The following is a 144,179-nucleotide window of genomic DNA, read 5'->3' on the forward strand; positions in this document are numbered from 1 at the left end:
TGATCTGTTGGCTCTCTCCAAATCATTGGTACTACAAAAGGCATAGATTTCCTTTTCCTGTTCAACCACTGGCGAAGATTTGTTGCACAAGTGTTGCAGCATATGTGTGGGGCCCACCTCTTGTCCTAATCTCCAATTTTGCAGCCAAAATAAAGGTGATAGGCTTTCTTAACCATAGTGGTTATACTGCGCTTTTGTGATGCAAAAGTCACTTCACCACAAACATAGCAGAAGTTATCTGCACTGTTCACACAAGTACGAGGCATCTCTGCTCACTTTGGCTAAACAGAAATGTGTCCCTTTGCAAAATCAAACACTGACAAATAAGAGAGCACGACACTGTATGATTTCTAGAACTGATATAGGGCAATTTGTTCAGCAGAGTGATGTAAGCTTCATTATGATTGCCTCATCCGTGACTTCTAGGAATAACATGATGCAATTCATATCATGTATGACTCAATACCAGCTTCAGATTGCATCATTCGTTGTTTTGCCTAAAAAGCAAGTACTGTCCAAACCCAGTCATAGATTTATTCATAGATCCAGTCAAAGATGTATTTTAGTCATTTCTGGTTTAAATTGAGATCCCTTCCCTTTATAACTCACTTATCCTCCGCCATTCCCAAGTCAAGGGTCGTATATACTGACCCAATAGCATATCTTGAAAACTAGAGCTAATCAACAATTTTAAGCATCATTTTTGTTCTCAGTGACCCAGAATTAGTAAAGTTTGACTACATTTATTTCAGTAGCATTTTGGCTGTAGAGCAGTGTAATGGCTTATGCTGGTCGCAGACCCAATCCTGGGAGTTTTGCCATCACATTCCATGAAAGCAAACTTGGGCTTCATGTCAAGTGGCAGCTAGTATCCTTATTCATTCTTTTTCACTCTTCACTGATTTGATTATTCTGAGACTAAGTTATAACCTTCTCTCAAAAATGATTAGTTTTAGGCATGTCACTAATTTTACGGACCAGATCCTGCCCTGGTTTACATCTTGGGGAACCCGTCAGTTTCATTATGGTTGCACAGGATGTAAGTTAGGGCAGGATCAGGTCCTATATCAGCAACTTCAGTTGACTATGCAGATAAATTCCATTATTAACCTAATTTTACATGTGTATAATTCATGTTTGCTTGAAATGATTAATGGTCCTTTCATTTGAAGATTTCTTTGATAATGTCAACAGTTTCTTGTAATATAATTCACTTTTGTTTCTACATATCTTGAAAAGATTATTATACTTGGATAATAAAACATGTCTTTCTATATAAAATGCGGTTTATGTGTGTATGTGTCACGGATGGAGAATTCTAAACAGGATTATGATATGAATGTTAGAAAGTATTCATATGATTTTGGTGGGATGAAACTGTTGTCCTTCCACCAAGTATTTTCATCTGAATGTCTGATTTCTTTCTACCACCACCCCCATTTCCTATCATTAAAAAAAGTGTTACAACAGAATACCTACAATTTGGAATCTGTAGTGAAAACTGAAAATAACCCAACTGTTTCTATATTCCCTGCTGCACCCAACATAGCCTAAGTCGAATAGCAGGCAGAAGGAGGCTTAGAACTGGAATAGCAGAGGTGTTGTAGGTCAAGATTTAAGGACTTTGGTAGAACTATATTTGGAAACTTGCACACCATCTGCCTGCACTCAAGTCAGTACTATAAGTCCCTTGCTTTCACCTGCACTATATTCACTCATACTTTTGACAAGGAGACTTGTATTTCAACCATCATATTACAGCAAAGGCATCCAGAATACACAAACAAATTAAATCCTTGTTCCAATGTTTTTGCAGAAGGTTGTTTATATATAGGTCGTACCTTAAGCACTAATATAATTGTAGGGTTAATTCATTTACCTAAACAAATTTTACTTCACTAGAATTTGTAGTGTGCCTGTTTGTGCTAGTATGGAACTGAGGCCAGGCAGGGGACTTTGGAACAGAGTGTTCTGTGGGAGCACATGGAACATCATGGATGAGTCAGGGAGTAGTATGGGAATGGTCAGTCGGATGGCCAGCTGCATGGAGCCTCTGGCCACTAATCCTTCAGGGGGGAATGGGACTGCATATAGCTAATACTATAACCAGGGCTTTGGAGCTGTGCTCCGCTCCAGCTCCAGGCAAAAACCTGCAGCTCTACAGCTGCTCCATGCTCCACTCCAAAGCCCTGACTATAACCAGCTGCAGTAGCAGCCATTTACCAGACCGTCTGGTATTCTACTTCAAGCCTGTAGGCCAGGGGAAGAAGTCTATCTTCCAAACCTCTGTGTGGGTCCTTCACAGCAGGAATTTCCCCCTGCTATGTGTCTAGCACCTGGAAGGACTATACATTTAAGTGTTCTTATTTAACCCACATCACTGCTACCAACTGTAGGTAATATGCACCACTAAAGCCCAGATTTTCTCTCATTGTTACAAAACAATTTATTCCCTACTATGTTCAGGCACATCAATGATTAACTTGCACTTGAAAACATTACATGTACTAGAGTCATCTATTCTCTTCCTATCATTGTGAATGGAGCCTTTGATTCAGTATTAACCACACAGGAAATACAGTGTAGGTGGAACAGTTACATGCCTGACTCAGAAGGCAAAGATCTGAAAGGATTTATGTTTAAGATGTAACTCCATCAGGGACATGCAGTAATATGAATGGAAGCTCGTTATAAAACAACTCTGTTAGTTTTAAACACATTGGACTAAATTCATTGCTAGTGTCCCTTCACTGACTTCAGTGTAGTTACACTAAGAAAAATATTGACCAGTTGTACTTTTGTATTTGTATGACCCAACAGAGTTCACTGATTTATAAAAGGCTAAAATTAAGGCATTCTAAAACTTTATTTTTTAGCTTTCTAAACCCTGACCTTGTACCTAATATGTAATCACACTGTTTTAACCATAGTTTCCTCAATTCAGTGATTCTGCCCCAAATCTTGCCCACCTAGCTGCTCCATGCATGATCATGGCCCAAATGGCAGTGGAACTGGTATGATCCTGCCATGTGTAGGAGATGGCAGAATACAGAGATACCAAGCAGGAAGTTCACTCCCCTTTTGGTCCATAAACATTGCTCCAAAGGCACTCGGTCTTCTGTAGTATAAGGAGCGGAGTTTGGAAGATAGGTATAGACTGATCAGGAAAAGGTGCAGAAGTGTTGTCAATGGATCTGCAGTTATGCACCTCATAGCCAGCTCTCTTCCCTCCCTTCTCATTTGCAGGCAGGGAGAAAAGCTGTGGAGATCCCGGAGCAGCTTTGCTACCATGCTGAGGAGATTCTATCTATTCTATGTTTCAAAAAAGAACTAGATAAATTCATGGAGGATAGGTCCATCAATGGCTATTAGCCAGGATGGGTAGGGATGATGTCCCTAGCCTCTGTTTGCCGGAGGCTGGGAATGGGCAACAGGAGATGGATCATTTGATGATTACTTGTTCTGTTCATTCCCTGTGTGGCACCTGGCATTGGCCACTGTTGGCAGACAGGATCCTGGATTAGATGGACCTTTGGTCTGACCCAGTTCGGCCGTTCTTATGTTCTTCTACCTCCAATGTCTCCCCTGTGGAAAAGCCATTTACATAGGCTTTGCGCAGGGCCCAGGATTTGGGCAGTTCCTAATTATAAGTCAATATGAAATATTGATTCAGCTTCTAGTTGTAGGCAGTGATCAGCTACTTTTCTATAAATAGCCTCACCATCGCTCAGTGGTTTGAGCATTGGCCTGCTAAACCCAGGGTTGTGAGTTCAATCCTTGAGGGGGCCACTTAGGGATCTTGGGTAAAATCAGGTCCTGCTAGTGAAGGCAGGGGGCTGGACTTGATGACCTTTCAAGGTCCCTTCTAGGAGATAGGATATCTCCATTAATTTATTTTATTTATTATTTAACACCCCTAGGATTTTGTATTCTTTGAAACTTCTTTGATATTTTAAACACAAATACAAAGAGTGACAGGACAATCCAGTAGATGTTCCATTGTGCAACATTTTCTAAAAAGAGGTATCAAAATATTCACCTGCCAGAACCCAATCCACATAGCATGGGTAGGACTAACAGATGTATGCTTTCATGGCTATTAAATGGGTGAGCCCAAACTGGCAAAGGTGTAAAGAAGGCCACAATAGTCTCTTTTCTGGTACATAAAAATTATTTGATTTGCAACATGTTGGGGCAGATCCTCAGCAGGTATAAATGGTCAGAGCTCCTTTTACTGCAATGATGCTATTTATACCTGCTGAAGATCTGCCTGTTGATATGAAATGTCTTTAAGGCTCTAGCCCTAAAAGGGGGACAGAAATATGTCCCAATGGGACTTCATACAGCGGCAAGGCTCTGTGCTTATGGACACTTTTGCAGGATCAAAACCTGATACAATATTATAGTTTAGAATTTATATACACACAAGTCAGGAAATTCCCACAGCAACTGTGACTAAACCCCCTAATTGCTGTGATTATACGTGCTGTTAAATTTATGCCCTAATCATAAAATTGTAGAATATTAGGGTTGGAAGAGACCTCAGGAGGTCATCTAGTCCAACCCCCTGCACAAAGCAGGCCCAACACTAACTAAATCATCCCAGCCAGGGCTTTGTCAAGCCGGGCCTTTTCTGACTATAACCACATTTTTAAGAAGGAAAAAAAGAGTAAACAAATGCACTTTGAAATAAACCCATCTATTTCAATGTGAAAGACAAAAACAAAAGAAAAAAAGAAGGTAGCTGTTATACAAGTTATTATCCCTGATGCAGGGTGTTTTAATATATGACAAAATTGAATTAATCAGTGTAGCTGCTCATTGGAAATAAAGCAGGAAAATATTTTTTTTGTTTTGTTTTGACAAGTTCTAACTACAAAATCATTTTATAATCAAATGTATAATTTTGAAACAAAGTATCTATTTAAAATATACAGATGAAATCTTGGCTCCCTAGAAGTCAATAGCAACACTCCCATTGACTTCAATGGAGCCAGGATTTTCACCCTAAATGTTCACAATTGCACAATTTAGGCCCAATTCTGCAAACCATTGCTAACAGGAAAAGTAGTATTAGGAAACTATTTCATATATTTTTTGTCTTTTAATGCTATTTAGTATCTGTGCACAGAACTCTCATTGACCTTGATGCTGCAAACACTTATGCCTGTGAGTAACTACCGGTACTTTCACCTGCTGATAGTTACTCACAGGCCTAAGTGTTTTTGGGATCAGGCATACTGATGTTAGTTGGAGTCCCATGAGTGCAATCTGAGACCATTAATCAGATTAATGATCAAAGCAAACCTGTTTATTTTGTTCCTTTTCTTGACTTCATCATAAGTCAATTACAGTTTTTAGAAACACAGTGTAAGGAACATATTCTATTGGCAGCTGAGAAAGAAAAGGGTGAAGAATAGCTTTGTGGCTAAAGCACAGGACTGGGTGTCAGGAGACCTGTATACTTTCTCTAGCTCTGCTTCAGACTTCCTTTGTGACCTTGGTAAGCCAGACAGAGGCAAATCCCTCCTCCTTCTCAATGCAGAGGATCCTGCCTGCGACAAGAGAAAATTGGTTCCCCTATGTGTGTATCTGTATGTGGTGAAGCAACACATTAGGACAGCCTACACAAAGTATGTATAGCCCTGTGTGACACAGGTCCATGAGGACTTTCTGTGCAACTATGCAGATCCACTGGCCATTGCCCTACAGGGCAGGAGATATATGTTGTGGAAACTACTCGGATAACAGTGTGATACTCCTCTGCTTGGGCAGTGTTAGGACAAGATCTCTAAAAATAGGAACAATAATACCTACCCACATAGGGAGTAGTGATTAAGTTCCCCAGATGCTAACAGATATTAAGTTCCCCAGATGCATTTTGCCATAGAATGGCAAGGTATTATTCTTATGGGATCAAATCCTCAGCAGTGTTGAGAAAGAAAAATTGATGTCTTGTTTCTAAATCATTATGTCCTGAGCATGTGTAGTAGTGACGTTTCTTTATGTTCTTTAATTCAAAATTAATTCTACATCCAAGATAAGGAATATGAATATTCTTAAAACTGGTTATGCAAAATAAGTACTGATTATATGCAGTGTGTTTTTGTAACCCACACACCTTCTGGGTGTTCTGTCCCATCTAGTGGCACTGACACCACTAAGAGAGAGAGTTAAATGAGGTTGCTCTACAAGTCTACAGCCTTAGTTAACAGCCAGTTGGCTTTTAGCTCATGCGGTAGAGCAGGGGTGGCCAACCTGAGCCTGAGAAGGAGACAGAATTTACCAGTGTACATTGCCAAAGAGCCACAGTAATACGTCAGCAGCCCCCCATCATTATCCCCCGCCCCACTCCCAGCACCCCCCACCAACCAGCAGCCCCACCAATTAGCGCCTCCTCCTCCCTCCCCATCAGCTGTTTCGTGGGGTGCAGGAGGTGAGGGGGAGAAGTGAGGGCACAGTAGGCTCAGGGGAGGGGGCGGGAAGGGGTGGAGTGGGGGCAGGGCCTGTGGCAGAGCCAGGGGTTGAGCAGTGACCACCCCCCTGCACATTGGAAAGTTGGTACCTATACAAGAAGCCACATATTAACTTCTGAAGAACCACAGATTGGCCACCCCTACAGTAGAGGGCTTAAGCTCCAGAGGTCCCAGGTTCAATCCTGCCCTCTGACAACCAGGCTCTGTCAGCAACAAGTGAGGGCTTGTCTGGGATTTCAACTGGGAAGACTCTGAAGCTCAGGATGCACTTCCTCAGCTAGGGGAACTATATAATCCACACACCTTCTGGGTGTGGTGTTCTGTCCTATCTAGTGGCACTGAGACCACTAAGAGAGAGAGTTAAATAAGTCTGCTTAACAGCCAGTTGGCTTTTGGCTCGTGCACTAAGCTTCAGATGTCCCAGGTTCGATCCCATCTGTCAGCATTACATTTTGATAACACAAATTCTCACCCCTTCCTGCACACAGGAACCAGGCATAATGTTAACACTAAAGCTCACCCATAATATTGTATATTTCAATCTTGCAAAAGGTCCACAAGTGCGGGCCTTACTTCCATGTGAAGTCCCACTGGACCTGTCACAGAGTTCTCTACTCACCCCTGGGGTGCCTTCTTGTGGCTGCATCTAGGGAACAGCTCCATCGAGTCTGAAACCCCCTTCTGTCAGTCACTCACTTTGCAGCCCCTCTTATGCTCCAGGAATTGCAGTGCTCCCTCTTTGGGGCTTGGACCTCAGACCAAGTCACTAACATTTTCCCCTTCTGGGGATTCAAAGTCACTGAACTGGTTGACCAGGTATCATTCCTGCCAGTCCTCCAGTTCGAAGCTATGTCCAGTGACTAGTAGGGGAACCGAGGCCCACCCTGTACACTGGGTTCCATCTCAACAACCCTCAAATTAGTGTTCAAGGTCTGCACTGTTTGAAAACCTTACAGCTGTTTCCCTGATCCTTTTCCTACCACATCTCTATCAGGCTTTCACTCCACCACCCTTCTTCCTTTCCCCTGGGTTTCTTCCTTTCTCCCTCTAAGCCCAGAGAAAGACTACAGGCTTGCACAATGCCACCTTTTTCTTCTTCAGTTCTGTGATGTAGCAGACTCACTTTTTGAGTCCATGACACCATGAATTGTATTTCATATCTTGTTCATGACTTACAGTCTCACACCTTTTCCAGTATTCTTAAAGAATTGCAAAAGAGTAGGTTTTTTTTAGTTGGGCCTAGGGTTGCCAACACTCCAGGATTGTCCTGGAGTCTCCAGGAATTGAAGATTATTCTTTAATTAAAGATTGTTATGTGATGAAACCTCCAGGAACATTGCCAACCAAAACTGGCAGCCCTAATTGGGCCCCATTTTCCACCTCTTTCTGCTCTAAATGTATTGACTTTATACCAGCCCTGCTTATTCCTGTCCAGCCGGGCTCCATGTCAGTGCTTTCCTGTCAAAGATAAACTCTCCCTCAGGTGTGGCCAGGGCCGGCTCCAGGGTTTTTGCTGCCCTAAGCAGAAAAAAAAAAAAAAAAAAAAGCCGCGATTGTGATCTGCTCTACCGCCGCAGCTTCAGTCTTTGGCTGCAATTCGACGGCTGGTCCTTCGCTCCGAGAGGGAGTGAGGGACCTGCTCCTGATTTGCTGCCGAAGAGCTGGACGTGCCGCCCCTCTCCATTGGCTGCCCCAAGCACCTGCTTGCTGGGCTGGTGCCTGGAGCCGGCCCTGGGTGTGGCCTATCTGCTAATTTAGCCCCTCCTAAGCCACACTAACCCTTTTCAGGCTAGTGTGTGGTGAACACCCCATCACAGGGCCATACTTACACAGTCCCTTTTTAGGGCTGGAGCCTTAAATATACTGTTACCACAAGGGGAAATGAAAACTTCTGGATTTCAAGGGCCCTATCTTGCAGTTTCTTGTGATTTTGCTTTCAGCAAATACGCTTCAGGATTGAAAACCCAGGGGCGTAACCCCTAACTTTGTTAATGGACAGCTGAATCAGCTCCAAAGTTTTCATTTCTAGACCAGAGATTTCCCAACATTTCATATTGTGGACCACATTTTTATAAAGAAATTGTCTCTGGCCTTCGCCCCATCCATTCCCGATAGCATCATTCAGTTATTCCCATTCCCACCCATTCTTGCTAACGTAGACACCTCTCAATTGCAAGTGTATGAACCACCTCCTCGCTGCTTCACAATCACATGCACTACCTTCCCCCACATCCTTCACGGTGCACCATCTCCACTCCCATTCACAAGGTATGCAGGCCACCTTCCTTCCCATTCACTCTCGCATGGACTACTTCCCAGCATTTTCACGATCCTATAACATTCTAGTGCCAACTACAGCAATTGTTTACAAAAATTAAAATTAGGAAAGTATTTAATGTGTTTTTAGTTTCAAATGTTTCAGCAGCAGGAAACAGGAAGGTAGAGCCAGCACTATGAGATTGGCCAGCTCTCAAAGGCCACACTGAGAACCTCTGCAACACTCAATTGTTTTCAAAGGGAGTCAGGGTTAGACTGACTCTTTTAACATAATGGTATTGTATTTACAGTAACTTCCCCTACATGGCAGCATTGCTACTGGGTCACAAAGTGACTTGGGCCATTACCACAGAATATGCAATGCCAGCTGAAGTGGAGCAGGGCAATGGGGTTGGTGCTATTGCCATGCAAGGCCGACCAGGACAGTGCCATTTGTGTCAATGCTATGCAAGATGGAGCTGGGTAGTGCCACTTGAGCTGAAGCTGTGCATGTCAGAGTGTCACCACATGAGGTGGAGCAGGTTGGTGCCACTGGCGCCAACACCACATGAGCTGGAACAGGGCGGTGCCACCGGTACCAATGCCACACGAAGCAGAGCAGGGTGGTGCCACTGGTGCTAATGCTACGTGAGGTGACTAGGGTGCTGCCACTAGCGCCAATGCCATAGAGCACAGCAGTGCTGCCAATGCCATGGAGGTGGCGCAGGGCGGTGCTGTTGGTGCCAATGCCACACGAGATGGAGCAAGGTGGTGTGAATGCCACATGAGGTGAGGAGGGCGGTGCTGCTGGTGCACGCCAGGAGCCCGACACCTGTGGCTGAGGGGCTGGGTTTGGTGGGTGAGCTCAGCAGCCCCAAGCCTGGACTGACACACGGGGAAGCTGATTGGTGCCACCCTCCCCCCAGGGGCGCTCAGTCCCTGCGGAGGCCTCTCCCCTCATCCTCGCTAGGGCCAGGCCCCTTAGCAACAAGCAGCCGGCGCCGGCCGCCCAGCCCAGCATTAGGCCAGGGGGCGGGCTCTTCCGGTTCAAGTCGGAGCGGAGGAAGCCGGGCGGCCATCTTGGATCCTCCATCCCGGAGCGGGCGGCGCTGAGCGGCGGAGTGGGGGCGGGGGCTGCAGGCTGCCGGAGCCGGCCCGCGGGGCTCCTGACACCCGGCTCGGAAGGCGCAGGGGAGCCCGGGCCAGCCGGGTAGCAGCGGCGGGTGGGGGAGGCCCAGCATGCGAGCGGAGGCCCGGTGAAGCGGGGCTGGGGGGAGAGGCGAGGAGAAGGGAGAGGGAAGCGCTTCGGAGCGGGCCTGCCTGGCTGCCAGTGCTCGGAGCTGGCTGCGGAGAGGCGGCTTGTTTTCCTGGCCGGGCTCTGCGGCGCCCCGCTGCCTTCTCCGACCCGCTTCCTCGCCCCCCTCAGCCCGCTGCGCTCTGCGAGGATCCCCCCACCATCCACCTCCTCACCCCTCTGCGCGCTGGGCTCCTAAGCTGGCTGTAGGATGAGCCCTGAGGACTCCCAGGGGGAGACGCTGCTCCATCGCCAGGCTGGAATATAGCTCAGAAGTGGGGTGGCGGCGGTGGAAATAAGGAGCCCCCCACCCCCTCCCTTGATGGTGGCCCTTCGTAGCCACTGCCTCGCAGCAGAGTGACACGCATTCTTTGGGGGGGTGGTAGGTTTTTGTTGGGGAAGGGGTGTTTTGTTTTGCTGTCGCAAGCAGCCGGTGCTCCAGCACAAGCGAATTAAAATGTCCACTAGAACTCCATTGCCTACGGTGAATGAACGCGACACTGAGAATGTAAGTAACCTGGGAGCGCCGGCTGGGCTTTCTGGGGGGTGAGTGGGCGCTGGGGTGGCCGGATCTGCCTGTCACCTAAGGAACGTGTGTGCTGAAGTGCTTTGGGCGCTGTGTCGCTCGTGTGGCTGAATGTGACTGCTATACACAAAGGATGGCATGCGTAGAGAGGTGTGGGTGTATTGTGTCCAGACACAAAAATGTCTCAGAAGAAAAACTGCCAGAGAGAAATGTGCATTTGTTTTAGCAGATGTTGGCCCTCTCTATGCCAATATAAAACCCATAGGTGTAATTTGAATGCAAGACACTGTACTGAATCAAACTGTGTAATTTAAAATCCCCAAAGTGGAGCCTGGCATCATGGGTAAATATTATGTTCCTACTGTTGTGATACTGGTTCAAGGCACTGTCCTGGCAGCTGGATGCTGTTAAACAGATGTTTTACAGGTGTGTGAAGAGTATTGTTATTGTGAGTGCTGTCATTGAGGTCTTATGCCTACTTATTATTTTACTTAAATTACGGTTTAACTAAATGTTTCTCAAGAGCTTGGTTTGCTGATGGTAGTGTTAAAAAAATGACAAACCCTGTAATGTTTTAATGATATATCATATATAGTGCAAATACAGTACTGTCTCATATATTAGTGATGCAGAATTTGGGAAAAATAATCCATCTGCCCTGATGTTTGTAAGTTGAAGTGTAAAATAATCGCTAAAACAAGCCAATAAAACACTAGTAAACAGGGTGCAGAGAACAATCCTGTTTTGGCAGGGGAGGACTGGGTGACCTAGATAAGTCTTTCCATCTCTAATTTGTGTGATTATTAATGACTAGAATAATAGCTTTATTGTCACCTGTTCAGATGATATTGAAAGGTCCCCTTTTCTGAAATTAGCAGCAAAGACAGAAAGTCCTCCCTCTGTTAAAGGGTAGCATTTGACAGTGAATGCTAAACATGTTGTAAATAAAACTGCATGTTTTTATTAGGCAACAGTAATATTGTTAGCATTTTATCTGAAATATTTTTAATATGCAAATAAATTGTATGTAGAAACCTAATATCAAAAATCAAACTCAGTGAGACAAACCCTCTCTAAGTAGAAACCTTATTTGCTTAAAGTTGAGACAAAACTTATTTGACCTCAGAATAATCAATCTGAAAGGAAAAATTATTAGGAAAAAACGGGTTGTTTTATGTGAGACGGTATGCAGATGAGTTGTAGTTTATATTGCTCTGAAGCACAAATAAGCAAAATCAGTGAGCATTATTTATATTTCTTTCATTATGAATATAATTCCGTGTCCTTTAGAAACCATATGCTGGGTCTGAGTGAAAGTGATTAGGGAGAGATGTACCTGATTTTGGACTGAAATAAGGAAAAGGAAGATTTAGGCTGAATATTAAGAAAAACTGCTAGATTTGTTAGAGAGCAAGTAGTCTTCTAAGGGAATTGGTAGAAGCCCTATTGCTTGAGACATTTTAAAACAAGACCAGACAAAACATTAGAAAGAAAACATGCTGCATAAAACAGTCACTGCATTAGCAGGATTTGGATTTTATTGACATAATAGTCATTTCTCACTTCTATGATCTTTTTTATTGGTTTAGCCCTTGGTACAGCCTGCAGGCTAAGGGCTGTATTGAGCAAAAAGTCAGCTAAGCATATTTTGTTGCAGAATCTCAATGGGCTTCAGCCTAAGGGCCAAAGCTGCCCTGTGGAAGAAAAGCATAAAAAATTAAAATTGTAGTGGCCTTTTGTATTCAGCTGAACTTCCAAATGGCCTAAACAGATTCCCCTGTAATGTTTTGGCCAGTCATTGTGCTCCTAGCTGTGTTGGATCAAGGTTTTTAAACTCCAGTTTGGCCTTATCCTGATCAACCAGTCAAACCACTTTAGAAATTGTTTAAAACTGGTTCTATAATTTGGTTTAAATCCTAGTTTAATAGTTTGGAAACATGTTATTTGACAATTGGGGCTAGAGTTGAAGTTTTTTCCATGGAGGATATTCCATTCTGGCTTCAAAATATAGAACAAACTCCTTAGTAATTTTCTTAATTATTGTACAATGCTTGTCTTCATTGCTTGCAGACATGTCACTTTATACTCTGATCAAGGCAAATTTGCAAGATAAGCAAAACTGAGCTGGGTGACCACTCAGGAATTCCTGTCGTTAGTAGTATTGTGGTTCAGTAGGCTAATTCTTCCTTTTTAGTCACTCTGAACCAAAACCCACGTATATAGTACTGTACTGCTTGAGGTGCTGCCTTTCAGGTGTCGTGACCATTAGTGATAAAAACATTTGCTCTGGGATCTTTAATGTAAAGTGGTGTTCTGGCCAAATTTCAACTCTGGTATTTACATTCTTTCTGCCTAAATTACCTCTAAATTCAGTTGGATGCAAAATTAATTTTATTCCTATTTTAATTCTAAAATACCGTATCATTCACTCCTAGTCTAACTGTTCTTCCACCTCAAAGATGATTGTATTTTATTGGAAGGTAAAATGAAGCCTTAACTACCTAGATGAGGCTTAATTAGTTAATATTCCTAAAGCGCTTTGATCTTTAGATGAAAGGTGCTTAGAAATGCAAAGTATTCAGGGAGCCTTTGGGCCATGGTCATAGGACCCCTTAATGTCTTCTCTATACTAGGAAAATTACCTAGTATTGATAAAGGATACAGTTTAACCAGTGTTAAGCCTGGTTTAACCGCTTGTGTAGGCAAGGACAAACCACACTCTGAAACCTGTCACATTAAGTGATGTTTCTGAAACTCTGGTTAGTTTCTGAAATGATAGGGAACAAAGTTTGTCTTTGTCTATGTTCGCAGTTAACCATGTTCAGCAATGGGTAATTTCTGAAGTGTAGACAAGGCCTCATCATCAGTGCTTAATTTTTTTCTGTTCTCTTTTTTTAATTAATAAAAGACAATGTATAGCTCTCTTTGTTACCGAAAAATGCTTCAAAACGTAAACCATTAGAGTGGAAAGTTTGTCTCAGTGCTTTTCCCTTAAAGCCGATTGGTTATTCATGTTTCCCAGCCAAAAAGGGCAGGCCATTGAGGCTCAAATATCTGTGGCCAGGAGTCCCTTATTTTTGGTAGGAAAAGGATCAGGGGTGACTCATGTAGGGGAGCTATCTGACTTCCACTGATGGCACTAGGACTGCTGCAGGCTGGCTGGCTGCCTGAAAATCAGCTCTGAGCTACCATTGTAGCTTCTGGCCACAAGGGTGGAGCAGCTCATCTGAGGAACCTGCTATGCTGAAGGCTGCTGGCCATACCTACTAAGTCTCCTGGTATGTCAGGGAGACTCCTATTTACCACCAAAAATTCCCAACTCCTAATTTAGTAATGTTGTCACCCGCATAAAAAAAATCTGTGTCAAATTAAAAAATTCAGTTATATTACTCAGAATCTTATGCATCAGCTACATATGCGCATCAGCCTGCCCCCCCTTAGTCCCTTGAGTCAGTGAGAGACTGAGGCACGTGTATGGCTGACTCACAAGATTCTGGGTAATGTAGTTCAGGGTCGGTAAGTGCTATTTAAAGTAAGAGGGTGAAACTTCTTCTGCCCCTCCCCCTGCCTTGCTCCTCCCCCACCCCATGTCAGACCCCTGCCCAGGGATGGGTGCCAGTCTGTCACAGCTCTGATGCACCATCTCTTTCCTGGGTATAATGACAGCCTCTATGTGGCCAGGGCGCTGTGGCCTGGGTATATGTGTCCCCAGTCATTGGGAGAGCCCCAGGCCTGGATGGGCTTCATTGGTCAAGTGTCCAAGGGGCCGGGCTATGTCAGCATTCCCAGTGGTGGTGGGTCTTTTGGCTCAAGATGGAAATCCCTTAGAATGAATGAGATTTTAAAAAGCATGAAGAAATGGAAGGGGTGAGATAACTTTCAGGCTAATTCATTTTATTTAATTTATACTTCTGTTTTATTGTATTTCCATTACATAAACTGTATATCTATAAAGGGATGAGAAGACTATTTTGAGCAGTTATTAATTTTGCTAAAAGCAACAGAGGGTAATTGGGGAAAAATATTTACAATTTGCCCTTTAGTAATCTTCATGGCCATAGCTAATGTGGGGGATTACCCATTTAAAAAATGTTGAGATGTTGGTAACTATTACTCCTGAGGGCATTCTGTGCCAAAAAATTAAAAATTCTGCCCACAATATTTTAAAATTCTGCAGGTTTTATTTGTCAATAAATAAATGCAGAGGCTCCACATGGCAGTGCGGAGCATAGGCCACTGGCTGCACGAAAGTGGGAGATCACCTTGCAGTTCCCCCGCTCCCACCCCATGACTGTGACAATGAGGCTGCAGCCGACTCTGATACAGCACAAGGCCTGGGTCTGCCCCAGAAACATCGTAGGGCCCTGCCCCTCTGCGCCAGGTACACTAAGTGTGGGGCAGGCAAGCTCAACCAACAGGATGCAAGTGTGAAGGGCCTCAGTGTGGCGGGATCCGGGTGTGGGGTTAGAGGGTTCTCTGTGGGACAATCTGGGTGCTGGCAGCTTAGTGGGGGGTCTAGGTGTGGGGGGATCTGGATGCACAGAGGCTCGTGGAGGGGGAGGGGGTTTCCAGGTGCAGGGGCAATGGGACTCTGCAGGGACTTCCAGGTGAAGGTGATTGGGGCTCAGTGTAGGGGTCTTGGTGTGGGGGTCTCAGCAGGGGAGTCCGGGTGCTGGGGGAGTGGGGTTTGGTGGGGTGGGGGTCTGGATGCAGCTAGTTGGGGGTAAGTGATGTGGGGCTCAGGATGGTAAGGCTCATCAGAGTGGGGGTTTGGGTGCAGGGAGCTCAGTAGGGGGTGGTCTGGGGTTCAGGGGTGGGGGTCTGGAGGCAGGGGCGTTGGGTGAGGGGGGCTCCAGATGTAGGAGTTGAGGTTCGGTGGGGTGGGGTTTGGGTATAGAATGCTAGGGGGGTTCTGGGTGTATGGGGTGAGGCTTGGCAGGGGTGTCTGGGTATGGAAGGTCCGGATGCACGGAGGTTGGGAGGATGCTGGAGCAGCTCCCCATACAGTGACACCCCCCCTTTCCCCCCGCAGCTGAGGAGTGATGGGGGCAGGAAGCAGGGGAGGATGCTGAGCTTCCTGCAGCTGGGGGAGGTTTCTTGGGGTTGGCCTGACACAGCCCCAGACACTCCTTGAGATGGGTTCGGTTACAGAGACCCCCTTGGGACTGTCACCTGACGTGCTGAAATTACCTTTGAGCCCATTTTCCACTGCCAGCTTGGGACTTCAGAATCCTCCCTTGTTGAGCCAGACATGGTAGTCTGCTGCAACAGGTCCACGCCCCCGAAGCTGCAGACTTTAACCAAAACTGCTCGTCAAGTTACCTATTTCCAGCACCCAGTTCCCAATGGGATTCAGACCCCAAATAAATTTGTTTTACTCTGTATAAAGCTTATTCAGGGTAAACTCATAAATTGTCCGCTCTCTATAACACTGATAGAGAGAGATGCACAGCTGTTTGCTCCCCCAGGTATTAATCAATTACTCTTACTAATTAATAATCAAAAGTGATTTTATTAAGTATAAAAAGTAGGATTTAAATGGTTTCAAATAATAGACAAAAGTAAGTTACCAAGCAAAGCAAAATAAAACAAAACACGCAAGTCTAAGCCTAATACATTAAGAAACTGAATACAGGTAAATCTCACCTTCAGAGATGTTCCAGTAAGCTTTTTTCACAGACTAGACTCCTTCCTAGGATTGGGCCCAATCCTTTCCCCTGGTACAGTTCTTGTTGGTTCTAGCTAAGATAACTAGGGGTTTTCTCATGACTGCAGCCCCCTTTGTTCCGTTTCACCCCCTTTTATAGCTTTGGCACAAGGCAGGAATCTTTTGTCTCTGTGTTCCCACCCCTCCTTCTAAATGGAAAAGCACCAGGTTTAAGATGGAGTCCAGTACTAGGTGACATATTCACATGTCCTGTGAGACCCCAAGCCTCCATTCTTCCCGGCCCGATTCACAGGAACGCTTACAAGTAAACAGAGCCATTTACAACCAATTGTCCTGGTCAATGGAAGCCATCAAGATTCTAAACCACCAGTAATGGCCAACACTTTGCATAATTACAATAGGACTTCAGAGTAATACTTCATATTTCTAGCTTCAGATACAAGAATGATACATTCATACAAATAGGATGAACACAGTAGATTATAAGCTTTGTAATGATACCTTACAAGAGACCTTTTGCATAAAGCATATTCTAGTTACATTATATTCACACTCATTAGCCTATTTCTATAAAACATGTGGAGTGCAACCTCACACCTTCCTCTCCTGCCTCCAGCCCAGCCAGGACTAGCAGCTGATCCCGGCTCAGGGTAGGAGCCACTGGCTGGGGTGTTCCCAGCCCGTAGTGATTTACCTCTCTGCCGGCTGCTCTGGATGCCTGAAACAATGTACCTGCACTGCTAGGGAGTGGTGTATGACTGCTCTTGCAGCTTCCCTGTCAGAAAGTCATTTTTCTGCAGGGAAGCAAAGAAATCTGCGGAGGATATGAATTCTGCACACGCACAATGATACAGAATTTCCTCAGGAGTACACTATGCTTGCACAAACTCAACCACAAGTAGGTGGGTTCCACTTCTGCAAAAGGAAGTTCCTGGTAGCTCTGAAATCCCTCCCAAAATCCTAAGTCTGGCCCTGAAAATGTTATAATATTATTTAAAGTGCATTAATTTGTGCAAGTTAGGGTGTTTGCAGACGATCTGGAAGATTAGATTTGATTTATGCAATGCTTACCAGAAATGTCCTATTATAAATAGAAGTATGTAATCGGAAGGTTATTTCTGGCAACATGAAATTAGGGTCAGAAAAATCCCGTGTACCTATTACCAAAAGAGTTTTTTTTAGGCTTTACCCCCCCCCCCCCCCATCCGAGGGATAGCTCTCCTTGAATGTTTTCATAAGATATTTTAAACGTTGAGATAACTGACAAGAGAAGGTTCAGGGGTGACTTGATTACTGTCTGTAAGTACCTATATATGGAACAAATATTTCATAATGGGTTCTTCAGTCTAACAGAGAAAGGTATAACACCATGTGATGGCTGGAAGTTGAAGCCAGACAAATTCTGATTGGAAATAAAGCATACATTTTTAACAGTGAGGGTGTTTAATCGTTGGAACGATTTATTGAGGATCATGGTAGCTACTCCATCACTGGCAATTTTTAAATGACGATTGGATGTTTTTCTAAAAGATATGTTCTAGGAACCATTTTGCGGAAGTTCTATGACCTGTGTTGTATAGGAGGTCAGACTAAATGATCATAATGGTCTCTTTTGGTCTTGGAACCTGTGAATTGCTATAAATTAAATTGCCACCTCACTTAGAAGAAATTAAATGTACCCTAATAATATAGTTATGTGCTTATCACAAATTTAAATTGAGTGTGAAATATACTCCTTTGGATTTTTTTAGTAATTGGGATACCTTTAAATACTGCATTGTACTTCTGGACTACATGTAATATATGACCATTCTTGCAGTGTATTAAGAGTTAATAGTTTGACATGTTAAAGTTAGGCATGTCACATGCCAGTTTGAGCTACCCTGAATCATCTAATCCAATGGTTCTCTAACTTTTTTTCCTGTGGACCACTTGGAAATTGCTGAGGTTCTTGGTGGACCACTAAATGATCTTTCCAAATGTTGTTTGTACCGTTAGCTAATTATTGTAAAGCACTTTGGATAAAAGCGCTATATAAAAATAACCCTTAATTAACATTTTTTTATTCTACAAATAAAAGCACACAACTCATATTTTAATATCAGTAGTCTTACCTTTCTAATGTGGTGGGTGTGCCCTCTCTCTCGCACTGTGACAGCCCCAGAGCTGGGGCTGGTAAGGATGGGGGTCTCTCCCTGGCAGCCGCAGCCCTGGAGCTGGGGAAAGTCGCCTCTTTCTCTGGACGCCGCAGCTCTGCACATCCCAAATTCCCCCCACCCCCTCTTCTCAGCCCATTGCCCCCTCCCACCTACCCCCTATTCCCCCCAAGGCTACCACCTCACTTTACATGTGTGTCTTCTCCAGGGTCCAGACACCTAATTAGTGGAGCCATGCCTGCGCGTCTCCACTAATTAGGTGGGTGGCCCTTCATTCTCTCGTGTGCGGACACCCAGGCACACATCTTAGTGGAAACTATCCACAAACCACCCGAATAGAGCTCATGGGCCACAGTTTGAGAACCTCTGATGTAATCTGTATCTCCCAAGTTTAGATGTAATCTGTATCGCCCAAGTTAATTGGGTGTTGTGGCACAACCAAAATGCCTTTTTTGGCATGCTTTTCACAAAATACATTCCTGCATTTTGATGAAGCAGTTTTCATTCTTTCTGTGTTACACTACATGCATAAACAACTAAAAGAAAACTGTACCCCTCTAGCTTGACCCAGAAATCTTGCAAAGAAACCAAACAACTCCTCATTGACTAAAGGTCGAGGGTGGTGCAAGCATAGATAATTCTGGCTAAGATTGGAGGGTAACTGTCCCTCTAGATCCCCTGTTTCTCACAATAGCATATGTTTTTGCTACTTCCTCCCACGCTTGGTCAAATGCCACCTCATTCTGGGACTTTGCTGGCACAAAAATGGGAGAGACTAAGGGCTTGTCTACACTTAAAGCACTGCAGCAGCACAGCTGCATGAGTGTAGCTGCACTGCTGTAGCACTTAGGGCTTGGCTACCCTTGCGAGTTACAGCGTATTAATTAGTAACAATGGTCAATGATGGGATATTAAAAGTTACTATAGAGAACTTTTTCCAGAGGGTCTGGCTGGAGAATCTTGCCCACATGCTCGGGGTTCAGCTGATCGCCATATTTGGGGTCGGGAAGGAATTTTCCTCCAGGGTAGATTGGCAGAGGCCCTGGAGGTTTTTTGCCTTCCTCCGCAGCATGGGGCAGGGGTCACTTGGTTGGCAGGGGTCGCTTGCTGGAGGATTCTCTGCGACTTGAAGTCTTTAAATCACGATTTGGGGACTTCAGCAAATGAGTCAAGGGAGAGAATTATTCCAGGAGTGGGTGGGTCAGCTTTTGTGGCCTGCATCATGCGGGCGGTCAGACTAGTTGATCATAATGGTCCCTTCTGACCTTAAAGTCTGAGTCTATTAAAGGAGCCCCAGGCGCACTAGCTCACTACCTGTACACACTGGCAAGGCATGTAGAGTGCTCTGACTCCACGGCTAGAGTGCTGCTGGTACTCCACCTCGGGCGAGTAGAATAACATTTGATGCGCCCCTGCTGGAGCGCCCCAGCGTCAGTGTGAATGAAGTGTTGTATTACTGCGCTCTGCTCAGCCTCTGGAAATGTCCCATAATCCCCTTAAGTCAAGTGGCCATTCTTGTCATTGTTTTGGATATGCCCTTTGAAAGCTCCGTTTGACAGCCGGCATGCTTATCTGCTCCGAGACAAAGCAACCATTACTGTGGAATGCTCTGTGTGTGAGAGAGGGGGGGCGGGGGGTGAGGTGTCTGCTGCTGTCTGAACTTACAAGACAGCATGCTGACATGCTCTCAGCCCCCCAAAAACCCACTTTCTCCCCCCACATACACACAACTCACTCCCTGTCACACTGCCCCCCCCCCCCATTTGAAAAGCACGTTGCAGCCACTTGCATGCTGGGATAACTACCACAATGCACTGCTCTCTGTGGCCATTGCAAGAGCTGCTAATGTGGCCACAACAGTGTGCTGGCAGCTGGCAGTGTGGACAGACTACAGCGCTTTCCCTACTGCGCTCTACGAAGGCTGGTTTAACTCAAAGCGCTCTACATCTGCAAGTGTAGCCATGCCCTTAGTGAAGACTCCACCTACGCTGATGGGAGGGTTTCTCCTGTCTGTATAGGTATTCCATTCCTGAGAGTTGGTTGCTATGTTGACAGGAGAAGCCCTCCCGTCAACATAGCACGGTCTACACCAGGGGTTAGGTCAGTATAACTACATCACTCAGGGGTGTGGATTTTCCCTATCCCTGAGCGGCGTACATATACCGACATAAGTTGCTGGTGTAGACCAAGTCTAATCAAGCTTCTTTTGAGGATGGGAGAATGCTACCTCGTTATGTTTAGAGTGGTGAATGTCCTCCCCTTAAATTTGTAGAAGTTGAACTGCAGTGGAGATATGCCTAATAGACTATATATGCACTTAGGGGTTGATTTTGAGGGGTGCTGAGCACCCATTGATTTAAATGACTTTCTCTTGGGGTCCAATTTAATAAGTATATTTATGGGTCAAAGTATGTGTCTTCTAAAATGGCATCTTTTTGAGCCATTGTGTATCTAAGCTTTTATATCAGATTTATTCCTGCAAAAATCTAAACAAGGTTTTTCTAACAGCAAGCTTGACCTGGTGTCTGGGTCCTTTTTGATTCATTCATAATTACTAACGATGATTCTGGAACCAACTTAGTTGGCAATTTTATTGATGATGCAGAGTAGAATGTGGCTTGCTCCTCTTCAGCTACTACTCTCCAGTGCTTATGTCAGTAAATATTCATTTTGGTCAGTAAATAAAGCAAATATTACTTGGAAAATACAATAAATTTCAGATCCAGATATGTGAGTATCAAGTGCTTTTAAAAAAGTTTATTTTCTAAACACTGCCACACTTGGGTGTATTTTGTATTAAACAGGATTCCTACATTGGGTTTTGTAACCCATGATTAGCACTAGACAACAAAATACACTTCTGTTTTTATATATATGGAGTATAGCTCACCCTGATCATTTGCTGTGTCTGATGGAACTGAGAGAAATCAGGGGTGTGACTACACCGGAAGGGGTCTCCTAGGCAGAGTAGCAGCCCTCTTAGTAGCCTATTGCCCTACAAAAGCAATTTGTCTTTTGTCTATGGTTACTGAGCCTTAATTAGTAAATTATTTCCAATTTTGGGTCTTTGGTGTTATGATAACCAGCTTTTTTCACTGAGCTTCTGTCCACAGAACTCGTTCGTTGTCCTACACAGTTATTAGTATTTCTCACGCAGAGCTAACACAACATTTGAGGGATGGAAATCTCTTTGCCACATGTGGCAGGGCATCACACATCCTGTTGTTGGCCAGTCAATGTTATTAGCCCTCGCATGTCTACTGAGTGCAGTGTTTTGGGGCTCTGTCATGTTTGCTGAGACTAAGTGGGTGTGTCCCCAATTCAATTATTTACCACCACCACCTCCCCGGCAGTTGGGAGAATTAGGGGTATGTCATGATGTCTAGGCTACTTGTACTAAAGATTAATTTCTCTTTTTTTTTTTAAACTGATTGATGTTTGGCAAGTGTGACCTTGTTTAACTGGCCAGTCAATTTCATTGAGTGTCATACTAGTTGGACAAATGGCAGGAGATTATCTGTCTGAGGCAGTAACGTATTTGCACAATGAATTGTTTCCTTTTTGAGAGCAAGACTCCGACTTGGAACCATCCAAACCATCTTACTAAATGCTTGTGGTTTAGTGATAGAAGGTTCCTTTATCCACTTTTTTGGTCAAATTCTGCCCTAACGTTTATATGCTCTATTTGATTGCATTGACCATAATGGTGCGATTCCACATGTATAAACTATTACCCCCGGGGGAATTCTGCGCCACTGTGCATGTGGAGAATTTATGTCCCCCACAGATTTCTTTGCTTCCCTGCAGAAAAATGACTTTCTGATGAGGAAGCAAAAGGAACCACAAGAGTGGTCATGCAACCCTCCCCAGAAGTATGTTTCAGGTGCCCAGGGCAGCCACCAGAGAAGTAAATCACTGTAGGGCAGGAGGTGGGACTGGGGAAGACCCAGCTGGTGGCTCCTACTCTGCGCCGGGCTCAACTGCTGGGGTGGGGAGGACAGGACTTCCTCTTCCCCTGCATGGCTTCCAGGGCCAGGTCAGACCCCCCCGCAGATTTCTCCTCCAGCTGCAGGAAGCTCTGCAAACTCTCTTCCCCTCCCCCCCCCATTCCTGCACCCATCACTCCTCAGCTGCAGGGGGAGGGATCCCTGTACAGGGAGCTGCTCCCCCAACTGCCCAACCCCTGTGCATCCAGACCCCCTCATTTATCTAGACCCTCCCACTGAGCCTCACCCCCCTTGACTCAGAACCCCTCCCCCAATGGGCCCCACTCCCCTTGCACCTGGACCATCCCGACGAGCCATCTGCATTCCACCAAGCCCCAACCAGCTGCACCTGGATCCCAACTCCACTGAGCCCCATTCCCCCAGCATCTGGACCCCCCCACTGAGCTCCCCACACCCAGACCCCTCATGCTGAGCCCCAACCACCTTCACCTGGACCCCCCCTTCAGAGTCCCATTACTGTTGCACCCAAAAAACCCCCAACAAGACCCTATGCATCCAGATTCCCCCCACACCCAGATTGCCCCACACAGAACCCTCTCAACCCCCACCTGTATCCCCCCACATTAAGGCCCTCCACACTTGGATCCTGCCTTGCTGAGCCTGCCTGCCCACGTGGAGGGGTAGGGCCCTGGGGTGTTTCTGGGGCAGGCCCAGTCCTTGTGCTGTGTCAGGGTTGGGTGCAGCCTCCCACTGAGCCCATGTCTCAGGGCAGAGCTGCACAGTGATATGCCACCTCTGTGCAGTCAGTGGCCTGTTCTCCCCAATGCCATGCTGGAGCCTCCACATTTGACAAATAAAATTTGCAGAATTTTAAAATGGGTGCAGAATTTGTATTTTGGTGCAGAATGCCCTCAGGAGTTAAACTATGTACTTCTGCTAATGCCGTAGGGGCCAGATTCTGTCCCGAGTACTTATTCATGTTGAATAGTACTATGCATAGTCCCATAAATGTCAGTTGGATTATGTGTGAAGTAAGGTAAAGGTACTACTACTCAGTGTGAATGAGGGGAGTGAACCTGGGCTTAAATACTTTATGGTGCTCTAATATTTCCAGTAACTTCATAATGTGACTTATTAAATGGGAATGGTCTACTTTTTTCCCCCCACTTCACCTATATTATGAATAACACTAGGTTACTATGAAATTGAATTTCAAACATCCAATTTGTTATGTTTTCTTTCTGTATCTGGGCGTGGACAATGAAAAAACGAGTCAGTTCCTCAGTTTTACTTAATTTCTCAAATATTTGCATGATATTTGAATTATAAACACTGCAGGGAATGGGATTTTTAACGTTTTTCCATTGAAATTTAAAAAAGCACACGTGGTGCAGCTAGTTAAATTGACATGATTTTTATTGGCTCCATTACTTTCCAGAGGGTTCTATATAGCAGCCATAAAAATTGACAAGTCAGGTCACTTTACTTTGCTGTAGCACAAAGCTATGAGTCACAGCAGAGGCAATGGAGATGTCTACAGACTTTGGAAGACAGCACTATATATTAGCTTACGTTTGCTTGCTATGTGGAAGGCTGTTGTCATAACCACATGAGCTAGAGACTTCAGTTTTTTAAAAGACAGTTTTGGTTCTGTAGAAATTGATATCATTGGGCCGCCCTCTCAACAAAGCTTCATAGAAAGCCTGAGTGAGCACGTACATTTTTTTTTCCAAACCCTGTGTGTAGTCTAATACTTTATGCCCACTTGAAGAATTTAAAATAAAGTTCCATTTACCCCAGGTTTCCCAGCTCTGTTAGCAACTTCCTAGAGTACTATATTTAACTCTGGAATCTTACTAATTAGTGAATTTAATCATCCTCTGTCTTGAGTGTTTTGGATGCACCCATCGTGGTGTCTAAGCTCTGAATATTTAGCTATAATGTAGAGCTAACATTGTCCAAAGGAATGTCAACTGTCTGCTCCTCCATGCTTTATTTGCTTTTTCCTTTTTTCCTTTTCTTTTTTCTTTTTTTTCTCTTCATGCTTATCATTATCTGACCTTGAGAAAGGATGTCGTCTCTTCACTGGGGGAAGGCCTTTGCGAAAAGGTGGGTTTTGCATTGTGTTCTGAAAGCTTAGACTCAATCAGATCTCCTGCAGTAAGGTGTTTAACAACTGGGAGGTCCTGGGATCCTTCTTCTTAAATATCTTCCTGGAGTCAGAATCCACGTGGAGTAAAGCTGTCTCTTTGAGTTGGAAATGGAGAAGTGGTTTCTAAGATAGCCACCGCTGTGCAAGAGTTTAAGATTAAGTTTGAAGATTAAGACTTTGGATTAGGGCACTGCATGTATCAAGACATGGAAAATTGGATAGATTTGTGATTAGGGTGCTGAACTGGAATTCAGGAGACACATTTTAATACTGGCTGTGCTACAGACTTCCTGTGTGATCTCTGGTTAGACAGTCTCTCTGTGCCTCAGTTTGCCATCTGTAGGACAATGCAGTTGTTCCTTAACTGACCATGGTGCGAAGATAAAGTCATTTTGTGACACTCTGCTGTGGTGAGTGTTGTAGAAGAGCCTAACATTTTTTAAAATTGTTTCCACATGTTTAACACCCCAGTCATTTAATTTTTTTAAAAAAAGGTTAATTGCTAATATAACCCTAAATTAGGTTAAAATATTAATATTTTATTTGTGACTTTAAAAGTTATTAAATGTCCCCAGCCTGCCCTTCACTTCCTGGTTGAAGGCTGGGGCTGTTACAGAAGCCCTTACTAGATGAAAACCAGTGGGCAGAACTGCATGTGTTAGGTTGGGACTGTGCCTGTGAAAAAAACAAACTGCTTCTCTAAGGATAAGCCTGGGGGGAGGGGAGGGGCGGGGATGTGCTGGTGGGTTAACAATGCATTGAAGCAGTTGGTCAGGAAAGCAGCTTGTGAGCTATGCTGCTTGCCAGGGGAAGTGGTTAACTCCATTAGCAGGATAGGAGATACTGTTCTACTTCTCTTGCTTCTCAGCTTCTCCAGGCTTTCCTGAACAAGCAGTGACTTTTTGGATCAATTACCCTCTGCTCCTGTGTGAATGCTTTGGATAGGTGATAGAGGAGATTTCTTGTCCTTTATTCCGACATGTGGAGACCCAGTGTAGCAGAAGGAACTTTGCCTGTTGGTCACCTTGTGCTACCCTAATGACTTCTGCTACATGCATTGAAAGAAGAGTACATGCAAACGTCCTCTTCATCCATGGAGTGAAGGCTTGGGCTATTTAAAAAAAAATCATACTCTCAAATTTAATACAAAAAGTGTATTTTCATAGGAACTCGTATTGAGGATTTAGTAGCCATAAACGTTGACATTTTTTTAAAAGGTGATTCGATCGAAGTAGTAAGAATTATAACTTAACAGGTGGCTTTTGTCGCCATCACAATTAATGAGCCTTCATCTACTCTTAATATGCCGCTGCATCATCCCGCTTTTAACAAAAAATTGCATCTTAATTTAGCAAGTTCATCCAAGTTACTGTGTGGAAAATTGCCCTAGCTGAGAAAATGAAAGCTAGTGTAAATCAGATACTTCAGGAAGATGGAATAAAGGAATAATTACCCTTTCATATGAGAGGGGGACTTATTTAATTGTTTAGCATTTTACAGCTCTGAAAGGGTGCACAGGAACAGAATTCTTTGATAATTGATATCCCTGCCTTTTGCATTATACCTGTACAGTGTCAGGCCCTCTGCTCTACCATCAGTTTCACAAGCAGAAGTAGATCTCATGCTGGAATTTATAAAAAAAATTATAGATGTCATTTTCTACTTCTGGGGGAATTCTTCGCCATTATGTCTGCGCAGAATTCATGTCCCCTGCAGATTTCTTTTCTTCCCGGCAGAAAAATGACTTTCTCACAGGGAAGCCGCAAGAGTGATCACCTGCCCCTCCCCAGCAGCATGGGCACGTCATTTCAGGTGCCCAGAGCAGCTGGCAGAGAGGTCAATCACTGAGGGGTTAGGTGGGGGCGGGGACTCTCCAGCCAGTGGCTCCTACCCTGCACCGGGCTCAGCTGCTAGTTCTGACTGGGCTAGAGGCAGGAGAGGATGGGACTTGCTCTTCCCCTGCAAGGAGTGGCTGGGTCTGGGTCAGACCCACCTCCAGAAACCTCCTCCAGCTGCAGGAAGCACCGTACCCTCCCCACTTCCTGCCCCCATTGCTCTTCAGCCACGGTAGGGAGTGGTCACTGTATGGGGAGCTGCTTCCCCATCTGCCCAACCCCCGTGCATAGACTCCCTCCACCGAGCCTCACCCCCTGCACCCAGAATCCTTCCACCAAGTCCGCTGCATCTGAACCTTTGCCCCACTGATCCTCACCCCCTGCACTCGGAGGACCCCCAATACCACTTCCTCCCATTGAGCCTTACCCCCTCTGCATCTGGACCCCTGCACCCAGACCATCCCCCACTGAGCCCCCTGCACTCAAATCCCCACCCTGATGAGCTCCGCCCCCTCCCGCACCTGGACCACCCAGACCCCAACCCACTGAGTCCCAACCAGCTGCACCCAGACCCCCACTCGATCAAGCCCCACTCCCCTAACACCACTGAGCCCCCACATCCAGAGCCCCCTGCTGAGCCCCATCCCCCCCAGACCCTTCCTCTGAGCTATATCCACCTTAACCTGGACCGTCTGCAGAGTCCCATAGCCCCTTCACCTGGAACCCCCCAATGAGCCCTTGTGCATCCTGATCCCCCCTGCATCCGGACCCCCACTGAGCCACCTGCACTCGGATTGCCCCACACAGAACCCTCTCAACCCACCCTTGTTCCCCCGACACTAAGCCCCTCCACACTTAGATTTTGCTGGGCTGAGCCTGCCTGCCGCAGAGGGGCAGGGCCCTGGGGTGTTTATGGAGCAGGCCTGGCCCTTGCACTGTATCCAGATTGGGTGCAGCCTAACCGCTGAGTCAGTGCCCTGGGAGCAGGGAAGCTGCAGAGTGATCTCCCACTTCTGTGCAGCCAGTGGCCTGTGCTCCCTGCTGCTATGCTGGAGCCTCCATATTTATTTATTGACCACTAAAAATTGTAGAATTTTAAAATATTGTGTGCAGAATTTTTAATCTTTTTGGTGCAGAATTCCCTCAGGAGTAAGTTTCCTAACTCAGTGTTGCATCCAACCCAGGGGAATTCAATATTAGGCCTGATCTTGACCGCGAGAGAGACGAATTGATCACTTGCACTTAAGCAACCCCTAATTTTAGTTCTGTGATTGATTTGGTTGCATTTTTTATGTGCAAACAAAGTAATTCCAAACCAGTAATGTCGATATATTTGGTGCTGCAAATGGGTCAGTTTCACAAAGCTGAAAGCAGTTGAGCCAAATCAGTTGAGTGGAGAGAATGGTAATTGGGAACTGTATAAGAACATTTTACTGAATGTCCAAAAAGCACCATTGAGAGAGGATACACAGGTTAAAAAAACAGCTTGTATTAGAGGGGAAGTGAAAGCAGGTATAAAAAAGTGGAAATTGATACATCGATCGATAGATAGATAGATATAGCTAAATGGGGAGAGTGAAAGCAGTGAATATAAGCTAGGAATTGCAGAAAATTGTATTTCTGTTCTGTATTTGAGAAAAAGCCAGATGATGTATTCATGTCATATGATGTTAAAACACTTTTCTATGCCAACAATAACATCCTTCTTAAAATTAAAAAAAATTATTATTAAAATTTAATGGAGATATCCTATCTCCTAGAACTGGAAGGGACCTTGAAAGGTCATCGAGACCAGCCCCCTGCCTTCACTAGCAGGACCAAGTACTGATTTTGCCCCAGATCTCTAAATGGCCCCCTCAAGGATTGAACTCACAACCCTGGGTTTAGCAGGCCAATGCTCAAACCACTGAGCTATCCCTCCCCTGATTTTTCTTAATTATATAATTTTCTTAATTATATAGCAGCCACTAAAGTTAGACCTTTTAAAATCAGCAGCTGTAGGCAACTTGCATCCAAGAGTTTTGAAAATATTGGCTGCTGAGTTTACTGGACCATTACTGTTGGTTTTCAGTAAGTCTTGGAACACTGGCTTTCTTTCTGTCCTCTGGAACAACCCGGGTAATTATAGGCCTGAATTGGGCCCAAGCAAAACGATGGACTATCTCAGATAGGACTCAATTACTGAAGAATTGAAGGACAGTAACATGTAGTGCCTGTCAGCAGAGGGTTATGAAAAATAGAACTTAGAAGAGATTACAGGTTGGTTAATGTGATATAGTTAGATGTCTGTATAAGGCATTTGACTTGGAAATTCATGACAAGATTAAGAAACTGGAAGGATTCAAAATCAACATTGCATACATTAAATAGATTACATTTTGAGACCTGTCATTAAACAAGTTTTTAATTTTAAAGAGGGAATCATTATTGAGCACATGTATTTATAATGGCACCCCACAAGTATCAGTTCTTTGGCCCTACATTATTTAATGTTTTTATCAATGAGCTGAAAGAAGATGTAAAATCATTACCAATAAAGCTTGTAGATATTGTAAAGATTGGGAGAGTGATAAATAATGAAGAGGAAATCACTGATACAGATCAATCTAGATTGCTTGGTAAACTGGGCTCAGGCTAACAATATGCGTTTCAATACGGCCAAATGTAAGATCATTCACCTCGTCCTGCATTTTTTGTTCTTTATTTACAGGATGGGCAACACTATTCTCCAGAAACAGGGACTCTAAAAAAAGATGTGGGGCGTCTTTGTGGCTAATCAGCAGAACATAAGCTGCGCCCAGTGTGATGCAATGGCCAAAAGGGCTAATGCAATTCTTGCATGTAAAAAAAGGGTTATTGAGTAGTCGTATGGAAGTTCTATTACCTCTATATTTGGCACTGGTGGAATATTGTGTCCAGTTCTGGTGGTCACAATGAAGAAAGATGTTGATAAATTGGAGAGGGTATAAAAAGATCCAGTAGTTGGAAGTTGAGGCTAGACAAATTAAGATGAGAAATAAAGCACAGGTTTTTAACACTAGATGTAATTAACTATTGGAACAACTTACCATGGGTTGTAATGGATTGTCCATCACTGGAGATTTTTAAATCAAGATTGAATGTTTTTCTAAAAGATATACTCTAGTTCAACCACTGGTTTTGGACTTGAAGTATGAGTTAATTCAGAGTAGGGTTATGGCTTGTGTTATGTAGATCAGACTAAATGATCACAGTGATTCCTTCTGTCCTTAAAATCTATGAAAGGAGCTAAGCATTATGTGTTGCAACTGACACTTGTGCATTTGCAGCCCTGTCACTCCTGCAGTCCATTTGTGATCTCGTGCATGTAGCTGAGCTTGGAGCAAAATAGAATTCTGCTGGAGTGATTCTTCCAGTTCAGTGAGGATTGCTGGGGCACTGGGTTTTAGGCTGCCCCCAGCTAGAAGAGTAGTAGAAGCTGCAAGCAGAGTGAGGAATTGAAGGAAGAGGTGACTGGCTGGGAGCCACATTGGAGGTTGAGATGGGCAGCGCCAACAGGGAAATGACAGCAGAGGGACACAAGCTAGGCAGCAAGAACTTGTGGTTGGGGACAGTGTTTAGATACCAGAGTGTGAAAGGTGTGTATGGTTTACGTCCTGTGGGTTGGGATGGACAGTATAGAGGATACATAAAAATATTGGGTAAATGGAGAGTAGGAAAAACAGGGTGGATACAAATTGATTTTTTTAAAGGGTTTTTTAATTTAAATACATTTTTATTTAAAAATTACACTTAATATTAAATCTGAAATATGGCAACCTATGTTAAAGCCTAAATTATCTACAATCAATCATTAAAATTAAATGTAAAAAAAAAATCCAAGCAATATATATTTGCTGCCAAAATTTTAAACGCAGTCGGACCCCTGAACTGGTAGAAGTTAGTGGTTAAGCACCTGGATCCAGAGTTTGTTCAAGTGCTAAACCAGCTTTTGATAGCAGTAGCCCTGCTTTTGTAGGTGCAAAGAGAATATTTTGTTCTTCTCAGTTTATTCTACTAGTTCAGTTCAAGGACTAGTCCATCAAAGTTGAGAAAGCTTTGTTTTCTTCTTTGAATCCATAAATCAAAACGAGGCATAAAAATATGAAATCTATTAGTTCTAAAATCCTGAAGAACATGGTGACCAGAAACAGTTCAATTAACTACAGATAATAGTTCATTTTGTTTAATAAATCAATTTTAATGAGAGACATGTTTTGATAAACTTTTTTTTCTTATGCATTCAACATATTAAAGGTAGTTTTATTCAAGTGATAATTCTGAAATGCTGTTTTTGTGCATGTTTAATTGCATTCGAATTTCCATTCAAATGCTGCTCAACACATCATGTGTAAAATATATATATATATAATATATATATATATATATTACACATTTGTCGTGTGTGTGTATATACACACACCATTTACATTTTCTAACAATTTAAAAATTAAGACTGAATGTATGTTAAACTATATAATTGCTTAAATGTATATAGATATACTATACCCTCTTAGTTAGCCAAAAGTAGTACTGAATTTAGTGTAAAGACTATATTTAGTTACAAATCAACATGTATGTATTGTGACCTGGCTTTAGGAAAATAACTAAAAAAAGTACAAATGCAAAATAATATTAAAATTGATTATTTATGTCAAGGTTTCCTGCTTGCTGATTTAAATAATTATTGAACTCAGTGATTAAAATAAATCCATCCTCAGGAAAAGGAATGAAGGAAGAACAAAAACAAGGAAGCCATAATAAGACTTTGTTTTATAGAGTTTCCTTTAAATCATAAATGGAAAAGAGATGTGGGAAGATAAGCATGGAAAGAGGTTTCACCTCCTCACAAAATACCTCTTATGGACTTGTGTTGTCTGAATTAATTTGGTATATCAAGGGGTCCCATATTATTTTATGAATCCAAGGCCTGCTCCCCACTAAGCCCCCACTTCGGACTAAGGTACGCAAATTCAGCTACGTTAATAACGTAGCTGAATTCGAAGTACCTTAGTCCGAACTTAACGCGGATCCAGACGCGGCAGGAAGGCTCCCTCATCGATGCCGCATACTCCTCTCGGCGAGCTGGAGTACCGGCGTCGACGGCGAGCACTTCCGGGATCGATTTATCGCGTCTTAACCAGACGCGATAAATCGATCCCAGAACATCGATTGCCTGCCGCCGGACCCTCCGGTAAGTGAAGACGTACCCCAAGTGAGACCACATGGTGGGAAGGAGGAGAGAATTGGGACCAAAACCCAGATTCGCTTCTACCCTACCCTGTTGTGGTAGACCCTCCCAGCAAAAGCTCACTGGTTTCAGTCTTGTCTGAGAGATGTAATTCAGGGCACTCCTCTAAAGTTGGCAACTGTGCAAGAGGATGGCAGTCAGTTCCCATGGCACTAAATTGAACCGACTGATTACTCAAATGCATTGAATCCTCCTTTCCCATATAGACTTATTAGATACATGCTAACACTAGTACTACTTCAGAATGAGCAATTGGTCCAAAGGCCTTGAAACAAATACCAGCATGATAGGATTTGACAATTAAACCCAGATTATTAGTGGCTATTTTCCAGGATAATTGAAGTTCTCGTTCTAAAGTTTGTGGCTATACAAAAATGTATTTGTTGGCATTGCAGCATTTCTGTTATAGCAACGTTTTTTTAGCAGAAAATAGCTTGAAGGTTTCACATTCAGCTAACAGTTAACAAATGATATATATTGTTGGTTCCTTGCCATGAGAAAGTGCTACAGTACTGTACTAGTGAGTTCAGGATACAGATAATCAGAAAGTTTAAAAAAAAAAGAACAAAAAGGTTTAAAAAAAATGCAACAGGAATAGTTTTCCATTTTTTTTTTCAACTAGATCTTGTTTGGGAGCATTTTAAAAAACACTTTGAGGAGGCAGCAAACTCAGCCTATGGAACAGTTTCTTCAGAGCAACCCCATCCTTCCTTATGTGACCCAGGGTACCTAGGGTAGTCCCCACTGAAAATGCAAGGTCAGGGCAGGCTGCAAAAAAGAGAGCAGATTCTCCCAGACTGGAGATGAACGCTGTTAGATTCACCGACCAATCGCAAATTGTGCTCTTGGTCCCCCACACTGGTTATCAAGAAGCTGAAAAAAGAAATCACACAACCCCCTTTACTGCATTCCAGTTCTCTAGCTCCTGATCAGCACCTAGGTCCAGTAAAGTGAGAAGTTATTTATAACTCTGCTCGCTATACAAAAGGTTCTTCTGAACACTAAAGGGCCAGCCACATTACCAGGTCAATATTAGTTTGGATTTTACCCAAAATACCCTGCTGCCAGCCAGTCCTTTAGTATCTAAAACTAAAGATTTATTAGAAAAGAAAAGAACAAGAAGAGAGTTGTTAAATTGTGAAAGCAGTCATATAGGCCCATAAGGAAAGAGAGTGTGTGTGTGGATCAGCTATACTAGTGACACGCAAAATGTATAATTCTAGATTGCTGTAAAACAGAAATTTCTCCAGTTCAAGTTAATTACTCAGTTATATGTAACACTTCAGTACTTGTTTTTTGTAAATGATACCCTTGTTTTATTTAACACTTTTTATCTTACACATGTATTATATCTTTATCATAGCACACCTCTCATGGAGAAGGACGTCAAGAAGTTTCCTCTCGAACTGGGCGCTCTGGAGCTCGCTGTAGAAATTCTATAGCTTCCTGTGCAGATGAGCAACCTCATATTGGAAATTACAGACTTCTTAAAACGATTGGAAAGGGGAATTTTGCAAAAGTAAAGTTGGCTAGACACATCCTTACTGGCAGAGAGGTAAAACGCTTTTGTTAACTGTGTAAAGCATGCTCAATTGCGGTAGTTCTGAAAGCGCTCTTTAAATAGCGTTATGCGGAGACCAAGAACAGCATGGCATTTTTTGTTAGAGAGAAATGGCTATGCATTTGCTGGAAAGTGAAATGTTAAAAACAAAAAATATAGAAAACTAAATTCTTGGCTTTTAGTGATGTATACAAAATGCTGTTTATTAAAAAGAGCTTGTTTTATACTGGATCTTTAAGAAATGTTTGTTAGCAAGTTGTTGTCTTTGGCAATTCTTCAAGGTTGAGAATGATTCTTTCACAAGTTTTATTTTTTATGGTGACTGTGGAGTCCGATTGTTGCCACAGTCTGGTTGGCAGGCGTTGCGGGTGGTGTTGAAAGACAGGGTTGGGCCATGATTGCTGGGTGACAGTCGTCTGTTCTCCTCCCCCCCTCCCCTCCCGGGCATTTTTCTGTGACCAGGGCAAGGCGATTTTCCTCAAAAGTGGACATTCCTTCTCTGACAAGTCTTCGCCGGTTATCCCTATCCTGGGCTGCTGTCTCCCAGTGTCTGGTGTCAAAGCCACATCTCTTGATGTTTATCTTGAGGGTGTCTTAAGTGTTTCTTTTGGCCTCCCCGTTTCCTTTCTTCTTTGGTGAGTTGGGCATAGAGCAATTGTTTTGGTAAGTGTGTCAGTCATGCACACACAGTGCCCGCGCCACCTCAGCTGGTGCTGGATAATCAGGACCTCAACACTGAAGATGTTGGCCTCTGTGAGGACACTTGACATTAGTGTGGTGATCCTCCCACCTTATGTAGAGGATCTTCCGAAGAAAGTGCTAGTGCTGGCGTTCCAGGTGTTTTCTATAGGACACCTAAATCTCACAGCAGTAGAGGAGATTTGGGATTACCACCGCTTTACAAACTAAAAGCCCCCGAAAGCTTATGCTCAAATAAATTTGTTAGTCTCTAAGGTGCCACAAGTACTCCTGTTCTTTTTTAAAAGTTTAATGTGTGTTCTGAAGTACCTGTTAAGTAAATGAATAGTATTGAAATTTGCTAGTAGAATTCCTTTGCATATGCAAACAAAGGCAGAATATATAGCACTTATAAGCTCTTTGAAGCAGGGAGTCTTTGTGTGTGTTTGCACAGTGTCTTGCACAATTGGGCCCTGACCCATAACTAGGTTCCTAGGTGCTACTGCAATACAGTTAATAAGTAATAATTTACATCTGACAGTTCCTTTCTGTGGAAATAAATTATATTCCTACTAGTAAATAGTTTATTTGCTACAGAAGGTGTTCCTTGTTGCTGTACCTTTGTTATCAATAGCTAGTTTCAGTCTACTGCAGGATAAAGACTTTTCCTTTTCGGCACTTCTTGTTGACTTAAATTGTTGGGTTTGGCATGAACTTGGGCATTGTGAGGTTAAAGTGACCCTATTGGCCAAGATCTACAAGGAAAACCAAGTTGCTGAATGCAGTACTATTGGGGATTTAATAGGTGGCATTTTCACATCTGAGTCAATACAGAACCAGTGGTGCTGGAGGCAATGGAGGTGTCATCTCTAGAATGGGTGACCCACCCACCCACACCCACCACCGATCTTCAGAATAATGCTGGTGTCCCGACTAGCTTCCAATTTGGGTAATTACATTCTGACTAATTAATTTCACTTTGCATTAATAATAAACATTATTTTGTGTGCTAAGCTATTGTGTAGTATTGCAATTTGCTTTTAAAATGGTTTAGACAATGTTAATACCATGGACCCCAAAGGTGGGCTGTAGCATGTGACAAAGACCCAAAATGAAGGATGCCTTTTTCCCTTTGGTGTAAATCTTTGTTTAACCTCAGTTTTGTGATGTTACATTTCTGAAGAAAATAACTTGCAACTGTAAAAGTGAGGGACCATCATATTTGTGTGGAATTCACATAATTTGGGGACTAAAATAAATGACATCTCTCAAAATGAGGGACACTTAAGAGGTATGTTCTTGTAAGACTAGCGTATAAAGTACTTTGAACTATTTTTGGAGGAAAGAACATATAAATATGAGAATTCATCATTCTACTACACGTATAATCATAGATGCCGTTTCTGAATATCATCCCCAAAGGTATTGCTCAGAGGTATTTTTGAGAGATATTGCAGCTATTTTTGTGGTCATGTACCAGCTATTTTGGTCAGTGATGTTTCTGAACTTTAAGAATAATCAGCATTATGTGCTGCTGGTTGTGCTGTGCCCTCTTGCTGTCAGTGAGATATGCACTGAGAGAAATCCTAATTCCTAGTATGAGGGGTAAAAATGTTACTTTAAAAGCTAATTTACCTTTGAGTCATACCTCTTCCATAGAGTTTTAACGTTTATTGCCACAGTGAAAATACCTCTGTACACTTGAGTTCTGTATTTTAAAAAGCCCCCAACTACCTCATAATAACTCAAGAACTAAAGGGGAAAAAACTACTCATTCATGAAAAAAGTACATGCTGAAGTTAGTTACTAAAATGCTATAGAGACTTTTCAACTATTTCTAGATTTTTTCCAACTGTTCAAGTACAACAGACCATAATAAACCATATTCTGAAGAGCTCAAAATAAAACTGAGGGTAAACATATTTTCAAAAGCATCTAAGGGACTTAGATGATGTCAGCTCCCAAGTCCCATTTTTAGAAGTGACATAGGCACTTGTCATTTAAATGGTATAGCGTTAACATTTTCAAAAGCACCTAGCAGTTCCCAGAGTGCAAATTCATTCCATCTTGATCAACATCCTACCAAGGAAAGAATCAGAATGATAAAGGTATCTGTCATCTGCTGTGAAGTGGAATAGAGCCCAGGCTTCTACTTAGTTCTCTCCTAATTGCAAAGAAATAGGCCAGGTTCAGAAGTTTCAAATTAGAAACTGGTTCCTTTCTGATGTATGAGAGAGCATGGCAGATATTCAAAAGTAATGGTATAGGATCTACAACACTCCTTCAACACTGACCACAATGTCTGAAATTCTTGCAAGTAGGCTTTGTATCATGGGTATCAAGAGTCTCCATTCTGCAGGGCTGGCCGATGTTTTGTCAACCATACTTAGTACAACAGGTAAGAAGAGGGTTTTCTCTCTTCCCCAGGATGTCAACTGTATCTAGGTATGGCAGAATTTGGTTTTTATCTTTTTCTGTAATTTTGATCATTAATATTGATTTTTATCTTTGTTTATTTTTAACTTTTAATTTTCACAGATGTGGGAAATTAAGGGGGCGTAGGATTAGGGTGATGGTGATGACAGCAGGGTTGCAAAGGCCTTTCAGCTCAGCCAAAGGACCTGAGACACCCCCTGGGTGCAAGGTGTGTGGGAGGTTGCAGTCCTGGCCCAGCAGAGCAGAGACCCCCAATCAGGGTCACAAGGAGGAAGATGAGCCTCTAGCTGCAAGGGCGGCCACCCCGCTGCTGAATGGCTCCTGCCCAGGGATGGGCCCTGTACTCCTGTTCATGAGTGAGCGAGAGGCTGTGACAGCGGGGCTACAGAGGGCGCTGTACATAGCTGCTGGGATGGTGACACTGGATTCCTGCAGACACTAAGTGTATGAGAGGCTGCACTTGCTGACTCTTACTGTTGGATTTTTTGTGTTGCTGTGTCTGGCTGGTGAAATGGATATTTACCGATGACTGGCAAATCAAATCCTGCCAGCTTACTGGTATCAGAGAGCTGTCTTTGGTGGCAGTAGTGCCATGTGTATGGAGGTGAGAGGTGGATTCAGTTTACAGGACCTAAATCCGTTGAGCCTTTATAGGTGGAATCAAATATCTTTAAATGCTACCCAGAAACTAATTGGAAGCTAGGTCATATCAGAGAACAAATTTAATATGCTTCCTGCAGGACCCACCACTTAATCAGACAACTGCATTTTGTGCCATTTCCAGGTGGTCTTGAGGTGCCAGCCCCATGTACAACATGTTAAATTAATCCAGTCTACAGGTGGCGAAGCCATGGATCACTGTGCCTCCTGTCTGTATTCAAAAGAGGTCTCAAGGTGTAAATAGGCTTTTTATCTAGGCAAGAGTAATTTGACTGATGTAGTGTGAAGACAAATCTATGTCTTGATCACATGCAGGGTAATGAATCAAAGGAGAGAGACTTACTACTCTGTGTATTTGGAGGTTTGTTTTTTTTAAAGGGATGTTTTTCAAGATTTCATAATGGACTTTAGCCCCAGAAAATGGTAGTGAAACTGAACTTCGGTTTTTCACAGCATAATCTAGTAGAATGTACTACCCAATCCCCCCAAAGTTAAAATTCTTTTTTGTAGTCTACTGGTGACGGCTTACCACTGTTTTACATCTAGAGAGAGGCTCAGAACAAACTTGAATCTGAACACTCATGAACTGTGGAAATATTGAAATGCTGATCTGGTTCTGAACTTCATAGTTCAGGCCTATGTCTGTATATAATGGCCTCTTTGATAGTGAAAATGGTTCTTTAAGTGCTGGTCTCTGTGTATTTCACTATGGGCACTCATGCGCTCTGTGTACCTGAGACAGGAAGGTTATTGCTAGCAGTGTCCTTTGGACCCTCAGCCTCATGCTCTGAACTTAGGATATAAGGGGCGGTGTGGACCGAGCACCTCTCCAGTTCCTTTCAACTTCCTATGGTCTGAGGGGGGAACCCTTCAGTGTCCACAGCATTTGCTGCATCCTTCAGCACTTACCTGTAAATTTTGTAAATAGTTTTATTTTACAATAGATAGCTAGAATAGATTTGGGCTTGGAGGGCTGTGATAGGGTGCTCTACCCACTGCAGGTATAGCGCCCCCTCCTGGTCTTTCTGGGAAATAGCTCACCAGGTTGACACCTCTCCCCACAGTTGCAAGCCTTCCCTCCTCCTCTCTTTGTCTGCAGCCCCTCTTTTGCTCCAGGAGCTGCTGCGGCCTCTTCAGGACTCACCCCTCTGGCTAGGTCACTGTCATGGTTCCCCTTCCAATTGGGCGCTGGAGGGGGAAGGAAGTCTCTTCTCGAGACAGGCTTAGGCAGTTTTCCTATGCACTGCCCGACCGGTGCTACTTCCCCATTGACTGGTTGTGGAACCTGGGCCCACCCTCTTCTCTGGGTTCCTGCTCTGGGACCTCTAATCAGCAGTCGAGGTCTGTTCCACCCATACCTTGCTGCATTCCCCTGAGCCCTGTCCTAATCTTCTGGCTCTTCCTCACTGCTCTGTCCTCCCAGGGAGCAACTGCAGCCTACATGTGTCTGCAGCCTCCAAACACTCCTCCCTCTTCCAAGGGATTGACTGCAGCTATACCCTTTATACTTGAATTTAAGGAGTACTGTTATCGCCTCTCTTCCTTATTCAGCCTTCCTGTTAAACTTTAATGGCTGTGAACTTAGATCAGTTTGATCCAGCCTTACCCACATACACCCAAGTTGTACGTCTACCCTCTCATATTTACACTGTTTACTTTCAGTTGCTTAATTTATTCATGGTAACATGCATTTGTGCATTTCGTGCTTTGATAGCTCAGATATTTAAACATGTACCAGTATAAAGGTGAGCACTTCTGCTGTTGGACTGTAATCTCCACTTGAGAACTGTAAAAGGTGTATAAATTGGCACAGTAGAAAAGGGTGTCTTGTTGGAATCCAGAATCTCTTTCACAATGGTGAAGTCTTAAGTGTATTTAAATAAATGAGATTCTTTGTCAGAAGCAGGAAGTCTGTAAAGAAGTCAGTGGGTTAAGGGGAGCAATTAGGAAAATAAGAACGTTGCTGAGAAGCTAAATGATTTCTGCTCATTGATCTTTGCTGCAGAGGATATTGGCGAGATACCGGCCTTGGAACTGCTCTTTTCTGGCAATAAAGATGAGGAACTATCCAAGACTAAGGTGTCAGAAGAAGAGATGTTGGAACAAATTGATGATTTTAAAAATCAGTAGCTCTCCAGGTTCAGATGGTAGACATCCAAGAGTTCTGAAGAAGTCTAAGTATAAAGTGGCTGACCCGCTAACAGAAATATGCAGTGTCTTCCTGAAATGGCTGCTTTTCCCGAGAGTTTGAGGGTAGCAAATGTTTTACCTATGTTTAAAATAAGGTCTTGAGAGTGATCTGGGGAATTAGACCAGTAAGCCATACTGTGACGGATTGGATCACAGAAACCCCCTTGGGAGCTGCCACCTAATGTACCAAGACTACTTCTATTCCTGTTTTCCCTGCCAGCTCAGGACTCCAGCACCCTGTCTTGCTGAGCCAGACACTCCCGTCTGCTCCAACACAGACCCAGAGTCTGAATTACTTGCCCCACAGCTGCAGGTTTACCTGAAAACAGCTCACAGAAGTGTGCTTGTCTTTAGCACTCAGATGCCCAATTCCCAATGGGGTCTAAACCGAAATAAATCCGTTTTACCCTGCATAAAGCTTATACAGGGTAAACACATAAATTGTTCGCCCTCTATAACACTGATAGAGAGATATGCACAGTTGTTTGCTCCCCCAGGTATTAATACATACTTTGAGTTAATAAGTAAAAAGTGATTTTATTAAATACAGAAAGTAGGATTTAAGTGGTTCCAGGTAGTAACAGACAGAACAAAGTAAGTCACCAAGCAAAATAAAATAAAATGTGCAAATCTGTGTCTAATCAAACTAAATACAGATAAGATCCTCACCAGTTCCAGAATGCTCCCTTTTACAGGCTAATCTCCTTTTAGCCTGGGTCCAGCAATCACTCTCACCCCCTGTAGTTACTGTCCTTTGTTCCAGTTTCCTTCAAGTATCCTGGGGGGGCTCCTTCGTTAGCCAGCTGAAGACACAATGGAGGGGTCTCCTACGGGTTTAAATAGACTTTCTCTTGTGGGTGGAGTGTTGCAATTGTAGTGGTCCTGACCCAAAAAGGAATTGTGTGTCTGTGGGGGGTTTTGTGGTACTATTACTCTTACTTCTGCACAGCTGCTGGCAGTGGCACTGCCTTCAGAGCTGGGCAGCTAGAGAGCAGCAGCTGCTGGCTGGGAGCTCAGCTCTGAAGGCGGAGATGCTCCCTGCAGTAGTGCAGTAAGGATGGCATAGTATGGTATTGCCACCCTTATTTCTGCGCTGCTGCCTGCAGAGCTGGGCCCTCAGTCAGCAGCCGCCACTCTCTGGCCACCTAGCTCTGAAGGCAGCATCACAGAAGTAAGTGTGGCATGGCACGGCATGGTATTGCAACCCTTATTTCTACACTGCTGCTGGTGGGGCACTGCTTTCAGAGCTGGATGCCCGGCGCACAGCTGTCCAACTCTGAAGGCAGCGCAGAAGTAAGGGTGGCAATACTGCGACCCCCTAAAAAAACCTTGTGACCCCCCCTGCAACTCCCTTTTGGGTCAGGACCCCCAATTTGAGAAACTCTGGTCTCCCCCGTGAAATCTGTATAATATAGGGTAAAAGCACACGAAAGATCAGATTTCTCAGGGGAAGACCAGATTTCACGGTCCGTGACACATTTTTCATGGCCCTGAATTTGGTAGGACCCTATTCATACATCTTACAAGGTCCTAAATTTAACTTGAAGGGACTGGTATCATTGTAGGTAGCTCAATGAAACGTCTGCTTATTGTGAGTTTTGTACACGTTTCTCTGGAGCATCTAGTACTGGCCATCATTGGAGAACAGGATACAAGACTAAATGGATTTTGGGTCTGATCTGATAATTTCTATAAATGGGCTCCTTTTAGTCATAAGAAGCTGTCTAACTTATTTTGTACCTCAGTTGAAACAGAGTGTCTCCCCTTCCTTACTCCCCTGCACACTCTTGATTTGGAGATCCTTTCATGTCTTCTAGTGTGTGGCAGCCTTGGCACTGAATTTTCGCTTGATCAGTTTCAGTTTTTAAGAATTAATTGGTTCAAAAATGTTTGTGCAATGTTTTCAGAGAAGATGGAAACCTGATAAAAGAATGAATGTTTAAATTTGTGCAATGTAATTCATTTTTTTGTTGTATATAAGATGCCATTTCTCTTCTTACCAAGAAGGGAATAACATTAATAGAATACTAACGCTGAGCACATACATCTTCAGTGAATGGCCAAAGGTCAATTTAACTGCTGTGAAGTTTGTATAGCAATACCTGTAATTTGCTATGAAACTTTTGCTTTTAAAACATTTTCACAGTTTGCCAGTATATAGGTGGTATTTTATAAGATTATAATCTAGAGGAAAATTACTTCCCTGCAATACAGTATTTAGAATTTAAGTTGCATTGCAATACATCTTACTTCCTACCATTTTAACTTTACTCTGCTGTAATACCATTAAGTGCTGTTTTTTGTCCAATACATCCAACAGAACTGAAGCCTACTTCTATTTTCTTTAGGAGTCATTTGTTCCAAATACTTTTATTCAGAATGTTTTATTAATAAAACTATATCTGTTTAATCTTCTTGATCCGATTTCATGCCTTGCATTTCTAAAACTAAACAATTGTAACCATGTTACAAGCCAATCAGATCTAAACTGGAAATATTGATCATAAACTTTTTTCTTCTAGGTTGCAATAAAAATAATTGACAAAACACAATTGAACCCAACTAGTCTTCAAAAGGTAGGCTTCTTTGATTAACTGTTCTTATCTTTCAATTGTACTACAGCTTGTTTCCTTTTACCTCTTCCTTCTCAGATTCCTGAATTCACATGCTGTGGTCCCTGAAGCAACATCTACCTCACATTTCATATAAATACACAACTGAGCTACTGCATCTTAATGCTAACTTGCCTTGTAAAAGGCCTGTTTTGGACAGTTTTGCAGTCATGCAAGATGAGCACGTTCTTCAAATAAAGAATGCATACAAAGCTACAAACAGACAATTACAGGTCTTTTGCTGGTCTTATTTTGTTACTCAAATGGCCTGAACTCTTAAGTAAACTGAAAAAGAGTACATCTGACTTCCTTTGGGTGTTTTTTTTTCTTCCACATGTGGTCCAACTCAGTAAAAATGGCATCCATGAGCATCTGTTTTGTCTCAGTCACTTCAATAGTCACTTTGTTAAATTTACAACTACAGAGTTTCAGTCTGTGGGCTAAAAGTCAAACCGTGTCTATGCCTCATACATAATCACCAGCAAAAAAGATTCTACAAATTGAAATATAATTCTTTTGATGAGTGAAGTTGGAGGAGAGAAACCATATTGGCTCATCTATGCTAGCAAGAATAAGTGATAAACGCTACTTTTGTCACTAAGTACACAGATACGACCTAGAGTTGTACACACGGGGCACACCTGTTAGGCACTTTCTTGACTAAAACACTGATAGACAAAGGCTTTTTTGTATGTACTTTAATAAAAATGTATGGATTTACCCTATTTGGGTAAGATATAATATCAGGAATTTGTTTTATGTGAAATCAAGCTAAATAACTAGATAACATAGATACTTATTCAGATTTATACAAATAGTAAAAAGACCTTATGCGTAGGTGCTCTTAATGGCACACAAGCAAATAGGGAAAACACACAAGTTTTTGGGGACTAGATGGCTCAACAAATTAAGAGATGGAGTGTTTCATTTGTAAGTTATTTTGTTCAAATTGGCTCAGGTAAACTATGACTGAAAGTCATCATCTCATGGCTCTTTAGCCTCTGTAAAATAGTTTTATTCAATTTTAAGTAAAAAACAAAACACAACATCACAAAAACAACCACCACAGTCCACTTTTTTGGGAGCTTCAGTGGAAGTGGAGAAAAATGCAAAAATGTATAAATATGCATTAAAACATTTGTGATGCAATTTGTAATTATATGTATATTGGCTTTATTCATATTTTGTATTTAATGCTATGAGTTTTACACTGAAGTTTTTAAATATTGTCATGAAAGTGTATGTCACTTTAAATAAGAGCGGTTACTGCATTGTTGGAAATCTACACATGAAAGTCAAATGATTTGTTAGTTACTCAGGCCTTGGCTACACTTGCGAGTTACAGCGCTGTAAAGGCTCCACCAGTGCTGTAACTCACTCCCCGTCCACACTGGCAAGGCATTTGCAGCGCTGTATCTCCGTGGTTGCGGCGCTGCATGTACTCCACCTCTCCGAGAGGAATAGCAAGTATTGCGCTGCCGCTGCAGCGCTGCGGCGCCAGTGTGGCCGCCCAATGCACTGTGAATGGCCTCCAGAATTATTCAGCAGTATCCCACAATGCCTGTTCTAGCCACTCTGGTCATCAGTTCAAACTCTACTGCCATGGCCTCAGGTAACCAACCATGTGACTGACCCTTTACCTTCCCCGGGAATTTTTAAAATCCCCTTCCTGTTTGCTCAGCCCAGCGTGGCATGGAGTGCTATCAGCGAATCTTTCCAGGTGACCATGCCTCCACGCGCCAAGCGAGCCCCAGCATGGAGCAATGGCGAGTTGCTGGACCTCATCAGTGTTTGGGGGGAGGAAGCTGTACAGTTCCAGCTGCGCTCCAACTGTAGGAATTATGATACCTTCGGGAAGGTATCAAAGGACATGGTGGAAAAGGGCCATGACCGGGACGCCCTGCAGTGCAGGATTAAAGTGAAGGAGTTGCGGAGTGCCTACTGCAAAGCTCGCGACGCAAACGGCCGCTCGGGTGCTCCCCCCGCGACCTGATGATTCTACAAAGAGCTGGATGCGATACTTGGGGTTAACCCCACCTCCAATCCGAGCACCACCATGGACACTTCGGAGCCGGTGTGGGGAAGGGAGGAGGAGGAAAACGGGAGTGATGGTGGTGGGCCGGATGGAGACACCCCGGAATCCCTGGAGCCATGCAGCCAGGAGCTCTTCTCGAGCCAGGAGGAAGGTAGCCAGTCGCAGCGGCCGGTACTTGGTGGAGGACAAACAGAAGAGCAGGTTCCCGGTAAGCGGGTTTTTTTTTGTGGCGGGGGGGGAAGGAATTGTTTCGGTGCGGGCTCTTTGGGAGAGGAGGGTTAGGCATGCATGCCTAGATGCGGAATAGTGCATTGATGTGGTTTATCACATTGTGATAATCGGCCTCGGTAATCTCCTCTAATGTCTCATCCAGAACATGTGCAATGCGCTTGCGCAGGTTTATCGGAAGAGCCACCGTGGTCCTTGTCCCAGCCAGACTAACATGTCCGCGCCACTGTACCGCGAGGGGCAGGGGGACCATTGCTGCACACAGGCAAGCTGCATATGGGCCAGGGCAGAAGCCGCATTGCAGTAGAAGACCCTCCCTTGCTTCCCAGATCACCCTCAGCAGTGAGCTATCGTCCAGGACGAACTCCTGTGGAAAATGTTGGGACAGTGTTCAGTGTAGGTGCCCCCTGAGACTGTTGGCTCTCCCCAAGGCACAGAAACTCAGAGGACAGTGCAGCCCTGAAACAATCAGTCCCCCTTACTCACCATTTTGAGGCTCCCGTGGGATGTGTGCGCTCTGTTTTGGACGGGACCCTATGTGTTTTCTACTCCTTAAGTGCGGGGGGAATCATTACTCTGTCTGGTATAAAGAATGCTGCCTCTGTTAAATGTTGCATTTTGCCTATACAGCTGCATCAACCTTGAGACCTCAGCCGTCCCTCTTATCGCCTGCTCAGAGACTGCAAAGACTCAAGAAGAGACCGCGAAAAAGCAGAGAAGACATGTTGCAAGAAGTGATGTGGCAATCTATTAAAGAGAATGAGAAAGCACAGAACTGGAGGGAGAGTGCAAAGCAGGATCCACCAGGAAAACGTAGCAAAGCACCGTGCACCGGCAGCAAAGCACTGATAGGCTCATAAGCATCCTGGAGTGCCAAGCAGATGCTATCCAGGAGCTGGTAGCCATGCAGAAAGAGGAGCAGTAACGCAAACGCCACCCTGCCCTACAGCCCTTGTCCCAAAACTCTTTCCGTTGTGCCCCACTGTCACCTCCAACCCACTTTCCCCAACTTCCGTGTTCTTCACGCCATCCGCTGCCTCCAACACCAGTATCTTCACCACCCAGCCCTGAAAACCACGACCCTTACCCTCTGCACTCAACTCCCATCACCATGCAGTATAGCTGTCCTGAAGTACAGCACTCACTGCACAGCATACCAGACAGGACATACGCGAATCTGTGATTGTACCGTTCCCCATTCCACCCCCTTGTTTCTTTTCAATAAATGAATTCTTTGGCTTTGAAAACATTCTTTATTATTGCATAAAGTAAAAGACTCCTTAGCCCAGGAAATAAACAGGCACTGCAAGTCTGCTTGTCTGCTTAGCAGACACTGATTCCTAAAGATTGGAGCTACTGCACTTCGCTCCCGTGCAGGGCACCAGATATCACTGCTGGTTTTCAGCCTCAAATTGCTCCCTCAAAGCATCCCTAATCCTTGCAGCCCCGCGCTGGGCCCCTGTAATAGCCCTGCCCTCTGGCTGTGCAAATTCAGCCTCCAGGTGTTGAACCTCGAGGTCCATGCCTGAGTGAAGCTTTCACCCTTCCCTTCACAAATATTATGGAGGGCACAGCACGCGGCTATAACCGCAGGGATGCTGTTTTTGGCCAAGTCCAGCTTCCCATACAGAGATCTCCAGCGGCCCTTTAAACGGCCAAAGGCACACTCCACAGTCATTCGGTACCGGCTCAACCTGTAGTTGAACTGTTCCTTGCTGCTGTCAAGGCTCCCTGTGTAGGGTTTCATGAGCCACGGCATTAACGGGTAAGCGGGATCTCCAAGGATCACAATGGGCATTTCAACTTCCCCTACCGTGATCTTCGGCTCTGGGAAAAAAGTCCCGGCCTGCATCTTCCTGAACAGCCAAGTGTTCCAAAAGAGGCGTGTCATGCACCTTTCCGGGCCAGCCTGTGTTAATGTCAATGAAACGCCTGCGGTGATCCACAAGCGCCTGGAGAACCATAGAGAAATACCCCTTCGATTAACGTACTCGGATCCTAGGTGGGGTGGTGCTAGAATAGGAATGTGTGTTCCATCTATCGCCCCTCCACAGTTAGGGAACCCCATTTGTGCAAAGCCATCCACTATTTCCTGCACGTTACCCAGAGTCACGGTTCTTCTGAGTAGGATGCGATTAATGGCCTTGCAAACTTGCATCAACACGATTCCAACGGTCGACTTTCCCACTCCAAACTGGTTTGCGACCGACCAGTAGCTGTCTGGAGTTGCCAGCTTCCAGATTGCAATAGCCACCCGCTTCTCCACTGGCAGGGCAGCTCTCAATCTTGTGTCCTTGCGCCGCAGGGTGGGGGCGAGCTCATCTCACAGGCCCATGAACGTGGCTTTTCTCATCCGAAAGTTCTACAGCCACTGCTCGTCATCCCAGACTTCCATGACGATGTGATCCCACCACTTGGTGCTTGTTTCCTGAGCCCAAAAGCGGCATTCCATGGTGCTGAGCATGTCCGTGAATGCCACAAGCAATTTCGTGTCGTACTCCTCACCCTCACTCTCACTTTGGATCTTAAGGAATAGTTCGACAGCCGAACGTGACGTGCTGGCAAGACTCATCAGCATCCGCCTCAGCAGTTCGGACTCCATTTCCCGCAGACAGATCGCGCTGCACAGAAACTGTTGAAAGATGGTGCCAAAGGTGGACGGAAACAAAGGGATTTCTGGGATGCGAAGCGATGCATCACGGGGCATTGGGACAGGACCCAGAATCCCCCGCACCCATGCCCCCTTCCCACAACCCACGGCGCCAGAATGGGAAAAGGTGCTCTGTGGGATACCTGCCCATAATGCACCACTCCCAATAGCGCTGCAATTGCCGCAAATGTGGCCAAGACAGTGCGCTGGGCAGCTGTCAGTGTGGACAGACTGCAGCGCTTTCCCTACTCAGCTGCACGAAGTCAGGTTTAACTCACAGCGCTGTACATCTGCAAGTGTAGCCAAGGCCTCAGAGCACTTTGGAAGAATTGGGGGAGAGATGGAAAGACAAAGAGAGAGATAGTGACAGGTAATCAGGGAGATTCAGAGCAGCTCTTTTGTGAGTGGTAAAGGGATGGCCAGAGAAAAGGGAGAGGCATGGAGCAGCTAAGGAGAAACAATATCCATATCTTAGTGTATTTCAAAGATCTCTGCTATCTGGAGCTTGTACCTTGACTTACCATGAATTAGTAGCCACTACGCAGAAAGCAAACACTTTGCAGGTCTCAGGATTTAACACACCAGCAAAACCCAAGGTTAGAAATATGTACTCATTGATCCTTTTCCAGTTTTCAGCCTATTCCATCTCAATTTCAAACCATTGTTATGGTTATTTTTTTATATTTACCGTTCAGTTGTGTAGCTGGTTTTAGTAGTTTGGATTAGATTTAGATTTTTGGAAATTATTGCCACCCATTTCCTTAGTATCTGAAGATCAAATGACCTGTTATTTCTTAAAGGAGAGTCTGGCAGAATAGTGTCAAAATATTGGGATGTAGATGAGATTAACATTAAAGAGATGAAACTGCTAACCTGTTGTTTTTGGTGAATATCCCATGTTTTAAGAGAGTGATGTAATTGAATGATGATTTACTCTTAAGTTATCATCTTTGCTTGATCATAGATTTCTTGCAATCACTTTTCAAAAACTTGGGGTAGAAGTGTAATTGTGAAAAATACACATGCCCAACATGAGTACAATTTGTGCATACAGAGAACCAGTTAGACATGTACCTAGTCATCCACACGTGCATGCAGCTGCATGTTTAAAGGGGGATAGATGTTTCAAAAGTTTGCTGCATATTGTTTGAAGTTAATCTTTCAGCATCAGGGTTGTGTAGCAGAGTTTATAGCCTGCTCTGAATCAACAACAAAGATGTGCAGTGCAGTTTGCTAAGGTGGAAGCTGTCTCAGCCTAGGAACCTTAGAAACAGATAAAATATTTGGTGGTGATGAGAATGGGACATAGTAGCTAAGCACTGACACTACAGCTGTATATGAGTCATCTTTAGGTGGCAGAGCCAGTGATGGTGATGCTGGCACCTTCCAGTCTACTAGTTTCCTCTCTATATCCATCTCTCATCCCAAATGTATTTTTTTTTTCCCTAGGGACACTTGAGATTGATTTGTGTAAAGACAACTTATTTTCTAGAGCCTAATTACTTTGATAAGGCCACTGCATATTTTAAATTGACTTGAATACTGTACTTCCCTGTTCTTGTAGCATTTTCCCTGCTAGTATTTTTAGATTAATCAAATTTTTCTAAAGGCCATCTCTTGCCCCCCAAAATATAACATGTAATTTTTTGAAAGAGTTTCTGTAGTACAGAAATTCACTTTATTTTAACCAAGATACACTGTATCTTGGTTACATTATAAATGCAACGATTTATATGATTTATAACTAGGTACTGTACTGAAAATTCCTTCCTAATGAGGAACTTGACATAAATAAAATTGCTAAGTCATTCTGGAAAAATACATTAATCAGTTTTCATTTTGTGTGTTTCAAATGTCTTAGTAGGAAAAATAATTACCATACTATAGTGCAAATCATTTATTAATTTATTTTTTTAAGTTAAGTATCCAAATATATGATGGCTGAAGAACAGTGTGTAGATATTTGGCACTTACAGACCCTTTCCTTTAAGGACTTCAAAGCATTTTACAAACAGTTAATTTAAACAGTGTCCTTTCTGTGACAGTTTTATCTAAGGTCCATACCTAAAGGATAAGTGTCAGGGTCTAGAAACGTCCTGCCTGTTTGTTGTAACCACTTGTCTTATACTTGGATTGCGAGTTCTTTGGGACAGTGATGGAATTGAAGTGTTTGTATAGTGCTTAGCACAGTGTGGTTCTGGTCCCTAATCGGGGCTCCTAAGCACTGCCACAATACAAATAACTAACAGTGTCTCTCACAATGAATCAGTTCCTGGTTACAGATAGAACCAGAACTCCAGCCCTCTTTTCTGATCACTAGCCAACCCTCCAGTGTCCAAATATAGACTTAAAACTTAAACTGACTTTAGGAAAGTTCACAAAAGCCCACATCCTCCTGAACTATTTTTCTTTGTGTCAAGACTGTAAGGGTGTGCTTTTAGGCTGGCTGAATTAGTGATTGTAATCTTAATTTTTTGTTGCCGCTTTTGTTACCTCTTGTTTTCACAGTAAGGATCACATGGGTTTTTAGTCATTTTTCACTGAAGCTTTTAAAATACCTAATGCTAGCACCATTTTATTCTGCTATGTAAATAAGCTCAGGCTTAGTAGAAGTAGTTTGATTCTCAGTGTCTTGTTTTCCAGGTTATTGTGGGGGCCTGTGAGCACTCTGGGGCATGATAGAGAGTCTGGGTACAGTTCTCTTGCCTGATGGCTTCTTCTGCTCAGTCCCTCCAGTAACAATTTTGCTTAGTTCTTCCCCTCAATCCAAGAATGCACATTCCTTAAATTAGCAAAGGTGAACACATTGATGTGTTACCACATTTGATTAACAAACAAACCTAGTTCTCTCATATTTTAGCATAGTTGCTGTTGTGTCTGCCACTCTTATTTCTTTCTCCTCCTCGGTCTACTTCATCAGTGGTGAAACACCCGGTTATGCACAATTAGGATTATTCATGCTCAAAGATGTTTGTGCAATTCAACAGGAATGGTACAAAGGATTTTCTTTTCCTCAGTTTTGTTGGCTCTTATTTTTGTTTCTCACACCCTAACCTTTTTTTAATGTAAATTATTTTAATACCCATTGAGTCATAGCTGCAGCTGCTACACCCTGCAGATTTCAGGACACATTTAAAAAGGGAAGATATTAATTTTTTAGAATGTGTGGATAGATGTGAGTTGAAGGAAACTTGCAGTAGCACTACTATGTTCTTATTTTCATCCATTCTTGTTATCTCTGACTTAGTCTGCAGGATCCTGTAGGCACGGAGTGGTTACTTAGTTTTGTCCATTTTGTAATGTAGTATGTTTTCCATTTAGATCTTTCTTTATTGAGCATACCATAGCCTTTTAATTCACTAGTGTAGCTGTAAGGCTAGTGTTAGATTTAAAAAAAACAACAACAAACCACTTGATTGCTCCCTTTCTTGTCAAGCCAGAGCAGCTTTCACAAAATAATCAAGACTTGAGAATGCCAACCATCTGGAGCCTTGGGATGATGTGAGAGGATGTGAACAGTTTGCAATTGATTACAACATACTTCTGCCTAAAAAGATGATTTCTTGTGTCCCCTTCTCACAAGCCTCCTGAGAATGGGCATTTGCAAAATAAAAGGGAATATACATACAATAGCATTTGTATTTCAGTGTTCCCATGGTGATGTCTATCTTATATTTAGGTTGTCTGTTAGAAGAAATGAGAGTGTTTATGGCATTCATAATTCAAGTTTTTGAAGGCAGTACTACATATTAAAATAACATGACCTTCATGTCAGTTTTTCAGTGTAAGAGAAAATAAGTGCACAAAGTGCAGAGAGAAGAGAAAGGAGAACTTTGCCTTTTTTAATTTAAGAAAACTATACATCAATAAGACTTTGCCTTAGTGTAATTTGTTATCTTGGCTACATATCAGAAAATTGAGACTGATTCTTATTTTGATATAAAAAAAAAAAAACAACCAAAACCCTAGCCTAACAAAGTGTTTATATAGGGTGTCAAATTTGAACATTATACAACTTCTAAAAATATTCTTTTATAAGAAGGGCCACATAGCTTCCCATTTCCCATGTAGGCAACAAAGTTACCACTTGTGGAATTTCCATTTAATAGTCCCATCATGTGGAGGTGTGGTTTGTATGCCTCTCCCCACAATGGAACTGGCAGGCAGTTGACCCGTCCTAACCCTGCATACCCCTCTGAGATCTAATTAAGGTCCTCTCTACTCATGAAAATGAGACAAAAAGGACATTTTATTTAATCAGAATGACTCTAGAGGTGAGGCATTGCCTGAAATTCATGACCAAATAATCCCCTACTTGTCATAATTGAAGGGAGATGCTATGGATTTTGTTTGCTGTCATTCAATTTGCTAAGTAAATGTAGTGTTCATGAAAGGTATTGGATTGACATCCCAGAGGCCAAAGTTGGCTGTCTAGCCACAGAACAAAAACAGCATAGGCCATGACAAAGCAAATATCATCATCATGAATCCCTGCAACTGTGCCTCAATTCTTACTTGGAGGGACCTTCTTCTAGGGCCAAGAGGGAGATACTCTCTCACCTTTCATAAGAACGGCCGTACTGGGTCAGACCAAAGGTCCATCTAGCCCAGAATCCTGTCTACTGACAGTGGCCAATGCCAGGTGCCCTAGAGGGAGTGAACCTAACAGGTAATGATCAAGTGATCTCGCTCCTGCCATCCATCTCCACCCTCTGACAAACAGAGTCTAGGGACACCATTCCTTACCCATCATGGCTAATCGCCATTAATGGACTTAACCTCCATGAATTTATCCAGTTCTCTTTTAAATGCTGTTATAGTCCTAGCCTTCACAACCTCCTCAGGTAAGGAGTTCCACAAGTTGACTCTGCGCTGTGTGAAGAAGAACTTCCTTTTATTTGTTTTAAACCTGCTGCCTATTAATTTCATTTGGTGACCCCTAGTTCTTGTATTATGGGAATAAGTAAATAAATTTTCCTTATCTACTTTCTCCACATCGCTCATAGTTTTATATACCTCTATCCTATCCCCCCTTAGTCTCCTCTTTTCCAAGCTGAAAAGTCCTAGCCTCTTTAATCTCTCCTCATATGGGTCCCTCTCCAAACCTCTAATCATTTTAGTTGCCCTACCTGATTAGTGCTTGCTTGTTGGCAGTATTATTTAAAAATTTGTGCTTTTTGTGATGTAAACAGTTAATGTTGACCAGTAACTTGATTGTGACTAGCAAATAGTGACTGCTAAATCGTCCGAGAGCTATCTTAAAATAAAATCCTTTAATACACCATGGTATTGCCAGTATTTGGAATATGAAATGCTGCGGTAAGTATGACCTTCATAAGGAATAAATGTAACCTTTTAATGAAACTTATTAAAGTGAACTGGATCAGAACCAATTACCTAGAGATTAAAGCCTTCATTTATCTCTTGAAGAATCCAGTGTCCCTTTAGAAGAACATTTTTTTAGAGCTGGCATTTTACTCCTCTTGTCTGCAAAAAGCTTATTCGGTCCATTTGAAAGTGAAATATATAATATTCCTGTGTTTCTCACATTTACTCTATCATTTATTAGGATTAGGTATAGAACTCTAAACATTAGCTATAGAACAAAATAATCAGCTTCTTAGAAAGGAATGAATGGTAATTGTCTTTTTTGTCACTAGTTTATTTGATTTCCTATTATCTTTTTTTATTTCAGCTTTTCAGAGAAGTAAGAATAATGAAGATTTTAAATCATCCAAATATAGGTATTTCATGTTTTCCTAACATGTTGGTTCTGTGTAACTATCTTTTTAGAAGACTGCTTGTTTTTGGAGTGATTGCACATGTCCATTTTGCTTTTGGTGTGCGTGAGCTCCAGTGCACAGTTGTCAGAGAGTTTTTTCCCTTAGTGATATCTGGTGAGGCAGCATGAGCACCCATTGCTGCCTCTCATACCGCAGGCAGGCATAAAGAGCTGTACCTCCCCAGGGTACAGAACAAGCTGGCGGACCACCTCAGCAGGTGGTTTCACAGCCAGGAGTGGTCCATTCATCCGGACGTCACAATTTCAATCTTCCAGAGCTGGGGCTTTTCCCAGATAGACTTAGTCGCCATGTGACACAACAGGAAGTGCCAGCAGTTCTGCTCCTTCCAAAATTATAGCCCAAGCTCCAGCACGGACGCGTTTCTCCTCCATTGGGGAGGTTCTCTCCTATACGCCTTTCCGATCATACCGATCGTTCACAAGGTGGTACTCAAGATCTGGAGAGAACTAGCTCATGTCATATTGATAGCACCAGCCTGGCCCCGTCAGCACTGATACACATCTCTCCTAGACATGTCTGTAGAAGCCCTGATCACCCTGCCGCTCTTTCTGGACCTTCTGACACAAGATCACGGCCGTCTTCAACATCGGAACCTCGAGTCACTTCACCTCACAGCGTGGAAGCTCCATGGTTGAACCTGATGGAGCTTTCCTGTTCAGTCCAGGTTAGACAGGTCCTCCTTGGCAGCAGAAAACCCTCTGAGAGCCACATACTTGCTTTCCTCCCGAAGGTTGTGTCAGTTTCACATCAACCAGGACATATTTCTCCTTGTATTCTACCCTAAGCCTCATTCCAATGGCAGGGAGCAAAGGCTCCACTCTCTGGATGTCCGCAGGGCACTAGCGTTTTACGTCGAGAGAACAAAACCGTTCAGAAAATCAGTCCAGTGATGGACAGAATGAAAGGTCAGGCTGTGTCATCACAACACATCTCGTCATGGATAGCGTCCTGTATTCGTGAGTGCTACAACCTGGCAGGTGTTCCTGCATCTCCAATCATTGCGCACTTCACCAGGGCACAGGCTTCATCAACAGTGTTCCTGGCTCAGGTTCCCACTCAGGAAATCTGCAGGGCAGTGATGTGGTCCTCCATCCATACTTTCGCCACACACTATGCGATTACCCAGCAGGCCAGAGATGATAGAGCAGTGCTCCAATCAGTGGAAGACTCCGACCCCACCACCTAAACTTGGGCTTGTGAGTCACCTGATTGGAATCGACATGAATAAGCACTCGAAGAAAAAACAGTTACTCACCTTCTCGAAACTGTTGTTCTTCGAGGTGTGGTGTTCATGTTCATTCCAATATCCATCCTCCTTCCCTTCTGTCAGAGTAGCTGGCAAGAAGGAACTGAGGGGGTGGCGGGTCAGCAGGGATCAATATTGAGCTCCATGAAGGTGCAACTCCAGGGGGCGCCCGGACCGACCAGATGGATGCTGCTATGGGAAAAATCTTCCGTGCATGTGTGCACGCACACACACTTGATTGGAATGGACATGAAGAATACATCTTGAAGAACAATAGTTACAAGAAGGTGAGTAACCATTTTTTTTTCTTACTAATCTTTTTCCTAAAGCCTCATGATAACAAACATAAGGAGAGATTGCACCCTCTGGACACTAGAAGAGCTTTAGTGTTTTATTCAGATCAGACTAAACCTTTCAGATCTTTGTCTCAGTTGTTTGTTGCGCTTGTGGACAGAATGAAGGGCAGTCCTGTTTCCACACAAAGGAATTCATAATGGATACCCATTTGTGTTTGTAACATGAAGCCGCCAGAGAGATTGTTGAGTCATTTGATTAGGTCCCAAGCAACCTCAGCAGTATTTTTTGCCAACATGCCCATATTGGACATTGGGAAAGAGGCAACGTGGATATCATGTCACATGTTTGCCTCTCACTACACTATCGGCAATCTAAGGACAATGCTAAATTTGGATGAATGGTCCTTTGGTTCCTGTTCAAATGGTTTCCGAACCCACCTCCAATTGGGGCTGCTTGTGAGTTACGTGCAGTGGAATGGACATGTGCAATCACTCGAAGAAAAAGGATACTAACCTTTCCGTAACTGTTGTTCTTCAAGATGTGTTGCACGTGTCCATTTCCATGACCCATCCTCCTTCCCCTCTCTATAGTAAGGAACTGAGGGACGGGGGGCAGCTTGGCCTTTTATGCTTGCATGCAAGGCACTTGAGGGCACTCATGCCACCTTGATGGGAACTGTTAAGGGAAAAACTCCCTAGCTGTGCACTGGAGCACGCACATGGCTACAGTGGAATGGACGTGCAACATATCTCAAAGAACAACAGTTATGGAAAGGTTAGTAACTGTTTGTTTTTAAAAAGTTAAAGTGGTGGTGTATGAGTCTAATGAAGGTTCTGCATCATGGAGCCCACTTAAAGTGGTGATAGGGAGATAAGTGTTTTAATGTAAGGGCATTTCATTGGCTGCATAGACTTGCCTTGCCACACTGATGCACTACTATATCTGAGAAGTGGTTTTTAAAGAGGAGGAAAAAGAATACTTATTGCCTGGGACCCCGTGTATAATGTGATTATGCAGTCACACAAATTACTGAAAATTGTTCTTTGTGACTTTACTGCATAATTGTGCTCCAGAATCCAAGCTTTCACTTAAATAAAATTACAAAAAATCTACACCCATGGGAGAGGAGAGAGCACTCAGAATGTAAAATTAATTTAAAGCGATACAGTGTTGTCTTTTGGATTCTGTAGACAATAGTTGAGGCAACAACCTACCCTGTATGTAGTACACCTCTACCCTGATATAACACGACCCGATATAACACAAATTTGAATATAACGCGGTAAAGCAGTGCTCCGGGGGGGTGGGGTTGCACACTCTGGCGGATCAAAGCAAGTTGGATATAATGCGGTTTCACCTATAAGGCAGTAAGATTTTTTTGGCTCCCGAGGACAGCGTTATATCGAGGTAGAGGTGTATACAGGGCTGGTGGAAGGATGTTTCGCGCCCTAGGCGAAACTTCCACCTTGCGCGGGCCCCCCCCATCCCCAAGTCCCCACCCTGAGGCACCCCCCTCCGCCCTGAGGCACCCCCCCCCGCCCCAGCTCACCCCTGCACCGCCTCCTCCCCGAGCACGCCGTCACTGCTTCACTTCTCCCGCCTCCCAGGCTTGTGGCGTCTAAGCTGATTGGCGCCGCAAGCCTGGGAGGCGGGAGAAGTGAAGCAGCGACGGCGTGCTCGGGGAGGAGGCGGGGCAGGGGTGAGCTGGGGCAGGGAGTTCCCCTGCATGCCGCCCCTCCCACCCCTTGCTGCAGGCGGCCCTCCCCACGCTCCACTGCCCTAGCTCCCTCCGCCTAAATGCCGGCGGCGACCAGGGCAGCCGAAGATCCGGCCGCTGCGGTCGCTGCCAAAGAAAATGGTGCCCCCCAAAATCCTAGCACCTTAGGCGACTGCCTAGGTCGCCTAAATGGTTGCACCGGCCCTGGGTTTATATACAAATTACTGTTACCAGTGCTTTGTTTTTTGGGAGCTATGCTTAAATTAATTGATTTTTTTCACTTGACCCTAAACTGAGTATGTTTCAAGCCAGAATTGTACATTCATAATAGTTTGACCCAGACTACAACTACTGATAAAGCATTTCAGTTATTCCATTTAGAAGCATGAAATGGAAATAATTGCTTTTAAGAAAAGTTGTTTTGATATTGTCAAGCAGCAGTAATCTACTTTGAGAGAATCTTCCGCAAAGACTATCCAAAAACTAGACTCCTATAATTGGTTGTAATCTTTTAGTAAATAACTGCTCTTTTTTCCTCTAGTGAAGTTATTTGAAGTAATTGAAACTGAAAAAACTCTCTACTTAATCATGGAGTATGCAAGTGGGGGTAAGTATTTTCCTTTTATGTGATATAAATGTAAAGAAATTGCCAAATGATACTGAAGCTTTCTTTTGTAATACTCCTTAAAACAAGAAACATTGATTTCATGATAGTGCAACATTTCAGGTGAAATGTTAATATTTTGGGAGGCATTTTCTTAAAGCTGTACAATTTTTTAAGTAAGCCAAGCTTTATCCAGAGGGAATTTTTTTTTTCATTATTTTCATTGATCAGTCCATCATGGTGGTAATAGCAAAATAAGGATATTCACAATAGGCAGGAATTGGCACAATAGTTGGTTTCACTGATGTAGTATTTGGTAAAGTTAAGTATATATTCAAATGTAGTATTGTATGAAGTAATAGCATATAACATTCAGGTGGAAAAGTGTAGCAAATCTATTTGCCCTTGCATTTTAAATCACCAGTACTTCAATGTTGCACTTCTTGTTTTTGAATGTTGGTGACATATGGACTATTCTGATTAAAGTGGCTCTCTTTAATTAAAGTAAGATACACAGTTTCCAAAATCTTCTGGACTCTTCATTTTGACTGTCACATGGGCCGATTCACCTGGAATGGTCCCTTGAAAAATTTAACTACTTGTGCTAAACAATCTGTTCCACCTTGTACTTAGCACTGAGTACATTTCCCTAACCTGAAGAGCTCTCTGTAAGCTCAAAAACTTGTCTCTCACCAACAGAAGTTAGTCCAGTAAGATATTATCTTCCCCCACCTTGTCTCTGTAACCCCTCTCTTTAAGTTCCTCCACTGACTCCCCCTTTTGAATAATTAATTCCCAATTCTTGAGCTAATGTGAAGATTTTCTCAGTGTTTTCCGCTATTCGTAACTATAGCTAGAATCAAGGCATTTACCCTTCTGGATAGCTAAAAATGGTTACATTTCAAAATCAGCGGGTGGGAATCACACAAATATTTGAGGCATATCTTCAATTTTGCTGGGGAGATATAGAGGTTTGGCCTTCAAAACAGAAGAGCAGAGTTTCACCATTGGGTCCCACTGCATATGTGCAGCATATCTGGGGTATCATGATGTGGTTGCTTATATAAACTGTGTTCTAGCCGTTGTATTTGAGCTCCTAAGAGCCGTAGATGCATAGACTAGTTTTGTCTAAATGGGGCTAATGGTAGGGAAGGGCATACTGGGTCAGATCAATGGTCCATCTAACCCAGTATCCTGTCTTCTGACAGTAGACAGTGCCAGATGCTTCATAGGGTGTGAACCGAACAGGGCAATTTATCAAGTGACCTATTCCTTGTTCTCAAGTCCCAGCTTCTAGCAGTCTGAAGTTTAGGGATTCCCAGAGCATGGAGTTGCATCCCTGATCATCTTGGTTAATAGCCATTGATGGACCTATTCTCCATGAACTTATCTAATTCTTTTTTGAACCCAGTTATATTTTTGGGTTTTGCAACATCCCTGGCCCTGAGTTCCACAGGTTGACTACGTGTTGTGTGAAGTACTTCCTTATGTTTGTTTTAAACCTGCTGCTTATTAATTTAATTGGATGACCCCTGATTCATGTGTTATGTGAAGGGGGTAAATAACCCATTCCTTATTTACTTTCTCCACCCCATTCATGATTTTATGGACCTCTAGCATATCTCCCCTCAGTCTAAGCTGAACAGTTCATCTTTTTAATCTTTCCTCATATGGAAGCTGTTCCATACCACTGATCATTTTTGTTGCCCTATTTTGTACTTTTTCCAATACCAAAATATATATTTTTTTGAGATGGGACAAACTGTATGCAGTATCTCTCCCTTTCGTAATGGTTCCTAACATTGTTAGCTTTTTTGACCTCTGCACATTGAGCATGCTAGTGTATGTGCACCTCTCCCTTCTACTTGATAGTTTTTGACTTAAAAGTGAGGTCATACTGCCATCTAGTGACTGGCTTACAGAGGATAGAAGGCCTAAAACTACTACAGATAACTGAGGGCATGTCTACACTACAAATTTAAGTCGATCTATGTTAGGTCAACTTATACCCACAGTAGTAATTACTGCTGTGGTTTGTGTCCGGACTAACCTCCTTCTGTCAGTGGTGCGCATCCTCAACAGGAGTATTTCCACTGACTTAGAGGGGCAGTGTGGAGGGCTGAGAGGCTGGGCTCTCAGCTCCGTACACAGCTTTCTCCTCTGTCTCTCTCTCTTCTCTCCCCCCATCCCCTCGGCTCTTGGCTACATTCTTCCTGCCAGGAGCCCAGCTGCACCCTCAGGCTCTTGGCTACCCGGCTACTGGGCTCCCAGTGGGGAGCCGGGAGCCCGGGCAGAAGTCCTACTGAGAGGAGAGAGCCGGGAACCTGGGGACAATTGTGCTCTAGCTGGAGCCCTCTATCTGCCCTGGCATGACAGCCCAAGCTGTAAGTCAGGCTTTCTTGTCAATTTCACGGTTCCAACAGGGAGCTGTGAAATTGACAAGAATGACAGCTAACAGCTGATGTAAGTAACCTGCAGTGTCTACACGGACACTGTGTTGCCCTAACTACACTGATGTAAGTCCTATGCCTCTTGTGGAGGTGGAATTATTATGTTGGGTACTTGCATCCCCAGGAACAAGGCTGTAGCATAGACACACTGACATAATTAGGTCAACATAAGCTGCCTTGCATCAACCTAATTCTGTAGTGTAGACCAGGCCTGAGACGCTCCTTTTAGCTGAAATGAGAGACCTGTGTGTTTGGCACAGAAGCCATTAGTACTATTATATGCTTATGCAATATGCTACGTGAAAATGTAATAGCAGATGACTATGTGCCAATATGGATTCAGTTCTGAAAATTCCCCTTTATCTACATTTTAGTCATCGGTCTTAACTTAAATCCAATATTCAGTAACTCCCTCAGTTATTTGAACTACTGTTTTTCTCTGCTTTTGATATTCCCGAAACATTTCGAAAAACAGGGTTGAATTTTATCTTTGTCTGGCCCCCTGCATTTTTATGAATTTTTATTTACTAATACTTTAAAAAGAAATAGCTGTAAGATATATTTCAGGGAATTGTTATCACTGACTGTGGTATTTTAACTGCTACTCTGGAAAGCAAAATATAATTTGTTCAGAAAATGAAAACTTATAAAATCATTCATGCACACTCCTTTTGTCATATCTTGGGTTCTTTATTGTAGTCTGTGCATGCTATACTTAAATCAGTTTGATTTGATTCCATCTTGTGACTTTTTCAAAATGAAAAGTACTTTTAATGATCTATTTTTCCTTTTTTGAAGTCATAATGTGAAAAATGTTCTTACTTATCTGAGAGTATTTAAATGTGTATTTAAATATTAAAATAGTGATTTGATCTTTGAACTTCTAAAATCTTAGATTATTTAAACTAAATGATTTATTTGTACGTAAAGACCTATTTATGTATGTGGAAGCATTACCTCTTCCATATCTAATGCCTACAGTTTTTCAGTAGAAAAACATTTGTCACACTGTGACAAACAAGTGGATATTTCACTGGATAGATAGCAACATTTAAAAACTAGTCTAGTAGGCTAGTTATAAAATGCCAGACATTAATTGACTGTTTCTTTAAAAATGTAGCCCTATTCAATTTTTCTTCACTACTGTGTCCTTCAAATGTCCCTTGTCATGTTGCATTGTTTCCTTTTCATTTTGGAAGTCTTCCAGGGACCTGTTATGCCAGGATGCTTTTCTTCAATGTCTTATGTATTATATTTAAATTGTGGCTTGCTTCATCACATCAGTCTGTGTTCACTTGGGTGGTTTTTATAATGAAGGCCCCATTTTATTTTAACCCCAGGTTGAAACAGGGATTTCCATCATTGTAATATAATTTTTGTACACTTAGATTCTAGATTATAACACTCTGAGGCTACAACCATATTTACAAGATCCTTTAAACATTTTTGTACTGTAGATGAGGCTTATGACAGTCTATCTCTGTGATACAGCAGGTATTTTTCTAATGGAAAGGAATTCAGGACTTTTTTTGCAAAGAAAGGGATGCTGCTCATTTTCTAACATAAATGATTGAAAACAAATATTTTGCCTACATTTAGTCATCCAGACAATTCTTCTTAAAGTCTTTCTTGTCTCAGTGAAATTATGACGTAGTAAATCACTCTTCTGGGCTCTTGCCATGAGCCTTTTGCAAAAATGAAAAATTAGCGCCTTTTATGATTGATTTTTCACATGAATAAACAAACATTCTAACTGAAAACTGAAATCTCAAATTTTGCTTAAATTTCTGACATTTATTTAGCTCATACAATATATGTTACTCTTACAATTACAAAACTAACCCTAGATTTTGAAATTAACTAGCTAGTATTTTAAGATATTCAACAGTTCTCCTTCAATCTTTGATATGTTTCAATTGTAGGTGAGGTATTCGACTATCTGGTTGCACATGGAAGAATGAAGGAAAAGGAAGCAAGAGCTAAATTTAGACAGGTATGTATGATAGACTAACAGCTCTTAAGTCCTCAACTTTAGCATTAAAACACATGAAAAAATAGTTGACAGTGAGCTTTCCCATGGTGCTTTCAAGCACGCTCTGTTGCTGACTTTTTGTTGCATTAAATAACAGGGAAAAACTAGTAGATCCCTGTAAAAAGTGAATCTAGAGTGCTAAAATATGCAACAATTAAGGACAGGGATGTCAGCAGTACAACATGTGATGTTTAATCCAGTTCATGTAACAGTGTGTCGACATAAATGACGACATAAACAATAATGAATATGGATAATAAACTGAAAACTTATTTGCAAATGTGCTGTCATTCCCCGGCCTTATTTTCCTTACCAGCTTTTATTGATGATCTATTCCATGGCGCACAATCTGTGGACAATGATCTAAGAAGAAAGATCAGGAGTTAACTTCATTTTAAAAATCTGATAGCCCAGAGGCAACAAGCACAACAGTTGAAGGAGATCATATAATTTTACACACAGCCTAATGTTTCAATTATGTTAAGGAAATTTTGCATGAAATAAATCTCGTAACATAAATGGACGCCTTTATGATTGTCTGTTCTGTCTTGAATAGAATAGTGTGTGCACCATTAGTTATTTGGGAAACAGTGGAAATGTAGGAATCACTCACTTATTCCCTGTATCTAATATTTTAATGTGTGTAATACATTTCTGTGGAAATGTACTGTGCAGAGAAGTTTTACTGATATGAACAATAACCTCACTAAAGTAAATGTGACAGTCGCAATAAACACTAATAAGAAAAAAGGACAGTATTATTTAGGACAGCTTAACCCATTATAAGGAGGCAAAAATAAAATCAATAAATGAAAGCATTATTTCTCTTATCATTTGAATCTTCCCTAAGTCTTGCAGTATCCTCCTTAATCTTTTGCAAGATCCAGCTGGCAGACTTCACATCCCAGAAGATATTCTTTGAGTAGTGTGCAGATTGACAGGCAGTAAGAACCATTTCTGCCCCTCATTCACAAAATCCTGGGGGTGTGTTGTTTTTGTTTAACAGACTGTATTCAAGGTTCCTATGCTTAGATTCAGGAAGACAGAAAAATCTCCCCTTCAAATTCAGAGAGTGTGTGTTTGTGTGTGTGTTTTTGCCCTCTATCCCTCACAGTCCCAATGATATTAGCTTCTGGAGTTGTCATTCCCGTCTCAGATGTTGGGCTGTACCATTTTTCTAAATCCGAAAGGTTATCCTTCAGATTCAAACCCAGTAATTTAAATCAAGTTTTTCTAAGATTCAAAAGGATCAGGGAATTTTCTCCCCGCTGGCATGCCTAATACTAATTTTCAGCGGTCAAATCTGGTTCCACTAGTATGTTCACTCTTCCCCATGGCTATCATTATTGTTCTTAATCAGGAGATTTTTTTTAATGTTCTGTCAAAGTACTTACATGTTTTGTTACTTCATTTACAATGTTGTGTACAGTTTATCCTTCAATCCTGGTTATTTTATTCAAGTCCACTGACTTCTCTGAAAGGGAGTTTTGAACCAGAAGGTGTGAAGGCTATCTTACAAGTATAAGCTTCGGGGTTTCTTCACACTGCTACTATATGTCAATGAACGAACACAGTTAGTAAAGATAATGCCGACACAGCCTGCTTGACCCCATTGAAGTCCACATAAATGCATTTTATAAGTCTTATTTTTATTTTTCTGCATTTCTATAATAGCTTCAGATCGATTTTTCTCATAGCATAATAGGGTTTCACTTTAAGTCCATCCACTAACTAGTTTAACAATGAGACAATAGTTACCTCTAAGAAAAGTTGGAGGAGCAATAGTAGTTTGCATCTGCCATAATGTTGAGCCTGGCAGAGACTGTATGTTGTCATCTCTTGTTCGCTTTTAATTTCTCCTCTCTTCACTTCTGTAGTGGCCATTTCTGTATCGAGTTATGTTGGAAGTAAATCATTGCACACCTGCCCAACTTAAAAAAATTGTCCAGGAAGGGCAGTTTCAGCATGGATCTAAAATCCTTCACAAGAAAGTATATTGTTTCTGTGGTATGCATATTCTGTGGCCCCAGGAGCATAAAGATTTCTGGAGTTTGATCTCAATTTTGGATTTTATGTGTTGTAAACTTCCTTGCTGTCATCCAAGTTTTTCCTCTACTTTGAAATAATGTGGCCATGGCTGATTATGCTGCAGTAAATAGCTTATGTATTATGCATAGCAGGCATGTTTAACAAGTGAAATATGAAAGGGTGCAAATGCCAAAAATATAACCATGCTCTGCTGCTCTCCATTTTAAGCTGCATTTGTGCCTCAGAGCAAATATTTGCACTTTGAGGAAGTTTTGGATTCTTCATATCATTTACTTCCCCTTGCCCTATCCTCAGGCCTCTGGGTTGATGGTCTGCTCTGGAGAATTTTTCTGCTGAGTAAGGATGATCAATGTGTGAGATGATGTATGAATAAAAAATAATGTAAAAACGAGGAACCCAAGTTTGTGCCTTTTGGGAAATGAGCAAATTAGGTAACTGATGCCCCCGTACTCCTCCTCCCCTGAATTAGTTTGTTAGTAAGTAGCTTTCATTAATCTTTCTGCCTCTTCTCTGAGAAACTCTAGAAGCAGGGCCGTTTGTTAATATTCTTCTTTGAGTGCTTGTTCATGTCCATTCCAATTAGTTTTGTGCGCATCATGTACAAAGTCATCGGAAAGTTTTCCCTTAGCAGCTCCCGTCGGTCAGCTGTGGAGCCCCCTGGAGTGGCGCTGGATATAGGACCCTGCCGACCCCGCGTCTCCTCAGTTCCTTCTTACCACCAGTGACGATCGTTGGAACTGCGATCTCTTGCCTAGCAAGTGCTTCCCTTAGCGTTCTTTCCATAGCGTAGTTAGTTTAGTTTAGTTGTAGTTATTGTTAGTAGATAATGTATACAGTGTATATATAGTAAGGTTTGGGAGCAGGGTTTCCCAATCCCAACCGCCCCACCCTTGGGCTCCGGGGTGTGCCACGAGCCCAAAGCTTTAAACCCTGCGGAACCTGCAATAAGCCTATGCCAGCAAGCGACCCCCACGACTCGTGTCTGGGGAGGCACACAAGACGGAAAGGTGCAAGATTTGCAGGACTTTCTGCCCAAGGACAAAAAAAGAGTGAGATTTCCGACTTGGGCAGTTGCTCATGGAATCCACTCTTTGTCCGCAGTCTGCTGCGGACCACCGGGACCCAGCACCGAGCGTATCTGTACGGAGTGCCACGGCATCAGTACATGACATGGTGCCGAGGAAGGACTCTAGTCTAAAATACCCTCGTCACTGGCACTCTCCAGCACCGCACACTGAGGAGACAACCCGGCACCACTTGCATTCACCGGTGCTGTACAACTGGCATAGAAAAGCGACAGGGGTCGCTCTGCAGTGCCAAAAGCAGCTGGACCGGCAGGTGCTGCACCGGTGCGTCCCTTGAAGGAGCACCCAAGCAGCAAGTGTCAGCGCCGTCGACTTCAGTTCCCCTGAGGTGACTGTTGAGTCCGGCACCCAGCAACTCCTCAGATGGGCAGTGCCAGGTGGAGGAGTTGGAGCTACCTTCCACCCCAGATACTTTTGCAGCTGCCAGAGATGTGATTGCCATGACGGCTCCTCAGCCCCCGGTGGTCAGAGATAAGCCTCCAGCGTCTAGAGGCAAGCTGACCATGATGCGGTGCTCAACTTCTCCTGCCCGGCACTGTTTGCCTCGGCACAGCTCCAGATCGCCGTTGCCAAGGCACTGCTCTCCGGCACCGGATTCTGTGCAGGGTTCCCCGGCACCAATGGGACATCACTCCCCTTCCTCAGCACAGAGGACGGAGCGGCACCAATCCCCGGCTCCGAGAGAGAACCAGCAACAGATTCCCAGCATGGGTGCCTCGACACCAATCCCCCGCATCATCAGCCCGGTACCAGTCCCCGGCACAGGACCCTTCGGCTCCACCGTGGTCATCACGGTCGAGATCCAGCGTGGCCTCGACAGTACTGGTACACCATGTTCCTGGAGCTGTCAGTGGATGCCCTGATTGCATTACCACTCCACCCAGATCTGGTCACTCAGGACCTCTGTCACCTTCACCACCCAGACCTCCAGTCCCTCCATCTCACAGCCTGGAAGCTTCATGGTTAAACCCCATGGAACTTCTGTGCTCGGAACCAGTAAGAAAGGTCCTATTTGGCACCAGGAAACCATCCACCAGGGGCACTTATCTAGCTAAGTGGAAAAGGTTCACTTGCTGGTGTGCCCAGCAGCACACACCTCCATTCCAGGCGCCTATACCACTTATTCTAGAGTACCTTTTGCACCGAAACACCAAGGCCTGGCAGCGTCGTCCATCAAGGTACATCTTGGTGCTATTTCGGCCTTTCACCCTGGAGTGTCCAGGCACTCCGTATTCGCCAACCCCAGGGTAGGATGTTTCCTCAAGGGTCTGGAATGGCTGCATCCTCAAATTAGACAACCTGTTCCTGCGTGGGACTTTAACCTGATCCTCGCCAGGCTCATGGGGCCTCCTTTTGAACCTCTGATGACTTGCTCACTCCTCTACCTCTCATGGAAGGTAGCTTTCCTGGTCACCATTACATCAGCTAGGAGGGTGTCGGAGTTAAAGGTCCTTACCTCCAGTCCACCCTACATAGTCTTGCACAAGGATAAGGTACAACTCAGGCCTCACCCAGCCTTTTTTCCCAAGATAGTGTCACACTTCCATACTAGCCAAGACATTTTTCTACCTGTCTTCTATCCTAAGCCTCATCCCAGTAGTCGAGAGCAGAGGCTGCACTCATTAGGTGTTCGGTGGGCGCTAGCATTCTCCATCGAGCGCATGAAACCGTTCAGGCAGTCGAACCAGCTGTTTGTGGTGGTAGCAGACTGGATGAAAGAGCTCCCAGTCTCATCTTGAAGAATATCTTCTTGGATCATGGCATGCATCTGCACATGTTACGAATTGGCCAATATCCCAGCCCCGGTACTTACAGCACATTCCACAAGGGCACAGGCCTCGTCAACTGCGTTCCTGGCTCAGGTCCTGATACAAGAAATTTTCAGGGCAGCAACTTGGTCCTCGGTGCATACGTTCACCTCTCATTATGCTATCACCCAGCATGCCAGAGATGTTGCAGCATTTGGCAGAGCAGTGCTCCAATCAGCGATTCCTTAACTCCGACCCCACCTCCGGGGTGGAGCTTGGTACTCACCTGATTGGAACTGACATGAACAAGCACTCGAAGAAAAACGGTTACTCATCTTCTCGTAACTGTTGTTCCGAGATGTGGTGTTCATGTCCATACCAATACCCACCCACCTTCCCCTCTGTCGGAGTAGCTGGCAAGAAGGAACTGAGGAGGCGCGGGATTGGCTGGGTCCTATATCCAGCACCATGAAGGTGCCACTCCAGGAGACTCCACAGCTGACCCGATGGGAGCTGCTAAGGGAAAACTTTCGATGACTGTACACGTGGCGTGCACACACCTGATTGGAATGGACACGAACAACACATCTCAAAGGACAACAGTTATGAGAAGGTGAGTAACCATTTTTTATCCATGATATTTGGAATTGAGCAGATGTGAGGACAAATTTATAGCTGTTTAGGCCTATAAAAAACCTCCACAAAATAAATCAGCAGTGCAGCATGCATCAGACAAGTAAGAAATCGACTGCTAGTGACAGCTCCACAATGTAGGTAGGTTTCTCAGACTGAGACACCAACTTCATAATGTGAACAGAAGAGAGAAGGAAACGAATGAAATAAACAAAGGGAGCGAGCCCAGAGAAAATGATAAATAAAAACATTTTTGGTACAGTTCCTCATTGAATTTGGGTCCTTTTCCTTCAAACTGTTGGTCTGCTTTCCTTTCTCATGCCTGCCCTTTTCCCCTTTCCTTTCCATTCTAAGCTGTTGCCTCGCTGCTTCAGCCCCTAAACTTGTCTGTAGGTGCATCAGCTAGTACAGAATTGTCAGCAAAGAAAATCTCTTGATCACCATGTCATTGCTATGGCCATTTGGGATCAGAAGTGATGTTTTCTTCCAGTTGAGAATGGCGTAACAATCAGACCATACTCTGCACCCTATTCAAGTGAGAGGCGCATGAGATATTTGTCATTTTGATGGCCCTGGAGACCTAGGGTTTCTGAGGATGGTGTGGGGAGGTGAGAAATATTGTAGAGCTCTGACTGGGACTTGTGGTGCTAGAGTAATAGAGGAAGAGACGAAGGTAGACAGGTGGATGGGGTGTGAGGAGAAAGCTGATGATAAATTAATAAGCATTATAAAAAAGTCTATAATTATAGAAAAAGGAATCCAGACTGAGGGAGCCAGATACAGAAGGAAATAAAGAAATAAATGAAAAATAAACAAGTGACTGTGTAGTTAACCTTTTTATAGAATATCTGCTTCCAAGCTGTTGTCTGATGTACAGAAATATAATCTGTAATACTGACACGACATATTTTCATTTCAACACCAGAATGAAACACCTATCATTTAAGTGTAAAATGCAAAGAGATCTAGTCTAGATGTGAAGAATTTTTACTCTAACATGCTTGCAAATAATCTTGAGTTACTATTCTAAACATTGAAGAAATAAGAGAAAATGCTTTCTTGACTCTGTTTGAATGGTCATACACAGAGCATTGGACCTATTACCCAGCTATAGAGGAATTCTCCTGTTCTGATGTGAAAACTGGCAGTGAATTACAAAGTATAACATTACTTCGCCTTTTTAAAATTGGTGATCTTCTTAAATGAAACATGCTAATAAACTTGCTCATTAAAAAATTAAAAGATTATAAAGATTGATATTTCCTGACCTTTCAGTGTTGCTGTGCAAAGTTGATTGCATGTCCAACCTTAATTCTGACCAATTGTTCATGTGCATTACAATAGTGTTTCATTACATGATCATATACTATGTGTCAAATAAGACAGTGTAATGTAAAAAAATTTTCTACAGCTTTACATACATCACAGCTTATATTGGAGAGTACTACTTTGTGAATGCCACTGTCCACGAATGCCTTATTTAAGTCATTCACTGTGACCTTATGATCCCCCATGCAAAGTTGCAGAAAAAATATTCTATATTTGAGAAATTACTGTATGAAATACAACTAAAAGTACACTGAACAAGACCAGAGTTCCTTCACATTCCCTTTATTATGCTACTCATTGCATAAAGTGCAAAATAAATGAGGTAAGGTGTGCTCAGCTCCTTGCCTGACTCATGGTGGACAAACCTTCAGTAATTTGACTCCATACTAACTTATCACACAAGTTGTTTCTCACACTCAAATAGCTAAATCATTTCCCCCCAAAGTATCTCTCAAAAAATAAATCTTCAGGCAGAGACTGGAAAATTTCAGCCCAATAGTGAAAATTTCAGAAAGTTGTGAATGAGTAAAGACATGAAATGAAAACCTTTCCGTGACCTTAATAGAAGGTGAGCCTGCCCTCTTTCTATAATCAGCCATGCAGAGACAATGAAATCCTTTCCAAAGTGTAATAGAAGCCAGTATGTTGAATAATAAGTTTACATTTAGTTACACTTTTATTAACTTTACCCTGAATATGGTGACCATTGTGGTTGGTTGGTTGTATGGCTTTGAATGCATAAACACTTGTCAGTTTTAGCAACTAATATTGAAATTTCTGATTACACATCTGTTTCTTTGAGGTGTCACTTATATAATTGGGCCTGTTTTCTATCCAGATAGTATCTGCAGTGCAGTACTGCCATCAAAAGCATATTGTTCATAGAGATCTCAAGGTGAGTAGGAAAAAAAGCTACCAAAGTTTGTATGCAATAGTTTCATTCTTTGTGCCTAAGATTTTTAAATCTTTTCCATGGCTTACAGGAAGTTTTAAATGCTATTAAAATATATTGAATATGGAGGTATTTCTTTAAAAAAAAATGGGGGTGGAGGAGAAGATGAGATATATCTTAATGTAAGGATTTGGCTGGCATATGAAAATTGGATCCTCTGATCTCTTGGTCACTAATTGAAATCTAGCTCAGTTTGGTAATGATAAAAAATATTACAGTTGGGTAACAGATGGGTAAATGCCTGGTGATTCTTGTTGCCGGAATTAGTAGATTACACAAAAAGCCCATCGTCATGGATGGGGTGGCTTCTCTTAGGCTTGGCGCACGTTGGTGTGGCATTATGAGAGAGCTTGCTCCATTACTTATACTATAACTGTATAAGGTTGCTATTACTTGAAACTGAAATGTGGCACATTTCATAAATCTTATCTTCACTTTATACTAAAAAAAAAAGTAGAGATTTTATGTACTACAAATTTTTGTAAGCATTTAGCAGATAAAAGTGTAGGCTTTAAGAGCTGCAGTTTCATTTTTATCTTGTTACATGGAAACATGAAGTTACAGAAATACCAAATAGTTTTCCATGAAGTAACCAAAGGGATGAAACATGTGACTAGCTTTATTTAGTGTAACAGGTGCCATAAATCTGAAGGTGATACACTAGTGAGATTACAAAATTAGTAATTTTCATATTTATTTTAAAAAGATATTTGATTATTTTCAATAAAAAAGCACTTTTGGCTTTTGCCTTTAAGAATGAATAAAAAATTGAACAACAGCTTTTGTAGAAAAATCTGAAATTTACACAACACGGTATTTTTCTTTTCTTCCTCCCAGGCTGAAAATCTATTGCTAGATGCAGATATGAACATTAAAATAGCAGACTTTGGTTTTAGCAATGAGTTTACAGTTGGAAATAAACTGGATACATTTTGTGGCAGCCCACCATATGCTGCGCCAGAGCTCTTCCAAGGCAAGAAATATGATGGACCTGAAGTAGATGTTTGGAGTTTAGGTGTTATTCTTTACACTCTTGTTAGTGGATCTCTTCCTTTTGATGGACAGAACTTAAAGGTATATTACTTGCACTCTACTAGCTGTTGTAATAATTCAACAACAGTATTTTAAACTGCCTCTGACTTTTTATAATTTGCTTCCTTTCTCCCAAGGAACTGAGAGAGAGAGTACTAAGGGGAAAATACAGGATCCCTTTCTACATGTCAACAGACTGTGAAAACCTCCTCAAACGTTTTCTGGTGCTAAACCCAACTAAAAGAGGCACTCTAGAGGTAATAGCATGAGTAAAATACTTTCAGACAAAATAGTAATTAAAGGTGATTTAACAAGCTTCATTTGTACCACTAATACTTGCTATTCCTCTCCCTTCCCCATTAGCAGGTACTTAACTTCAGTTGATATTTGCTGGAGTTGCTGCCCTGAGAGTACTAGTGTGAGTTTTGGGCACAAATATGGCAAAATTGCACCTGTTTCCCTCAAGTCAGTTTCTCAGTGCAGTGAAGAAAGTTTTTTTTGTGTGCATATGCAATCCAACACACACTCTTAGATGGTTGCCTACTTACATGTGTACTCTGAGCATGCACCTGGCTTAAGTGGGCAAATCCATAATGCGTGAAGAAATTGGGGTTTCGTGCATGCAACCCTAATTTGAATACACATCAGGAGTTTTCATGCCTACATTGGGAAGTCACTTAAGAGCACATCTTTGAAAACTTTATATTTGTCTTTGTTTCCTTAAAAGCTAATAACCCAAAGCACAATAGTATCACTATTGTAAACTGTAGTTTTGGACTTTCAAAATGTACCACAGTATTCTACAGTAAAGTATCTTGAAGATGTATAGAGTAATCACATGAGGAGGAGTTACTGATTACTCCCTTCAAAAGTAGGGCACTATGGCTAGGCATGGCTTGCATTTTAGTACATTCCTATGAAAGGCTGTTGGAGTACAGTCTAATATCTGTGACTTCCTAAATAGTTCAACATTAGAGAAGGGTTAAAATCTCAGTTTGGATTTTCTTAACCATAATATTTTTAAACAAGTGCTTTTATCTGCTGTTTTTTTCCTTTTGTGTTCTTTGTCAATACTTTATGCTTTAATTTAACTCCTTGGAGAACTGACTAGTTCCCAAGTGAGTAATATTTAGAATGGGGAAGTCTGCTAGAAGTTTTGTGGCTGAAAGAGGGCATTAGTGTACAAAATCCAGTGAAGGTTTCCTGGATTAGGATGGTTTCCTGCATACAGATTGTTGTCTGGAAGAAGTCTTAACTACTCTTCTCCCTGTGCTCCCACTGCAACCAATCTCTCCACTACTAATACTTAACTTTGACCTTTATGCTGGAATACAGCTGATGGGAAGTAGTCTGTCTAGGAACACAAGTCCAGGGAGGAGAGGAAGGAGACTGGCAATAAATCTGGCTAGTTTCAAATATGAGTTGGGAATTATTGGGAGCTTTCTGGAAAATAATGGTGGGTAGAATTAGAGGAGGAAGTAAGGACTTATCTCTTTAAACCCAAGTCTGGATTTGCTTGTCTTCAGTTCTTCAATGCTATACATTTTTGATAGATGGGACTTTGACCTTTCAGTGACTTGTTTCGTTTACAAGTAAATATCTTACACTACTAAGCAACCTATCTTTGTAGCAAATCATGAAGGACCGGTGGATCAATGCAGGGCATGAAGATGATGAGCTAAAACCTTTTGTTGAACCAGAGCTGGACATCTCAGACCAGAAGAGAATAGGTAATTCAGTGTTTTCCAATATGTCCGCATTTAACTTGCAGTATTTTGAGTTCATGTACTGGATAAGCAGATCTGATCTGTGCTTAATATGTATATTTAGGTATTTGAAAAACAACTTTACTATTAGTATCTAATTAGACATTGTTCCCACATTTAGATATTTTGTTCCATTGTTAGAAATAAACAGGTTTTTGAACATGGAAGCACTCAACCAGTGTGTATCTATTAAAGCATATTATGACTTACAAACTCCTTCTTTCTTTTAGATATTATGGTTGGAATGGGATACTCTCAAGAAGAAATTCAAGAATCCCTTAGTAAAATGAAATATGATGAAATCACAGCTACATACTTATTGTTAGGGAGAAAATCATCAGAGGTGAGTATAGAACAGGAAAAAAGTTAAAAAATATTCTGATGTTAAATGCAGAAAAACTATTCAGAGCAAAAGATAGTTAATTCAAGTGAAAGTTATGGTTCCTCTTTGAGAAATTGTTTACGTGAATTCCACCACGTGGTCCACCATGTGGACAAGATCAAATTATTTTGGCCGGTAATGTCCGTTGTGACTGCACCTGTGTCCTAAATGTCCTTGTGTGTCCCCCCTACCCAAGGGCATAAAGGACAGAGCAAGCCTCATTGTCCATCAGTTCAAGTGCTTGTCTCAATATATTCCACTATTGATGTGCATGCACTCAGTACAATCCTATTTGCATTCTTTTACCCTGCAGCGTCCATTCAGGGCTACACCTGTGCAGAGTGAGCTTCCTCATACCTCTAGCCGAAGACATAAAATATGGGGTGATCCCAACTTCCCCTCAGTTCACCGCCCCATGTCTTGCAGTGTGTGAGCCTCTTCCCTCGCTGTGTCATTTACCCATTGTTTTGTAAATAGATATTTAATAGCTGGTGATTAGTGTTTAATTTTTTGATGGCATTTCCTTTCTTCTTCAACAAGAAGGAATTTTATTTTGTCTAAGCATCTGTCCTGGTACCTGATTGATAGTAATGACTGAACACAAGTCTCCAAGCTTTAGGAATTGCCCTTCATTTGAGATAGTAATGCCTCTAAATTGTGGGTATACTAGATGCTTACTGTGTCTGGGTGAGGGGCAGATAACAGAGAAATGTCATCTGTAAATTATTTTCTAAGAGAAACCAAAGATCCGGGGAGGCATTCCTGAAAGTGATCCTGCTGGAGAGATTAAAGCATCCCTCTTCAGACCCTGAGATAGCTGTGGCAGCAGAAATTTCTGAGCACTCCTCATCTAAAAGGGCTCTTGTTGGCTCCTCTACTTGTAGAGTTGAAATAGCTGCCCATAAAGATCTGATAAAATCTCAAGGGATAGGGAAGGAAAGAACAGACTCCACACAGGGAAGAGAGATAGGTCTCCATCACCAGGTCCTTTTTCAGGAGCCACAAATCCTCTTGAGCCTCAGTTGAAAAGTGTAACACCAGGCCCGAAGAGGGATGCCCTGTAACCCAGTCAGGCATCAAACACAGTGCTTCTATGCAGTCTTCCCTTGTATTGATGCCATCCTCTCATAAAACTTTAGTACTGAATATGCCAATGCGAAAGTCAGACAAGTGGTCAAAAGACTAACCGATCTTTTCAGGATTGGACTTCTGACAGTCTCTCTTTAACTCCTTTGTCCCTGGTTGTGGGGTTACACTCCTTCCCCCCCCCCCCACCTCCACACACACCTCTGCTGGGACTTCTGCTAGGACTCAGAAACACACACACTCTGCACGCAGGGATGTGGGTTAACAGCAGGATTGGAATAAACACACTACTGGGAGCTGTCAATAAAAAGGGGACCAAGAACAACCAATTGGAAAAGAATGTCCAGGGCCTTAGGAGAGAAGGAAATTGGGCAGTATGTTCACTGGAGTCAGGTTGAGAACAGGTGATTAGGGAGTATTCCAAGGGGGAAAGAAGCAGGGCAGAATGTTCAGTGGCCAACAGAACCAAATGTGCAGTGATTCCATGTGGTAGAAGAGTAATAAAATGGAAGAAATTAAGAGCAAAAGAAGATGGCTTGGAGCTTTTTTTTTCCTCCTTAAGCATCATGAGACACTTTTCAAAAAGGAGAATATGTTTGTCAGATCAAAGATAGTTGCAAATAAATTATTTCTCCATCTAAACAATTGTTTTAGGTGCCTCAGATATACTGTATAATCTTGAATGGAGCAAAAGTGGTCCAAGCTGTTGAAAATGTGAGGAGAGGCAGTCTCTCTAGGATGTAGTCCACATTGAAATTTTGAGAGCCCATGTCTTAGCCAGAACCTACTGAGCAATCTTTAGAAATGATCTTTTAAAATAGATTTTTATCCTAATTTTTTTCAAACGTGTGTATGCACTCAATGGGGATTGTGCATATATTAATCTTCTGGTTTCAAATATCTGCTGTTTTTTTATTACACATATGGAGGAAGCGTGGTCACTTTTTTGTTTTAGGGAATGGGGGAGGAGGGGAATTTACATTTCACCTTTGTAGAACTCAGAGCTGAAAAACAGGAAAACTCTCTACCCTCTATAGTGAACAAGCACTGAACATTTCAGTGCAGAGAGGAGATTTATTGGAAAGGGGGAAGCTTGTGTAAATGGGATTATAACTGTTTTGCAGCCTTACCTGTAGCAGTCAGTATCAGGTGACCTCTGTTATTTTAAAATAGCTGTAAAACTGCAATAGTGGAGAAAATTAACCTAAACACAACTTAGCATGTCACATTCATTTCCTTTGATTTAGCAAGTAGATTGTGTGAGCCCTTGTGACTGTAGTCCAACAAAAAAGCATTAATACGCTGCTTACCTATGTTAAGTCATTGTTAAATTTAATGTAGATGCATTTTTCTCATAACATTTTTTAATGTGCTACCTCATGACATCAGCAGTCCTGATTAAAATTATACCAAAAATAGATTCCCAGAATGAAGGAATAGTTGTTGACCTAGGAATATACACACAATCCCAATTCTGCTGTTCCTTATGTTCCAGTTGCGTTCCAGTTTGCAGAGTCATTTATTTTCTCACGGGTGTGGCAGTTTTGCCAAATAATCCTTCATATGTACCATCTCCTTCATGCAACCAATACAGAGTAAGGGTAGTGATTGGTTGAGTTACCTCTTATCACAATGGTCTAGGACTCTTGGCATGACATAGGTAAATGCCTTGGTGTTGCATAGGTATAATTAGGGCTGTCACAAGATTAAAAAAATAATCTTGTTAATAGTGCAATTAATTGCGCTGTTAAACAATAGAACATGTAAATATTTTTGGATGTTTTCTACACTTTCAAATATATTGATTTTAATTACAACACAGAATACAAAGAGTACAGTGCTCACTTTATATTTATTTTTGATTACAAATAATTGCACTGAAAAAAACAAAAGAAATGATATTTTTTCAATTCACCTAATACAAGTACTGTAGTGCAATCTCTTTATTATGAAAGGTGAACTTACAAATGTAGAATTTATGTACAAAAAAACTGCATTCAAAAATAAAACAATGTATAACTTTAGAGCCTACAAGTCCACTCATTCCTACTTCAGCTAGTCGCCCAGACAAACAAGTTTGGTTACAATTTGCAGGAGACAATGCTGCCTGCTTCTTGTTTATAATGTCACCTGAAAGTGAGAACATGCGTTCGCATGGCACTGTTGTAGCTGGCGTTGCAAGACATTTATGTGCCAGATGTGCTAAAGGTTCATATGTCCCTTTATGATTCAACCACCATTCCAGAGGACATGCGTCCATGCTGATCACGGGTTCTGCTCAATAACGATCCAAAGCAGAATGGACCGATGCATATTCAATTTCATCATCTGAGTCAGATGCCACCAGCAGAAGGTTGATTTTCGTTTTTGGTGGTTCAGGTTCTGTAGTTTCCACATCTGAGTGTTGCTCTTTTAAGACTTCTGAAAGTATGCTCCACACCTTGTCCCTCTCAGATTTTGGACAGCACTTCAGATTCTTAAACCTTGGATCGAGTGCTGTAGCTGTTTTTAGAAATCTCACATTGGTATCTTCTTTGTGTTTTGTCAAATCTGCTGTGAAAATGTTCTTAAAACAAACATGTGCTGGGTCATCATCCGAGGCTGCTATAACATGAAATATATGGCAGAATGCAGGTAAAACAGAACAGGAGACCTACATTTCTTCCCCAAGGAGTTCAGTCACAAATTTAATTAATGCATTATTTTTTTAACGAGCATCCTCAGCATGGAAGCATGTCCTCTGGAATGGTGGCCGAAGCATGAAGGGGCATATGAATGTTTAGCATATCTGGCACATAAATACCTTGCAACACTGGCTGCAAAAGTGCCATGCGAACGCCTGTTCTTGCTTTCAGGTGATGACGTAAATAAGAATCAGGCAGCAGTATCTCCCATAAATGTAAACAAACTTGTTTTTCTTAGCAATTGGCTGAACAAGAAGTAGGACTGAGTGTACTTGTAGGCTCTAAAGTTTTACATTTTTATTTTTGAGTGCAGTTATGTAACACAAATCTATATTTGTAAGTTACACTTTTATGATAGAGATTGCACTACAGTACTTGTATGAGGTGATTTGAAAAATATTATTTCTTTTGTTTTTACAGTGCAAATATTTGTAATAAAAAATAATATAAAGTGAGCACTGTATTCTGTGCTGTAATAGAAATCAATATACTTGAAAATGTAGAAAAATATCCAAAATATTTAATAAATTTCAATTGGTATTCTATTGTATAACAGTGTGATTAATAGTGATTAATTTTAATCACAGTTTTTTGAGTTAATCGCGTGAGTTAACTGCGATTAATCAACAGCCCTAATAATTAGTAAAGTCCAAATGGGTGAGAACTTAAAAATTGAACTATAATAAAACTCAGATCTCAGTGATTGAATCTATTGATAGTCTGAACAGAAAGAGTTCTCAGCTATCCTTGTAGCTGTTTTCATTGCTTCACACTTACTCAACACACGTTCTAGTTGTCAGTGAAAATCCTGAAATTTTATTATGTAGATTAACAGGACACTGAGGATACAAATCTGCCTACACAGGCTACTGCCTTTAGAATGGCTACCAAAACATGGCAGACGCTACATCTGATCTCCTTCCCACCTTGTCTCCCCCCCCACCTAGCCCCAGGTATTTAAAATAACGTAATCAATCTCTTAATATAATGCTTTAATGGGAGGAGAGTGTAAGGAGGGTAAGGAAATATGGAGACTGGTTGGGGTAATGTGAGAATCATATATGAAGAGATGTAAGGGCAGTTGCCAGCCAGAGAGAGAATTCTATTCAGAATATCAATAGGTTCAATCATCACGGAGATCTGAGTTTTATTATAGTCCAATTTTTAAGTTCTCACCCATTTGGACTTTACTAATTATTAGGGCTGTCGATTAATCACAGTTAACTCACGCGATTAACTCAAAAAATTAATTGTGATTAAAAATTAATCACGATTAATCACATTGTTATACCATAGTCATGTATAATGGGGAGTAAATGGGGAGTGCATGGCACTCTAATAACTTGAGTGCTTCCTGGCTGAAAGATAACTAAGACCCTACCTAATTTGTGATAGTGCGGAAATTGCAGATCTCAGCAATATTAGGCTTCCACTGCAATTCTGTCAGCCGCTTGGGGCTGACAGCAGAAGCCGTGGCCACCAGTTGGCTGAGCCTGACAGCGGGAACCCCGGCCATCAGCCGCTGATGGCCAAGGCTCCCGCTGTCAGCCCCATGCATTAATGAATGTAATGTAGTTGCACAAAATGTCTGGTTATCAAAAAAATAGAGAAGGCATAACATAATACTGGAATGTTTATATTGTGTTCCAGCAATTTTTTCTTAAAAAAATAAGTCTTCTCTGATTTCCAAATTACCACAATTAATAAAGGTCCGTTATTACTTTTCTGCAATTTTCCATGTCTAATCTGTGACTCTCAGCCACAGTTATTTGACAATCATGCCATGATTCAAGTAGGGCCTTAGCAATAACTTTATTGTGGGCTAAAACACCATATTTTGACTTCAGTACTATAGCCTATCATATGCTGGTTACCTTTAAACAAAAACACCTTCAAATATTGGTTAAGCATTTTAACATATTTTTAAAATGACCTATTTTTGAATTGTAGGACCAAAAGTTTGGTAGGCACTCTATACTCTCTTAGGGCAGGGACTACATTCTAATGTCTGTATAAATGGAAGCAAACTGTTCAGAAGCAAACACCCTCTTCTCTCCCCAACCTTATCCCGTAAGGAAGGGATAGAAGATATTTGTTTCTCAGCAAAATAATGTTTTCATAAAATGCTCCTAACATTTCAGAAGTAAATTGAACTGTGCAATGTTTTGTGTAGCTATTGTAGCTTTATCCAGATTTGGTTACTTATTTACCACCAGTTAAGTGACAAATGAATAGAGCACTACTCATATTTCTACTGGTCCTTTAGGCACAGAACTGGATCTGACTAGTGAACTTTCAAGGAACATTTTAGTGTGAGAACCTTTTGAAATTTTGCTTACTTAGGATTATGTTCAGAATCTCTGGACGTTGTTAAATTCATTTTGATTGAACCTCATTTTTAAATTTTCTCTTAGTTGGATGCTAGTGATTCAAGCTCCAGCAGCAATCTTTCCCTTGCTAAAGTTAGACCAAGTAGTGATCTCAACAATAGCACTGGACAATCGCCTCATCACAAAGTGCAGAGAAGCATATCTTCCAGCCAAAAACAGCGACGGTACAGCGATCATGGTGAGTGACCCTGTTTCAGTGTGATGACGCACACCTACTATAAAAAGTTCGATATTTTCTTACAGCCTTCACCTTTTAAAAGGGACCAACTTGCTTATGGTCTGGTCAGTTACAACCTAGTGACTAATTCATTGTTTTACAATGATCAGGTATTTTTATGTATACTTAAGACCTCCTCAGAGATACCTTCTAAAGCTGTACTGAGTGAACCAGCTTATTCTATTATTATGGCAATATTTTCTCCTGCCTGTGGGGCCATCCTAGGAAAGTCTTGCTACACAAGTTAAACAACATCTCGCAAGTTCTCTTGTTCAATATCAAGTGCATCCCGCACCATCCCCCCACTTCCATTATGGCCATACAGCTTTTGTTTCCTTTTGGCACTAATAGGTCAGCCTTTGTCTAAAAGAACTTGGAAAACTGTCTGTCCCCCAGTATTTCTTCTTGTTTCCTGTGGGGGCTGTCACTTGAATGCCCTGCAAAGGTCCAGTTTTTAAAGAGTACCAGTGACTCCAGCCAAACTTAGAACTTTTCTGCCTCATGGGTATGCAGAACAGTCACACAGAATTTACTAAATATCTTATAAATCTTCCTGCCTATACACTAACTTACAAAGGGAATCTCCTTTTGACCTGAATATACTACAGTGGTTATTTGCAGGCAGGAGAGGTTGCTTTCCTCTCCCTGTGTCTCCTCGGATTACGTTGTCTTTTTTGTTACATTTTCTAATCTGTAGAATCAGTTTTAGTTTTGTTCGAAGAGAGAAACCAAAACACTTGAATGGTTTTGACTTTATTTTTATCCCCATTAAAGTGTGTCAGGAGAGGAAGGGAAGTCTGACTTTCAAAATATAACATCCACATCTCAACTCCTTACATTTTAATAGCTGGGAAAGGATTGGTACAAATAGTTGGGCCGTTGGACATTTTGCCTGATCTTCAGGTGTACCAGAACAGCTTTTTGCCATTCTTCCCCAATTCCATAGGCATGTGGGGGCCTACAGCACAAATTAGGGTAGGTTGTGTGCCAGCAATAATTGCCCTCGGGTGCCAGTCCACCATCTCAGAGTACCTGGAATTTAGCTTGGTCTGGCTGGGCTCTGGAATGCCCATTGAACTGGGAGGGATTAGAAACAAATGACAAAGAACCTGCCATGACAACTTTATGCAATTAGAGATCCCTTGCTCAAAGGAAATCCGTAACTGGGTTTAGACTAGCTTTCCAACCTATTGTGCCAGTGGCAAGAAAGGGAATAAAGCACAGCCAAATATATGGCCCAACACTTCAAGTAAAAGAGGAATGACTAGAAAAGTACAATAGGCAGTGTTCAAATGTTGGACTTCTGGAGCTAAGCAAAACAAGACAAGAGCCTGAAGGGGAACTTTCAGAGTGTTTAACACCAGTTTTTTCTTACATTAAAATCTGAGGAACATCTCCAACTAAAGAATTTAAATAGTTTTATATTCACCACCCATCTGTCCTTACCGGAGAAAATGTATACAAATTCTGTATCTTTGGTGGAAAATCGCGTTAAAGGGAGCTTTAAGAGTTGGCTTAAATCTCCAACTTATTAAATTTTTAAAAATTGACTTTGTTTTTGAGCAACTCAAGTTTTACCCTTTTTTAAAAAGGCAGAGATTAATAAGTTTGGAAAAGTTCTTCGAGTGCTTGCTCATGTCCATTCCATTGTCTGTTGTGCACTCGCCATATGCACTGGTGCCGGATTTTTTCCCCTCAGTGATATCTGTAGGGGACAGGGTCTGGTGCCCTCTGGAATGGCACGCATATGCGCCGGTATAAGGGGTGCCGCTAGCTCCCCTCTCCCTCAGTTCCTTCTTACTGCCAATGACCGTGCTGGAATGTCTCCTTGCTTCGGCACGCTTTCCTATCTCTGCTGTGTTTAGTAGTGAATTTGTTGTATATAGTTGTTTAAAGTTGTACAGTTAATAGTTCCCTTAGTGTTAAGTTAGAAATAGTTAGTCCCGTACAGGACTTAGCCTAGGGACAGGGCATGCCCTGGGCTTCAAACCTTGTGACTGTTGCAAAAACCTGTGCCAGTCAGTGATCCCCATAGAAGCTGCCTGAAGTGTTTAGGGGAAACCCACATGAGCGACAAGTGTTGCATTTGCAAGAGCTTCAGGCCGCCGACCGAGAAGGAGCAGGACATTTGTCTCCGAGCGCTCTTTATGGAGTCGGTCCTTGCACCGGCCTCAGAGCCAACGAGATTGGACTCTGCTCCAAGTACTGTGGCCCCGGTGCGGAGCACGCTGCCGGCAGCAACCTCTGACTGGCGCCATCCCCAGTACCAGGTAAAAAGCAAAGAGAGGCCGGGAGGGGGCGTTCTCCTATGTCCCGTAAAGGGAAGGAGAGAGCCGGAGAGTGAAGATCTGCGTAGGACAGTTCTTCCCCTCTGGACGGTGGCCAGGCTCTGACTGCTGTTGAGCTGTCAAGCCCACTTCAAGACCCACCCGCCTCCCCGGGAAGTGGCAGAGGTACTCGACACTTGGCGGTGCCATCCACACCGGAGGCCTTTCAGGATGCTAAGAACATACTGTCCCTTCTGGTGCAGCCCACGCCGGCCACTGAGGTGCCTCGTTTGTGGGGTAAACCTGCCCTGGGACCCTTCCAGCCCTCTCTATCAGTGCAGCACTGCTCCCCACCTCAGGGAGTTCCCCGTCAGCGCTCGCCTGAACAGTGCCACCAGCCCCTGGTTGGCTTGCCTGCCAGAGTTCCCAGCGTCAGTACCCAGACTCTAGGCAGCGTTCCTCAGGCTCTAGGTGTCGATTGCCAGCGGCCTGGCGCAGACCCAGAGTTGTCACCAGTCCCCAGTCCCCAGAGCACCGGTGGCAGGAGCGTCGAAGTCACTCTCCCAGCCAATGGCACCGTTCCAGAGGGTCCAGATGCTGGTCCCTGGAACCACGTCGCCGGATTGCCGGTATGGATCACTGCGGGCACATTGGTCTCTGAGATGTCAGTGTTCTCACTCCCATTCCAGTTCACAGTCTATGGAGCAGCACCACTCTCTAAGCATGAGGCATCAATCGCCTGGGTACCATCACCAAATGCCGACGCTGGTCACAGGGTTGCAGCACCGAGAGCCATTGCCCCCGTACAGGTCCCCAGTGAAGGTCCGTGGGCAGAGCCAATGAGATCGGGGTACACAAGCAGCCTTTGTACTGTCCTGGTCCCCCAGACAAGTCTCTCCCTCCTCAGGGTCGGACAGTGAGGAGGAGAACCTGGATGATGCCAGGGCCCTCCAGGAGCTTTTGAAGACGGTCGCGTCAAACCTGGGGCTGGAAGCCAAGGAACTGGTGGAGCCCTCAGACTCCCTGTTCGATGTGCTAAGTTCAGCAGTCCCCTCCAAGATGGCATTGCTGGTGCATGAGGGAGTGATTAAAATTACAAAAGCCCTGTGGCAGACACCCTCCTCCTTCCATCCCCATCTCCAAGTGGGTGGAAAGAAAATACTACATCCCCACTAAGGGATACGAGTATCTTTATACCCACGCTGCCCTAACTGGTTGTGTCGGCAGCCAATGGGCGTGATAGACAGGGCCAACCCAGATCAACGCCTAAGAATAAGGAGGCAAAGAGGCGTGATCTCTTTGGGAGAAAGATTTATTCTATGTCCAGCCTCTAGCTGAGAGTGGCCAACCATCAGGCCTTACTTGGCCGTTATGATTTTACTATTTGGCAATTGATGGCAGAGATTGTGGATTTGCTGCCTGAGGAGCCCAGGAAGGAATTCCTGGCTATCATAGATGCAGTGCTGTGGCCAGGGCAGCCCTCAAAGAAGCCTCAGATGCGGCAGATTCTGCGGCCTGGACCATGGCTTCAGCCATTTCTATGCGGCGTGCGTCCTGGTTGCATTTCTGTGCGTCGGGCCTGTCGATGGAGGTTCAGCAATCCATCCAGGACCTCCCTTTCAATGGCTTGGCATTCTTTTCGGGACAGACAGTAAATTACATGGCCTGAAAGACTCTAGGGCTATCTTGCGCTCCCTGGGCCTTTACACACCGGGGCCGTCAAGAAAGCAGTTTAAGCCACAACAGTCCCACAGGTTCAGGAGCCAACCTCAATCAGAGCCCTTCTGCAAGAAGGTCAAGGGCTATAAGTGCTGGCCAGCCACCTTAGCTCGCTCGAGCCATAACCAACCGGTAATGAGCAGGCATTCTGAGGGTGCTCTCAAGCCTGTGTCCTGCGCCTTCCAGCCTGTGTCCTGGATCCAGCACCCTTGTCATTTTCCAACCATTTGTCCCCCTTCCTCCCTGCTGGGACCTCTATAATATCGGACCAGTGGGTCCTCCTGCACGATAGCAGGGGGATTTTACCCTCCAGTCTATTTCTCCCGCCCCCCCTCCCCTATCCCTATTCAGAGCCCTTCTCACAAGCATCTGCTCACTCAGGAGATACAAGGCTTTCTGAGGGTGGGAGCCGTGGAGGAAGTCCCTCTGCATTTGAGGGGGAAAGGGTTTTACTCCCGCTATTTCTTTACACAAAAAGCCAAGGGGGGTCTATGCCCCATTCTTGACCTGCGGAGCCTCAACAAGTATCTCAAGAAGTTGGAGTTCCTCACGGTCTCCTTGGCCTCCATCATTCCTTCCCTGGATTCAGGAGACTGGTACGCCACCCTTGACCTGAAAGATGCTTACTTTCACGTATCGATATTTCACAGACACAGATGGTTCCTACACAGAGCAATTCTCTGTGCTCCCTTTTGGTCTAGCAACGGCACCAAGGGTTTACGAAGTGCATGTTGGTGGTGGAGGCCTGCCTCAGAGGTCGGGGTATCCAGATCTACCCATACCTCAACGACTGGCTCATCAAGGGCCGGTCCAGGTCCAGCACAGCATCCAGATGTTGCGAGCCACTTGTCAAGCTCTGGGCCTGTTGATAAATGAACAAAAATCAACGTTGATACCGGTCCAATGGATAATTTATCGGAGCAGTAGTCGACTCTGCCTGAGTGAGAGCATTCCTGCCAGAGGCCAGATTCAGGACAATGTGAGATCTGATTGTCAGCGCCACTTCCTGGGTGTCTCTGACTATTGGGGCACATGGCAGCATGCACGTACGTTGTCCGACATGTGAGACTTAGGCTGCGTACCCTCCAGATGTGGCCAGCATCGGTGTACTCCCTGACCAGATATCACCTGGACAAGGTCATGACGATCCCACCATGGGTACTTACCTCTCTGCAGTGGTGGTCCAACCCAATTCTGGTGTTGGAAGGGGTGCTGTTCGCGAGCCCATGACCCACAGTCTCCCTGATTTTGGATGCATCTGACTTAGATTGGGGAGCACATCTCAGTACACTATGGACTCCAGGGTTATGGTCTGGAGAGGAGCTTGTATTACATATAAACGTCAAGTAGCTCGGATCCATCCATCAGGTTTGTGGTCTCTCTCTCCACCTCATATCTTGGATACTGGGTGGCTGAATCCAGAGGAACAGGCCTGCTCTAATCAGGTGCAGCAAGTTCTCTTGGAGAGCAGAAAGCCCTCCACCAGAGCAACTTATCTGGCAAAGTGGAAGCTGGGTGTCAAAGCAGGATATCTCCCTGACCCAGTCATCTCTGCAGTCCATCCTGGATTACCTGCTTCACTTAAAGCATCAGGGCCTTGCCTTCTCTTCAGTCAAGGTGTACCTGGCAGCCATATTGGCCTTCCACCTTGCATCCCGGGTAGATTGGTGTTCTTGCATTAGACGTTGATCAGGTTCCTGAAAGGCCTTGAAAGACTTTCTGCCAATCCGGGACCCGGTCTCCTAATGGGACCTCAGCCTGGTCCTCTCCAGGCTCGCGGGTCCGCCCTTTGAGCCTATGGCTTCTTGTTCCCTTTCCCACTTGTCCTGGAAGGTTGCTCTTCTTGTAGCTATTACTCCGGCGAGACATGTCTCCAAGATTAAAGCCCTCACTTTAGAGCCCCCATACACTGTATTCTACAAGGACGAGGTCCAGCTGGGGCCCCATCCGGCCTTCCTGGCAAAGGTGGTGTCGCACTTCCTTGTCAACCAGGCTATCTTCCTCCCAGCGTTCTGTCCAAAGCCTCACATGACCAATGAGGCGAGGCAGCTGCACACTCTAGATGTCAGGCGCACCCTGGCTTTCTACCTGGTACTCCCCAAGCCCTTCCGCAGATCAACCCAGCTCTTCATCGTAAGAGCTGACAGGATGAAGAGTCTTCCAGTGTCCTCTCAGAGGATTTCCAATTGGATCACCACTTGCATTCGTATTTGTTAGGAGTTGGCACAGGCTGTGCCTCCACTGATAGTGAAGGCTCACTAGACGAGGGCTCAGGCGGCTTTGACTGCCTTCCTGGCACATGTCCCTACCCAGTACATCTATAGGGCCGCGATGTGGCCTTCAGTACGCATGTTCACGGCGCATTACGCTATCACCCAGCAAGCCAGAGATGATGCGGGATTTGGCAGAGCTGTGTTGCAATCAACACATCCTTGAACTCCTCCTACCCACCTCCAATGGTACTGCTTGGGAGTCATCTACAATGTAATGGACATAAGCAAGCCCTTGAAGATAAGACAGTTACCTTTCATAACTGTTGTTCTTTGAGATGTGTTGCTTATGTCCATTCCATGACCCACCCTCCTTTCCCCCTGCCGATTTTCGGCAAGAAGGAACTAAGGGAGGGGGAGGGGGAGTCGGCAACACCCCTTATACCGGTGCAGATGTGCACCGCTCGACAGGGCACCAGAGCCCGGTCCCCTATGGATACCACTGAGGGGAAAACTTCCTGCACCAGTATATGTGGCAAGCGCACGCATCTACAATGGAATGGACATGAGTAAGGCTAAGATTGTCATGGAGGTTGCGGAAGTCACGAAATCCATGACTTTCAGCGACCTCCGTGACACTGGGGGGCCCCGCAACTGACCGGCCAGCGATGGTGGCGGCGATCCTGAGCTGCCCAGCTGCCGCTGCTGGCAGCCAAGGGCCTCCTGCAACTGGCAGCAGCAGAGGGACCCCGGAGCTGCTCAACGGCCACGGGGGGGAGCCCCCCCCCCGCAGCTGCCCAGCCACCGCCGCTGGCAGGGGAATGTTGGGAATCATTAAGAAAGGGATAGATAAGACAGAAAATATATTGCCTCTATATAAATCCATGGAATGCTCACCTCCTGAATACTGCATGCCGATGTGGTTGCCCCATCTCAAAAAAGATATATTGGAATTGGAAAAGGTTCAGAAAAGGGCAACAAAAATATTAGAGTTATGGAATAGCTTCCATATGAGGGGAAATTAATAAGACTGGAACTTTTCAGCTTGGAAAAGAGACGACTAAGGGGGGATATGATAGAAGTCTATAAAATCCTGACTGGTGTGGAGAAAGTAAACAAGGAAGTGTTACTTACTCTTTCTCATAACACAAGAACTAGGGGGCACCAAATGAAATTAATAGGCAGCAGGTTTAAAACAAATTAAAGGACGTATTTCTTCACACAACACAGAGTCAACCTGTGGAACTCTTTGCCAGAGGATGTTGTGAAAGCCAAGACCATAACAGGTTTCAAAAAAGAACTAGATAAATTCATGGAGGATAGGTCCATCAATGACTATTCGCCAGGATGGGCAGGGATGGTGTCCCTAGCTTCTGTTTGCCAGAGGCTGGGAATGAGCGACAGGGAATGGATCACTTGATGATTACCTGTTCTGTTCATTTCCTTTGGGGCACCTGGCATTGACCGCTGTCGGAAAACATGGTACCAGGCTAGATGGAACTTTAGTCTGACCCAGTATGGCCCTTCTTATGTTCTATGGTCCTCTGACCTTTAAGTTTCATTTATTTTGACTTTTAAGATATGTGCATATAAGTGTATTTGCATAATGAATAACAAGCTTGATAACCTCCACATTTGGAAAAAATGTTTTCTTTTTAGCTGGACCATCTATCCCTCCAGTAGTGGCATATCCAAAAAGAAGCCAGACTAGCACTACAGACAGTGACCTGAAAGAAGATGGAATTCAGACAAGGAAATCTAGCAGTAGTGCTGTTGGGGGACGAGGAATTGCTCCGGCTAGCCCCATGCTCGGAAATGCTAACAATCCAAATAAGGCTGATATTCCTGAACGTAAGAAAAGTTCGGCTGTCCCCAGTGTAAGTGGAAGCATTTATTTTTTCAAGCATATGAACATGAAACACTTTAGGAGTAGGAGAATGTCACTCAACCCAATGGCCTGTCATTGGTTTTTGGTTTATTTGTTTTTTAATGCTTTTATCTTCATCTCACTTCATTCCCCAGGAGCAAATGTAAGTATCTCATATACTTATTTGTATACTGTTTGCTTCAGTCACCTGCCCAGGAACTTAATTCTTTTGCCTATTGCCATTTCTGAAATAGTTCATTAGGATAGGAACCAGAGGTACATTTTAAATAAATCCAAGACAAGAAAAGGAACTAAGAGGCTATCCTATGGAGCAGATAGTATGGGTCATGGGTGATCTCTGAAATCCCACCTGCTCTTTTGGGTTTCCTCCTCCCAAAAAAGGGATCCCTGCCACAACTTTATATCCCATATCCTTTTGTATGTACTGATAAAAAGGATCACCTGTAATTTGCACTAGGCATTCCTTAACACATTTTAAAAATGCAGTTATACGGATTACTCCATGGACTCCTGCCCTCTGCTCAGTAATTAACATATTACCAAATAGCTGTAGCTTTAAAAGCTTCTTCTCTCCCCTTCCCCCCCACCCCACCCCCCAAACAAAAAAAACTTATTTGAACTTAGTTTCAGCTTTGGGACTTGAGTCCTCTTAAAACGATCCTCTGATCTTTCTGCTGCAGTGCTTTGAGCTGATTAGTTTCAGTGAAACTCTCCCACAATAACTTCCAGATCCTTCAGCTGGTAAGTTACTAGGGAGCTGAGGTTATTCCTTCCTTCCGCACCTGTTATCTACCTTAGCTCAGTTCCCAGACCAGCTTGTCTCCAATCAACTGAAAGTTTTGCTTGATTGCCACCTTTATAACTAAGGTTGAAAAACAATATTCATAATAAGTCTGTTTCCACAAACTCAGACTTTCTGGAACATTCAGCTTCTGCACAGAAATCTTCCCTGCATTGTGAATTTTTTAAAATATCAACAAAATCTCTTCAGCCATTATCCAGCTTGGGATGGTATGTTTCTTTAAAGATGCCATCCTGGCAAGATTATTGCACTTGGATTCCATGGTCGCAATATAAAAAATGGCAGAATTTCCCTAATTCAAACCTTTTTAGTCCTCTGAGGCCAAAAAGTAGCTCGACAGAAGGCCTTCAACCTCTCTTATTGGTTGTGTACCAGCAGCAGCCACTACTTCCAGTTCCTGCAACCTTCCAGCCAAGTCATTCTCAGCTACAGGCTGGCAATGAACTCCTCCTGTAAGAAGGATCCCCTCCCTCTGCCTTCTCTTCAGCTGTGGTTCATACATCTGCTCTGACAGTGCTATGTGTATTCTTTTCTGACCCCCACCCCCTTCCTTCTGATCAGTGTTAAACTTCCTGTTAATTGTTTCTCTCTCTCTCTCTTGGCGTTCTGGGTTGTTGTTTTTTTTTCCAGCCCTTTTGCATTACTTTAGCAAAGCTTTTGATACGGTCTCCCACAGTATTCTTGCCGCCAAGTTAAAGAAGTATGGGCTGGATGAATGGACTGTAAGGTGGATAGAAAGCTGGCTAGATCGTCGGGCTCAACGGGTAGTGATCAATGGCTCCATGTCTAGTTGGCAGCCGGTTTCAAGCGGAGTGCCCCGAGGGTCGGTCCTGGGGCCGGTTTTGTTTAATATCTTTATTAATGATCTGGAGGATGGTGTGGACTGCACTCTCAGCAAGTTTGCAGATGACACTAAACTAGGAGGCGTGGTAGATATACTAGAGGGTAGGGATCGGATACAGAGGGGCCTAGACAAATTAGAAGATTGGGCCGAAAAAAACCTGATGAGGTTCAACAAGGACAAGTGCAGAGTCCTGCACTTAGGACGGAAGAATCCCATGCACTGCTACAGACTAGGGACCGAATGGCTAGGTAGCAGTTCTGCAGAAAAGGACCTAGGGGTCACAGTGGACGAGAAGCTGGATATGAGTCAACAGTGTGCTCTTGTTGCCAAGAAGGCTAACGGCATTTTGGGCTGTATAAGTAGGGGCATTGCCAGCAGATCGAGGGACGTGATCGTTCCCCTTTATTCGACATTGGTGAGGCCTCATCTGGAATACTGTGTCCAGTTTTGGGCCCCACACTACAAGAAGGATGTGGAAAAATTGGAAAGAGTCCAGCGGAGGGCAACAAAAATGATTAGGGGTCTGGAGCACATGACTTATGAGGAGAGGCTGAGGGAACTGGGATTGTTTAGTCTCCAGAAGAGAAGAATGAGGGGGGATTTGATAGCAGCCTTCAGCTACCTGAAGGGGGGTTCCAAAGAGGATGGAGCTCGGCTGTTCTCAGTGGTGGCAGACGACAGAACAAGGAGCAATGGTCTCAAGTTGCAGTGGGGAAGGTCCAGGTTGGATATCAGGAAAAACTATTTCACTAAGAGGGTGGTGAAACACTGGAATGCGTTACCTAGGGAGGTGGTGGAGTCTCCTTCCTTGGAGGTTTTTAAGGCCCGGCTTGACAAAGCCCTGGCTGGGATGATTTAGCTGGGAATTGGTCCTGCTTTGAGCAGGGGGTTGGACTAGATGACCTCTTGAGGTCCCTTCCAACTCTGATATTCTATGATTCTATGATTATAGTCTCAGTGCTTCATTCTTTGATATTTTGGCTTGCTCTGTTACACCAGCTAGATCCTGACATCAGTGGCTTTATTCCAGTGGTTTCTAGTTTTACATTGTAATTGAAATCAAAATTTGGGCTATAGTGACAGATCCATGGAATACCTGCTTTGTTCATGGTAAAAGGTCCGACTTGCACACTGAATCGAACAGTGGCACTAATATAATCAGAAACGGCATTATAACACCACACAAAAGGGTGGAGTTATAGTTCCTGGTTCTTTTAACATTTAACCATATAAACTTAACAGGGTTTCCAATGCGAGTTCTTGTGTAGTCATGTTTAGAGTTCATTGTTATAACTGGTGTGTATAGGAAGCTGTTACTTCCCCCACAGTTCAGGAATTGGCTAGAAAATTTAAGGGTTGTGGTAGTTGGCATGCAGCCAGAAGAGAGTGAGTTGTCTTGTGCTGACCTACCACTCTGAGTGCAAAAAATCCTTCAGGTACAGAAGTTCCATCCTGCCTCACTGATTGCATAAAGCCTAAAATTGATAATTCCTTGAGATAACTTCTGAGAAGCAGAATTACTAGTAACTTCTCCTTTCTTTTTTTTTTTTTTTTTTTTTTTTTTAAATTAACCACTTTTTTTATACAAAGCTACTGCAAAATGGCAGAACTTTGAAACTTGGTCTGGGCATAGTTCTTGTTGAAGACTAATGTATGATTTTGAAAAAGTCTAACTCTTCTTTAACTGTTAGAACCATTAAACAATTGCATACTAAGCTTGTACAGCAGAATATTAAGTCTGCAAGTATACACTTCAAGGCAAATGTTGTGCATGTGTGTGCAGCTCATTAGTGTGTGTGGGTTTAGGGAACATAGAAGTTGTGCTTCTAAAGGTGGCTGTGCGTGCAGGCCCCTGCAAGTCAGATAGCTCTGCAAACTGAACAGCTGTGCAGTAAGAATCAGATTAGATCCACTAGCAAAATACTTGTCAAATTTATTTTGCTTTAAAAAGTTGCTGGAAACTAATATGTAGTCTGCTCAATTAAAATCTAAAAACATAAGGCTTTAGCAGCAACATAATTCTGCCATATTACTCATGCATACTATTCATGGATTGTTTGATATTTCCAAACGTATACCTTATTGCTGTCTCCCAACCTAAAGGGCCTTCAGAATAGTTCAGGATGGCAGGTCAGAGGAAGGCAATTATAGTGGGTGAAAGAGGCTTCAGGACCCTAGCTCTTACAGACTTTCTGCAAATGTGTTATGACATCTTTAGAAGAACCAGCAAGTGACTCCTTGAAAGCCACTCACCTTTCCTCCTTCCTCTGGTTGTCTCTCCTAATGTAGCTGACTGCACATGCAGCTAACTCGTCCAATGCAGCTGCAGCAGCCTGCCAGCCCAAGCTTCTCTTCAGTATGCTCATGGTGCTCAGCTCAGCATTTGATGGCATCAGAGGATGCTCCTTATTCCCAGAAACATGTAGCCACCACCTTCAAGTGTACTCTGCAAAGTCCCACTCATGGGATGCATTCTGGTAGCAGTGCCTGTTAGAGAGCTCACTCACCCCTCCTGCTCCCCCCTGCATTCCTCTGTGTTCTCCGGATGTGCCTATAAAAGGGGGTGTGCTCTCTGCCACCTCAACTCTATCCAGCTGTGACCGCAGACAGATGTGAACTTCTGTGGATCCACGGAACCTGAATTTTCTCTCTTGAAGAATAAAGTGTCTTAGCTTAGTGTAAAAAGCAACAGAGGGTCTTGTGGCACCTTTAAGACTAACAGAAGTATTGGGAGCATAAGCATTCGTGGGTAAGAACCTCACTTCTTCAGATGCAAGTAATGGAAATTTCCAGAGGCAGGTATAAATAATCCATACTGATTTATACCTGCCTCTGGAAATTTCCATTACTTGCATCTGAAGGAGTGAGGTTCTTACCCACGAAAGCTTATGCTCCCAATACTTCTGTTAGTCTTAAAGGTGCCACAGGACCCTCTGTTGCTTTTTACAGATTCAGACTAACACGGCTACCTCTCTGATACTTAGCTTAGTGTGTGTTTGTTTAGTTTTAAGTTAAGCTTAGGGTATGTCTCACTTAACGTGCTGCAACCGCACCACTGTTGTGCTCAGACAGAGAAAAGCTAGAAAAAGGGGGTGGACAGGCTCAGCTATCATTCTATCACATAGTGGCTCCAAAAAAAAAAAAAAAAAAAATTGGGAACCAACAAGTTAATAAATTGTGCCATAAGATGTACATCATACCATATGCAGGGCGGAGTTGCCAAGTTAATAGTGCGGTTACAACCTTTTGTATTGCCTGGCAAGTTTAATGCATCGTTAAGGTTGCATAGTTAACGGTTTTCATTTTTGTATGCATGTATGTGTAAAATATATTGGCAGATTCCTGCAGTCTTTATACAGACAAACTCCCACTGAAGTCAGTATATGTTACAAGTGAAAGCTCTGTAGAAAGCTTGACCCAAATTCTATAGCAAGACCTCTGGTTTCTTAGCAATCCAGGACAGCAGACTAGAGGTTTTCTGGCAGCTTCAGATAAATTAAAAATTGTTTCATACTGAATTAAATATGAAAATGAATAATACAATTAGTTTATAATTTGCTGTTGCTTAATTTGGTGTTAAATTCCAAGTTTTACACTTCCCCTCCATTTTTATCTTTCACCATGTCATGGATTTTTCTGTCTTCAGCTGGCTGTTTTGCCTGCAATGTTCAGTAAGTTAATGCAGTGTTAACTTTTAAGCCTAATAATAATAAACATTAACACCCCATTCAAATGAATGATGACTGTTCATATTTAGAACAGTTATTTCAGCTATTGGCAGACTCGAGCACATGACCCTGCATCAGCTTATAACCAGTTCAAGTTTTTAAAGTTTGCAACAGCAAGTGCTAGACATTTCTTTTAAATGACACCTTGGATTCAAGTACAGTTCTGAAGAAAGAAATGGATTTTTGATATATTCTGCAGCTGTGGAATTGTGGGGAATTTGGAACCTGATTATAAACTGATATGTGTCGGAACTTTGCCTGAGAGAGGACTGCAGGGAGCTGTTTCATATATATTGAATAACAGGTTTTTTACTGACCCCTCTTGGAACCTTTTTTCGACTTGAAAAGTTTGTCAATGGCTACGCTTTGCCTTTTTTCTCCTAGGCCCATTTTTCCTCCATATCTTTTTACCCTTTATTCCATTGCACACTACTGTAGCCATTCGTTTTTATGCGGAACCTTATCTCAAATTCTTTTTAAAAATGCATAGAGTTTCCCTTGTCTATCACAGCAGTAATTCTTCAAAGAACTACAATGGGTTAGTTAAGTCCTCTTCCTAAATTCTTACTGGCAATCTGTAATTGACAGGGGCTTATCCATGTGTTCACTGATAACATCCCTTAAACTGGTTTCCAAGATTTTTCCCGGCAGTGGATGTTTAAACTCAGTAACCTCTCTTGTGTCAAGCTTTGTCCCTCAATCCTTTTTAAAAACAAAGCACAGTAATGGATTTATTTTCCATTTTCCAATCCTGTGGAATTTATCTGAAATCCAGTGAACTGGAATGAGAAGGGGGGAGTCAAAGATTCACCAGTTTGCTTGCTTGCTTCCTCTAAAACCCCTGAGTGCATGTTTATCTGGATCTCGTGCTTTTTCTACATTAAGTGCATCTAACTCTTTTTTATATAATTCTGTTATCTGTGCACTACCTAGCTCCTCAGTCGTTCCTGGAAAATTGACCGCCAAGTTGGGCATATCTCCACCCTCTTCCTCTGCAAAGACAGAGGCAAAGTAATTAATTCTATTCTTTATCCCCCTCTAAGGTCTCCATTTTCATTTTAAGTGGCCCTGTGGTTCTCTTGTCCTCTGTCTAATGTTTGTGTGTATATTTATATTTGAAAAAATGTCTTAACTGAGATTTTTCTGGAATTTGCCTTTTTTATTTTAATTGTTCATTATTGGTTTCAAAACTTTAGATTCCTTTATGGCATTAATATTTTTAAGAGCCTTTATTTATTTACTTCCCCATTGTACTTAGCCACATGTGTTTGTTTCTGTTAGATCTTTGCTTTTCCTGTCAATTAACTTGTTAGGGGCTTGATTCAGTTTCAGAAAATGTTTTAAGAAAAAATAATAATTTCCACATTCTAAAAGTCATAAAGTATCTTTCAAGAATATCTGGTAAAGGAACTACAGATCTAGATTAACTTCCATAAAATCCTCATTTTTATTTACATAAATAGTTGAGGGCATTTGTGATTAAAGTTAAGTTTACTCTGTTAACTCTTGTTGAATAGTCAAAATAAAATGAAATTGTGTTTCAAACAGTTCATTCATCTTAGCACTTTCTTAGAAAGACCAGCACAGTCACCATAACTAAAGGGTATTTCTGTTTATCTTATCTAATTTGGAAACAAATCAATGTAAGGCTTTTACTATAAGCTGTAGAACAAATTATAGCATAAATTTAAGGAAAATAAGGTCTCAACCACATATTGTTGATACTGATTTTGCCGTGAGTCTTGCACAAACTTTTTGGGTGGATTAATGCACATTGTATCTTTAATTGTAGAATAATACCGCACCGGGAGCAATGACACGCCGCAATACATACGTTTGTAGCGAGAGAACCACTGCAGATAGACATTCAGTAATCCAAAATGGCAAGGAGAACAGGTATGAAATTTCTCAAAGAAAAATTTGCTGTACTTGTTTTCTCATGCTTCGAAAAAGTTGTTGTATATGATTCAAAATGAAGCAATATCACTAAGTGTTACATTTTTCTCTTAAAGGTAAGTACGAATCCCCAGCTCGTGGATACTTGCAAGTACTTGTTTCTGCAGTATGTAGACCTGAAGTATTCTACTAAGATTCCCAAAATTTGTAGATACTAACTTATGGACCATGATCATATGTTCTGTGGTTGGATAGCCTATGTACACAGGTTAAAATTGAATCATTCAGTCATTCTTCTGGATATTTGAACAAGGAATGCCCTGTTTCAGTAAAAGATTTTTGGTTTTAAAAAATTAAAGAAAGGCATCTGTTTGTATTAGAGGTCAAATTAAAACACCTGAAAATGTTGGTGTGTTTCTGTCTGTACATATTCCACTCTATGCTGTACTCATTATGATATTGGAGTGTCATACTTTTAGAATATTGCTGATTTATTCTAGAAAAACTGCCTTCTGCCTGACCAGATAACAGTGTGAGGCCTGTTACTATACTGTAGAGTTTATAGGCTCAGGTATCCCTTCATCATGTCACCCCTGAAACATTAAAATTTAACATAATCCTACCCTGTCGGGTAGAAGGGGGCAAAGGAAGAGGAACATATCAATGTGAGCATCCCCTTCACTCACAGAGGCAGCTTGTCAAGTAGGATATTTAGAGTGCATGTGATTTCTTTATTGGCTGGAGTGCTAGTCAAGAACCCACCCCAGTCCCCCATTACTGTGCTGCCTGGAGATTTACTGGTTCCAGAAACTGCCAAGCAGGGAGTTAATTTTGTTTTTCTGTCAGGAATTGGGGTGAATTTTAACTACAACTAGTTGAATTTGAAGTCTGCACCAGTTAGTTACAGTTGTATGGTTCTGCCCTCCAGGTGGCTACAATCTGTGGCAAGTTGTTGAACAAATGGGACTGTAAAGAAGCAAAGCTCCTCTCTGAGGGCATGTCTACGCTACAATCTTAAGTTAACCTTTGTTAGTATCCACAGTAGTTACTGCAGTTTTTCATGCCCACACTAACCTTCTGTCGACAGTGCGCATCCTCACAAGGAGCACTTCGTTACACTGACTTAAGAGCAGCAGTATGGGGGCTGAGAGCCTGGGCTCTCAGCTCGGTGCACAGCTCTCTGCTGGGAGCCCGGCTGCCCCTCTGGACACCTCCGGGCTCCCAGCTGCCTAGAGCCCGGGGGGCAGCAGGGCTCCTAGCCAAAAGCAAGGAACCTACCAACCTTTCTTGTCAATTTTACAGCTCCAGCAGGATCTGTGAAATTGACATGAATGACAGCCAATGTAAGTAACGCAGTGTCTGCTGGAGGGTGTGTCACCCTAACTACACAGACCTACACCTCTCATGGAGGTGGTGTTATGTCAGTATAGTAGGGCACTTACATAGGCGGGAGCAAGGCTGTAGCATAGACACTGACCTAATTAGGTCGTTGTAAGCTGCCTTACGTCAACCTAACTCTGGAGTGTAGACCAGGCCTGAGTGAGGGTTTAGAATTTCATACGCAAATACGGGCCTTCTCCCTAAACTAAGGGAATGCTAAGTTTGAGGGGAGTTACATTATGCAGGAGATTTGGGGTTACCAGTCAAATCAATGGTGATAATTTTTTTGCTGGAAGTCTGGGAAAAAAACAAATAGCTCCCTTCTCATCAGTTTCTTTCCATTGATCCCTATTTTGGGATCTCTCTGGCAGAGAAAGGGAACAGGCGTTTGCCCCTACACCCTCATGCTGCAGTCACTGTGTGAAATTGACTTCATTTCACAAAGGGTATGGTTTTGCCTCCTGCTTTCTTCTCCAGCAGCATGTAAAGGAAGAGAGGGACTGAGTTGGACATGCTGAATGAAGGTTCGACATCACCTCCACTGGTGTCTGGGATAAGGGACATGACTCTGACCTTTGTCTCCTCCCACTGGTCTTCAGCAAGCCTGGCAGGAATTAGGGAGAATTAAAACCTAAGTCTAAATTGACTCTGCACACTTCTCTCTTCCCCCTGCCAACCTGGCCAACTAGGTCTGTAATTGACTAGTATGCAAATTACAGCCCTATTAAATAGTGGTGTCTGTCTCTCTCTCATCCTCCAATGACTAGTCCTTGTTAATATTACTAAGTCTTTGCTTGGGTTAAGGAAAGGGATGGAAAACCTTTTTAATTTAAGATATGTTAATGTGTTTTTTCTGTCCAAGTTATTTTTAAACATGATGCTGCATGCAACCACAATGATGTCCAAAAGGTATAGTTCTGAACAGTTGCTGTACCACTTTAGAGAGATGCCACCTGGTGTCAATCCAAAGACATCTTTTCACTCACCTCGCACGCAAACTGCTTGGTTATATTCTGCATTTATTAATCTTGATCTTAAAACCACTTTCCTGATAATTCAGTAACTTCAGCATTTTAATAGCTCTTAGGTAAACAATAGTCATTAGAAATATTTATACAATGCATGTGAAAATGTGTCCCTTTGTACCATTGTTTGTTAGAGCTCATTACTTGCTTAGCTGGGTAGTCTGCTTGGTTTCTTTTATAATCAGTCTTTAAATTAGCACTCTGTTTTGCAGCATCTTCTGGTCTACGAGGCCTTAAATTGAAATAAACTTCCGGGCTTAAGAGAGTTCAGTGTTATCTTCTTGGTCTTCTGCTGGGAGCAGCTTCATTCTGTATTGCTGAGAAATTGCTCCTTTGTCTTTTCTGGCCTTGACTTTCTCAGTATTACACCATGCTTCAATAGACTTCATTTTGTCCAAAGTCAGTGCTGTACAGTACATAGCAATAAATAAACCAGGGTGTTGGCCCCACTGACCTTCCTAGACACATGCGTTATATTCTGCAACTTATCTTCACTTTCAAAAATGCTGAACAGTCCTGCCTTCTGCAGCTGTCAGCAGGGAGGGAAATTTCTATTCTTGATCAGAGTGTAATGCAAGTAGTAAAACTGTTCCAAACTTCAAGTTTGTTAGGACATACTTTGTGTCCTCATTAAGGCATTTATACTGTTGTCAGACATTTCACATTAACTTTTACCACTTTTTACTTTTGATTAAAACATGTTGGACTTGCTGTTATGGAGTCTATCCTTTGATATAACAACTTCATTATTAGGTTCCATAAATATGCAGGTACCACGGTAACTAGCAAGATCAATGTGTTAATTAAAAATATTAAAGTTTGACAGAATAAAACACAGCATTATTAAGTTTGTCTTTATAACTAGAAATTCCTGGTTGTGATTCAGTGGATTTCACTATTTGTGCATGTAGCGGTACGTCTTAGATTGGCACAATCTGAAAATTTGCTGCAGAGGGTTATAGTCAAATCTCAATATACTTGGTTGCTCATAGTTGGACATAAGCTGAACAGATTGCAGTAAGTGCAGTATTGATTGGATCTAGAATAAATGCTGCTTTTTCAGTTGTTTTTTTATCTCTCCAATACTCTTATCTCTGAACTCTATGAAAGATAAAACTCTAGAAAGATCTGTGGTGTTTTTCTTAGATGTGGATTCTGAAGTAGAAACCTAGTTTGTTTGAATTCAGGGTTTCTTTAGAAATGGGTTTTTTGTGGCTTTCAAATTGCACTTCTCTGTGATAGCAATTATTGTAAGGGAGAACTGCTCTAAAGAACATTTCAGCTAAGATTTTAGGTTTACTATAATTGAGGATGTTGAGAATAGTGACCAACTGAACACCTGAAGAGCTCTTCTAATGTCAGGAGAGAACACATATATATATAAAGCTTAAATGTGTTTCATGCCTTTCTTTACAAAACATGTCATCCCACCGCACGCTGCATACCTGTGCTCTTTACACATTGAGTTTTGACATAGGCAGCATATTTTAAGAAAAAATAATCAATTAGTATAGGGACCAAAAAAATGCCTTCCCAAGAGCTACTCTTTTTCCTACTCTGAACATCCCAGCTTGTACCATAGTTTGTCACAACTGTGGAAAACTGCTGGAGGTGGCTTATGAGGTTCATGTGAGTACATTGTTTGCAACACCTCACATCTTTTTATAAAGATTTTTATTGTAACAAAGTAGTAGTGTATCACAAAAGAAACAATTGCAAAACCATGTTGTTAGGAGCAAAGTACTTAGTTATTGCCATGACAGATGTGCAGCAAGCTTACAGACCAAGAAAGCAGTTCTAGCAGCAGGATATGACAGCACCAGGAGGATGACTTCTGACAAAGATGGGGTACAGAAGATTCTGAGGGAAAAGGCTCAAACGTTAAGCATCTGTTTGGAGGTAGGGGACCCAGTTTCTATAAGTCTCATAATGCCCTTAAAAATAGATAAAATTTAGAACAAATAATCCTAAAAAGAGGAAACAGTCAGTTTATCTTTGTAATAAGTTGTACAAATTAAGTTTTGAACCTTTAGTGATCATTTGTTTCAGGATTATTTATCCCTTAAAAAGTGTTTATCTACTTGAGATGCTTTCTATTGAGATTGAGACTGTTCATGCAGCTCTCTGTTCATCCTCCTACAATTTCTTAACTCCCTGGTGTTGGGAATTTTAATGAAAGGCAAAATGGGTTGGGCTTCTTATTACAAATAAAGCCATTAACAAAAAAAGTGATTATAGACAGGGATGCTGATGTCTTCATCTGTGGAAAAACAAAAACCAGGAATGCTAAAATAACATATCAGATCCATTCAGTGAAAGGCTTTTTTTAAAAATTACCCAATTTACATAAGAAAAAGCTCCACTAAAAATGACATGCACGTTGACTCAAACTTTTTTCAAAGCATGCTAAATAATCTCTAAATCTATAGTAGGCAGCTGATAGTCTAACTGAACCAGCATCCTTGCAGATCTTCTGGGGTTCTGAGTTAACTGAATGACACAGACTCCAGAGCTTGTGCCCCCAATATCTGTAGCCACAAGGGAGTTTCTTATATATGAACGTATGTAACTTTTTCTTTTGATCATATGGAACAGCAAGTTTGGAACTCCTGTTGCCAGATACTGAGTTTCTTCCCTAAGCCTGAACAGTGCTTATTTTTTACCACCTAGTTTAAACTATGAAGCACCACATGACAGCCATCCATCCTTTTTGCTGAAGAAGATTCAATAGACCTTCCTTCAAAGCATGAATGTTAATCGATGTTCTGCTCAGTGATCCCCAAGTACAAAGTATTCTTGAAAAATCTTGTCCTTTGCCTGCACAGAGATAATTGAACTGCCATTCCAGAACTCCAACACCCCTAGTCCTTGTAGCAGGGTAGACTCCTCAGTAGGATAGACTATTAATTTGCTACTCTAGCATAGATATCCTAAACCTTCAAGTCTGGGTTATGTCCATTAAGTCCTCAACCCATTACAGTGGTTGAGGTTTATTAAAATGAGAATCCCACTGGAAGAGCAAATTTAAAAAAAAACCTGGGCATTTTCAAGCAGCAGCAGAGTTCTTGACTGGAATCACTGTTCACCCAGGAGATCATTCCCAATCATTAGACCTGCGGTGTTAAGAATGTTTTTAAAAAGCATTTTTCATAGGAAAAATAATTGATACAATCTGCACCTTTATTTCAAATAATACTTTGGTGCAGATCACTAAGAATTCCAAGGCCCAAGCTTCCTATACATCTAGTCAAGACAGGTGTCCACAAGCTAATGCTGTCAATGCATTTGAATTATCACATTGCAGAAAAGGACAGTTTAAAAAAAAAAACATGTTTTAGTCAGTGTAAAATAGTTAATTGCTCTATCTCCTATGCAAGTGGTGGTAACACTTATATTCTTTTTGACAAAAGCCAGATGTTTGTGAGAAGTGTTTTCTTTTCACTATACACGGTAGTTTGCACTTTGTCATTGGCCCGTCATGCTGTTCTTTCTGCCTCTGCCTGAACCCAAACCCCCTCGCAGCCTGACCGAAATGTTCGCTTATGCAGCTAGCCCTGCCTCAGTTTGTACCACCTCCTCCTCCAGCATTCGGCTGAGACATCAGAAGTCGATGTCCATGTCAGCCTCTGTGCACACGAAGATGATGTTACTTCCAATAAACAATGACGCAGATAACTTCAAGCTTATGTAAGAAAAACTGAAATAATTGTGAAACTAAGTTTTACCTGCCTTTTAACTTTGTGCTGTGGAATTTTAGTCTTAGATTTGTTCTAGACTGTATTTTCTGCAAGATGTTTCCTAATTTTTAGTTTTGTTTACATGTATTGTTTTGTGGTGTTTGTGATATAATCCTACCATAGTGAACATTTAATACTTTTTTCATACTAATACAATTATCAAAAATCCCTCTGTTTTTGAACACTGTCAGGGGGGATTATAGTCTAATATTTTTGTACTGTTAGGAATTTTTAATATTTTCAAGTAGATTGCTGGTATATAGAGTTCTGTTACAAGATGTTCACAAATTAGCAAGGTTCTCCACAGGCATAGAAAGGAGAAAGCAAGGTTATACATTATCCATTTTACACACACTTACACACACACACACTTACACACACACTTACACACACACTTACACACACACTTACACACACACTTACACACACACACTTACACACACCTGGAAGTAAGGTGTGTGGGTTTTGTTTTTTTTTTTTTGGTCCTTCCTTCTTTCATCAGTTTGGTCAGTGCAAATCTATATGCACAGTTTCCTCTAATTCCCAACTGGCTTGCTCAATATTACATTTTTCTAAATGCACAAATTTGTGTTTAGACTTTTTTTATTCCTAACTTTTTGTAAAATATTACTTGATTCTGTAATGTGCTATAGTAACTTTTTTGGGGGGGGGTTCTACAATGGCCTGTATAAGGATGTCTTTAAGTGTACTGTATTGTAGAATTTACAGTTGCACATTTATAGGCATGCATTGTTTCCTGCAAAGTGCTGGGGTTTCTGTAAAAGATAATATGAAACTGTGTAATATGTTTTTGTTTCCCTCTGTAGCACTGGTCCTGATCAAAGAACTCCTGTTGCTTCAACTCATAGCATCAGCAGTGCAACTACACCTGATCGCATTCGTTTCCCAAGAGGAACTGCCAGTCGTAGCACTTTCCATGGTCAACTCAGAGAGCGACGTACTGCTACATATAATGGACCACCTGCCTCACCCAGTCTATCCCATGAAGCAACACCACTTTCACAGACTAGGAGCAGGGGCTCCACTAATCTTTTTAGTAAATTAACTTCAAAACTAACAAGAAGGTAAGGCTTGTTTTAAAATAACAGCTGTAATAGTGAGAATTTTTCTTCACTTAGGTACTTCCCGTTCCCCAAATACTTCATTTTGCTGCAGTTCAGTTCTATTCATATTCCTTGAACAATGTGTTTTAGCCATTTCTGCAGTTTGAAATGCTAGATGTATTAGTTTTTGAATTTTTTTTGAGTTCTTTAGATCTTTGAAAGCCATTGTTCTTATAGTTTATAATTCGAGTCAAATTGATTTCTGTAGGGTTACATGGGTTATAAGTTGGCAGAATTTGGCCTATCGTACTTCCTGCTAGGAAACATAATCAACGTGTCTCACCTTGATCTGTAACATACTTGAGCTCTGATCCTGCAGAGATTTTACGCACATGTGTTAACTTGACTGTTCATTGCAATGGTGTGGCCTGTCACTAGGACTGACTTCTGTCTGTCTGGAGTTTAATGACAGGTGGGCTAAGGAGCTATAAAGCTAGGCTTGCCAACTTTCTAGTCGCACAAAAACAAACACCCAAGGCCCCGGTCCTGCCCACTACATTCCCCCTCCTTGAGTGGCTTGCTCTCTCTCCCACCCTCACTCACTTTCACTGGGATGAGGCAGGGGATTGGAGGGCAGGAGGACTCCGGGAAGGGGCCAGAAATGAGAGGTTCAGGGTGCAGAAGGGGGCTCCAGGCTGGGGCAGGGAGTTGGGTTGCAGAAGGGGGTGAGGGCTCCGGCTAGGGATGTGGGCTCTGGGGTCAGGCAAGGTATGAGGGGTTCAGGGTGGGCTCAGGGCTGGGGCAAGAGATTGGGACTTGGGGTTGGGGTGAGACTTATCTCTGGTGGCTCCCAGTCAGAGGCCCAGCGGGGGGGCTAAGGCAGGCTCCAGAAGCAGTGCCCCAGAAGCAGCCAGCAGGTCCGGCTCCTAGACAGGGGGCCAGGAGGCTCCATGCACCAGTCTCGCCCTCAGGCACCGTGCCCCTCCAGCTCCCATTGGCTGGTTCCCAGTCAGTGGGACTGCGGAGCCGGTGCTCGTGGTGGGGGCAGAGCACGGAGCCCTGTGGCCCCCTCGCCTAGGAGCCGAACCTGCTGGCTGCTTCCGGGGCACAGCACGGTGCCAGTCAGGACAGGTAGGAACTAGCCTGTCTTAGCGCCGCAGCACCATCAACCGAACTTTTAACGGCCCGGTCGGCGGGACTGACCAGAGCCATCAGAGTCTCTTTTTGACCAGGTGTGCCGATCAAAAACCGGACACCTGGTCACCCTGTATAAAGCTTCCCTAATTTTTGAAAGAGTCAGCCTAGCCTAAAAGCTCATCTTAGACAGAAGCCTGCTCAACTTTTGAAAGATTTATTTGTGTGGCACTTAGTTTAGGCATAGACCTGACACAGTCTTAAAAGTTATAGCCTACCCAAGGAGCTTAGCCTAAGCGGAGGCTTGCTCCTGTTTTGAGGGTTTTTACTTCAGCAGGAAGTTATGACGTTCTAAATTTGCCAGTGGTAACTTAAGTTTCTTCAGCTCCCATAGGAACTAAAATTTAAAAATCATGTTTTTCATATACATTTTAAACATTTCTGAATTTTTATTTTCCTCTTTTTGGTATCTGAGCCGATGACCTATAGTTCATGCACGTTAGAGCACTGCATGACATTTGCGTGTTCATCTTCGAGCTTGCGTATAAGTTTTTGCAGGAGTGAGGCTTTGGGTACTATCCACACACCTTCTGATTCTCTCCCTACCTCTGTTGTGCCTTTAGTAGCTTAATCTTGCTAAATTATTTATAGACTATTCCATTTCAGTCTTTGACTACTTGTTTTGTATTCGGCATATACCCCACAAACATTAACCCATTCACTTACTTTCCTTTTTATAACCTTGTACACACACTCTCTCAGTCTTCATAGTATCCTTCCTTCAAAACTATGTAGGCTAAGTCAACCTAATGTTTCCTCATATCTAAGTAGTGATTCCAGTGTGAGGAATTTTTGCTTTAAAATGTAGAAGTTGTCTGTGACAAATCCAAGGCCTCTCAGTCCTGTATTTGGTAAGCTTTTGCCCTGCTCCAAGTTCTCCCCTCTCTGCTATATACGATTTTGACAAATTGCCAGGTTAAAGAGGGGAGATGTGTGGGGATTTTTTTATAATTAAGATGTCTATTTTTATCTCAGTTACTTTTACCTATAAATGTTGGCTTAGAACAAAGCTTTTCTTCTTCAAACATTCGCTCCTTTTGGAGCATCTTCTTCTGTCTGCACTATTGCTAGTTTTATAATGCTCTTCCTTAATGTTTCCATCTACCATTCAAAATGTGGATGTATTCATGTACTATGAATTTGTAAGCTTTGAGCTCTGCTACTGGAACCTATTAGAAAGCATTCTCAATTATTTAGAAGATAATTAAGCTTGTAAAAGCTTGAACTCTGGTTTTTAATTCGCAGCACAATAGCTTTTGACCAGACCCCAGTAAATAATTCCACTATCTTGGGATTATTTAATAAACTGCACAAAGGAAATATAAAATCTCAATTTCTTATTATAGGTAACGTATTAAGTATGCATCCAGAAGCCCTGTTCAGAATCAGGCCCCCATCATGCTTGGTGCTGTACAAACTCATAGGAAGGCACCCCGTCCCTAAGGACTCAGCACGTTAAGTTTCTTCTTTCTCACCTTTGCAGAAAAACATCCTTTGAATCATAATCTTTTCATATCCTGCTTCATTTTTTCTATAGATAAACTCTTGTGACAATAAATTAATTATATTCCAGAGTGAGTAATTTCCCATCATTTGCCACTAAATATAAATGCATCATTAAGGCAGTTTGACGGGTTGGGTCACAGAGACCCCTTGGGACTGCCACCTGATGTGCTGAGACTACCTCTGAGCCCGTTTTCCCTGGCAGCTTCGGACTTCAGAACCCTGCCTTGTTGAGCAGACAGGCTAGTCTGCTCCAACACAGACCCTGGGTCTGAACCACGTCCCCCCCAAAGCTGCAGACTTAATGAAGATGGCTTAGAAAGTGCTCCTGTCTCTAGCACCCAGATACCCAGTTCCCAATGGGATCCAAACGCCAAATACATTTGTTTTACTCTGTATAAAGCTTATACAGGGTAAACTCATAAATTGTCTGCTCTCTATAAGGCTGATAGAGAGATATGAACAGCTGTTTGCTCCCCCAGGAATTAATTACTTAATCCGGGTTAATTAATAAGCAAAAAGTGATTTTTATTAAGTATAAAAAGTAGGATTTAAGTGGTTCCAAGTAATGACAGACAGAACAAAGTAAATTACCAAGAAAAATAAAACAAAAACACGCAAGTTTAAGCCTAATACAGTAGGAAACTAAATGCAGGTAAAGCTCACCCTCAGAGATGTTCCAATAAGCTTTTTTTACAGACTAAACTCCTTCCTACTCTGGGTCCAGCAATCACTCACACACCCCGTAGTTACTGTCCTTTGTTCCAGTTTCTTTCAGGCATCTCTTTGGAGTGGAGAGGCTATCTTTTGAGCCAGCTGAAGACAAAATGGAGGGGTTTCCAGGACCTTTTATATTCTCTTGTGGGCGGAAATCCGTTTGTTCTCCTGTGCAAAATCACAGAAACAAGAGGGAGTCTAAAGCCACCTGGGCAAGTCACATGTCTATGAATGATTCAGCTTTTTGCAGGCTGACACCATAGTTTACATGTTAGTTTGAACATTCCCAGGAAAGCCTAGATGTGGATTGGCATCTCCCAAAGTCCATTGCTAGTTAAGTACTTCCAATTACTTGACTAACCCCTCACACTATGTTGACCAAATCTGCCTTATGTGCTTCCTACAGCAAACACTTTAAATACAAGCATAGAGCCAACACTCATAACTTCAGATATAAAAATGATGCATGCAAACACATAGAATGAATATATTCAGTGGAAAATAACCTTTGCAAAGATATGTTACATGGCATATCTAGCATAAAACATATTCGTTATGTCATATTTACACTCATAAGCATATTTCTTTAAAGCATTATGGGGTGCAACGTCACACCCTCTTCCTGAACTTACTGCCAGAGACTTGGACATTGTTCATGGCGGAGGCAGTACATGTAAAATCCATGTTTGTCTGTGGTCACACCCCCTTCCAGTACCTTTAAGCCTTATGATGTGATTCATAGGTGTTTTAGCAAAGTTGTGGGTTCCTGGTCCCTGGAAACATGTTGGGGTGTAGTATCACTAACAGAATGCAGAAAGGAGTCTAGTATGTGAAAGAAGCTTATTGGGACATCTCTGAGGGTGAGATTTACCTGCATTTAGTTTCCTACTGTATTAGGCTTAGATTTGCGTGTTTTTGTTTTATTTTGCTTGGTAATTTACTTTGATCTGTCTGTCATTACTTGGAACGACTTGAATCCTACTTTTTATACTTAATAAAATCACTTTTTGCTTATTAATTGACCCAGAAGTAAGTAAGTAATTCCTGGGGGAGCAAACAGCTGTGCACATCTCTTTATCAGCATTATAGAGGGCGGACTATTTAAGTTTACCCTGTATAAGCTTTATACAAAGTAAAACAGATTTATTTGGGGTTTGGTTCCCATTGGGAACTGGGTATCTGGGTGCTAGAGACAGGAGCACTTTCTAAGCCATCTTCAGTTAAGGCTGCAGCTTTTGGGGGACGTGGTTCAGACCCAGGGTCTGTGTTGGAGCAGACTGGCGTGTCTGGCTCAACAAGGTAGGGTTCTTAAGTCCCAAGCTGCCAGGGAAAATGAGCTCAAAGGTAGTCTTAACACATCAGGTGGCAGTCCCAACCCGTCACACAGTTCATTGGCACCAAATGACTAAATTGATGTTATGAAGAAATGAGTTAATTTTGGGGCTATTCAATTACCAAAGTTGAGATTTTTTTTTTTCCTGTCTGAAATACATAGGACAATAACAAAAATTCAATCCCTTTGTAAGTGCAAACAATGCTACAGTTTAAGAATATTTTTAAACTGGTATACATTTGAATTCATAATATTTAGTGATGACTCTTTTCAGAAGAAATGTTGGAATGCTCTCAGAAGTAAAACAAAGTTGAAAACAAAATTAAGACGACGCTTCCTCAGCCCTGAAATCATTCTTCTAATCTCAGAATAAATTTGAAACTTATTAGTACCAGGTGCATTTAAATATGAAATCTCATTGTTATTGCATGTTTCACTTTTTGAATGAATTTTCAATTTAATTTGTACAAACTTTTTTTTGTTAATTATTGTTTTGGCTTAATTTCTTTTAGAAACATGTCATTCAGGTTTATCAAAAGGTAGGATTTATTTATATTTAAAAAAGTGGCTCCTGCAATTAACATAAAATTTGGCTTTCTAGCCTTGGTTTTCTAAAAACTAAACTTTCTGCTGAGAACTAAATACTTTCTTCCTTGAAAGGAAAATATAGAAGGAAATCCATTGACTAATGATGATACTTAAGCATCTGTGGCACCTGTATAACAAGATGCAAAGCATGCCTTGTGCACTCTTCTTTCTTTGATAGAGTTGATAGTACCAAAAATAATTCTGTTCTTTATACTAATACACTTAGCATGCTTATGTTTGAAGAATGACGTGTTTGGTAACACTGAAAAATGTAGACAAAACATAAGGGCACAAATGTGTAAAGGTAAGTGATGCTCTACATACTTTATCCTCTAATTTTCTTCATTAGGAAAATTCTTATCAAAATAGTGTATGAATAATTTGCTTCTGGTCATAACAAATTTAAACTTTCACCAAATTTGACTTAAAAATACAAATCACTTGAGAGATTGGAAGTTTGCATGAGGGATGAAGGATGTACATTGAAAATCTTCAAATAAGAAGCATTTTGTAGAGTACCCAAAGCCAAATTACTTCCTTTTATACTGTCCAACAGAGACATAAATTGAAACACTTAATTACAATGTATAGAATAAACAAAAGAATAAAAGTTATGCAAGTGCGTTGACAAAAGGAACCAATCTTGGAAAAACTATCCTACATAGAAAGGTTTTAAGAAAGCAGGCGGAACTGATTGTTCTTGCTTTAATACTGGCATAAATTACAAGTAATTCTATTGAAGTAGGTGAAAAAAGAGTCAGGCACCCTATTCTCAAAGCTGTATTGCTTCAGCATTCTTCTCCTAATTCTTTGGAAAGCCCTATCATCCATAAGCCAAAACATGGAAGAAAAAGACCAACAGGAAAAAAGCTACCAAAATATTCTAAAAAATGAAGCATGATGGAAATAAAAAGTATGACTTGGAAATTGCTTACATCCATATTGTCTTCAGAGAATAGAATAAAAAATAAGGGAAGCTTGAAAGATTGTGGGTTCCAGTAACTGAATTTAGAGTTTTATACTGAAAGAAATGAAATTTCACAATGAGAAACTAAAAGGTGCAGGAAGTCACGCTGAAGGAAATATTGCTAGAGCTACTCACATTTCTTTGGTCAGTGAAGACTTCTAAAACTTTGAAACAGCTTTTTGACTGAGCTAAATTTTCTAGTAATATCCTACAGTTGCCTTTTAAGTGTTGCCGAGCTTCTCTGGAATGATGATACCATGCTCACCTGTTAAGAGAAGAAGTTTTGATTCAGAAGTGGCCAAAAAAAATAAATCATTTCAGCCCAACATACTTTACTTTAAAAATGGGCATCCATTTGTACTTTCTTTCTAAAGGTAAAATCATCACTGGTATTTGCGATTTGAAGTTTGTCGTACTTTCTTTAGGCAAGCTGTGTCCTAAAATTGTTAGGATATAAATTTAGTTAATTCCATTAGGAATTGTATGTAATTCAACTCCAAACTAGCTACTGAAGTTCATTCATTCATTCAAGAAAGTCAGGGTGTGAAAAATACCTTGCATACTAGACGTGGAATGGTTTCTTTGTTTCAAAACAAATCATAGTATTAGGTTACACTCCCTCTTAGTGCTATGTTTGGGGCATTCCCAAATGTGAACATATTCTAGAATTATTTTATTGGATTAGTTGCCATCGACATTCATTGTCGGTTTACAGGACTATAAATTGGGAGGAGGAATATACATGGGCTCTGGTAGTTTTATTTGTCGCTAGGGTAGATCGGAGAAGAAATTGAGTGCCAGCAACCTTGTACACTTGACAATGAATAAAGGCGAATTTCTTAACTCGGCATTTAGCCTGAGCCACCAAGTTCTGCACAGTTGCAGAAGTCAGTGTGAGTTCTGTGAATTGCACAGGGATCTGAGATTGAAAGAGAGGCTTTGCCTCTTCCAAAGTTATGGTGATGGCTACTGTAAAACATTAGAAGGTTAATTGAGCAAATAAGCTATTATTTCCACAACTGGACGTTCATTATAACTTAACTGTAAGCCTCTACTGCGTTGAGGCAGTAAGTGAGATGCATCTGTTAGTCAGGAAGTTTAATTACATTTTATAACTCACGTTCTAGAGAGTTACCTTTAAATAGAAATATGGCATTGTAATATAAAGATTGCATCTTTTTACTTTTGGGTCAGATATTTGACATTTGTTAATTGCAGCAGTGTTTCAGGTGTTCTGATAGTAACTTTTTCAGGGTATTCTTGTTTAAAAAGAGACTTGCATAACAATGCACCTCTGAATTTTCCTTTTTATTAGTAGACGTGTATGTGCATGTGACTTCCGGTGTGCCTGTCTCTCTCGTTCTTGTATGCAGGCAGTGAAGTGAAATACATTGCTGCCTATAGCATAGATACTGATTTATTTTTTTAGTCAAATTCTTCTTTACCTCTCATGAATCTCGTCTACAGAAATTCATTTTATTTTAACATTGGAATTTATTATAGTTGCCACAAGGACAATATTACAACTTCATTTCAGAGAGCTCGGCAAATTCTGAGTGCTACACATTTCATTTGTTTTTTAAAAATTGGAATGTTAATAGTATTTAGAAGTTGGTCAGTTTTAACTGAACTTCAGCCTGAGCTGCTAGGATCAGCAGAAAATCGATCTGAAACCAGAACAAACTATTTTTGTCCCTTTGAAAGTCTGAACTTTTGAGCAAAGAAATCTTGACATTTCTTGTATCATTCACTATAGGGATGACAGGTCATACTCCTATTTCTTGAGCCTTTTTTGTCAACTGAGAAAGTGAGTCTGATGCGATCTATAAATGCTTGCAACTGTAAGCAAAAATGTTCTCTCCTACTTCCCAGGAACAGATGCCTCTAGTGCCCTTCAGAGAGTATTTCTGAGTACAGCACTTGACATTTTGTCATCTGAGTCAGGAAGTGACTTCAGACTTACAGAGAGGAGTTTGCTGTGCCTTCCGGAACGAGCCTTCCACAAGATTCTTTGCATGTCTACCGTTGAAACCTCTGGATGTGTTCAGCTTTTATAGCTTTCTCCTTTCCCATAAATTCCTCATGCTTTCACTAGTGTTCCGTCCCCCAGAAAGATGGACATCAAGAGCAGCCCAGAGGTCCTGGCTTGTACACCACAGACTTACTAGGCTTTTTCCATTTCTGATTTCTCTAATATCCATTCATTCTAGAGAAGCACATCAGCTTGACATATCTACCAAAGTGATTATAAATATTGGCATTTTATTCTGTCTTTGACAGGCTTCACAAATCAGTAACTAAGAGAACTAAATTATTTTACTGATCAATATGGACAAATATGTTGCATAGCTTAAAATGATTGTCTCCGTCCTATATTGCTAAAGATGATGGAACCGTCTCTTCTTATAGCACCTGAACCTGCTTCCATTGATACAATGGAGAAATACACATTGTCTTTAATAGAAGAAGCATTGGACCCTTAGTTAAGAAACCCCCTTAGAATAGTCGTTGAGATAGGCTTACTCCAGACGGTCATTGTGGTACTATGCACTCTGTGTTGACATAGTATTCTGGCAATAAGAACAGGACTCTTGCTTCAATGTGAGCTTCATTTAGCCCAGATTTTTCCCCTCAAGATTTTAAAATAAGACAGCAGTGTTAAGACACATTGAAATGTGATTCTGACCAAAAAATGTCACCGAGAAGTAGTTAGGATTGGTATACAACATACGTGACTTGAACCCACAAAAGCAAGGAAACTAAAAGCTACATGACAGTACATATGTTCCCAGACAGACATATACCTCATCACCACAACTACCATACACCACGGATGATGCACCACAGTTTTAACTCTCCCTTCTCATCTTCACACCATTTACCAAGCTGCCCTAATCTACTATGATTAGTTTGGTGTGTTAATGTTGTGTATGCCTGGGGTGAAATAGGCATGGGAGAAAGTAGCGAGGTGCTTGTGGGAGATTTTTCCACCTTGATTCTGTTTGCCTTGAAGGTTGCTTAAATGTAACATTAATATATAACAGTGTTAAGTAACTTTTCTGCCGGTGATCTTTATATTGCTCAATTTCTTTTACCCTTACGCATGTCTTCTGGAAGATGAGTCCGTGGTACAGGAATTCAGAAGAATTCATATTCAGAGGAATTGTACATATTGAGAAATCTTGAATTTACCATGAAATTTTTCTTATGCTAATTTTAATTTATATCCTGGTTTAAGGAGGGTGGGACAAATTAATCCGATCATTTGATCTACAAGTTTCACTATATTTGATCTACAGGTATGGGTGTGCATATTAAAGCTGTTTTTAATACCATTTTTCTCTCTTTTACAGCTTATCACTTTAATAATAACAATAATTAGTATCTTTAGTTACACTGAATTAGTACATTTTACATATTTCTAATTCAACAATCTTCCCCACTGGAATCTTACCTTTTAACTTCATGTGTACGTGTGTCAATATAGTATTACAATTAATACTAAAAGTATCTACTTTTTAGAAACTGTGGCTTATAAATACATATTGTTTTGGTGGGCAAGACATTTGTCGTATTCTAAGTTTGCTGTGATCTTGAAAATCCATTGAATCTTTGTTGCCTAAAGTGTCATAACACAATATATTTTAATTACGGTATAATTGAGATTATTGCATTTAGCAGCTATTCAGATATTATGTATGCTAGTATAAGATTTGTCTTCTCTTTCCCACTTCCTTTTGTTTCTGCATTCTTTTCAATGAGGCTCCCGACTGAATATGAGAGGAACGGGAGATATGAGGGCTCAAGGTGAGGGTAATGATTTTTGTTTAAATGTTACTTAGGTGAGTTTGAACCTTTCTCCCCCTGTTTATGTGGCTCAGGTTCTAAGCAGCAGATTTTGTTTCCTTTAGCTCCATGAAACTGTAAACCAAGAAACCCTCCTGTCTTCAAAACAGTGATTAAATCATTGAGTGACTTGGTTCTAAATTCTTCCATCTTTCATGTTACCTTTTCCCTTTATATATTTCTGCATCTTAGCAGCTGGGCAGGCAGGTAGCCCCCAGTGAGACTGCAGAACTGCTCTATAATCCAATATTGGAGGGTACTAAAGTGTGAGAGGTTTTTTTAACCCTTCTCAAGGTTATGAGCATAATCTCTGACTCTACCAATCAGCTTGAGGCTGCTCATGTGAAAGCAAGTCTCCTCTATGATAACACACAGAATTATTAAATAGGTGATCTTCATGCTGAATTTGTTTAACTTTCTAATCAAGTTTTTATTTTTATGCAATACTTTCACAATGTTCTGCCAACACGATGGTACAGAAGTTTGTTTCATGTAACTAGAAATTATTTTTAAAAAAGCCCATAAAAAGGACTTGACTTGTTATTAGTACTTGTTAAAATACTTGTCTTTGTGACTGAGGATGTGAGGGAGATTCGCACACCTAAGCCATTCTTTTTAGGTGACATATCTAAGGAACTGACCTTATGAGGTGTCATTAGAGGAGGTTTTGAAACAAATTGATAAATTAAACAGTAATAAGTCACCGGGACCAAATGGTATTCACCCAAGAGTTCTGAAGGAACTCAAATGTGAAATTGCAGAACTGTTAACTGTGGTTTGTAACCAATCATTTAAATCCGCTTCTGTACCAAATGACTGGAGGATAGCTAATCTGGCACCAATTTTTAAAAAAGGCTCCAGAGGTGATCCCAGCAATTACAGGCCTGACTTCAGTACCAGGCAAACTGGTTGAAACTATAGTAAAGAACAGAAGTGTCAGACACATAGATGAACATAATTTGTTGAGGAAAGAGTCATCATGGTTTTGTAAAGGGAAATTATGCCTCACCAATCTACTAGAATTCTGAGGGGGTCAACAAACATGTGGACAAGGAGACCCAATGGATATAAAGTACTTAGATTTTCAGATAGCCTTTGACAAGGTCCCTCACCAAAGGCTCTTAAGCAAAGTAAGCTGTCATGGGATAAGACGGAAGGTCCTCTCATGGATCGGTAACTAGTCAAAACATGAGAAACAACAGATAGGAATAAATGGTCAAATTTCAGAATGGAGAGAGGTAAATAGTTTTGTCCCTCAGGGGTCTGTACTGTGACCAGTACTATTTTAACTTGTTCATAAATGATCTGGAAAAAGTGAGGTGACAACATTTGGAGATGATACAAAACTACTCTAGATAGTCCAAAGCAGACTGCAAAGAGCTACAAAGGGATCTCACAAAACTGGGTGACTGGGCAATAAAATGGCAGATGAAATTCAATGTTGATAAATGCAAAGTAATGCACATTGGAAAACATAATCCCAACTATACATATGAAATTATGAGGTCTAAATTAACTGTTACCACTCAAGAAAGAGATCTTTTCCAATTCCAATATGTCTTTTTTGAGATGGGGCAACCACATATGCATGCAAAAAAGATATTTTGGAATTGGAAAAAATTCAGAAAAGGGCAACAGAAATGATTGGGGGTATGGAATGGTTTCCATATGAGGGTTGATTAATAAGACTGGGAGTTTTCAGCTTGGAAAAGAGTTGACTAAGAGGGGATATGATAGAGGTCTATAAAATCATGACTGGTGTGGAGAATGTACATAAGGAAGTATTATTTACTCCTTCTCATAACACAAGAACTAGGGGTCACCAAATGAAATTAATAGGCCGCAGGTTTGAAACAAACAAAAGGAAGTATTTCTTCACACAATGCACAGCCAACCTGTGGAACTCTTTCCAAAGGATGTTGTGAAGGCCAAGACTATAACTGGGTTCAAAAAAGACCTAGATAAATTCATGGAGGATAGGTCCATCAATGGTTATTAGCCAGGATGGGCAAGGGTGGTGTCCCTAGCCTCTGTTTGCCAGAAGCTAGGAATGGGCGACGGGATGGATCACTTGATGATTACCTGTTCTTTTCATTCACTCTGGGGCACCTGGCATTGTCCACTGTTGGAAGACATGATACTAGGCTAGTTGGACCTTTGGTCTGACCCAGTATGGCAGTTCTTATGTTCTAAATTGAATTCTGAATCTTAACATACCACTGATTTTAAACTCTATGGTATACCATGAGAGCAAAAATAATCTTTGAAGAGGTATCTGATGCAGAAAATACTTTTATGCACATATCTGCATGTTAACATACTTTTTGTGAAGGTTTCAGTACACAGATTCCAACTCTTTTTAGCCATGTGGCCACTAATTCATAGCTGAAATACAATAGTGAGCTAATATTCTACAAATTTCTGGAACTCGTCGTCTTATCCATCTATTTCCACCACCACCAAAACAAGAGAAGAATGTTATTACTATGTGCTTTAATTCTTACAATTTTGATAGTCATCACACTTTCTCATTGTACCTTCTGTTGTAGTGACAAGGAGATTATTTTTGTTAACATTAGTTTGGTATGTTAACTTTCTGTATTTTATTCTGAAAAAGACACTCCAGTAACTTCAGAAGTTAGACTGTTCACCATTGCAAGTTATACATCTCTGATGATTGTCATAGGTGAAGCAATAGTATTGATAAAGATACTTTCCTTGGTGTATGATATGTTTGAGGATATTGCGTAGACCCACCAGTACCTGAGCTGAAAGGCAAAGGTCTTTGGTTGCTTGAAATCTCAAATGTTTATGAAGCTAGGAAGGCTGTTATGAAACTCCAGAAGTGACCCTGAGATATTTTAGATTGGTGGGGGTGGAAGGCAGCACATTCAGTCCCAGCAGGTGAGGGATATCCTTCACCTGGCTCCTTCCCCACACTGGTGTATATAGACTCAAGAAGGTTGCTGCAATGCAGTGCCTGAGGACTGTAGTAGAGGAGAAAATGTAAGGGAACCCAAAGGATCCTTCTGCCAGGGCTCTTCAGTGCATTGTATCAGTAAATATCAACTCATATTGGAGGCAACTGTGGCCTAAGTCTTTAAGTTGTGACTTAGAGCTGCTATCTTAATGAGGGTTCCAGAAATTTCTAGAGCTTTCCGGTGCTATATGCCCTGGATTATTGGTCCATGTAGGCTGTAACCTTAATTGAATTACAGGTGAGTGAAAACTTACCTTCAGCATGGTAGTAATAAAGTTTTTCATCCTCCTGTCCCCATTCCTTCCAGTTGTTGTTCACACTAGTTGTGTCTTGGCATAATTAGATTGTATGCTTTTGGGGTGGGAACAGTCTTACTGTGTGTATATAATATGCAATACCTAGTACAACAGGGTCCTGCTCCAAGTTGGGGCCCCTCTGTGCACTTCTGTAATACAAAAAATGCACACTGAACAGGGCAGTTGCTTCATCAACACACGATTTAAGAGGCTATTGGTTGTCCTATTAAATAATAAAATGTTTTCTTTCAGTCGCAATGTAGCTGTGGATCAGAAGGATGAAAACAAGGAAGCCAAGCCCCGTTCACTGAGGTTTACTTGGAGCATGAAAACTACCAGTTCCATGGATCCTAACGATATGATGAGGGAAATTCGTAAAGTCCTGGATGCCAATAATTGTGACTATGAACAAAGAGAGCGTTTCTTGCTTTTCTGTGTCCATGGCGATGGACATGCGGAAAATCTTGTACAGTGGGAGATGGAGGTGTGTAAACTGCCAAGACTGTCACTGAATGGAGTCCGCTTTAAGCGGATATCGGGAACATCCATAGCTTTTAAAAACATTGCTTCCAAAATTGCCAATGAATTAAAGCTGTAAGAAAAAGTAATTAAGTTGTAAATTAAGTAGCAATTTCGAGTGTTTTTGAGAACACCGATGGAAATGTATAGAATAATATTTAGGCAATAACTTCTACATCTTCTGAATCATGATATTAAAAAAAAAATTGAAACAAGCTGCTGAGCTGGGAGGGAGAGTTGGACTTTTTTTTATAAGTGCACTACAGCATTAAAGTTGCCTACTATGTAAAATATTACCCCTTCTGCTTTATTTCCATTGCTCTAAGTCTTTGACAACAAACTGAAACACACAATATATACATTTAAATATGCCTCCTGTTTGTGTGGATGTGAGAATGTACAGTATGTGTGTATAATATATTAAGTATTATATGTAAACTATTCATTTACAACATCAGAGCTGTACCGTACCTCTTTGGGGGCTAATTTTGGTGCTAAAAATTGAAATGGCCAAGGAGGAAACACTTGAGTTAATATTTAAAATAATTGAATGGTTACCCAGTAAATGCAGTTTTACAGTTCACTGCTGTGTTAAGAAAAAAGTGTGAAGGGTTTGGATTTATGGTTGTGAACATTACTCCTGTTTTTTAAGTAGATCTCATGAGATAATTAAACATTCACTTTTACTCAGTAAGTCTTGCATTATACTTCTCCCACTATTTATTATTTAAGTCTGAATCAAATTAAAAATTAGAGTTGATTTATGCATTAAAATTTGGGTAAATGCTTCAATTTCTCTGTTCATGTTAAACACAAGTGTAAAAATATATCCTTTTTATCTCTTTTGTCTTTCATGACTTAGTAGAATGGGTTACCATTCAGTAAGCTCTACCATTTACTGCTATAGAATGTAAACAGTGTAGTTCAGTGAGAACATCACGTTTAGTGTCTTATCTTGAGGTAGAAATGTGTTTTTAAAATCTGACTTGCTGGAACTTGACTTAGTGACAATTTCAGACGTTGTTTCTACTGTAAAGGCTTGGCCAGATTCATCAGAAGAACAAAAGGACTCTCAGTAAACGATAAAAGTTCTGGTGAGAATTACCACATGCCTGAGATACTGACTTCCTACGTTATTGCTGGACATACGGTGTCCCTTCCCCTTGAGCTGTGAGCATGCACTCTTGTTAAAATCCAAAAGTGGAAAGCCAATGTCTGCTGATCACTTTTCATACTTTAAATGAAATTAATAGTGATGCAAGATACCAGATTGACAGACAGCCTTAGAGATGAGCTCCTATCATTTTATAAACACAACAGCACAGGTGGCAGTGGTTCAGCCCTCCCCCTGTCCTCTACTAACTCCCTTGCAATGCCCTCAGCCCAGTTCTGCGAGGTACTACTTATATAGGTGGGAAGATAGTTCAGTCTCCGTGTCAATTCTATCTTTTGGTCTCTGCTGAGACTGCTAAGGAGGAGGTCAGCTGTGGTGAGCTTTTTTTAGTGTGTGGAGAGGAAACCTGTCTTCTCTGAATTCTGCTATCTTGACCAACTCACTTCCTACAGACCACCAAGCAGTCATCAGATGGTATCAACTCTTAGTCGCTACTGACCTGGGCTGGATTTGAATCACAAACCTGGATACCCTAATCCATTCAATCTACCTACTAATTTTTCTTTTCCTGTATTCAGTTTGCTATTTCAGTAAGGATTTGTGTAGATAATACCCCGTATTATCTATTTGACTTTATTTTATATAAATTTAATGCTTATGGTCCCGTTCCCATGCAGCAGTTGGGCACGTACTTAACGTGTGCTTTAATTCAGACCCTAAGCTTGCTTTTTTAAATTACAGTGAGCTAATATAGTTCATCATTGTGTACGCAACTTAGCTTTTACCCAAGGTGCAAATGCAGAATCCCTAATATTTTGCACGTTAAGTTTTGTGATCCATGCTCTGAAAACAAGAATTTCCTCCTTTATACCTCTTCCTCAGTCTCTAGTGACCTTGCCCTAAGCATTGATAATTATGCTAGCTAAAGGATAGTTATAGTTGTTAAATGCAGTAAAAATTCCTGAATTTACATTTTTAAATCTAGGTATATTTTGCATCATGAACTGGCTTTAGAACTCTTGGTGCAGATGGAGCTTGATGGGCTGTCAGTACTCGTGCTTACTTTGCTCAGGATGGTCTTGCCATGAAAACTCCATTTTGTAATAGCAATAAGAGATTACAGGACAGATGTACTTCTCAGGTGGGGATTCACGTAGCCTTTCGCTTTCTACATTAAACACTACTCAAGGTGTATTCTTTTCATCCAGTAGTGTACTTCCTGTCGTCTTATAACTTAATCTCCATGTTCTGATTAATCATAGCACTTACTGATTGTAAATCTGTATTCAGTGGCAATTCCAAAAGTTTCATATGAAATGTCTCCTGCAATACTCTGTTCTATTTTACCCATTCAGTATATAATTGTTTCTGCAAAGTGCAACAGTATCATAAGTTTAAATATTTTTAAAAGTTTGTACTTAAGTATTTTTGTCTTAAAATGTATTCAAAAGGTACTTTTAGAAATAATCTGTATTTGAGATATTAAAATACACCAAATGACACATTTATTAGCACTAGAAACAGGTTCTTAACAGCTTCCTTCTCAAATATAATACAAAACTGTCAATTGCAAAAATGTTACGAGTGTTCTTGATCATAACACACACAATGTCCTTCTTCATTCTAAAGTGCAGAACCTTGTAATTATTTGTCTGGTTCACTGGTAGGACAATCACTGAAGGAACTATATTTTGCTATATTAAGAAGATGCTTAATATAAAGATATAGTCCTCAATCCTGCATGGTCACTGGAGAACTTTCAGCTCAGGGGACTGCCTGCTGGTATGAGCTGGCAGGATTGGGTCTATAGTTACTTTATATATCAAACCTACTTGTAATCGGAGTCCAAGATGTGTGTTGTGATAATAGCAGTCCTGGGCACCTCAAGAGATGTGCATCGAGCAACTGAGAAGTGCTTTTGTAACAGCATTAATTTTGCCCTAGAGATTAGTGTCTCATTTTCTAAAAATGTTTGTTGGCTCTTGACTAACAGACTGTGCGCTTCCACCCAAGTCACTGCCAGGTCTGATTCTGAAATCAAGCTTTTCTTCCCTTGGCTAGCAGGTAAAAAATGTTCTGCGTTTTTCCTGGTATATTTTAATTACTATATTTTGCAAAGCTTTCTTTAACTAATTCAGTTCAAAATATTTCTTGTAATACATGGAAACTCAACAGTGAGTGAGAATTAATAAGCTCAACCAAGCTTCTCTCTCTCTCTAAGCTTCCAAGTCATTGAAGCAATCTAGTAACCAAAAAGGCATAGATCTGAGAGGAATAACTGCATTTGCCTGACCAGATATGTGTTTTTAAGACCTTGGACCATGTTGTGAAGGAGATGGTAAATAATTCAGCGTAAAGAGCAGTACTAGCTGTTCCTCCAAACTTTAGTTTCTAAGTATGTTACTCAAGCCTTCGTCATTGATATCCCTGAAGGAAGTGACACCCATAGTAACTGGCCTGATCGGTGTGGATTCAAGGAACCTCAGCCTTAGTACAAGTAGCACAAACTCTGGGGTTCTATTCCTCTTATTAATCATTTGCATTACGGTAAAAGTCATAACCAAGATAGCGGTCCTGTTATGCTGGGTGCTATTGGAAACAAAAACAGTAAGATGCAGTCCCACAGAACTTACTATCTAAAATAGGCCACGGTCTGAGAAAGGGAAGGTATCGCTTTCCATATTTTCGGGGAATGGAAGCACAGAGATTAAGTACCTTGCCCATGGTCACATAGGAAATCTAGGTTCAATTCCCAGGTCTGCTACAGACCTGAATTCTAGTCCAGTCTCTTAACCATAAAATCATTTTCTCTATGTAAGGCCCTGATCAGCAAGGTACAGAAGTACATTGCTTAATTTGAATCATGTGAGTAGTCCCATTAGTGTGAATGTTAGGCACATCCTAAAGCAGCTTGCTGGATCAGGGCCAATGCCACTCCCTTCAAATCAATGTAACAACATTTGTGTATTTCAGCGGTTCTAGACTGATGGTTTATATTGTGGTCTGTGTGCCTCCCATGCCCTAGAGCCTTTTGGTGGCAGTCTGCACGATGAAGTATTTTGGGAACCATATAGTGGAGGAGGAGATGTGTGAGGTACTCCACTAGAGTGTTTCTTTACCCAAATGTTTTGTTTCAAATTTATATCTTTAAGGGCTTAAGACACTGCTATGTTAGTACATTGGTCTAAACATGGTTGGAAGAACGACCTCTTTAGGAATGTGAATATACATTTCAAATTTATATTAATGTATAATTTTTCAAATAAATTTGTGCAGATGGTGACTGTTTTGATCTCCATTTTACTCTCCTGGCTGTGTATATAGTTCTCATTTCCTTCAGTCTTGCTAGAGAAGTCTTGGAGCTTTGCAGTGGAGAATGGCTTCACTTTATTAAAAATCACTAATACTGCCAATTTCATCACCATTTCAGACATTTAAGTCAGGGAATGTTCTACATGTGACCAAAGTATTCAGTTTGAGTAGCAGTACGTTGTCTCTTACCAGTTTCAATATTATGTTTCTTGGAAGACTCCCTACTTCAATAATCGCATTATTGAATTCTTACCCAGTTAGAAAACTTTAGGATCAACACTTTATTCCATACGTAGTGAATTTTCAGGTAGAAGCTAATGGAAGAAATAAAGTCCATCCAATTTGTTGATCAGTTTTACAAGGTTCCTGTCCTATTGGTGATTTTTTCTTTCCAGGCATTGACACTATACTGTGTTCTCTGGATGCATTCTTGATGGATGTACACCTTTCCACCAGAGGCACTAAGAAAAGCAATGGTACTAAAAGTGCTGCTCAGAATTTGAATTATTCTTAAATTGTCTTCCTCAGATTTTCAGATTTGTCCTAGCATTAAGAATAAAGTTTAAACTCAGCTGAATACACTAGGCTTTTTGCCCCGGCAATGATTGAGAGCAGAAGAGCTGTAGATGTTAATACAAATCCCCACAGCAATCTGTGTGAAACAACTTAGGGCTTGTCTATGCTACCTGCCGATCGATCCAGCAGGGGTCGATTTATCACGTTTAGTATAGACATGATAAATCTACCACTGAACGCTCTCCCGTTGACTCCGGGACTCCACCAGAACGAGAAGCGCAAGCAGAGTCAACGGGAGAGCGTCAGCTGTCGACTTACTGCAGTGAAGACATCACGGTAAGTAGATCTAAGTACTCATTTTCAGCTACGCTATACACGTAGCTGAAGTTACGCATCTTAGATCGACCCTGTGTGGTAGTGTTGACAAGCCCTTAGTGTCAGTAACTGCTAACTCTGGTTAACATTTACTTATCCAGAACTGTTAAATGCAAATAGTAGTAGTGGCAGTTCATCAGGAAAATTGTTTAATGCAAAAAATGTTAAACATTCCTGAAAATTTTAAATTATCATTATTTCTTCAGCAATTGCTGTTCTGCATTTATGGAGAGTTTCTATCAAAATAATCTGTTTAAAACGCAAATATAATACATGCATACAAAGTGGCAGATTTATGGTTGCTGGGGGAACCATAGCACTGAATTCTCTGGCTTTGGGGTTTTTCAGTTCTCAGTCACAGTCTATTCTTGCACATTAAATTTCATAAAATAAACATAGAAATCATACATTTCATGTTTCAGTGTAGTTCTTAATCACACTGAATGCATTAGGTGCATTTAATTAGATGTTCTCACAAGTAATCAGATTCAAATGATCTAATTAAAATAATCTCACTTGTGCTTTTCAATCTGTGGATATGCAAATTGAACATAGTCATTACGGAAAATACTATCATGTATATGTACAATGCTATTTTCAATCATTTGACTATTTCTTAACCAAAGTTAGAGGCATTTCTCGTTAAGAACGGGTAAGCCTGAGCACTGGGAAAAATCCTTTTTGAATTGAGTGCAAAAAAAAAATCTGAAATTTTCTTAAGTGTAACCAGATTTGTGTTTTTCTGATTCAAAAGTGGGCGAATGACATTTAACTAAACTCTGCACAAATATTTCCCTGTGCTGCAGAGAATAAGCATGAAAACTGCCAGCCAAATAGGTAATTCATTTAGAAAGTTGTAGATCTTGAAAGGGGGGATGTAGAATGAAAATGCCTTGAAAATGATTACTCTGCTTCTGTGGCACAATAATGAAGAAAATTAAAAACAAGCTGATACTTAGAGAAAACACTAAATGAAAGGCACAGCACTTCCATTTTGTGCTTCAGAGGATGAGGATTGTTTGCTGGAACGATCTCTTATGGTATCTATCTATTTGATCTTGTATTTAGCTGTGACACTAAATACAAGGTTTTCCCAGACTTGAAGAAGAGCTCTGTGTAACTTGAAAGCTTGTTTCTCTCACCAACAGAAGTTGGTCCAATTAAAGTTATTACCTCACTCCCCTTGTCTCTCTCATCTTGGGACCAACACAGCTATAGCAACACCACTTTCTTACAGTAGATTGTCATAAAATAGAGGTGGAGTTGTAATGATCGCAATGGCCACAGGATGTCTCTCAAATTCAGAAACATAAAAAGGAGCCGCTATGGCTTGGTATTACTCATAATGATGTTGAGCAGTGACTCCAGGAAGTACTCCATAGGTTACAACTTTCATATGAACAGTAGTATTGTAATAATTAACTTTGGCTTATTGCAGAGCTAATGTAGAAAAGTCTAGTGGAAGATATTTACTTGTATATATTTCTGACTGATGGACTAATATCCCAGTGTTACATAATGCTATATTTATCTCCATTACATCTCATTGTTGTTCATAGGATTAATTTTTTTTGGTAAATTCTGGTTTTATCTTTTAAAGGGAAAACAGCAGAGGTGCAGAAACCCTTTGCACTCCTCTCATTCTGTTTCTTCTCCCACTTCCCTATGAATTCATCATGATGCCCAATATAAGGGCTTGTCTACACTTAGCGGGTGATTGATGCATGGCAATCAATGCATCGGTGTTCAATTTAGCGGGTCTAGTGACCACCGCTAAATCAATCGCAGATTGCTCTCCCTTCGACTCCTGTACTCCACCTTAACAAGAAGCACAAGGGGAGTCGATGGGAGAGCATCTCCCATTGACATAGTGTAGTGAGGACCCTGCAGTAAGTAGATCTAAGTACATCGACTTCAGGTGTGTTGTTCACGTAGCTGAAGTTGCGTAACTTAGATCGATCTTCCCTCATCGTATAGACAAGGCTAAGATTTGTCTGCTGGGAAGGGCAATAGCAATGCTTAATTTAGATAAAACTTCTTTCCTGTTTTCTAAAGAGTAATCTCCAATTTCCCCTTTTTCTCAGATTTAACTTAATGGAATTATTTGCTTTGCTGTTTTTGTTTTAATATAGTGGACACCTATCTGTGACTGTTCTAGCTAAGATTGTGAGCCTAGGTATTCAATGGTAAAAAGGCGACGTTAATGCCGAGTTATGGTTGCTTGGTTGGTATGTCATCCCCCTCAGGAGAGTGCAGGATAGGGTTAGTGATTCAAATTTACAGTAACTCCTCACTTAAAGTCATCCCGGTTAACGTTGTTTCGTTGTAATGTTGCTGATCAATTAGGGAACATGCTAGTTTAAAGTTGTGTAATGCTCCCTTCTAACATCGTTTGACAGCCACCTGCTTTGTCTACTGCTTGCAGGAAGAGCAGCCCGTTGCAGCTAGCTGGTGGGGGCTTGGAACCAGGGTGGACTGGCAGCCCCCCTATCAGCTCCCCGCTCCCCAAAGTTCCCTGTGCAGCAGCTGCCCAGCAGGCTATCAATTGCAGCTATCCCTCCCCCCCACTGCCATGTGCTGCTCCTGCCCTCTGCCTTGGAGCTGCTCCCCAAGACTCCTGCTTGCTGTGCAGGGTGGGGGAGGGAAGGAAGAGGGGGGCTAATGTCAGGATGTCCCCCTCCCCCTGCTCCTCGCTTACCCCATCTTCCATAGAGCAGGGGGGACACACCAGGGCTCAGGACGGAGAGAGCTTGCAGCAGCTGCGGTCTCAGCAAGCTGATCTAATTAACAAGGCAGTGTACTTAAAGGGGAAATGCGCATATCCCCCTCCATTCCTGCTGCCTTGTAGAGTGAGTTAACCCTTGAGGGCTCAGCCAATTGCTAGTTCATCATTTAGCAGTAAGGGAAATATCCCACCCTCTGACTCCTCCACCTCAACCAAGCTTCACAATCATCATCACTGTGTACCAGTATTAAATTGTTTGTTTAAAACTTAGTGTGTGTGTGTGTGTGTGTGTGTGTGTGTGTTGAAAAAAAATTGCCTGGAACCCTAACCCCCTCATTTACATTAATTCTTATGGGGAAATTGGATTTGCTTAACATTGTTTTGCTTAAAGTCGCATTTTTCAGGAACGTAACTACAAAGTTAAGTGAGGAGTTACTGTAGATCTGAATTTCTATCTCCCATCTGTTGATGCACCCAATTTCAAAGGAGTCTGACTAAGCATGTTAATTTTACAGGACTTAGAGCTTTCAATCTTTTAAACATGTCACAAGTTCCCATGCCACTGTAATAATATGGTCTCTGATCAGTTTCCATTTGTGTTCAACCACATAACTTTCTGAAGCTTTGTGCCTACAGTTATCCATGTTTGCTCTAAATCTTCAACTAAATCTTGCTAGCTGTATTTGGAGTTATGAGAGGGAAAAACACTTCCCACATTCTTCTGTTTAAAAAAAAAATCCTCACTTTGCTGTAGCCTTAATTATTTTAATAATTAAAGTTTGAAACTTTAGAGGGAGCTAATTCTCAAGGGTCTTTTGTCTGCATGATAGATGTGTCTGGATTCAGCTCGCATGGAAATTTGCAAACTGTATAATGCAGCCATTGTCAAGCATTTTCATTGGCCATCTTATAGGAGAGGCTGGTGCTCATCTTCCCACCCAATTGTAATTGCATAACTGTGCCAACCATAGCAATCATTTACATGGAAGAGTAATTGGGAAGTATTATATATTTTTAGCTTTAGATGCTTTTTGCAGTCAGGGCCTTTTGAGCATATTGAATGTGTGCACTAAACTGAATGTTCTAACTGCTGTTAGACAGTTTGGGCCTTTTGAACATATTGAATGTGTGCACTAAACTGAATGTTCTAACTGCTGTTCTCCTCTTTACGTACATTCTATAAATGCTGCATTACAAACGTTCCAAAGCAAAATTGTTCAGTCAAAACTTTAAACTTTAAAAACTGTTTTTATCTAACTGTTCTCTCTACAGACTTCCTCAGGATCTGAAACCTATGGGCACATCTTTTCCTTCTCCCATCATCTCCACTAACCATTCTGTTGGCCAAATGCTCCCCTAGTTGCACTTGTGCTACCCTGCATCTCTTTGAACTGCTCCAGTGGTGCAAAAGCTCCATAAAGTTGCTTCAACTAGCCACACAGAGATTCCCCTAGCCAAGGGGAAAGCATGTGTATTAGAGCCTGCTTTATACCACTGTGCCTCCTCACAGCCCCTAGGGTCAAGTGTGTGACCAGGGGAAAGAGGATGTGGCCATTATGTTGCTGTGGTTAAGAAATCCCTAGCTACTGGAATGGGGGTTCTTTGAGTACTTGCGCAGTTCCATTCCACGTTAGGTGTGTGCGCACCTCGTGCACAGTCGCTGGAAATTTTTCCCTCAGTGGTACCCGCTGGGTTGACTCTAGCACCCTCTGGTGCCTTGTGCTTATGGTACGGTAAAAGGGGTCACCTGACCTTGCACCCTCTCAGTTCCTTCTTACCATCTTTGATGGTTGCTAGAACTGCTCCTCTTTCTTCATCAGTGGTTCTCGTTTGTCACTCCATCCCTTCCAGTTTTTTTCCTTCCCAATAGTTATTTCTCGGTTTGAACTTTAGTTAATAGTTGTAAATAGTTGGACTCTCACTGCTTTAGCAGAGGTTCGTCTGATTCCTGAGCCTTGCATGCCTCGGTCTCCAGGCTTCCAGCCCTATGCCTCCTGCAGCAAGGCCATGCCTTTGAGTAACCCGCATTCCAATTGTCTAAAGTCCTTAGGTGAGACTCATATCAGATATTTGCTGTCAGATCTGCCACCAGTTCAAGCTGTGTACAAAGAAAGAGCAGGAGGCCATGTTAAGGTTCTCCTGATGGAAGCGGTGCTCAGACCCTCCTTGGAAGTGAGCTGGTTGGACTTAGCACCAAGTATCTCAGCGTCGATACGCAGTGCTCCACCCACTGTAAGTGACTCTTGGCACTGTTCCCTGTCACCGATGCCGAGAAAGAAAACATAAGCAGCTGGCCAGGATGTTCCCCAACTCTAAAAAGGCCATTCATGGGGCGAATAGCAGAGTACTACCCAGTCTGGTCACTTGTCTGCCCCCCGCACAGCAGGCTGTACTGTCAACTCCGTCCTGTTCAGACTCCATTGAGTCCAGTCCCAGGTCAGCCGTCACCGGAGGGACAGTGTGGCACCAGTGAGATAACGGTGCCGTCCACTCCAGAGGCATTAGTTGCAGCCAGATACTTCTTTCACTGTTCGTACTGCCATCGCTGGCAGTCCAAGAGTCAGCATCATCAGTGCTGGAGAGCAGAAGGGAGCATGTTGTCCTGAGTTCCCATTCGGTACTGGGGCCATTGGTACCATCTAGAGGGAAACTGTCCCTGCTAGCATCAACACGGGTTTCTCCATGTTGGCACCAATCCCCTGATCCTTTGCACCAACCCCTGGAATTGACGGGTACCACATCTCCATGATCCCTGGAGGAAGGCTCGTCAGAGTGGAGGTGGAGTCATTCACCCAGACAAGGAATCCCTACCAATACAGCCCCTCTCAGTCCTATCCGATGGGGCATCCCAGTGTGGGGGTACCTCGAGTGATTGACCCAGTGGGCACTAGCCTATGCAAATGCAATGGCCATTCTAGAACCCAAAAGGCTTCCTCCCGGTGCCAGTCTCCCTTTAACTCTCTACACACACACACACACACACACACACACACACACACTCACTCACTCTCTCTCTCTCTCTCTCTCTCACTCTCACTCTCACTCAGTGGTGTCTGAGAGAGAGGCTCTTCTGTCTCACTGAGCAGCACCAGACCTGGACTCTGGTACCAAGCCCAGTACTGACATTCAAGACCTGGACCCAGGGGATTTGCGCAGTGAAGAGGAGGAGGAACCCTGACGGTGCAGGCCACTACCACTTCATCCCCAGAGGAGGCAGCGTCAGGGCCATCCACATCACTCCCCACCCCCAGGATGACTTAAAAGCTCATCAGGGGCTATTGAAGAGGGTGACCTCAAAGCTAGGTCTGGAAGTGGAGGTAGTAAGAGTCCTCCCACAGCCTAGTAGACGTCTTGACCGTGGTGGCCCCATCAAAGGTGACTCTCCTTCTCAGTGAGGCTGTTATGGGTCCAGTTAAATCCTTTGGCAAATCCCATCCTCTCAACCCCCACTCCGAAGAGGGCAGAAAAGAAATACTTTGTCCCTAACAAAGGTTAGGAGTACTTGTACTCCTGCCCCCCTCCGGAGTCCCTGGTAGTGTCAGCAGCCAATGAAAGGGACAAGCAGGAGCTGCAAGGGGTAAACTCCCAAGGCAAAAGACTCAAAGAAACCAGACCTCCTTTAGTAGAAAAATGTATTCCACTGATGGTTTACAGCTTCACATCTCCAACCACTAGGCATTGCTAGGGAGGTACAACTATAACATCTGGACGCCATGTCAAAATTTAAGGACTCACTCCATCAGGAGTCCAGGCAGGAGTTCTCCACTGTGGTGGAAGAGGGGAAGGCAATAGCCAGCACTTCCTTGCAAGCCACTCTGGACCCAGCGGATGTAGTGACCAGATTTATGGCATCTGTGGTGGCCATGCAAAGGTGCTCTTGCCTCCAGTTCTCTGGCCTACCGGCAGAGGTGCAGCAGTCCCTTCAGGACCTCCTGTTTGAAGGGTGCTCACTCTCCTCAGAGCAAGCAGATGCAAAGCTCTACAGTCTGAAGAACTCCAGAGGCACCCTCAAGTCCCTGGGTCTCTATGTCCCACCGGCGCCTTCAAGGAAACATTTTAGGCCCCAACAGCCCACACCTGTCTCTGCTCTGCTGCCCTGTCAGGACCTTCAGAAAGCAAAGTAGAGGCTTTAGATGCAGGCAACTACCCCCATCTGCATCATCATTGCTACCTGGCCCTTCCAAATACTCGGCGGAGCTCCAAACAGAACTTTTGATGGGGCGCCTGAGGACATTATACTAGTTCCCACATCAGGTCCAGTCCCCTATTATTTCCAAACCATTTTTCCCACTTCAGGTTGGCATTGTCATGCAACACCACAGACTATTGGGTGCTGAGCATGGTGGAAGAGGGATATACCCTCCAGTTTTTTTCCACCTGTCTCCCCGCCCCTCCTCCCCCACACACACACCCCAGTCCCTCTTCAGGGACCCTTATCACATGCAGCTGTTAGTCCAGGAGGTGTGGAGGAGGTTCCTCAGGACTTAAGAAGGAAGAGGTTTTATTCATGTTACTTCCTTATCCCTAATCCGACCCATTTTATATGTGCACTGCCTCAACAGCTATCTCAAAAAGCTGAGGTTCTGCAGGGTCTCCCTAGTCTCCATCATTCCCTCCCTGGATCCCAGAGACTAAAGGAACGCCTCCCTCAATTTGAGAGATGCCTATTTCCATAGCCCAGTTTTCTAAGGCTACAGAATGTTTCTCAGGTTTGTTGTGAATCAGCCCCACTACCCCTTTGTTTTCCCATTTGGCCTGTCGGCAGCCCCATTAATCTTTATGAAATGCATAGCAGTAGTCCCGGCCTTCCTGAGAAAATGGAGTACAAGTTTACCCATCCGAGACTAGGGAGATTGAGTGCTGGGGCCTGATGAAGGGAACGCCTGAGCCCACCAATCGAGGGTCCCTCCGCCAGTCATGGACCGGAGTGGGCACTGTGAGCACTGAGTCCAAATGATGGCGATTCGGCAAGTACACAGAGGCCATACAATATTGAAGGGGTGTGAGGTGCAGTCTCGTATGCTGCACTTCGTACACACCATTGTCTGGGAAAGGTCTTCTGGGAGGAAGCCCCTGGCCTGGGTAGAATTGAGCACCGCTCCGATAAACTCTCTCCTCTCTACTGGGATGAAGGTTGACATCTGATTATCAGCAAGCCCAGTGCTTGAAAGGTTGCGTGAACGAGGTGGATACTGGCCTTCACCTTGAAAATATCCAGTGAAAGGCAACATGGAGGAGGCAGCTATAATGAGGTGTATCCTTGGGCTGGGATTTGGCAGTTGTAACACAACCTCAGCATAGGTTTTGTGGAATTGGTTATGTTTCATCCTGTCTGTATCAGCCTTTTTTCCCCACCACTAACACTCAAGTTTCTGACCTTCTGTCTTCATCCAGCACAGAGTATTCAAAAGCCAAGGAGATTTGTTGGGAGAAGGGGCCACTTGTTGGTGTGATGGGATGTATAAACCCCACAGGGGCAGTGACAAGGTAAAAGGGAACTGGAGAGCCCACTTAGCCCATTCTATGGCACCTGGAGGGAGACAAGTAATTGAGGATTAGATCCTGCTGGGGAGAACTGGACTGGGCGGTTCCTATAACAAGACTGCAGGACAAAGACAGAAAGCTGTCCTGGTGGCTCACAGTCTGCACAGCTGTCTGGAGCAGGTCTCCACTGCTGCTGTCCAACTCCATGATTTCCACAACTTTGGAGTTGCTAGGAGTTGGGCTTGAGCTCATTTCTGTTAGCAGCACAAAATGAAACTGCGACACCCAAAGGGAACTAAACCGGACGTGCTGCTCCAGCACAGCACCTTTCATGTGAGCATCCGAAAACAAGCCCCAACCTCCAGCCTGCTAGGCTTCACCACACCCCTGTGAGCCAGGTAGAAAGTCACAGGAATGTGCTAAATCAATTGCTTCATTTGTATGAATAAGAGCATAGCTGGGAGATTCAGCTACATCTCCCACTAGTCACAAATCTGCAAGCGGATACAGTAGGGGGAGAAAAGCACATTCCCCATTCAAAGCCTAAAGCCTGTATTCAGCAAATGTTGTGGGGAGCTAAGAGCTCTGATTTGAAAGACATCCTCTCCAGCCTGCTTGTGGAAACGCAGCTCTTTTGACTTTCAGTGCCATTCAGGGAACAGTGATCACATTTTTGACGGCAGAATAGAAAGTTGAAAGCTGACTGTTTACTATGCTGGCTTCAGCAAACGTGACTTTGAACTAGAGCAGACAGGAGTTACAACTGACTTGCCAGAGCTTGTTTTACACGCTGGGCCAGGGCTTGACTTTGCTTCCATTTAAGGAACTCAAGTCGGCTCCCTGATTAGAGAGCTTTGGCAGATCTACAATATGCTGTTCTCCATTTTGTGGCTTTGACTATCCTGTTGTCCTTTGAAATCTAGTCCCAGATCCTACAGCAGGGAAGGTATTGATACCCTGGACACGTCAGAAGAGCCTTGATTAAACACTTCAGCAATGGGTCATTACTCGTAGGTGAATGTAAGCATGAGTTATATTTAAAAAGCACCAGCAAAACTAGAGGACATTGCTTCTGTTTCCATGGGAACAAGGAAAATAAACCTGGCAGGGGCGTGCCCTTCTGTGCAGCACGTTTCCTACAGCAACCTCTCCCCATGCTGAGATTTCTCTGACTATTCTCTACTACTGTACACCATTATCTAGCTCCTCCCAAACTACCCCAAGGGTGGAGGTGCCGGGGAACTATTCATTTTACATTGTGTTTCCTTCTATCTATAATCATTTCAGAGATACAGCGCTGCTCCGTCAGGCATTCTTCTTGTCTATTGGTTATATTGCAACTAGCAAACAACGATCCTGCTCAGGATCAGTGCCCATTGTGCTGGATGTTGTACAGATAGGGCCCTGATCCTGCAAAGATTTAAACACATGTTTAAACTTTATGAATGGTGAGAGGTTCCATCAGCCGCACTTTGCAGGATTGGGCTCACAGAAGTAGATACAGGCCCTGCACCAAAAACCTGACCATCTGAGATCTACGGGCAGTGAGAGAGCAAGATAATAAAGTAGGTATAGTTCTGAAATACAATTTGTTTTAAAATTTTGTAGTTGATAAATTTATAATCACACAAATATCAGCTTTCCTCTACACCCCCTCAGCCCAGCCACTAAACGCTGGCTCATTTCTTGTAGGCGTCAAAGCAGCAGTGGGTCTTGAGAAGGGATTTGAAGGAGGACAGGGTCATGGCCTTACAGATTGGTAGCGCCCACTCTTAACTCTGTAAGGAGTAGCATAGGAGGAAGCACCAAGCCATCTCAGAGAGGCAGAGCAGAGGGGCCAAAGGAGATGGGATAAAAACAAGTGTGGCTATAAAGATTGGAAAGATGGATGGTCCAGTGATTAGCCTAGGATTTGGGAGACTGGGATGTGCCATAGACTCCCTGTATGACCACGGCCAAGTCATTTAATTACTAAATGTCTCTGTTTCCCATCTGTAAAATGAGGATAATGCCTACCTCACAAAGCTGTTGTGTACTTAAATGCATAAAAGATTATGAAGTGCTCAGATACTAAGGTAATAGGAGTGAGATAAGTATGATAGATAATGAGGCAGAGTCGTGAAGGATCTTTATAGGTTAAGCTCTGTAAGTTCTTCATGAACATTTAGTTAAGCATCCTCAAACTCAGTGAAATAGGCATTTGTCACCCCTGTTTACAGATGGCGAAACTGAGTCACAGAGTGAAGGGACTTACCAAAGTCACATGAGTAAATGGCTGAGTAAAGCAGAGAGCCTAGTAGTCCTGACTCCTTGTTCTAACCACTAGACCACATTGCCACCTTTCACAATTTTCTTTTCTTTTTATACCAAATCCTACAAATGGTTTCAGAAAGATCAGAACTTCTCCTAGAACACAGCAATGAGTTTGTCTGTCACACTGTTATAAACAATATGGCATTTGCCTTTTTTTCCCCTCTGACACAAACTGGAGGACAATTTGTTGCCTTGTGCTGTGGGACAATTTTTTTCCCCCTTGATGTTGCAACTTGCCACTCCTACAATAAGATGCCACAGGCTGTTATGACATAAGATGTGATAACATTGCATCAGACCTGAAGTAGATCTACAGAGCACTGTATTTAAATGTCCTGGGCACAGGCCAGCCACACACACAGACACATGGAAAGGCCCCAGGAATGTTACAATCATTGGCAACACTCAAAAAGAGGTTGGTTCTGAAGGGAAGGAAAGTTGCTTCCCAATATGCAGAGCTGTTCTTCACTTACTGGATTGGAGGCCTCCTGAGGTATTTTTTTGTCTCTGGGGAGAGAGATTCCTGAAATACTTCCTGTTTCTGAAGGGAAGTGGGGAACCAGAGCTCTCTTGAGGCTTGTATTTTTATTTTAATCGTGAGAGGAGAAGCGAAATGTTATGTAAAGCCTCTGCTCAAATGCGATTGTAAGATCTGTAACTTGTATCAAGTTCTGCAACCTTTTGCAGACTTTGTAAATTCAGTGATTGTTAGCATAGCCTTTGCAAGCTCTGTAACCTTTGCAAGTTACCACTTGTATGAACTTCCAAGCTTTGTAATATCCCATCCTTCAGAGAGAGTGTGAACGAGGGAGTGTATGTGGGACTGGGCGGAGAGGAACTGCAAGGAGAGAGGAGCCCGGAGACAGGTGTGTCTGATATAATCTGCTCTGAGAAGACAATCATGAAGTGCTGTAAAGAAAAGAAGAACCTGGTATGCATGAAAGGAACTGGTCTGGGGATGCTTCTCAGTGACGGACACAGAAAGAAAACTCGGTGTACGTGACAGGAGCCACCCAGTTCCAAAATAAGAGGAAGAAGGCATGCACATAAGCCCCTGCTTCTTGACCTATTCAGCAGCCTGGATTCGTGACCGCAGGCAGATACCTCCATGCTGTCTCCGGTAACTCTCTGCTTGTGTAAGTGCGTGGGTGCACGAGGGTATGAATGCAGTGAATGTGTGCGTGTATGAATAAGCTCCATCTCTTTTCTATCTGACCCAACAGCGGCATTGTAATAAAACTAATACAAGTGTGACCCTGGGTTGGTTTTTAGGGGAACAGAGGTAACATTAGTGGTGGAGATGCTGGGGAACCACTGTTAGGGTACACTAGAGGAAAGGGGTGACATGGAGTAGACAGCGCGTGCGGCGCCTGCTCCCCCTTCCTGATTTTGGGCACGATGCCGCTGTTTAGAAAGAGAAAGAGCCCCCCAAATCCACAATGGAGGGGAAAGTGGCAAAATTTCCCCTCCTCCTCCTCTGGGCACGCTCCAAGGGTGTTGACCCCTGGGTCCCAGGGGCAGTTTCATCAGGGGACACCATGGTAGACGTAGAAGATACGTACCAGAAATATTGTGAGCTTTATCATCTGGATTCAAAGACTAAGGATTGGGCAGTAGCATGGTGGTTGTGGCAAACTTGTTGTGCTTGGCAAACTGCTAAAGCTGACTATAATTCTGAGACTATGCAAGTGAAGCAGGAGTTGGAGCAAGTAAGGGCGGAAAGGGATATGTGGAAGGCACAGGCACAAGCGGCAGGGGCAAGTTGTCAGGAGCTAGCAATCTCCGCTGTCAAGGCTACGGAGAGAGCTGAACAGGCCGAGGAAGAGAGGGAACAATCTAAGGAGTTGGAGATCCAGGTGGAATGTTTGATGGAATTGGTGTTAGAGCAGGGGACCCGTCTGCATGGGAGAGCAGCAGGATCCCTGGCATTGGGGACAAAGGCACCACTCCGATATGACCAGGGCCGGCTTTAGGAAGTGCGGGGCCCGATTCAAATAGTTTCGACGGGGCCCCGGCAGGGTTGACTTAAAAAAAAAAACAAAAAAAACATAAAAAAATCACATGGGGCTTGTACTCACCAGGCCGCGCTCCTAGTCTTTGGCGGCGGGTCCTTCACTCGCTCCGGGTCTTCGGTGGCACTGAAGGACCCGCCGCCAAAGACACAGAGCGCCGTTGGGTGAGTAAAAATTAAAAAGGCGCCTCTAGCCAGGGAAGGGATTCTCTGCCACTTGCCCCCCACTCTGGGCGGCCCTGCCACTCGGCGCGGGGCCCTCTTAGGCGCGGGGCCCGATTCGGGGGAATTGGTGGAATTGGCCTAAGGCCGGCCCTGGATATGACCCCGGAGCCTGGGACGGGGACATATGGTATGATCCTGACCTGAGATGGCCACCAGATGGGCCGGGAGCTCGGCCCGTCCCGGTGGCAGCTGTGCAACAGTTAACTTTCCAGCACAGCCCCCCGGCCCAGGGAGGGAGCCCCGGACCAGTAACGGGTAACCATGCAGGAAATAGCCTTGACCCCTGCGGAGATAACTTCTCTGGCTCAGGGGTTAGGGCCAGCCAAGGCAAGCACATTTTCAGAATGGGCTTATCAGTTTCTGATGGCTATAGAGGATCAGGGGTTAAACCCAGAGGAGGTTAGGAAGCTGTTGAGGGCGGCATCCACAGTACTGGGGTGCGATATGGGAACTGCACTACGAACACAGGCAGCCGGATGGTGGCAGGCCCCGTTTGTGCTGGTTCATAATTTGGCTCAAGGAGAGGCACTGCAGGAGGTTAGCCGCCAGTATGCAGCCGGCTCTCCCGCTCCAGGGGTGGCCCCTGACGTTTTTGTGGAAAGAATGGTATTAGCAGGATTGTTAACTGGGAGGTATCCAGCCCGTGCCCAGTGGGGAGCGATCCCCAGGACCCTGTCCGAGATTGTGGTCCTAACAGCCAAATTAAGGCTTATTGCAGCAATGTTGCCCAAAGATGTTCAGATGGCTGTGGGAGTGTGGAGGCAGGGAGAGCCCCTAGACATATCACACCTTAAGGATGCGGCTCGCCAGGCCACCAGCGTGGTTGGTCAGCCCGGAACTGGGGCTCCTGCTCCCATCGCTATGGTGGCAGCCCCAGCACCTAGATACAGGCGCCCCCGACCGGACACCAATCGGCTCTGCATCCAATTGTGGATGGCCTTGAAGGACCAGGGGGAACCCATGGGCCAATGGGATGGGAAGTCCACAGAGTCCCTAGCACTCCTCTGTATTCAGCTGGCGTTGAAGCTCCCGGAGGCGATATCGGGAACAGAAAAGTAACCTCAGATTAGGGGGGCCCCGAGTCCACTGGGAGAGGGAAGAATCAGGAATGGGGCCTGGGTAGAACCTCTCCAGGTGGATTCAGGAGGAAGATTGCAGGTGTGCCTTCGGGTGGGGGGCCACATGAGCACCCTGAGACATCTGAACTAGATTTTGTGGCGCTGCTGGACACCAGCGCGGCTGTCTCACTGCTTCCGTGCCTCAGGCCGGGAGTGCCAATCCAGGGTACCATTGAGATCCAGGGATTTCATGGTACCTTGGCGGAGGGACAAGTGTTGGGACGACTGATCACCCGGGTGGGGAATCTCACTCGAAGATGGCCCTGGATTTATAGCCCCACGACTACAGAACCAATTTTGGCCATAGATTGCTTGCGGGAGGGAGGAATAGTGGTTGATTGTGCTAACAAAGGTTTATGGAGGACCCCAAAGAAAGACTGGACCCCCGAAGTAAGGCAGGGAGATACCGGATTGCTGACGCGTAGTATGCTGGGAGTGGCGGCAGTGACCGGAGATAGCAAGGAGGAGTGGAGGAAGCGCTTTCCCCAGGCATGGGTGGCCCACAAGCTGGACTGCGGTAAATGGACTGGGGAACCAGTGAAAATAGAAGGACCAGCAGTCCCCCCACAGAAACAATATCCTATCCCCACTGCGGCATGCCGGGCTGTAGCGGAGATAGACAGGGAACTGGAAGGACAGGGAGTAGTGAAAAGAATGACTTCCCCCGCTTTAACTCCCCAATATGGCCCATGAGGAAAGCTGATGGTGTCTCATGGAGACTGACTGTCGACTATCGGAGAGTCAATGTGATGACCCCCCCAGTGAGTGCCAATAGTCGCAGACATAACCCAAGTGTTAGAAGACATATACCAAGGGAAGCTAAAAGATTTTCTGTACTGGACTTGTCTAACTGTTTCTTTGCTATCCTGCTCGAGGAAGGATCACAGGACCAATTGGCGTTCCACGTGGATGGAGTACAGTATTGCTTTACCCACGTACCCCAGGGATTTCATAGTGCCCCCACTATTGAGCATAAGGTAGTGACCCAAATGTTAAAGCATCTCCCTCCGGGGATAAGGGGTGGGTGGTCTCATACGTGGATGACATCCTGATAATGGGAATGGACGATGTGGATGCCCGAGGGAGGACTGAACGAGTACTGGAGTTGATTCAACAGTATGGCATGAAGGCATCCCTGGAAAAGGCACAATTAATACAACCACAGGTGGAGTACCTGGGGGTTACCCTATCGGAAACAGGAAGGTCTATTAGTGAACAACGATTGTCAGCATTGCAGAATCTGCCAGCCCCCCAAGATTTGAGAGGCCTACAGGCCATATTAGGGGCTTTTAATTTCGTAAGAGCCCATATATGGGACTATGCAGGAAGCAGCTTTCGGTGAGCTAAAGCAATCTTTGTTGCGAGCAGCGACACTGCGACCTGTACAGGTTGGAGAGTCCATATATGTGAGGGTCGCCACCAGTCCTGAGGCATTGGCTCTGGTGTTGTTACAAGCGGACCCGTTGCAGAAAACTGCCCCAATAGCATTTTATTCATGCCTTTTAACACCAGTGGAGCAAAAGTTTGGCCTATGTGAAAGGGAATGTCTGGCAGTAATATGGGCGCTGGAAGTAGGGATGGTGGTGTAGGAGATAATCCAGTTATTATTCAGAGCACCCACACCCCCTTAAAATATATATTGTCAGGAAAACCCACCCAAGCAGGAGTAAGTAACCCAAGGATGGCTCAGTGGACCCTGGCCTTGGTAAATCGAGGGGTCCAATACCAAAATACCCCAGGTGCTGGGCAACTACCAGGGGTCTTGCTTCAGACAAAAGGGGCAAAACATGAGTGCCCTGTGCCAGAGATCAATCCAGTGCCGGTGGGTTGGGTAACCTCAATAGAGCAAGCATGGAGCCTAACAGCACCGGCCAACATTTACTTTTCAGATGGGGCAGCTTGGGTACAAGAGGGGAAAAAACACATACAGAGCACAGTAATAAATCTGGAAGATACGTCAGTAGTGCGAGTTTGGCCCCAAAGGTCGGCACAGCTGGCTGAATTAAAGACATTGGTGGAATGTTTAACGCTTTGGGAGTCGTGTCTGGGACCCTTGGTGGTCTTTTCAGATTCTCAGTAGGTGTTAAGAGGATTGACTAAATGGATGCCACAATGGGCCAGTAGTGACTGGAGAAGTGCTGACAGGAAGGAGTTGGTCCACCGTAAGGACTGGGAGGGTGTGCACCAGTGGGTTACTGCTAACCCTAACCAATTGTTAGTAGGATATGTTAAAGATCATCAAAGTGCAGACACATCAGTGGAAGCCCTTTTTAACAATAAAGTGGATGGTTTAGCAAGAACCCCTGTGGGGGCCACTGTCACCACACGAGGGGCCCTGCGTCGGCAGTTGAAGCAAGATGGACACCCAGAGGACCACCCAGTAGTAGTACCAGCATGGTGGGATTGACAGGAAATTATATGTTGGTCCCATGCGTTGGCCCACGACAGCATGGAAGGGACTTTGCAATGAGCTAGAGACATAGCCCGCTGGCCAGGACAGTGTCAGGACGTGACCAATTGGGTACAGAATTGTCTTACATGTGCTGCTTTTAACCCACGCCAACCAGGGGAATCCGAGGCTCAGCTGCCTTTAGGTCATCAGCGAGAGCTGGGAGGGCCGTGGGCTCGCCTCCAGGTAGATTTTATTGAAGGGTTACCACCTGGGGAAGGAGGATGTACCTCGCTTTTGGTGATAGCGGACGCGTTTTCGGGATGGGTAGAAGCGTTCCCCATGAAAACCCATAGCGCCGAGAAAACAGCTACGGTTCTGTTCAAGGAGATCATTTGTAGATACGGCTCTCCCGAGGTGATCGATTCGGACAGGGGACCCCAGGTTGTGTCGGCGGTCTTGAAGGCATTGTCAGATGCTTTGGGAATACAGCGGAAGCTGCATATTCCTAGGCACGCTCATAGCTCTGGGCAGGTGGAGCATATGAATCGTCCCATCACAGCAGCCTTGTCTAAAGTCTTGTCAGAGAAGGGGGGGGCCTGGACTAAACATTTGCCTTTAGTGTTAGCCGTAATCAGGAGCAGATCCCGGTACAGTAGCTCAGTGACACCTTTCCAATTAATGTTTGGACGACCAATGCGCCTTATGCGATCACAATCGGTCCCCTCCCCCTCCGACCCCACCAGTCCGGAACTGATCCAATGGTATAAACTTCTAAGGGAGGAACTTCCTCAAGCTGTTCAACTCATGCAGCAAACAATGGGACAGGCTCAGGAAAAAATGGACAAGGGGCGACAGAAACCACCCGCCTGGCAGGTGGGTGATCAGGTAATGTACATGAAATGGAACACTAAGCCCCTGCAAGCAAAGTGGGAGGCGCCATTTACTATTTGTAATAGGGGAAGTGATACAGTGTTCCAAATTGACCGAGGCCCCCAGGGGAAGTGGGTCCATTGGGGACAGTTCAAGCATGTAGGGGGGATGACCCTGACTCCATGTTCCTCTCTACAATAAACATTGTAAACTGTAGGCTAAGTCCTTTTCGCAGCTTCTGGGGTTTTTTTAGAGCACCAGAAAGAGCTGGTACCAACTGAAGAACAACTGAAACGAACCATGGTGCATTGTCGCGACAAAACTTCTATGTTGGCTCATGTTCTGTGTTTTGTGTTTTATGTTTGTCTTGTAGCGCTTGTCTCATTGTTAGCATTATGGTGTGGTGTGTTTGGGAAAAGGGAAGATACCGTATTAGGCAAGGAATAGCAACAAATCATTCTTACAGCCCTCTCTAACTCCAACTAGACCCCTCCCTCTCCTTACCCCTCTGTCGCCTGCTAAATTGTCAGTCACATACCTATCCCCATGGTGTCCACCTCCATCCAAAAGCCTGTGTATAACTACCCCCTTTACCAATTGTTTACCTTCCCACCAAATGTTCTGATTTTCATCTAAATATTGTACATGAGAAGGACTGTTTGACGCTCATTGTTACATCCTCTGGTCAATATTTTGATATGTATTTCTGTTACTGTGGACATGCTATGTGTAATGAAAATCCGGAATTGTTCCGGCAGTTGAAGCACTGGCATGGATGAGCGGAGGCACGCCGTCTCCCTTTGGATGGTCACCACAATTTGGGGTGACCAAGGGGCGGGAAATGTTATGTAAAGCCTCAGCTCAAATGCGATTGTACGATCTGTAACTTGTATCAAGTTCTGCAACCTTTTTGCAACTTTGTAAATTCAGTGATTGTTAGCATAACCTTTGCAAGCTCTGTAACCTTTGCAAGTTACCACTTGTATGAACTTCCAAGCTTTGTAATATCCCATCCTTCAGAGAGAGTGTGAACGAGGGAAAGTGAACAAGGGAGTGTATGTGGGACTGGGCAGAGAGGAACTGCAAGGAGAGAGGATCCAGGAGCCAGGTGTGTCTGATATAATCTGCTCTGAGAAGACAATCATGAAGTGCTGTAAAGAGAAGAAGAACCTGGTATGCATGAAAGGAACTGGTCTGGGGATGCTTCTCAGTGACGGACACAGAAAGGAAACTCAGTGTACGTGACAGGAGCCGCCCAGTTCCAAAATAAGAGGAAGAAGGCATACACGCAAGCCCCTGCTTCTTGACCTACTCAGCAGCCTGGATTCGTGACCGCAGGCAGACACACCAGATCTACCATGCTTCGGCTTCTCAGTCTCCATGCTGTCTCCGGTAACTCTTCACCTGTATAAGTGTGTGGGTGCATGAGGGTATGAATGTGGTGAATGTGTGCGTGTATGAATAAACTCCATCTCTTTTCTATCTGACCTATCAGCGGCACTGTAATAAAACTAATACAAGTGTGACCCTGGGTTGGTTTTTAGGGGAACAGAGGTAACACAAACTAAAGCTGGGGGAGGGAATTCCAAATCATCTGGGACAAAAATACTTCCTTAACGACTGGCCCAGTGCAGTGTGCGCAAGACAGGCTTGGGTGAAGGATTTTGCCTGTCTGACAACAGTATTAGAAATGTTAGAGTATCACAGCAATGTCTAGTGTAGTGTTTCTCTGGTGCTGAGGTTGTAGAGTGGAAAATAGGTGACCTCATCACTCCACACCAAGTTCTGGGAGTATATCACCACCAGTGAAGGTGGGCTGGAGGAATGAGTGCAGGCTTAGAACTCAGCAGGCACTTAGTTCTAATCCTGGCTTGGCCCTGACTTGTTATATGGCCTTGGACAAGTCACTTTGTATTGATCTCTGCTTCCCTATCTGAAAAATAGGGGTAGTGATACTTGCTTTGTGAGGATTAATTAGTTAATGTCTGTATGGCACAGCTAAATGCTGTTATTACTAAGCTCGGCCTGAGTTTAAGGAAAAACTATCCTTTCCGGGATCTGCTGGAGTTTGAGGATTAGAGTGACTGTCAAATTTACATAAGAATGGCCATACTGGGTCATACCAACAACAGTCAATCTAGCCCAGTATCCTGTCTTCCAACAGTGGCCAATTGTGACATTCCCCTCTGGTATTGTCTGGACCAGTGATCTGCTAGGCCACTCCAATCCTTGACTCTGGGAGCCAGCCTTACCCTGCTCTGCTGTGAGAACCCCCACTCCTGGGCTGTTCACACACAGCCTCTGGCATGTAAGCTGCTCCCAGCTACTTGCAAGCAAATGACACTAACCAATATCTCCAGTCCTGGACACAACCCTAGGAACCTCCGTCTTGCAGTGTCCCGTTATGCCCGCTGGACACTGCAAGCTTATATAAGTTCGTCAAATTAACAAAGAAATTGACATATACCAGGCTTGTTATTCCAAGGGGAGCCTCTGACACACTTCAAACCAAATACATTCCTTCAGGTAGAATAAACAAACAAATTTATTAACTATAAAGATAGATCTTAAGTGATTAAAAGTCAAAGCATAACAAGTCAGATTTGGTCACACAAAATGCATTCGAAGCTGATCTTAACACTTTCAATGTCCTTACAAACTTAGATGCTTCTCACCACAGGCTGGCTGGTTACTTTTCAGTCAGGCTCTCTCCTTTGATCAGCACGTCAGTCGCTTGGTGGTGGTGGTGGTGGTGTCTGTAGATGTGGGTGGGAGAGAGAGAGCATGGCAAAATGGCTCCCCTTTTATCATGTCCTTTCTTTCCTCTTGGCTTTGCCCCCCTCCTTCAGAGTCAGGTGAGCATGACCTCATCGCAGACCCAAAATGCCCAAAGGAAGGGGGTGACTCCCTGGAGGGTCTAACAGATTCTTTTGTTGCTGCCTAAGCCAGTGTCCATTGTTCCTGTGAAGCTGGGCTGGGTTTGTCCCATCCATGCCCCGACGAGGTGTGAACTGCCTCTCTGTTCTTGGAGAGTTTTTTGCATGGGCTTGCTTTAAGCCATGAGGACACATTTTCCGCCTCATAACTATATACATGAAATTATAACCTATAACCTTACTATAACATTACTGTAACAACTATGCTCAGTGCACCATGAGCCGAAGACACCCAACATGACAAACTTTGCATTGGATACCACACAATCATATTATAAGGATGAACATGGGGGTGTAGGGTGTGCCCCCGAGGTACAGAGTGTCACACCAATGCCAGATGCTTCAGAAGGAATGACCAGACCAGGGCAATTATTGAGTGATCCACCTGCTGTCGTCCAGCCCCAGCTTCTGGCAGTCAGAGATTTAGTGACACCCAGAGCATGGGGTTGCATCCCTGACCATTTTGACTAATAACCATTGATGGACCTATCTTCCGTAAACTTACCTAATTTTTTTTTTAACCCAGTTATACTTTTGGCCTTCACAACATCCCCTTGCAATGAATTACACAGGTTGACTGTGTGTTTTGTGAAGAATTACTTCCTTATATTTGTTTTAAACATGCTTCCTATTAATTTAGACTCATAGACTTTAAGGTCAGAAGGGACCATCAAGATGATCCAGTCTGCCCTCCTGCAGATTGCAGGCCACAGAACCTTATCCACCGACTCCTGTAATGGACCCATAACCTCTGGCTGAGTTACTGAAGTCCTCAAATCATGATTTAAAGACTTCAAATTACAGAGAATCCACCATTTACACTAGCTTAAACTTGCAAGTGACCCATGCCCCACTCTACAGAGAAAGGTGAAAAACCCCAGGGTCTCAGCCAATCTGACCCAGGGTAAAATTCCTTCCTGACCTCAAATATGGCGATCAGTTAGGCCCTGAGCATGTGGGCAAGACCCACCAGCTACATACCTGGGAAAGAATTTGCTGTAGTAACTCAGAGCCCTCCCCATGTAGTGTCCCATCTCTGGCCATTGGATATATTGTTGCAGATCAGCTACATGCTATTGTTGGCAGTCTTGTCTTACCATCCCCTCCATAAACTTATCAAGCTCAGTCTTGAAGCCAGTTAGGTTTTTTGCCCTCATCACTCCCCTTGGAAGGCTGTTCCAGAACTTCACTCCTCTGATGGTTAGAAACCATCATCTAATTTCAAGCCTAAACTTGTTGATGACCAGTTTATATCCATTTGTTCTTGTGTCTACATTGGCGCTAACTTAAATAACTCCTCTGCCTCCCTGGTATATATCTCTGAGGTATTTATAGAAAGTAATCCTATCTCCTCTCAGCCTTCTAAACAAGCCAAGCTCTTTGAGTCTCCTCTCATAAGGTAAGTTTTCCATTCCTCGGATCATCCTAGTAACCCTTCTCTGCATCTGTTCCAGTTTGAATTCAGCTTTCTTAAACATCGGAGATCAGAACAGCACACAGTATTCCAGATGAGGTCTAACCAGTGCCTTGAATAATGGCACTAACACTTCCCTATCTCTACTGGAAATACCTCGCCTGATGCGTCCTAGGACTGCATTAGCCTTTTTCACGGCTGCATCACATTGGCAGCTCATAGTCATCATGTGATTAACCAATACACCCAGGTCTTTCTCTTCCGCTGTCACTTCCAACTGATAAGTCCCCAGTTTATAGCAAAAATGCTTTTTGTTAGTCCCTAAGTGCATGACCTTGCACTTTGAACTATTAAATTTCATCCCTATTCTATTACTCCAGTTTTCAAGGTGACCCCTGGTTCTTGTGTTATGTGAAGGGGTAAGTAACACTTCCTTATTCACTTTCTCCACACCAGTCATGATTTTATAGACATCTCTCATATCCCTCCTCAATCATCTCTTTTCCAAGTTGAACAGTCCCCGTCTTTTTTCTCTCTCCTCGTGGAAGCTGTTCAATACCTCTAAGGTGACCGGATGTCCCAATTTTATAGGGACAGTCCCGATATTCAGGGCTTTTTCTTATATAGACACCTATTACCTCCCACCCCCTGTCCTGATTTTTCACACTTGCTATCTGGTCACCCTAAATACCTCTAATCATTTTTGTGGCCCTTCTCTGTACTTTTTTCTGATTTTATATATAATACAAATAATATATATAAAATCTGAGGCAACCAGAACTGCACACAGTATTCAAGGCATGGCTATATCATGGCTTTATATAGTGGCATTATGATATTTTCTGTCTTATTATCTATCCCTTCCCTAATGGTTCCTAACTTTGTTTGCTTTTTTGACTGCGAGTGCACATTGAGCAGATGTTTTCAGAGATCTATCCATGATGACTCCAAGATCTCTTCCTTGAGTGCTAACAGGTCATTTAGACCCGATCATTTTGTATGTACACCTCTACCCCGATATAATGCGACCGGATATAACACGAATTCTGAAATAATGCTGTAAAGCAGTGCTCCGGAGGGGCGAGGCTGCGCACTCCAGCGGATCAAAGCAAGTTCGATATAACGCAGTTTCACCTATAACACGGTAAGATTTTTTGGCTCGCGAGGACAGCGTTATATTGAGGTAGAGGTGTATTTGCAATCTGTCTGGCAGACTGACTCAACTGAGGACCCCTTTTTCTGCCTTGACAAGAAACAAGGAATTCAGTCAAGTTTGAGCCATGTTTAAAGTACAATTTAATTGAATATTTTACCTGAAGTGTGAATGCCCTAGTAGAAAAGGAATCCGTGGAAAACACATCTTTTCCTTCTAGTCTTTTATTTCATTGAACGACCCTGGTGTGTCTGCCTGGCTTTATTACAGCATTTCACCTAAGGTTACCATTATCAAAGCAACCCATTTTGGAATATATACTAAAAGGCTGTTTTGGATGCAGTCACTCTAATAAAGATCACATCCCCTATTCCCTTGACAGAAATTGAACGAGTGTGACAAAGTCAGATCATATGCAGTGTTGTTGGTCCCAGAGACAAGGTGGATGAAGTAATATCTTTCTGTTGGTGAGAGAGACAAGCATTCGAGCTTACACAAACTTTGCATTTAGCACTGACACTCTGAGTTAGTTTCCCTGGCCTGAAGAAGCCCTCCATGTAAGCTCAAAAGCTTCTCTCTCTCACCAACAGAAGTTGGGCAAATAAAAGATATTACCTCACCCACCTTGTCTTTCTAAAGTCAGACCGGACAAGTGGTAGAGAGTGGGGTTTTTAAATTGATGTATCTTGGGGAGCACAGAGACGGGTTACTTGGAGCTGGTCTACTTGGTCACAGCCTTGCTACCCTGAGACACAGCCTGCTTAGCCAACTCCCTGGGCAGCAGCAGCCGCACAGTGGTCCGGTCTGGATCTCCCGAGAGGTTATGATGGAGCGCTTGTTATAATGCGCCAGGCAGGACACTTCCCCAGCAGTGCGCTCGAACATATCATTGACAAAGGAATTCATGATGCCCATGGCCTTAGAAGAGATGCCAGTGTCGGGGTGAACCTGCTTCAGCAACTTGGAGACATAAATGGAGTAACTCTCCTTCCTGGTCTTGCTGCACTTCTTATCCTCTTTCTTCTGGGTCTTGGTCACCGCTTTCTTGGATCCCTTCTTGGGCGCAGGAACAGATTTCGCCGGCTCAGGCATCTCAATAGCTAATCTCACAGCACAAAACAGGAACAGTGCGGGAAGGCACGTATATCAGCCCTAGAAAGGTAAAGGTCCTTCTCCCCATGAGCTGAAAAGAGGTTACCTCTGGTCAACTAGGGACATCTGAGTTCAATTAAGGGCTGCCTGTGACCTTTAAAAACCCCTCTTCTTGTGAGAGAGAGGGAGGAAAGAGGAGAGATGAGCTGCAGCAGGGTGAAAAGGCTGCTCTCCTCCCTATAAAGGAAGCAACTGAGTTAATGGACTGTTTGGGGAAAGACTGGCACCCAGAGGCCAGCATAACAAGGCAACACCCCAGAGAGGGAGCAGGAGAGGAATTCCCTTTTTGTGTTAGGAACTTGGTTCTTAGTGTTTGGCTGAAGAGTGCTCCGTGGACCTACTCTGAGGCCCACCTTGTAAATATTGGGGGAAAAAAACCGAGTGAGGCATAAAGGCTCTGCAGAGTGGGACTGATTTACTCCAGATGCCCCTGC

General features: G+C 42.9%; 1 protein-coding gene and 1 pseudogene across 7 annotated transcripts; one reads left to right on the forward strand and one right to left on the reverse strand.

Annotated features, from left to right (window-relative positions):
- Nucleotides 1-9,145: 9,145 nt before the first annotated feature.
- MARK3 (microtubule affinity regulating kinase 3) lies at nucleotides 9,146-115,329 on the forward strand. Of its 7 annotated transcripts, XM_005285843.5 has the most exons (19): nucleotides 9,146-10,534; nucleotides 24,394-24,432; nucleotides 32,943-33,134; nucleotides 41,627-41,680; nucleotides 52,325-52,373; nucleotides 56,235-56,300; nucleotides 60,670-60,740; nucleotides 68,462-68,518; nucleotides 69,413-69,649; nucleotides 69,745-69,864; nucleotides 71,238-71,337; nucleotides 71,604-71,716; nucleotides 77,940-78,093; nucleotides 85,988-86,205; nucleotides 93,383-93,486; nucleotides 100,456-100,713; nucleotides 105,952-105,978; nucleotides 110,757-110,801; nucleotides 114,369-115,329. In XM_005285843.5, exons 1-19 carry the CDS (start codon nucleotides 10,484-10,486, stop codon nucleotides 114,712-114,714), a joined length of 2,301 nt encoding a protein of 766 aa, XP_005285900.1. In that variant the 5' UTR covers nucleotides 9,146-10,483; the 3' UTR covers nucleotides 114,715-115,329. The 7 variants fall into 7 exon arrangements, with proteins under 7 accessions (XP_005285900.1, XP_042714176.1, XP_005285901.1 ...); XM_042858242.2 differs by lacking the exon at nucleotides 110,757-110,801; XM_005285844.5 differs by lacking the exon at nucleotides 105,952-105,978.
- A 27,970-nt stretch (nucleotides 115,330-143,299) lies between these two features.
- LOC101952902 (histone H2B 8-like) lies at nucleotides 143,300-143,685 on the reverse strand (annotated as a pseudogene).
- Between the last annotated feature and the right edge of the window lie 494 nt (nucleotides 143,686-144,179).

The sequence above is a fragment of the Chrysemys picta genome, chromosome 4, assembly GCF_011386835.1.
Source record: "Chrysemys picta bellii isolate R12L10 chromosome 4, ASM1138683v2, whole genome shotgun sequence".
NCBI classification, from domain to species: Eukaryota; Metazoa; Chordata; order Testudines; family Emydidae; genus Chrysemys; species Chrysemys picta.

What these genes read in the sequence shown, in the direction of transcription:
- MARK3 (XM_005285843.5), top strand. Translation starts at nt 10,484, where the DNA reads ATGTCCACTAGAACTCCATTGCCTACGGTGAATGAACGCGACACTGAG. An exon ending in GGGAAGGCCTTTGCGAAAAG is followed by an intron (nt 24,433 to 32,942) that starts GTGGGTTTTGCA and finishes TCTTTATCATAG; the next exon opens with CACACCTCTCATGGAGAAGG. An exon ending in TCATTCAGGTTTATCAAAAG is followed by an intron (nt 105,979 to 110,756) that starts GTAGGATTTATT and finishes CTTTTCAATGAG; the next exon opens with GCTCCCGACTGAATATGAGA.